This window comes from Trichosurus vulpecula, chromosome 2 (genome assembly GCF_011100635.1).
Source record: "Trichosurus vulpecula isolate mTriVul1 chromosome 2, mTriVul1.pri, whole genome shotgun sequence".
In the NCBI taxonomy this organism is placed as follows: Eukaryota; Metazoa; Chordata; class Mammalia; order Diprotodontia; family Phalangeridae; genus Trichosurus; species Trichosurus vulpecula.
Genome location: NC_050574.1, coordinates 15,158,029 through 15,302,207, shown reverse-complemented (window position 1 = coordinate 15,302,207; position 144,179 = coordinate 15,158,029). Strand labels below are relative to the sequence as shown.

At 41.2% G+C, this 144,179-nt stretch overlaps 4 protein-coding genes across 6 annotated transcripts; 1 reads left to right on the top strand and 3 right to left on the bottom strand.

Annotated features, from left to right (window-relative positions):
• Positions 1–25,659: 25,659 nt before the first annotated feature.
• On the top strand, positions 25,660–29,225 carry LOC118836271 (binder of sperm protein homolog 2-like). Its single transcript, XM_036743604.1, has 5 exons — positions 25,660–25,729; positions 25,833–25,868; positions 26,971–27,111; positions 27,950–28,096; positions 29,218–29,225. Exons 1-5 carry the CDS (start codon positions 25,660–25,662, stop codon positions 29,223–29,225), a joined length of 402 nt encoding a protein of 133 aa, XP_036599499.1.
• Positions 29,226–56,343: 27,118 nt separating this feature from the next.
• Positions 56,344–92,529, bottom strand: SULT2A1 (sulfotransferase family 2A member 1). The gene is made up of 6 exons (XM_036746057.1): positions 92,397–92,529; positions 89,719–89,933; positions 69,841–69,967; positions 67,673–67,767; positions 64,680–64,860; positions 56,344–57,415 (listed from the first exon to the last, which is right to left on the bottom strand). The coding sequence occupies exons 1-6, from the start codon at positions 92,527–92,529 to the stop codon at positions 57,297–57,299; spliced, it is 870 nt and encodes a 289-aa protein (XP_036601952.1). The 3' UTR covers positions 56,344–57,296.
• Positions 92,530–112,363: 19,834 nt separating this feature from the next.
• On the bottom strand, positions 112,364–122,165 carry SLC27A5 (solute carrier family 27 member 5). Of its 2 annotated transcripts, none has more exons than XM_036745343.1 (10): positions 121,466–122,165; positions 119,090–119,299; positions 116,657–116,815; positions 115,620–115,744; positions 115,151–115,345; positions 114,801–114,891; positions 114,430–114,646; positions 114,161–114,258; positions 113,286–113,416; positions 112,364–113,162 (listed from the first exon to the last, which is right to left on the bottom strand). In XM_036745343.1, exons 1-10 carry the CDS (start codon positions 122,043–122,045, stop codon positions 112,986–112,988), a joined length of 1,983 nt encoding a protein of 660 aa, XP_036601238.1. In that variant the 5' UTR covers positions 122,046–122,165; the 3' UTR covers positions 112,364–112,985. The 2 variants fall into 2 exon arrangements, with proteins under 2 accessions (XP_036601238.1, XP_036601239.1); XM_036745344.1 differs by having other exon boundaries at positions 114,430–114,628.
• A 13,311-nt stretch (positions 122,166–135,476) lies between these two features.
• Positions 135,477–138,177, bottom strand: LOC118835327 (platelet glycoprotein VI-like). Of its 2 annotated transcripts, none has more exons than XM_036742513.1 (6): positions 137,972–138,177; positions 137,648–137,683; positions 136,984–137,079; positions 136,290–136,577; positions 135,885–135,929; positions 135,477–135,727 (listed from the first exon to the last, which is right to left on the bottom strand). In XM_036742513.1, exons 1-6 carry the CDS (start codon positions 138,003–138,005, stop codon positions 135,513–135,515), a joined length of 714 nt encoding a protein of 237 aa, XP_036598408.1. In that variant the 5' UTR covers positions 138,006–138,177; the 3' UTR covers positions 135,477–135,512. The 2 variants fall into 2 exon arrangements, with proteins under 2 accessions (XP_036598408.1, XP_036598407.1); XM_036742512.1 differs by having other exon boundaries at positions 136,984–137,268; positions 137,972–138,165.
• Positions 138,178–144,179: the final 6,002 nt, after the last annotated feature.

Below are 144,179 nucleotides of genomic sequence, written 5' to 3'. Positions count from 1 at the left end.
CTCCTTGATTTAATAGCATTTTAGACTCTTCCTGTAGAAAGGACTGAGGATAGGAATACAACAAAGCTTGACTAGGGTCCTGTGACTAGAGACTGAGCATGCCAGAAGGTACTGAGGGAAGAACACAAGAAACCTCCCAAATCCTTGATCTAGGGGACTCTGAGGGGTCTAACTCCCTCATTTGACCTATGGACTAACTGAAGTCCCAAGGGGGAGGGACTTGCTGAAGGCCACAGAGTTGGGATGTTTGGGAGCTGGAATTCAGATCCAGGCCTCCTCACTCCAAAACTAAGGCTCCTCAACTTTATAAGCATGAGATCCTGTTATTTCCTGGGCCAGAAGAATATAGGATCACAGGATTTAGAACTACAGTTGACCTTAGAAACCCTTCCTTAGAAGTGACTTTAGAAGTCACTTTCTGACCCTTCCCCCAGTTAAAGATTAAGAAATTGGCTCCAGAGGGAAAAGGGTTTGTCCTAGTTTAGCCAGGTGGGAGGGGTTTAAGCAGGGTTCAAAGTTCAAGTGGGAGCTTGAGGCATCAGCGCCTCTACCTACTTCTTCTGAGGGGGAAGGTCCTTCTAGGGCAGTGCTTGGCCTCCAGCCCTGAGAAGAGAGGGTTGATGGCAAGCCAGGAATTTGGCTGGTTTTGTGACTGGCCAGGCAAGCCCTGATGCCTATCTTAGTGAGAACATTGTGGGAGTTATTGTCTTCTCCTCTTCCACCCCTTTGAGAGCATCAGAGGGAGACTGGGGCCCAGATGCTGCTTGGAGGAGGAAGTGGGTGGTGGTGGGAATGTAAAACCCATGACCTTTACTTGAGGAGGAGCACAGAACAGCAATCAATATGGGGCTGGGCTCCTCTGGGTTTGCATGGTCCTCAGTATGGATGGCTGGAAGGTGAGGTGCAAGAAGCCAATGACAGGACCAGGAATGTGTCAGACCCAATGTAGAAAATAGGATAGGGGCCCCACCCCAGGTCAGTGCCAATATTTAGGACTGAGATGTGGTACCTGGCTCACAGAACGGGAAGGTGGCTTTGAGTTCCTAGAGTCCAGCCCCTTCATTTCATAATGAGGAAACTGAGGATAACAATAGAAGAGATATGTAAGGTAGTCAGTTCACAATTTATCACCAGGGGAATACTGGAGATGTGAATTATTGAGGGAGCTCAGAAGGGGCAAAGGCGTAATAAGTGATCCCATGTATTTGAAGGGCCATCATATAGAAGAAGCATTAATTGGTTCTCTTGGGCTACAGGGGGGCAGAACTTGGGGCAATGATGGTAGGGATGGAGAAAGGGAGAGACTTCCAAGAGGTGAATTTAGGGTGTATGTTACTGAAAAAATTCTAATATTTTAGAATTAGCTGCCCAAAATAGAATGGACCACACAAACAGATACTAAAGGTATTCCAGTTACTAAAGGTATTCCAGCAGAGGCTAGATACAACTTTTGGGGGATGTGTTAGAGGAAATTCCTGCTTAGGTCAGTGCTGAATTGCAGGTCCCTTCCAATTCTAAACTTCTCCATTTGATGACTTATTCCTCTATGAAAATGAGATGTTTGACAATGCAGTTTCAGAAGGTGTTTTCCTCCATTAAAAAAGAGAAAGAGAGTATTTCTTGAATACCTCTGCTTGGAGAAAGTGATCAAACATTGGCAGTGGCTCCCTATGGTAGGGCACCCATGGTTTCTAAGGGGTCCCAATCATTACTAAATTTGTTCTAAGAATGGCAAACAAAATCAGGCTGCATGTGCATGTTTATTTCTCTCAACATGGTGGAACATGCATATAGAGATATGCATGGGAGTTCATTGTAGAAATGAGCCCAAGGATAGACAGACAAAGGGGGCCTTATATCTTCAAAGTAATTCCTCTCACCCCTCCCTCCCTCCCTCCCTGGCTCAGGAAGCCTATGTCAGCCAAAATTATAGTTTCTGTATGTGTTAACCATAATGAGAAAGGAATTTCTTAAGTGGATAGATTGTAAATACAATAGGATAAGAGAATGTCAAGGTGTCATTTGAAATTATAGATCCAGGACGTCTGTTTCTTCTATCATTAACATGACTATCTATCTATCTATCTATCTATCTATCTATCTATCTATCATAACATAGCATAACATGTGTCCATAAAATACCAAGTTAAGAAGAAGTCCCATTATTAAAGATAGTATCTGGTTCAAGGCACCTAGTCCTTGGTAGTGTGGTGTTAATGTGATTAAAGATCTTCCCTGCCTATTAATCCCATTAATAGGTCTCAGGTGGAGATAGTTAAGGGAAGCTTGATTAGGGGATACCTATTTGTAGGAAGGCCCACAGCCTTTTGCTAATTAGGTCACCAGGGTTGTGAACTCTTGCACTCTAAAAAGGGTATATATACTCTGAGGATAGCCGTTAAGCTCTCTCAGAATTGTGGAAGGAGAAGACACAAGCAAGCAGATAACTAGGGTTTGTCAATGAGTGTTTACAGGAAGGCCCCAGTGGAGGGGAAGGTTATGGAATGACTTGGCTCCCTGCTGTGATATTGTGTTTCAAGTTCTTTGCTGTTTTAATGAAGTGGACTTACTGGTTTTGGGATATAATTGCTGCTATGTTGAATTGGAGTTATTGGTTTTGGGATTTGATCCTCTGGTGTCTGAATAGATGTTTTACTTCTTCTGCCTTCTATATGGACAATCTCTTATATTTTGCGATATAGAACTATACAGACACATTCATGGTCACCATTGATATTGTGACACTAGCCTTACTGACACAGGTAGTCATAAACAGAAGAATGCTCCTGGTCAGATTAATCTGGTCTTGTAGCTTCTGACACAGAAGCGGCATTTTGGGTTCACTCAGAGACCAAATATGCCAGAGCATGAAAGGTATTATGGCAGATTAAGCTCAGAATGGGCCAAAATGTCTCTCCTGATTGGCCAATCCAGGTTTTAGGCCTTTCTCAGGTCTTGGGGGTTCAAAATGGTTTGGGGAGAGGTTTGTGGGGATGAACCCTGGGCTTTGAGTCCTGACTGTCTCAACCTTGGGGCTAGTCCTTTCTATGCTTGGGGGTGTTAACAGGATTTCACTGAGCCAGTCTCTAACCTGAGAATGACAAAACAGCAGACCAGAGACAAATTGCCAGTAATTAGGTAGCCATTTAATTAATTAGTTTCATTATAAGGAACAGATCAGGAATTCTGCTGATCAGAATTCCACATTGCTTAAGTGAAGACAGAGATAATATGCATAAAACACAATGGGAAGGTGTGGGGTGGGGGAAGATGGATTACAAACAATGGTTCCCAGGGCCAGATCATTTTCCCACAGTTTCCCATAAATAGAAGACAATACAACAATTCTGGACACAAGTCTTTGGGGGTTGTGACTTGGTGGGTTACAGGACCAGAGTGCTGTGATGGGAACAGGTTCTGGAATCTTTGATTTGCTTCACTTTAGATATGCAGGCACAAGGATGCCAGTGATTGTGAGCCTTGTCAAAGTTTGATTAACCATTTTAAGCTACATTGTGAGCTCTGACTCACAAGCTAGAAAAGGCAATTCTTGAGAACTCTAAATTATCAGTATATTCATTACACACATCATGTAGATTAATATAAAAGTCATAGTCCCGGGTATCATTACTAGCCATGTTTTTGCTTGCAAGCAGAAAAAGGGAGGGGCAAACAAATGCCAACACAGACTTCCCAAACAGTGAACTAGCTCTGGCAATGCATGCATCAACCTTATCATCTATGTGAACATCCCTGGAATGTATGCTGTCCAGGTAAGTGAACCTATCCACAGTATTCAGAATTTCTTCATTTGCTGCAATTTATGGTTCCATGTATAGATGGTGTGGTGCTAGATAGCAGAACACCTCTGTTTTCTTAATTGTTGGGGGCCAAATTAGCACAGACAGCAGCGAATTGAGCCATACTTTGTTGCAGCTCAGCCTCAGAGGCTGCATCAAGTGCACAATCATCTGTGAACAAAAAGTCATGCACCAACTCTCCCTCCAAAAGTCACCCAGTTAATAAGACACAGACCTGGAATTTAAACTTGGGTTCTCTGACTCCAAATCCAACATTCTTACCTCTTTACCATTAGAGCCAGAGGGGCCTTAGACCATAGACCATAGAATATTCTGAGCTGGGAAGGGACAGAGAACAGAGATCAGAGAATGCTGGAGCTGGAAGAGAACTTAGAATGCAGAATGTAGATTATCTGAGATGAGAGAATATCCTTGGAACATCACCTCGTAAATATGGAGCGGGGAGGCCTCATCTAGTGCAATGCTTTTATTTTACACCTCTGGCTCCAAGAAGCCATAGCATACACAGCAGCCGTGCCCTGGTAAACGTGTCTTGGCAGATGGCCTAAACCAGGTTGAGGGTAACCGACAGACTTCAAACATGTTGGTCAGTTGGGGGGGTGGTGTCTATCCCAAGCATTGTGAAGACTTCCCATGGTAGAATGGGAGGATGAGAACAATTTGTTCCAACAAGCATGATGGTAGCTAAAGCAGGCAATGTGGAACACTTAGAGCTTGGTCAGGCATGGAAAATGCGAAGGTCATCCACTGTATCTTGGGCCATCACCAATTGTCTTGACTTTTGTCTTGTGTACCAGCAAGGCAATAATAACAACGTAGATGATAATTGTCAAAATGCCCATGTAGTTCTGTATCATAAAGTACATGAGACTCTCCACATAGAAGGTAGACACCAGAAAACCATATCCCATAAGCCATCTATCCAATTCATCACAGCAGCAAAGCATTCGATACATAATATCACAACACGGGGCCTTGCCATCCCAAAACCCCCTGCTGGGGTCTTCCCCAAAACAGACTCACAGTACAGGTGTCACAGTCTGTTCAGCTATCAGAGGTGGACTTTCGTTACCTCAGCTCTAACAGTCCCAAGGGCCATTAACAGTCATAACAGCTCTCTCTCTCTCTCTCTCTGTATTTTCCTGTGACATAACTTCCTTTTCCTGTCAAGAAGCTCCTCCCACCACATATATCTTAGGCTTCCTGTGAGGTAAGCAGGTCACATGGCCTATTAATGGATGGGAAAGATCTTCAAATCTAAATTGCTACTACATCCTGCCTCTGGACTTTGATGACTCTGGAAGAGAGAGTGAGATGATGACTTCATGCAACTTTACTTATATTAAATCCAATTCATTCATGAGTGAAGACATCACCCCATGATGTCACTGGTCCTCTTCAAAAATGAAGGATGAACAATGACAACAACAGAGGAGAAAACTGAGGTCCCCTAAAGCACAGTGATTTGCCGATTGTCACAGAATTAGTAAGTGATGCCCAAGCGATGCTCAATCCACTCCACTAACTACTATACCATGAGATCTGGGAAAGACCTTAGGACATAGAATGCCACAGGTAGAAGGGTCAGAATGTCAGTCACAATAATAAATGTTTATTATTGTTTGTGTTTAGAAAATGTCAATGTTTATTGAACTCCTACTATGTGCCAAACATTGTACCCAGCACTGGGAATACAAAAAAAGACAAAAGACAGTCCCTGTCCTCATGGAGCTCACAGTCTAATGGAATTTTTCACTTTTTAGAAAGTCTAGGTCTGGCAAGACAAGTCATCCCTTGTTCCAGATTAAAAAGAGATAAGCCTAAATGAGGCAAGATGAATGGGTTGAGAAGGATTTCCTCACCATAGCGCTTTGCAGTTTTGCTAAGCAGAACTCCTGAAATTGAGGTGAAGAAGCACCTGGGGATTAAGAGAAGGTTATCAGATCTTGGCAACTAAGATTTGGCAATCAGATTATTGATAACTTTGGAGAGAACAATTTCAGTCGAGTGACAAGGTTAGAAGTGATATGGCAAAGGATTGAGGAGTGAGAGGAGAGACAGTAGAGGCAGCAAGTATAGACAACTTTTCCAAGGAGTTTGTCTAAGAAGGTAAGAGACATATCAGATGGTAGCTTGAGGTGATGGCAGGGCTTCACTGAGTTATTTTTAAGGATGAGGGGAGACTTGGGCAGTTTTGAAGGAAGTAGAAAAGGAACCAGTTTGTAGAGAGCAATTGAGTTTGAGAGAGGTGAGAGAGAAGGATTAAGGTTGCAAGCTTCTGAGAAAGAAGGTAGGGGAGGGGATCAATTTCACATGTAGAGACAAGAAGAGATTCCTTTTGTCAAAGGGTAATTCGATACATAATATCACAACATGGCGCCTCGCCATTCCTTTTGTCTTCAGAACACAGCCTCCTCCCATGCTGGGCAATTCATGTTTCACCAGCCTAGGTCTTGGTCAGAACTGGCCACAACTGTATGCTTGCTCCTTCCCTCAGCCTTAGTGCAGTGCTTCACAATCCTCCCAACCCCTCACCCCTAACACAAACACACACACACACACACACACACACACACACACACACACACACACACCATCACATGGTATACTGTCCTGGTATCTTCTCCCACTCCTTCTGTTCCATAATTCTTAATTCAGCACCAACAGTTGAGAGCCTTGAAGTGTTGGTGCTATGGGTTTGTGGTCACTGGAAGGCTTTTGTTCTTCTTACCTGACTTTCTGTGAAGGACAGGACAAATTTCTGTAGCCTGAAACCAGGGTCTTCACAGCACTGGAAAGAAGGAGAAGGATGTACACACACACACACACACACACACACACAAACACACACACATGCCTATTTGTGTCTAACGGTAGCCATCTCTCAGGTGGGGAATTGGAGGGAAGAATAAAAAAAAAAGACATGACAATTTTGTTTGTATATTTGAAAGGAAAGGCAAGTTGTGCATATTGCAGTTTTATGTACAATTTCCTTCTTTTGTTGTTGTACCATGTAATGGAAATGCTTGTTTTATTCCATAAATTAAAAATAAAATAAAAAAGAAACTTATGATCTCAATCCCTATCAGCTCCAGTTCTTGTTTTAACTAAGTGTATAGAGCTTCTCCATCTTTGGCTGCAAAGCACATAATCAATTTGATTTTGATGTTGATAATGTCCAGGTGTATAGTTGCCTTTTGGGTTGTTGAAAAATTGTATTTGCTAAGACCAGTGAGTTATTATTCTTCTCTGCCTTGTTTCATTTTGTACTCCAAGGACAAACTTGCCTGTTATTCCAAATATCTTTTGGTTCCCTCTTGAGTATTCCAGTCCCTTATGATGAATGTGGCATCTTTGTTGTCATTTCTAGAAGATGTTATAGGTCTTCCTGGAACTGATCAACTTTGACCTCTTCAGCATCAGTGGTTGTAGTGTAGACTTTTATTACTGTGATGTTGAATGGTTTGCCTTAGATCTGAACAGACATCATGCTGTCACTTCTGAGATTATACCCCATTACTACTTTTCTCACCCTTTTATTGACTATGAGGGCCATTACATTTCTTCTAAGGGATTCTTTTCCATAGTAGTATATGTAATGGTCACCTGATTTAAATTCACTTATTCCCATCCATTTAAGTTCACCCACACCCAAGATGCCAATGTTTAAACTTTCCTTTCCATCTTCTGTTTGATCACATCTAGCTTGTAGATCTTACATTGCAGCTTCCTATACAATATTGATCTCTACAGCATCAGTCTTTCTTTTCATCACCAGATGCATCTACAGCTGAGCTTCCTTTTGGCTTTGGCCCTGCTGCTTCATTAGTACTGGAGCTACTTTTAGTTGTCCTCTGCTCTTCCCCATTAGCATGTTGGACACCTTCCAACTTGAGGGCTACATCTTCCAGTGTCATATCTTTTATAATTTTAATTCTGTTCACTGGGTTTTCTTGGCAAGGATACAAGAGTGGTTTGCCATTTTCTTCTCTAGTGGATCATTCCCCGCCCCCCAGAGCTCTGCACTATGACCTGTCCATCTTGGGTAAACCTGTACTACGTAACTCATAGTTTCGTTGAGCACCTCCACCATGACAAGGCAATGAGTCAGAGCAGACTTTACATATATTGAGTGCTTAAAGGTTGTTGTCCTTCATGTTGGAAGACCAAAATGACATCACTATGGTGAGGTCAAGGTACAGTGTGTTCAACTACGGCTGAACAGACCAATAAGAACTCACAGGGCTCTGTCACAGATTGGGCACAAACAGTCCATATGAACATTGGGAGTGTAGATGTTTCTAAATTTACACATCTCATGTTTCTCTTGAGCTGCTGCAATTTTGCTTTGCTTATAGAGCACAGCACCTTCTTTGATGCAGGCACATCATCCTGGGCAGTCTTGTGCCAGCATTTCCCTTGTCTCACAATTGATTCCAAAGAGACTTTGGGAGTGTCTTTGTATCACTTCTTCTGACTTCCATGTGACTGCTTGCCTTGTGTGAGTTCTTTGTGTTGATGCATGACTTTTTCTTCACCGATGACTATGTACTCAATGTAGTCTCTGAGACTAAGAAGCAACAGAGTATGGCTTGATTCTCTGCTGCTTGTGCTAATTTTGGCCTGACAATTAACACCGAGAAAACAGAGCTTCTCCACTGGTCAGTACCATATAACCATTGGTTATAGCAAATGCAGAACTTTTAAATGATGCGGATAAGTTCACTCACCTTGGCATTTTACTTTCCAGGGATGGGCACAAAGGTGATGAGGTTGATGCACGCATTACCAGAGCTAGCTCAGTGTTTGGGAGGCTCCTAAAGAAAGTGTAGGAGAAAAGAGGTGTTAGAATGCCTACCAAAATGACGGTTTATAGACCCATTGTGCTGACCTCATTGTTGTATGCCTGTGAAACCTGGACAGTCTACAAGTGTCATGCCAGGACACTGAATAGTTTCCATTTGAATTGTCTCAGGAAGATTCTGATGATTACTTGGCAGGATAAGGTCCTGCCAAAGTCCTACTTGGCCACTGAGGTCCTTTCTCAAGCTGAACTGCCAAACATTCAAACCCTACTTTGGAGAGTGAAACTCTGATAGGCTGGCCACATTGTCCAAATGACAAGGTGCTTAATGCTTGTTGACTGGCTGGATTTAGGCAGAGGAAGACTTGAGTGAGAGCTGAGGAGACTGAGAAGAGCCCAAGGAGAACTGTCTCCTCTAGTGAGACTTGATCAGAGGTTCATAGATTGAGAGCAGGAAGGCACATCAGAAGTCACTAAGGTCAACTCTGCCACCCTTCACATTTTACAGAGGAGAAAACTAAGGCCAGCAGAATGGAAGCAATTTTTCCAGGTCACATCGGTTGCAAGATTTGAATCTGGCACCCCTGCTTCTAAGTCCTGGACTCTGTATTTATATGAGATTCAGTCTGGAAGCCTGGAAGACTCAGTGTGGTCCTGAGAGGCATGTAGGCTTTCTGGGGAATCAGGACCTCCTGATTATGGTCACTCCTGTTGAGGATTGAGGAGGACATCAGCTTCCCAGCAGAGACCAATATAACCCAATCAAAGGACAGGAAGTTCTTGGTCCTGAGCAAAGAGTGCTGGACTTGGCCAGGGGCCTGAGTGATGGCTGAGGGGCATCTATTTTCTGCCCTCTGGATCAATGTCCCACTAGTGATTTCTGTGTTTCTGTCCATGCTAGTTTGAATCCTGAAAATTTCAGGTCTCCTCTCACTGTTTTTTGAGGCCCTCCATAATCTGACTCTTCATGGCCATTCTAGCCTTTCTGGCTAAACACACTGTACTTTGGCCGAATTAGATGACTATCTGCCCCACCCCCACATCCCCTATTCTCCCATCTCCATCTTTGCTCATTTTGTTCCCTTCAATACAACAGACATTTATTAAATGCCTACTATGTCCTAGTCACTAAGAGGCAAAGACAAATGTGAGACAGTCCTTGCCCTAAAAAAGCTTTCATTCTGCTGGGGATAATAACATGTACCCAGAAAAATAAATCCAAAGCAAACTGGGAAAGGAGACATTACTGATACCCCAGGGAATCTTAGAAGGCATTACAGAGGATGAAACATTTTGCTGACCTCTGAATGAAGTTCAACTGGAAGGAACATCTGAGGCCACCTGATTCAATCCCTATCTGACCAAGACTTCCCACTACACATAGTCAGTCAGCCTGTAAGGGCCTGGGGAGCTCACTGCTTCTTCTCAGAAACATAGACCCTCAGAGCTGGAAGGGATCTCAAAGATACAATGGCCTTTTCTCCAACCCCATCTCTCTTGATCTCTACACAGCCATTTATACTGTACACCACTCTCTCCTCTTGGATATTCTCTCCTCTAAGGCTTTTTGAGTCACTACTCTCTCCTGGTTCTTCTCTTCCTAATAATAATAATAATAATAATGATAATGATGATGGTGATGATGATGATGATAACTAACATTCCTATAGCACTATGTGTTAAGTGCTTTACAAATATCTCACTTGATTCTTTTTTTTTAAATTTATTTATTTAACATATTTAGTTTTCAGCATTGATTTTCACAAGAGTTTGAATTACAAATTTTCTCCCCATTTCTACCCCCCCACTCCAAGATGGCGTATATTCTGGTTGCCCTGTTCCCCAGTCAGCACTCCCCTCTGTCACCCCACTCCCCTCCCATCCCCTTTTCCCTTCCTTTCTTGTAGGGCAAGATAAATTTCTACGCCCCATTGTCTGTGTATCTCATTTTCTAGTTGCATGCAAAAACATTTTTGTTTGTTTTTGAACATCTGTTTTTAAAACTTTGAGTTCCAAATTCTCTCCCCTCTTCCCTTCCCACCCACCCTCCCTAAGAAGTCAAGCAATTCAACATAGGCCACATGTGTATCATTATGTATAACCCTTCCACAATACTCATGTTGTGAAAGACTAACTACATTTTGCTCCTTCCCAACCCATTCTCCTTTATTGAATTTTCTCCCTTGACCCTGTCCCCTTTCGAAAGTGTTTGTTTTTGACTACCTCGACCCCCATCAGCCCTCCCCTCCATCATCCCCCCCATTTTTTTAAATCTTCTTCCCTCTTCTTTCCTGTGGGGTAAGATTCCCAATTGGGTATGGATGGTATTCCCTCCTTAGGCCAAATCTGATGAGAGCAATATTCACTCATTCCCCCCTCATCCGCCCTCTCCCCTCCTCCCACAGAACTGCTTCCTTTTGCCACCTTTATGTGAGATAATCCACCCCGTTCTGTCTCTCCTTATCTCCCTCTCTCAGTATGTTCATCTCTCATCCCTTAATTTGATTTTATTTCTTTTAGATATCTTCCCTTCATCTTCAACTCACCCTGTGTCTGCTCTCTCTTTCTCTCTCTCTCTCTCTCTCTCTCTCTATATATATATATATATACACACACACACACACACACATAGATATATACATACATACACATTCACCCATATATATACATAAACATATATGTATGCATATTCCCTTCAGCTACCCTAATACTGAGGTCTCATGAATCAAAGTTGTCATCTTTCCATGTAGGAATGTCAACAAAACAGTTCAACTTTAGTAAGTCCCTTGCAATTTCCGTTTCTTGATTACCTTTTCATGCTTCTCTTGATTCTTGTGTTTGAAAGTCAAATTTTCTATTCAGTTCTGGTCTTTTCACTGAGAAAGCTTGAAAGTCCTCTATTTTATTGAAAATCCATATTTTGCCTTGGAGCATGATACTCAGTTTTGCTGGGTAGGTGATTCTAGGTTTTAATCCTAGCTCCATTGACCTCCGGAATATCGTATTCCAAGCCCTTTGATCTCTTAATGTAGAAGCTGCCAGATCTTGGGTTATTCTGATTGTGTTTCCACAATACTCAAATTGTTTCTTTCTGGCTGCTTGCAGTATTTTCTCCTTGATCTGGGGGCTCTGGAATTTGGCGACAATATTCCTAGGAGATTTCTTTTTGGGATCTATTTGAGGAGGCGATCGATGGATTCTTTCAATTTCTATTTTGCCCTGTGGCTCTAGAATATCAGGGCAGTTCTCCTTGATAATTTCTTGAAAGATGATATCTAGGCTCTTTTTTTGATCATGGCTTTCAAGTAGTCCAATAATTTTTAAATTATCTCTCCTGGATCTATTTTCCAGGTCAGTGGTTTTTCCAAGGAGATATTTCACATTGTCTTCCATTTTTTCATTCCTTTGGTTCTGTTTTATAATATCCTGATTTCTCATAAAGTCACTAGCTTCCACTTGCTCCAATCTAATTTTTAAGGTAGTATTTTCTTCAGTGGTCTTTTGGACCTCCTTTTCCATTTGGCTAATTCTGCCTTTCAAGGCATTTTTCTCCTCATTGGCTTTTTGGAGCTCTTTTGCCATTTGAGTTAGTCTGTTTTTTAAGGTGTTGTTTTCTTCAGTGTATTTTTCAGTATTTTTTTTGCGTCTCCTTTAGCAAGTCATTGACTTGTTTTTCATGGTTTTCTCGCATCCTTCTCATTTCTCTTCCCAATTTTTCCTCTACTTCTCTAACTTGCTTTTCCAAATCCTTTTTGAGCTCCTCCATGGCTTGGGACCAGTTCATGTTTTTCTTGGAGGCTTTTGGTGTAGGCTCTTGCACTTTATTGACTTCTTTAGGCTGTATGTTTTGGTCTTCTTTGTCAGCAAAGAAAGAATGCAAAATCTGAAACTGAATCTCGGTGTGTTTTCACTGCCTGGCCATATTCCCAGCCAACTAACTTGACCCTTGAGTTTTTCAGTGGGGTATGACTGCTTGTAGACTAGAGAGTTCTACGTTCCACGTTTGGGGGGGGGGGGATGTGCCAGCTCTGCCACACCAGCACTGCTCCTTCCCCAAGAACCCCCAGTCCAGACTGGGCTTAGATCTTCAGCAGGCTGTGCACTTCTGCTCTGATCCGCCACTTAATTCTTCCCACCAGGTGGGCCTGGAGCTGGAAGCAACAATAGCTGTAGCTGCCCCACTTCCACTGCCCCTGGGGCTGGAAGCCGAACCCGCGAACTCCTTCCACTCCCGCAGCTTTTCCCACTAACCTTCTCAGCAGTCTTTGGTGTTTGTGGGTTGAGAAGTCTGGTAACTGCCGCAGCTCACTGATTCAGGGTGCTAGGGCATGCTCTGCCCAGTTGCTGGTCTTGTTGGTCCACGCTGCTCAGGCTGGGCTCTGCTCCACTCCGTTCCCAGCTCCCAGTTCCCAACTCCCAGCTCCGTGTGGGATAGACCTCACCCAGAGACCATCCAGGCTGTCCTGGGCTGGAGCCCGGCTTCCCTCTGCTGTTTTGTGGGTTCTGCCGTTCTAGAATTAGTTCAGAGCCATTTTTTATAGGTTTTTGGAGGGACTCGGTAAGGAGCTCATGCTAGTCCCTGTTTACCAGCCGCCATCTTGGCTCCGCACCCATCTCACTTGATTCTTATGACAAACCTGCTAGGTAGCTGCTCTTATTATCCCTGTTTTACAGGTGAGGAAACTCAAACAAAAGTTAAGTGACTTGTCCAGGGTCACACAGGTAGCAAGTGTCTGAGGCCACATTTAAACTTAGATCTTTCTGACTCCAAGTCCGGCTCTCTATCCACTGCACCACCTAGATAATCCTACCTGTCAAACTGCTCCCTCTTAGTTTCCTTTACTGACTCATCATCTATGTAATAACTCCCAGCTGTGGGTATTCCCCAAAATTCGGTCTTGGGCCTTCTCCTCTTCTCTCTCCACATGTTCTCTCTAAATAACCTCATCGGCTCCTGTGGATTAAACTATCAGGTCTCTGTAGACAACTCCCAAACCTAGGCATCCAGCCTTCTTCTTTCTCCTGACCTCCAGCCTTGCATTTCCAGCTATTCATTTCCACAAAGAAGTCCTTGTAAGCATCTCAAATTCAACACATTCAAAACTGAAATGTCTCTCCCCCACCTCCCTCATCCACCTGCTCTTTAAGACAGCCAGGTTCTATAGTGGATACAACCCTGGGCCTGAAGTCTGGAACGTCTGAGTTCACATCTTCCTTCAAACATTCATTAGCTTACTTAACCTTTCTCAATGTCGACTTCACAAATTGGAAAATGGAAAATAATGATCACACCTAACTTCCAAGATTGTGAGTAAAAAATGGTTTAACATCTGTGAATCGTTTTGCACACTTCAAAGCTCTGTGTAAATATCATCATTATTATCATTAGGATCAGACAAATGCTTTGCAAACCTTGAAGTGCTATGTAAATGCTAGCTATAATCATTAGTACTGTTTCTGTTCAAACCACTGCCATCCTGCCAGTCACCCCGGTTTATGACCTCAATCATCCTCCACCTCCCTCACCTTACATGTTGAAGCACGTGTCTAACCTTGCCATTTTTACCTCTAGAACATCTCTCATGTTCATTTCTATATCTCTTCACTTACACAACAGCTATCAGAGTTCAAGTTCCCAGTACCTCTCAATGGCCTTCCTGCTTCCAGTCTTTCCCCTCTCCCAACTACCTTCTGCTTTTTCACCAAACTTATAGTCCTCAAGTGCAAGTCTGACCATTTCAAGGTCTAGTGGCTCTCTATTGCCTTCAGAATACAACACAAACTCCTCTCTTTGACCTTTAAAACCCTTCATAATCTCATTCCATCTATGTTTCGTCAATAGATTCTTCACCTATATTCTAGCCAAGCTGACCAACTTGATGTTCCCCATACATGGCATTCCATTTCCCTTCTCTATTTCTTTCCACAGATGTCTCTTGTGACTGGAATACTCTCATCATGATCTCTATCTCTTTTTAGGCTGAATGCCATTTCCTTCAAGAAGTCTTTCCTGATTTCCCCAATTAGTGCTCCCCTCACCGTGCCAAAATCATTTTGTGCTTATGCATATGTCCCCTATACAACCATATATGTGTATGTATCTGTGTATGCGTATGTGTGTATGCATATATGTATGTGCGTATGTATGTACAGATTATATTTCTAAGACAGAGGATCATAGAACCTTTGAATATTATTGTGGTACCTTTTTAAGGAGTGTTTCTTAACCAGAGGTCTATGGACCCTTAAGAGGTCTGTGGATAGATTTAGATCTATTAACTTAAATGGGAAAAGCATTACATCTTTATTTTTCATTAAACTCTACCTGAATTTTTGTTTCCTTCAATTAGTATTAACATTTTTTTAGGAAGGAGTCTCTAGGCTTCACTGGATTGTCAAAGGAGTCCATGGCACAAAAAAGTTAAGAACCCCTGTTTTAGAGGATCATAGACTTTATGAGGAGAAGAGACTATTCATAGATATTCTGAGGATAAGGAGAGTTCATTTTATTCCAAGGTTCCGGTGGCCTTGATAAAGAGACATTTGCCCAAATTTTAGGGCAACAGACAAGGAAGGTAGGGGGTCAAAACTGAGACATAAACAGATGAACCTGGACTTGAGAATAAATGACGAAAAGACAAGTAAAAGGCAAGAGTGGCCTGGAGCAGAGAAGAGGCTGAATGGCTGTTAGTGATTGTGATAGCTGGTGAAAGTAATTCTAGTCAGTAGTCTCTATCTTACCCTTATGTGAGATAGCCAGTTTGAAGCCCCGTTGAGGCATGTTGTTTTGTTGATTAGTTGTGTCTGACTCTCTGTGACTCCATTCTTGGCAAAGATACTGGAGTGGTTCTCCAGCTCATTTTACAAATGAGAAACTGAGGCAAACAGGGTTAAGTGACTTGCACAGGGTCACACAGCTAGGAAGTATCTGAGACCAGATTCGAACTCAGATCATCTTGACTCCATGGCCAGCACTTTATCTACTGTACCACTTAGCTACCCATTGTGCCCTATTCTTAATTTAAATGTTTTTCTAAGTTTTTTTAGCAGTAGATACTGAAAATAAATTACTTCACTATTAATAATAATTTTGTCTAAGCTGATAAATTTGAGGTTTGAGAATGAGAGAAGGAAAGGTAGTCCGTTAGAGAATAGATTTCCCCAAGACTACATTTTGGTTGGGGCAGAGACAACTAGAGAATTTTTTTCAGTTTCGGCAATTTTCGAAAATACTTGGAACATGACAACTAGATTTTCTTTGAACCTCGTGAAAAAGAACTCTTAAGGAAATGAGCCAGTAACAGATTGGGGGGTTAGGGTTCTGATATGTTTGCTCCAAAGTACCTGAGAGGCATTAATCAAGCCCTGTATCCCAGGGTTTGATATGGGAATATGTGCACATGCATACCCACACCCACTCATGCTGTATTTACATATCTGTGAGCATGTCGTAGAATTCTTTCTTCTTGAGAAAAGAGGCTAACTCACGTCTGTATTTCTGTCCTTTACACGGTGCCTGGCCTGGATTTCACTATTTAGGGAGCTCCTAGTGATGTATTTTATCAATGCATTTGGGCATCTTCCTTCCTTCCTACTTTCTTTCTCTGTCGCGAGTGGATTTATAAGAATTGAGGAAACAAAGTCTGAAGTATGTGATTTATTATTAAAGGATACATAATAAACCAGGTCCAGGGCCCCTCAACAGGCACAAAGACCTTGAATACAGATTTTGCACAGATTTTTATACACTAAAAGAAAACAATAAATAGGAAACAAAATAGGATGTGGGATTAGGTAATCTGATTTCTTACTGAAAGATAGATTTGGGACTTTCCAAGTTGGGAAGGGGTGACCAAACAAGTGGAATTCCCTGAAATCAGGTGATTTTATAGGACAGACAAACTGAAGTCTTACAATGGAGGCTGTTCACAAAATGGAATCAGTTTGGTTCTCATAATTCCCCCCTCTGAAGCTTGGGAGGGCCAATCTTTCCCTCCTTCCTCAAGGATCACTATGTATAAGCCATTATATATAGCAGATAACAGAAAACAAAGCAAAACCACTATGAAACAATATGGAGGGGGCAGGTTTCACATGGGCGCAATGTATCCAGGAATCCTTCTCTCCAATATTAATCATAGTCAGGGTAGTCAACAGTATCTGGAATGGACCTTCCCAAGTGCATTGAGTTCTGCTGGTCCACTGGAAATTTTTGTCATAGACTTATTTCCAGGGTGAAGGTCACATAGCAAAAAGCTAAAGGTCCATACTAGATGGTGTAGTGGCTAGAGTGCTGGGTCTGGAGTTGGGAAGACTCATCTTTCTGAGTTCAAATTTGGCCTCAGACACTTAACTAGCTGAGTATCCCTAGCCAAGTTACTTAACCTTCTTTGTCTCAGTTTCCTCATCTGCAAAATGAGCTGGAGAAGGAAAGAACAAACCACTCTAGTATCTTTGCGTCCCAAAAAGAAAATCCCAAATGGGGTTAGGAAGAGTTAGACATGACTGAAAAAAAGACTACACAACGAAAGTGATAATAGTATAATGGGCCAAGAACTTTAACTCGTCAAGGACAATGAGCCATTTTCTTATTCTCTCCCTACTTATCTTGGGGTTCAGTTCTCTATTTGCCACTTTTCTTCTCTTTTTTTCAAGTTAAAAGTTTCTCTAGAGAAAGAAAACAAAAGCAAAATAAAGTTGGGTAGTTTTGCATCAACCACTTTCTGTCACCTGCTATTGCTATAATCATTATAAGCAGCAGTCCTACCACATCTTTGAGCCTTCTCTTTCCTCCAGTTTAGCTTAAAAAACCTCCAATCCCCCCCATAACCATTATTGGCCTCAACTTTCCTTTCTAGCTTTAGTTCTTTTTGTACTTTAGTGTTTCTGACAGTATTCATGTAGGACTATGCCTTGATTTTGTATTCTTCTGTTGCCTGCTCTTACTTTAATTTTCTGTCTGTTTTTAAAAAATGTATATTGATGGATTGAAAAGAAAACAACTTTGAAAGGCTTAAGAATTCTGACCTCTGCAATCAGCATCCATGACTGTGGGAGACTGGGATGATTTATGCAACACACCTCCTGATTGTCCCAAGATGGAGAAAGAAATATACATTTTTCATACATGGAAAAGGTGTGGATTTGTTTTGCTCCATTATGCTTGTTAGAAAGATTCGTGTTTCTTTTTTTTCTTGTTTGTAGGTGGGGAATAAAGGAATTAGTGACAGTCCTGTCAAAAAGGAAGAAGAAAAGGATGAAAAGAGGGTCATTGAAGCATTTTTAAAAAATGTACAGAAGGGACAAGAAGGAAAAAAAAGGCTAGAAGGATATTGAAAACAACACATTGAGGGACAGTGGATAGAATACCAGCCCTGGAACCAAGTTCAAATCCACCCTCAGACACTTACTAGCTACGTGACCCTGACTGCCTCAAAAAAAGAAAAGAACATAGTGACTTTATCATATAATTCTTTTTTCTGCACTACTTTATATATTGAAATGTTCTCTTTTGCTGTTTGTAAAATCAGAATAAAAAGGATAAAGGCGCAGTCTGTACTGTCATGCCCCCCATCATGAAGTTCCTTCAGTTTGATTTGTAGTTCTTATATATCAAAAGGAACAAAACTATTTCCTCCAAGTAATGATGTATATACTAAGGAGAAAGGGCTTGCTTTCCAAAAGCATTTCCAAAAGAGAGAGGTATAATTCCTCCTTTGGTCTGCTGAGGGCGAACAGCTCTAGAGGGAGCGCATCAGGCCATGCAAGGTGTGTTTCAGTGCAGTTTGTCAGTTATGGTCTTACTTTCTTTATTCACACATTTAACCTGACTAGAACTCTAGGGGTGACAAAGGGTATGAAACCTAGGAGTCACCCTGAGACAACTGTAAATCTGGAAGATCATGTCAGTGGAATAAGACCCCTTTGTTGAATCAATGTGAGCAGGAGGGCCAAACTCAGGAAATTTTATTTGAGAATAATTTGAGTGATGAGCCTTTCTATGAACTTAGAACCAGGAAATTCTCAACCCAATGGGCTGATCAGTGACAACGAGACAGACTCTAGAGTGGCCAGACTTAGATATGCTTATGAAATCAATTTGCAAATACTGAAAATGAATATAAGCTAGAGGGTGGCCACCGAAAGCAACAGCATGGAGTGCATGTTGAATAAGTATCTGACAAGTAGGACTAGAGGCACAGATACGTGTGGCAACAGGGGTGACACTGAGCGTGACCCATGCCCTTCTAATCCTATCTACAATTCCTTGTGTGCCAAACTAGTCTCTCTTATAGAGGAGCTACAGCATTGTTTGATGATGGTCTGTTGAGAACACCATGGAAGTGTTCAGCCCATCTCTCCAGGATCATGTTCTTTTCACTAATCATTGTGGTTCCATCAGCACTGAGTAGTTGAGATGATTCATAGGTCTTAGTCCCAACAAAAGCCTTCAGGGAATCATCAAAGCACTTTGGATTGTTACTATCAGTATAAAACAGAATTTCTTCTGCCTTTTTACCAAGCCAAGAAGCCTGCATCTCTCTAAGTTTCACTTGCATTTTACTTTTGATGGAATTAAATGCTGCCTTCTTAGAGATGAATGAACTATCCCACTGGTAAACCCCATGGAACTCATTTTTCAGTTAGCAGCTTCTGAATTTTCCCATCATTTTTGTCAAACCAGTCTTGAAGTTTGTGAGTGTTCTGGCCCACATGAGTAAACGTAGTGCTGTACACCAAATCTCTGAAAGCTGACCACTCCTTTTCTACTCCACTGTTGTCAGTTGTGTGTTGGCTCAATTTTCCCTTCAAGTTAGCAATGATCTGTTCAGTCATGGGGAAGAACTCTAAATCTGTTGACAATAAGTCTTCTGGTAGTTGGCTTCCTTTGGGGCCACTGCTTTTGTTAAATGCAAATGTTGTTTGGAGAGGATAAGTCTATGATTGGTCTAGCACTCTGTGCCACACATTGCCTTTGTCATTCTCACATCCTGTCTCTTCTCCTTACAATGACATAGTCTAAGAAATGCCAATGTTTACTCCAAGGTGCATCCATGAAGTTTTATTGTGCTTAGGTAAAAGGCAGACAGTGTTGGTGATGAGAAGGTCATGAGATGCACAAGTCTTCAGTAGTAAGTGACTGTTACTCTCCCATTTCTCTCAAGGACTCCCTGATATATCTGATAATCTGTGCCTACTCTGGCATCAAAGACACTTATAATCATAAGCTCGTCCTCTTTTGGCACATTGATGATGAGAGTCTCCAGATCTTCATAAAATTTTTGTTTGACCTCATCATGGTTTGTCATGATGGGAGCATATGCACTGATGGTGGTGGCTTGGTGCTTTCCTGCAAGTGGCAATTACGTTGTCATGAGCCTGTTATTCACTTCTTTTGGGAGGCACACAAACTTGTTGACTAGATTAGTTTGATTGCAATACTCACACTAGTTTCATGGCACTCCTCTTCACTATTGCCGCTCCAGAAAAGCATGTATCCAGTTCTGACTTTGGTAAGCTGGCCTTTATCTGACAGCCTTGTTTCACTCAGGGCTGCTATTTGGATGTGACACCTACTGAGTTCTCTTGCAACAAGAGCTGTTCATCTTTCCAATCTATTGGATTTCATGTTGTCCATAATGTGTGTGCATATTCCATGGAATGTGGAATCATCTTTGCAGAAGTATTTGTACTTTTTTGTGTTTCAACCACAGGGTGGGATCCCTGCCTGTTGGGGTAAACAAGACAATGTTGGCTAAAGCAGATCTTGGTGTCTTTGATGTTTCACCAAGCTCTAAGCATTCCACAGTACTTGCTTCAGCCACCTTCATGACCATTGGAACAAATTGTTCTCATTCACCCATCCCACTGAGGGAAGTTTTCACATGCTTGGGGTAGACACCAAAGGGTTGATTCACCTTAATTCATCAAAGGGTTTGAGACCCCCACCTGTCATGGCAAGCATGCCAGGGTTGGGTGAAGCAGATGATTTTTAGGGAACCTTTTCTAGCCCTTTCCTCACACCAAGAGATTAACAATGTCATCGTTTAAAAAGTCTGCTCAGACATCCAGGGGGCTGCTGAATCCCACTGCTGCTTCAGTCCAGTGAGAAGATGACCCTATGGCCTGGGACTCCTGGGTTGTGACTACAGTTCCCAGTATATCCACATTTGCTCTTTCATCACTTGCCTGTTACCATGGGACTTTGAGGTAGGCAAAATGGTAAAATGGTATGGGTGATGTATTCTGATTCTAGCACAAATTAGATTTAAGTGAGGCAGAGTTGCTTGAAGTTGTCAGTCTCACTTTCTCTTCCAGAGTCATCGCAGTCCAGTGGCAAGACAGAAGTCAAGACAACTGGCAATGGCTCAGGATACAGTGGATGATCTTGTTGTCTTTGATGCCTAACTAAGCTCAGAGAGCTCCATGGCACCTGCTTCAGCTGCTTTTATGATCATTGGAACAATTGTTCTCATCCCCCCATTCCAATAGGGGAAGTTGCCACTTCTTTCCACCTTTGGTGTCCACCTGCTTCACCTGACTCTCACCTGTGGCTCCAAGTAGCTGTAGCATGTGCAGTGGCCACATACATTCCAGTGAACTGTTTTAGTAGACAGGCTAAACCAGGTTGAGGGTAATGGAGCGGTTTTAAAGCTATCAGTTCTAAGAGAGCTTGGAAGTCCTCATACAAGAGGTACTAGTCTTCCCTAAACACCCTACATTCCAAGGGAGGAATGCTTTGCCTTCTGCACTCACCTAGACTCCAGAAGCCTGTTTGGCAAGAAAATGCAGTTTTCCATTTGCAACTTTAGAGTCACTGTAAGATAGAGAAAAGTCAACATTAGCAGAAACAGAAAGATGAAACACATATGTAAGGCCTTCAAGGACAGCAAGTATTACAGCAGTGTCAGCACAATCACTACCTCTTGAAACACAGTTAGTACCATTAGTGTAGGCAGGACAATGGACAATAGCCACAACACTAAGAAGCCATGAGGTGGATAGAAGTTCACCGATGTATTGTTCATTCATCATGACCTTACCAGAAGTTAAAAAATAACCAAAAACCTTCTGCAACTACAACATTCTGATGACATGACAAACTTCAAAGACATGACAGGAATCAATGTAGTTGGGTGTACTTTGCCCAGCAGCTAGATGGCAAGTTTGTGCAAGCTTGGGCACTGAGGTTAAATGGCAGAGAGGCAGCCCAAATAGTGCCATGGTCAGAAACCATGGCAGTGCCTGTGTGCCAGATGCCATCTCTCATAATAGAGGAAGCATCAGTATGTAGGATGTAGTCAGGGCTCTGAAAGGGGGTGTCAGAAAGGTCACTGAAGGTCTCTTTCCTTATCTATGATAGAGGAACAGTTATGAAGAGGCTCTCTTGAAGTAGGTATATCAGGAAGTCACATAACCAGGTTGAGAACCGAACAGCACTTTAGAGTCACAATTTCTTTGCCCAATGAAGTAACTTCATATTTAGCAAGTCTCTGATCAGAGAAAGCTTGAGTGTGATGGGTCAATGGGAGAGCCTCAACCTCATGAGAGCACTGCACCAGAAGTGGGGCTTCTAAAACCAAATCATATGGTAATAGGAGACCATTGAGATATTGAACCATAGAGGAGCCATTAAAAGGGATGGAAGCTAAATTCTGCTGTAAAATCAGAGAATAGGGCGGGGTTTTCTATATACCTGTGGGGCAGATGAGTCCATATCCATTGTGTGTTCTTCCAGATGAAGGCAAATAGGTACTGACAGTCTGGGTGGATGGGATTGTTAAAAGAAAGTTAAGCAAAGATGTATCACAGTAGAACAGGTAGCCTCACAGGGAAATGAGGAGATTATGGTCTCAGAACTGGGAACTACTGGGTGTCTGGGTATAACATAATCATTAATATCAAGTAAGTCTTGGTGGTGCAGATAGAGTGCTGGGCCTGGAGTCAGGAGGACTCTTCTTTGTGAGTTTAAATCTGGCCTCAGATACTTACTAGATATGTGACCCTGGGCAAGTCACTTAACCCTGTTTGCCTCAGTTTCTCATCTGTAAAATGAGATAGAGAAGGAAATGGCAAACCATTCCAATATCTTTGCTATGAAAACCCCTAATGGGGTCATGGAGATCATGGGATCACGAATGAACAACAACAAACTTGTACAAAGTGATAAACAGATTTGCTGTCAGGGCCTGGCTTGGATTTCTTAATAGGAAGGATAAGTGTGTTATGGGGATTTACATGGAATAATACTGATCCATCAGACAGTCAATAATGGGTGTAATGCCTTCAATAGCCTCCCTGGACAAAGAATATCGAGGTATAGGGGCAGCTAAGTGGTTCAGTGAGTAGAGCACCGGCCCTGGAGTCAGGAGTACCTGAGTTCAAATCTGGCCACAGACACTTGACACATCTACTAGCTGTGTGACCTCGAGCAAGTCACTTAACCTCAATTGCCTGCCTTCCCCGCCCCCTGCCAAAAAAGGATATTGAGGTATAGATGGTGGGGGGGGCCTCCCTTAGTCTTGATGTTGATGGGGATGGTGGATTGTAATAATCCTACATCTGAAGATGAAGTTTCCCATAAAGAATCAGGGATGTCGTGTGGGATACATGGACCACCATCAGAGGCCTCTTGGGCATCCTGAACCAATACGGGGAACAAAGAGAGAGAGAGTCTTCAGGGAGGTACCAGGACAGATATCTATCAGAGGAGGAGGGAACAGTAGCCCTAAGTTTACAAAAGAGATCATGGCCCAGCAGGTTAAGGAGACTTGGGCATAAGGAGAAAATAATGCTCTACTGATGGAGGACCAACAATAACCATATAGGCAGACAATTTAGGGATGCTTTGAGGCTTCCTGGAAATCCCAACAACATTTAGTGATCCAACAGAAGTACATCCAGAATCTGGCTTGCTCATCAAAACCAAATTAGAGGCTCCAGGATTTAATAAGCAATTTGAAATCATGTTACCAATTTTAAGGGAGATATGGGATTCATGCCAGTGAATGGGAAGAGGTAGAGATGGGGATAGGAGACACATTGAGCTTCTGACCTTATTATTTCACCAAAACTGCTCTCTCCAAAGTTGTCAGTGCCTTCTTAATTGCCAAATCCAAAGATTTTCATTCTCCTTGACCTCTCTGCCACCTTTGACACTGTTGACATTCTCTCTTCCATTATACTCTCTTCTCTCTGGGTTTTTGTGATACCGCTCTCTCCTGGCTCTCCTATCTATCTGACCACTCCTTCTAGGTCCCCTTGCTAAATCCTTATCCAGACCACACCCTATAGACCATGTGTCTCTTAGGGTTCTATCATAGGCCCTCTACTCTTCTTCCTCTATGCTGCTTCATTTCGTAATCTCATCAGCTCCAATGAATTTAATGGTCAGTTCTATGTAGACGATTCTCAAATTTATTTATTCAGTCTTAATATCTTTGTTGGCCTTCAATTGCCCATCTCCAACTCCCTTTCAGATGTCTTGAACTGGTTGTCCCAAAGACATCTTAAATTTGTTATCGTTTCCCTCCAAACCCTTCCCCTCTACTGCCTTCCCTATTAATGGAAAAATCATCCTCTCAGTCCTTCAGGCTTGCAACCTTGGAGTCATTCTGAATTCCTCACTATCTAATTTGTTGCCAAGGCTTGTCAATTTCACCTTTGCAATATCTCTCAAATACTTTGCCTTCTCTTCCCTGAAACTTCCACCATCTTGGTACAAGTCCTCATCGCCTCATGCCTGAACTACTAAAATAGACTGCTGGTGCATCTGCCTGCCTCAAATCTCTCCCATCCAAACTCTATTAAATCACAAAAGTGAACTTGCTAATACACAGGTCCAATCATGTCATGCCCTCCCCCAACTCAATAAACTCCATTGGCTCCTTATTCACCTCTGTGATCAAAAATAAAATTCTGTTTCCTGTTCAAAGCTCTTCATAAACTAGCTCCTTTCTACCTTTTCAGTCTTCTCATATCTTATTTCCTGACATGTGCTGAATGGTCCAGTGACACTGTCCTACTGGCTGTTCCATCTCCCAATTGTGGACTTTTTCACTGGCTGGCCTTCATGCATGGAATGCTCTCCTTTCTCATCTGTTCCTACTGCCTTTCCTGGCTTCATTCAAGTGCCAGGTGAAATCCCATCTTCTACAGAATACCTTTCCCAATCCCTCCTAATTCCAATGCCTTCTGTCTCTTATTTCCTATTTATCCTATAAGTACCTTTTTTATTTACCTCCATTAGATTGTAAGATCCTCAAGGCCAGGTTCCAGCTCAAGTCCCCACTTAGGAGGCCTGGCCAACCCCACTATGGAGAGTCTGCCTGCCTCCTCTCTCTCCCTTTCCCAGAAGGCCCCTCCCTGGCTGTTTGCTGCTTGCTTCTTCTACCTTCCGCTTCCTTGAAGTATGAGAAGGGTGAGAACAGAATTATTATGTGTCTCCTTATGGAGTGGATTTCAGGTGCCAGGTGAATCCTTCAGGCTTTACATTTCATGAGATTTAGAGCTGGAAAAGACCTCAGAGGCAAGGTCCCCCATTCATCCCAAAAGAAGCACATATTAAGTACCTAGCATGGGTCAGGTACTGTGCTAGGCACTTGGGGATAGAAAGACAAAAATGAAATGTGTCTTGTCCTCAGAGAGGTCATATTTTATAGGCATAAATAAGATCTCAGTTTGATCCCTTCATTTGACAGCTGAGGAAAGTGAGGTTTCCAAAGGACTCACTCAAGATGGCAGAGATGGGAAAAGATAATCGAGTCCCATCCTTTTGTTTTACAGATGGGGAAACTGAGACTGAGAGCTGGGATTTGCCCAATGTCACATAGTTACAGACTATGCCCAGGTCAGCAGATCTTAACTTCAAGGCTGTTTTCACTGGTTCCCCCGGGTGTTAAGGACAGAGAGGCATGCTAATGGGGAGGAGATAAGGAGTGGGAGGATTGGAGGAGGGTCAGGAAGGGCTTGTGGGGATAAAGCTCAGAGCTGGATTAGGACAGAAGACTGGCTTCCACAGGGCTTCAGACTGAGATGATTCTGGAGAGAGGCTTACTGGTGGGCTGGGTTTGCCTACTCTTGTGCCTCCATGGGACCAATGCAGGTGAGGGAGGCTTTGGGGACAGATGGGACATGTGAGTGGGTGGATGGATTGGTACAGAAATGCTCTGATAAATACATTTACCCACTTTCTTCTTGCATTTCAGACTTGACCAGATATAGAAACATTCGACCTAAGCCAGGTAAGGAGAAAACCATGGATTTTCTGCTGGGGGAATGAAAGGGACTACAACACCTCCCTGGATGGGAGTGAGTGGAACTGGGTAGGATAAGTTATTTGAGCAAAGAGGAAAAATTAATAATATTTTGAGCTGGTGGAGACCTTCAAGATAATCAAGTCTAATCTTATTTTATAGATGAGAAAGCTGAGGTCTGTAGAAGGAGTGTGATGTGTTCAAGGTTCTACATATAACAAGAGGCAGACCTAGGATTTGAACCCAGGTCTTCTGACACCAAATCCAGTATTCATTAAGCTCTACTTTGCTCCTTTCCAAATTAGGATGAACTTGGAGGGGAAGGGGTGTCCTCCCCAAGTTCAGCCTGATTTGCCCTTTGTAGAGCTGTGGGGGGTTATAGTGGAGGAAGTCTGTGCCAGGGAGTTAGCCCAATTATCTGGCCTCCATGAACACTCCAGAGGGTGTCCTAAAGAGAATTCAAAGCAATCCATCTGTTCTTAAGCTGAGGAGGCAAAGGTTGGAGCTAAAATAAGGAGTAATGGAAGGTGTCTGTGTGTGTGTGGAAAAAAGCACAGAACTGGGAGTCATGAAATCCTAGATTGGATTAGATTCTCCAAGACTCCTTCCAGCTCTGATATTCCCTTTATGAAGTGGTCTAGGGTTTAAATAGAAGTTTTGGTTACAATCCTATTTCTATAAACATTAAATGATTTGCCCACAGTCACACCTAGTAAATATCAGATGTGAGGTTCACACTCTGGTGTCCTGACTCAAGGGCCATCAAGCAACTCCCAAATCCTTGAGATTTCTCTCTCATTCTAAGTTTCTTTCTCTCTGAGCCTCATTTTCTTCTTCTAGAAGAGCAGGTAGTAAGAATTTACATACTCCCTCCACTTCAGTAAATCTCTAAGATCCTGTCACACCTGGACCCTTTCTGAGTGTGTGCACCTTCAAGCCTGGGCTAACATGGCAGTCTGCAGGTGGGGTATGAAGACAAAGGGTGCAGAGGAACTTTGGGGTAATGGAGAATTGAGAACCAGATGCCTTTGGCTCCTGGTCTGTACCCCTCTCCTTCCCCCATTCCAACCAGAACTGATTCTTTCTCCAGAAAAGGTCCTCAGGCCATGTGCCTTTCCATTCTTCTATGAGAATGTGAAGTATGATCATTGTACAACAGTGCATAGCGACTATGCCTGGTGCTCAGTGGAATATGTCTTCAAAGGGAAGTGGCGCTACTGTATTAGTACAGGTGAGTCACTCTGGCATCATCCAAGGGTCCTGTACCACTCCTCCCCAATTCCCCTTACCATGTATTTCCAGAACAGAGCCACCATTTATTTGGAACTGAGAATATTCTGTAATTGAATGTTTTCTACTTGGGTTTTAAAAAGCTAACTGCAAAGTATATTTGGGGAATGTGTGCCTGCAGAGAACAATTTGTGCCCTAAGAGAACAATCTGGGGATCTCAGTGGACTGAAACTCAATACATGGTTCCAGTATGAGACGCTGATGTCCTAGAAAAAGCCAATTCCATATTCAGCTGCAGGAAACACGTGTTCTTCAGAAACCAGGGAGGTGACAGTCCCTCTGCCCTTTACTCTGGTCAGGCTATGTCTTTGGTATTATGTTCAGTTCTAGCCCACCTCCCAACCAACACTCAAACTTTAGGAAGCTCATTGACAAGGGGTAGAGAGTCTTGAGTCCATGTCATATGAGGAAGTGGAAATGTTTAGCCCAGACAAGAGAAGATTTTGGGAGGATATTTGTCTCCAAGTATTTGAAGAGTAGAAGAGGAATTACACTTGTGCTGTTTGGCCCTGGAGGGAACAACAAGGGACACTGGGGAAGAAGGCTTGGGTGGAGATGCAAAGAGGCAGATCATAAAATTAGAAACCGAATGAACCACCAAGGGAGTCAGGTAATTACATCACTAGAAGGCAGGCTGCCTGATCACTTGGGAAGGGGAGATGTACTAAGGTGCATCATTATTCCCTGGCCTCACTATTTCCTGCCTCAAGGAGCCTTTGGTCCACAGAGCTCTCCTGAGGGTGTGCTCACTCTGTGCCAACCCTCTGGGCCTTCACAGACCCCCCAGCATGTAAGTTTCCATTCCTCTTTGGGACGAAGATATACCATGACTGCACAGCAGATGGGTACGTGCTGGGCAAGACCTGGTGTGCCCTGACACACAACTACAACAGGAACGGGTTGTGGAAACCATGCTCACCCAATGGTAAGAGGGAAAGTGGGGGGTAAGGCTTCTTGTCTGAAGAGTAAGTTGGAAAGAGAGAGAGAGAGAGAGAGAGAAAGAGAGAGAGAGAGAGAGAGAGAGAGAGAGAGAGAAGGAGGGAGGGAGAGGAAAAGAGGGGAGGGAGGGAGAGAAGAAGGAAGGGGGAAAGGAGGGAGGGAGAAAGTAGACACAGAGAAGGAGGAAGAGGAGGGGAGAGAGGAAAAAGGAGAGGGATCAGGATAAAGAGAAGAAAAGAAGGAAATATATTTGTTAGGCACTTATTGGGTTCTAAGTACTATGCTGAGAGCTGGAGACAGAGGTATAAATGGGTGACTATCCCTTCTCTCAAGGAATTCATGATGAGGCATTCCTCATTGCAGGAAAGAATTTTTGGAGTAGGTGGCATTTGAATTGGGCTTTCACAATGAGCGGAACAAAGGGAACATTCTAGGTACCCTAGAGCATCTCTCACCTAAACCAGTCCCATCCATGGACATATGTTGTTAGTCTAAGGGAGGAGAGGTTTAGGGGACCAAGCAGCAGGTGTCCAAGGAGCCAGGAGAACTGGGCTTGGCTGTCATCTCTGCCACAAACCACCCCAGTGAACTTGTCTTCCCCTCTGAGGCTCTTCTGCTTTCTTAGAGTCATCATGATTAGGTGGAGAAGGTAGTGGACTTGGAAGCAGCAAGAACCAAGTTCAAATCCCACCTCAGACCCTTAGTAGTTGTGTCACTCTAAACAAGTCACTTAATATCCCTATGCTTCAGTTTCTGCATTTGTGAAATGAGCGTGTTAGACCCAATTGCCTTCAAAGTCTCTTTCAGCCCTAAATCCATGATCTTGTAAAATGAGAAGGCTGGATACTTTGGTTTGAATGTCCTCTCTACTTTGGAGTTTCTTTGGTTCTGCTCCTTGGCTTCCTGACCTGTAAAATTGGATTGAATAAGATCTCAATGTTTCTTTCCATTTCCATTTCCCAGTGTTATGACCCATGATCCTGTCATCCCAAAGATGCTTAGGGAGGAGCAGAGCACCAGGCACTGGGAGGGAAGTCATGATTTGGGCCCAGACTTGGCTGGAGAAACCCAGAGCAAGCTTATGACTCCCACTCTTCTCCCTCATAGATCTGTGAAGAAGAGAGCCTACAGCCACAGCCTGCCTTCCTGGAAGATCTTGGCCCCTCCTCTTATAGTGATGAGTCCATGGAGCCCCTCACTGTAGGTCTCCTTTAAGTGACACAGGTCCCCATTCCCCCCAGCATCAGGGGAAATTCTGGCCCATGAATTCTGTGAATACTCCCCTAGGTAGAGGAACCCTGAGCTCTGGTGTCTTCCCTCTGGCTCTTTTCTTGCCTGGTTTTACTACAGCTTTCCTTCTGTTCTGCTTTCCCCTTATCCTGTCCAGTCTACCCTCAGAGATTCTTTGATTGTACCTATAGAGTCAGCCAATTTAGGTTAAGAATAGACCTTAGAGACTACTGGGGGAACCTAAAACTGTAGAGAAAAGTACATGTCCCTAACATTATTCCTTCCTTTAAAAAAAACCCCTCCCTAAAAATGTCCCATCCCTAACCCCATCTCCCTCCCCCTTGGTTTTATTTCTGTTTGGAAGCCCCTTTTTGAGATCCAGAAGGAGCAAAGGGGAGGAAAAGATTAGGTCTGGGGAAAAGACGTCTAGGTTTCTCACTCAGACCAGGATGTTCTGATAATTTGGAACTTAGAGTCCCTAAATAAAATAGGACGTTGGGGCCCAGAACTCTCTGTCTCAGACAGTGTGTGCTGGTTTTATCTCAAGATGTGGAAGTGAGTAGAGCGAGGGGGCCCACTGCCTGCCTCTTAGTATTCACAGCCTGGAGGAAAACCACCTCAGTGGTCATGAGACCTACCTCCATGAAGAGGATCAGGCCCTTGGGAGCTCTGGGTTTGAGTCTTGGCTCAGAAGTAAATCTAGTTGTGAATTATAAGCCTTATTTTTTTGAAAGCAAGCTGAGTAAAATGGAGATTCAGTTTCCTATTCACTCCTCTATGTTCCACAGTATGTGTGCATTTTTATTGTTCTTAATTTCAGAATAAAACAATTAAGGAAACTGAACTTCTACCGCGTATAGCTTGTTTTTTGCAGAGTGCATATATACACAACAATCACAAAACTACCATATTTGTTGTAGTCCTTCACTGAACTTCTTTCTCCTTTCATGTTAAAATGTCCAATGAATGCTTTTTCCTTTCTTTGCCTCGATCTTCTGCACATCCTCCTCATCATTCATGACTTCCCCATCCCAGTAGAAGTCCCAATCTATTCATAGAGTCAACAAAAAAATGATGAACCAATAGCACGTGAGCTATCACTGTGGATGTAAGTCTCCTGTGCCTGTCACCCATCTTTTCCCTGCCCAGAGGCAAGCAGCATCCCCCCCCCCAGTCACTGCATCCATGACAGCTGGGAAGGCCTTCAATTTTGGCCCCTTTACTGAGGATCACTCACAAATTATTCTCCTCCTTTTGCTCACTTCACTCTGTATCAGTTCTGACTTCTCTATTTCTCTTTCATTTTTCACTTTTTTCTATTATTGTTTTGGATTTGGAGAAGGCCTTTTCACAAACAAGAAAAGCACTGATGTGCTTTAAAAAAACACAAGTATTCCATGGAATTGACTTGCTAACTTGATTCACCATGGATAAGGAATATGGAAGAATGTTAATTACTGAATTCAATCAGACATTATGCCATGCAGACTTTTCCCTAGATCCTTTGGTAGCTAGAGTAGAGTAGGTAGAGTTCTGGGCCTGGAGTCAGGAAGATCTGAGTTCACATTCGACTTCATGAGCCTGGGAAAATAATATTTACCCTGTCTGCCTCAGTTTTCCCAACTATAAAATGGGAGTCATAATAACATTTACGACTCATGGTTGTGAGGCTCAAAGGAGATACTATTAGTAAAGCACTAGCACAGTGCCTGACACATAGTAGGGTCTATATAATTGCTTATTCCTTTCCTTCCCCACTTTGGTACAAGGTACTGGGGAAGGCTTTTGAAATGGATGATGTAACCCTCTTCCAATCACTAGAAAGCTACCCAGGATTTGGAAATAGGGACTCTTTCAAATGGGTTTTTTTATTTTAATATTTTATTTTTTCCAGTTACACATAAAAAAATTTCAATATTCTTTTCAAAACCTGAGTTCCAAATTTTCTTTCTCCCTCCTCCCCCCTCCCCATTGAGAAGATTAGCAATTCAACATTCGTTATACTCGTGTAGTCATGAAAAACACATTCTCACGTAAGCCATGCTATGAAAAAAACACAGATGAAACCCCCAAGAAACAAACAAAAGGAAAGAAAAGGTATCTTTTTCAAAAAAAATTTCCATATTAGTTGTGGTGTGAAAGAAGAATCAGAACAAAATGGAAAAACCATAAGAAAGAAAAAACAAAAAAACAAGAAAGTGAAAAATGGTAAGCTTCAAACTGCTTTCAGACTTGACAATTCTTCCTCTCGATGTGGATCTACTTCCATCATGAGTCTTTTGGAATTGTCTTGAATCATTGTATTGCTGAGAAGAGCTAAATCTGTCAAAATTGGTCATTGCACAATGTTGCTCTTAATGTGTGCAGTGTTCTGGTTCTGCTCACTTCACTCAGCATCAGTTCTTATAAGTCTTTCCAGGTTTTTCTGAAATCTGCTTGCTCATCATTTCTTTTAGAACAATAGTATTCCCTTACATTCACATGCCACAACTTGTTCAGCCATTCCCCAATCAATGGACATCCCTTCAATTTCCAATTCTTGGCCACCACAAAAAGAGCTGCTATAAATATTTTTGTACGTGTGGGTCCTTTTTCCTTTTTGATGATCTCTCTTGGATACAGCCCTAGAAGTGGTATTGCTGGGTCAAAGGATATGAAGTTTTATAGCCTTTGGGGCCTAGTTCCAAATTGCTTTTCAGAATGGTTGGCTCAGGTCACAACTTTACCAACAGTGCATTAGTGTTCCACTTTTCCTACATCTTCTACAACATTTGTCATTTTCCTTTTCTGTCATATTACCCAATTTTATAGGTGTGGCCTTGTATGTCAGAGAAATTTTAATTTGCATTTCTCTAGTCAATAATGATTTGCAGCATTTTTCACATGACTACAGATAGCTTTAATTTCTTCAGAAAATTGCCTGTTCATATCCTTTGACCATTTATCAATTGAGGGATGATTTGTGTTCTCATAAATTTGACTCAGTTCTCTATATATTTTAGAAATGAGACCTTTATCAGAAACACTTTTCAGACTCAACAATTTTTTCTCTCGATGTGGATAGCATTTTCCATCATGAGTCTTTTGGAATTGTCTTGAATCATTATATTGCTGAGAAGAGCTAAATCTGTCAAAATTGGTCATTGCACAATGTTGCTCATGATGTGTGCAGTGTTCTTCTGGTTCTGCTCACTTCACTCAGCATCAGTTCATATAAGTCATATAATGTGTAACTGGAAAAAATAAAATATAAAAATTGTTTCCCAGCTTTTAGCTTTCCTTGTAATCTTGGTTGCATTTGGTTTTGTTTGTGCAAATTTTTTTGTAGTTTATTTATTTTTAGTTTTCAACATTCATTTCCCTAAGATTTTGAGTTTTGAATTTTCTCCTCCACCTTATCCTCCCCTCCTCCCCAAAATGATATAGGCTCTACTTACACATTCACATTAATCATATTTTCACATTAGTCATGATGTAAAGAAGAATTAGAACCAATGGGAGAAACCATGAGAAAGAAGAACCAAAACCAAACAACAAAGGAAGAGGAGAGTACATACTTGCATATGCATTCAGACTCCAAAGTTCTTTCTCTGGATGTGGACAGCATTTTCCATTGTGAGTCTTTTGGAATTGTCTTAGATCCTGGCATTGCTATGAAGAGCTAAGTCTGTCAATGTCAGTCATCTGTGCAAAAAAATATTAATTTAATGTAATCAAAATTATCCATTTTGTAGGAAATAGGGACTTTGGTAAATACTCCAGTAGATTTTCTAGGGACAGTAAATATTAAAACTGGAAGGAGAGGTTTTGTGTGTGTGTGTGTGCGTGTGTGTGTGCGTGTGTGTGTGTGTGTGTAAATTGAGTTAATCAAATTATTCCACCCCTTACCTAAAGTAAATGATAAAATGCTAGGCCCTGCTACTTTAACAAGGTGGGAATATGCCTTGAATTAATCAGATAAATCAAAGGTATTTAGAGTCTTAGACAAGCCATTTTGTGAACTGGAGATGTCTCTGCGTGGGAAGAATGTTTAGGAAGGTTAATTTGGGCCCCACAGAGATTTGACTTTGAGTGAGCATCTGACAGCTGAGAGGACAGTCACCTCTGAGAAAGAATTGCTTGGTAGGGAGGGAGAGAGTCCTTTGGTTCATCCTTAGCCTTCTTCCTCCCTGCCTTCACCAGAGTAGGACTCTTTAAATTGGGGGATGTACATAAGTACTCATCATCCCATTGGTAACCCCTGGAACAACAAAGAGCAGTTGTATAGTGAGCTGAGGACAGAGTGGACTTACATTCATGGCTCCACAAAAAGCCCAGCAAAGGAGCTCTGCTAAATCTTGCCTCATGAGAACATTAGAAACATCTCACAAAGGAAGAGGACTTCTAGAAACAAGGAAATGTGCATTCCCCCTTTGCCAAATGTGCTGACTAATCATAAGCCCACTTTGCCCTAGACTGGATATGAGCTGGTAGGAAAGTGCATCAAAGATTTGTAGTGGGATGTTTCATACAAAGTGTTCTTACTATAACACGTTAATAAATATGCCTTTCTCAAAGCTAACTTCATCTGACTGACTAATTGATATCACTTGACAGTCATGGAGGGAACCGCACAAATGGGAGCTCATGAACTATAATATTAGATAGGATACCCTTTTGTTAAATATCTAGCTTTGAGGGGATGTAGTAGGGTACCCTGGTAAACTGACTTGTCAGTAAAGGTGGGAATTGGATAGTTATTTCAGAACAATAGGCTATACACACACACACACACACACACACACACACACAATATATATGTACAAATTTAGTACAAGGTAGTTTTGGAAGGGATTGACCTAAACCTGGGTAGAGATTAATAAAGGCTTTGTGTAGAGGATGGTGCTTCTGATAAGTCTTGAAGATCAGAGATTCTAAGAGTCAGTGCTGAGGAAAGGTACAATGGATAGCAGAAGAGGTGCCCAGGGAGAAACCAAGGTGGTAAAGAGGGTATTGGGTGCCATCTGCTGGAAGCTGATGTCGCAGAGTAGCATGAAGGCCTCAACACATCTGTGTTTGTCAAGGTGTGCAACAGAATTTTGGGGAAAATTCTTTGAAGCTATTGTTATTTTTTATGTCATTTGAGTAATTTCCTTTGTTAAAGAACTGAGTATCCTGGATGATTATGAAGGGGAATCAAATCGGTGGGGGCTTATGACCGTAGGAGGATAGCCACCACAGGGTAACCCCTAAAACTCAGTGAGTAGTAGCAACAAACCCTCTGCAAATTGGGGAAATAAATCCAGAGGAGGTGCTATATCCAAATAAATGACAGGTGTTACTATGATAATTATGGCACTGAAAACAATTGTTGTCTTAAAAGCTAGTGGTTTTTATATCCTAAGACATGGTCAATTTTTGCATAGGTGCCACTGAGAAAAGGGCATATTCCTTTCTATTCCCTTTGAATTTTCTCCAGAAGTCTATCATAATAATCTTCTAAAATTCTATTTTAAGACAATAATTGTTTTTATTGCCAGTGAGAATGGGAGCACCAATTCCCATAGTATACCCTAAATCTAGATGGGGGGCAGTCAAGACAAGCATACACATTACTCAAATCCCCTTAAGCCTCAGTGGGGGCTGGTCAAGGCAAGCACAGGATTCACATTCCCCTTCTAAGCCTTGATGGTGGCAAGACAAGGCACCCACAGCATTCCAGCTTGTGCATTCCACAAATATGCAAATCAGTGCTTGCTGACTAGTACTCACTTAATTTATAGAGGAGCACACAGAGAAAGCAGTTTGCTAGCAATAGCCTCAAAAGTTTACATTAACTTTAGTGACATCATGGTGACTTAGCACAGAGCAAGTGCAATGGGCTATTTACAACTTAACTCAAATGTTTACATTATCTTGGTTACATAATGATCCACCAGCTCAGTGAGATTATTTATGATGTGAAATTGTGGGAACTAGCAGATTGCTTATGGCCATGGATCCTGGGAACTAGTATCTTAAAAAAACAAATCCACCTTACAGATTAGAAAGATGGAGGAAAAATAAGTGAGAGAATTTTAGAGGGGTGGGTAAAATAAGGAATAAGAGGGTAAGGAAAGAAGATAAGGTTACAGGGATAGGGTAAAAAGAGAGGCTAAGAAGAAAAATAAATAAAAATAAAATGGAGGGAAATTCACAAATAGTAATTATTACTTTGAATGTGAATGAGATAAACTCACCTGTAAAATGACATCAGCAGAATGGAATAAAAATCAGAATCCAACAATATTCTGTTTACAAGAAGTGCATTTAAGAATGAGAGATACACACAGAGTTAAAATGGAGGGCTGGAGTAGAATTTATTATGCTTTAGCTGATGTAAAAAGGTAGAGGTAGCAATTATAATCATAGACAAAGTTATGGCTAAAATAGATTTAACTAAAAGAGATAAGAAGGGTAACTACATCTTGATAAGAGTTTAGAGTCAGGCACAACTGAAAGGACTGAATGACATTTATACTACTATCTGAACCTCTATCAAATTTCAAAATATTCATGATGAATATTTCCTATGGGGATTTCCTTTCAGGCATGTAGGGCTGACTCTTAAGTAAAACTTTTATAAATTTATTACATTCACCAGCTATCCCTTCATTGGATTTTCATGAGGATTATTTTTTATTTCTGGAATGACTCAGTTGCTTTGCTTCTTCTTTAAGTTGCTGCCACAATCTCAGAATTCTTTCAAGTTGATGTCACAGGAAATGATTAGAGAGTAGACTCCTTGGTTTGAGGACTGGTTTCCATGAATGAAAAACATAGAAATCCTCCCCTACTCCTCCAATTCTTTCTTTGGAGACCCAAGAGGCAGATGATCTGACATGAACCAGACCTTCAATTTAATAAACATCTTTAAAACAGGCCAAAGTCTCTCACTGCATCCAGGGAGATCTCCAGTCATCCTGACCTATGTCTTGACACTGGACCCAGATGACTCTGGGGAAGAGAGTGAGGCTGATGACTTGGCATATCTCTGCCTCATTTAAATCCAATTCACTTGCAAGTCAAGACATCACCTTCCTTATGTCATTGGTCCTCTTCAAGAATGAACAACATGCACAAACAATAAAGCAGTATCAGTACTTAACTTACATTGTGTCATCTACATTTTTAAAAGAAAAGTTAAGTAAACTACAGGTAGAGATAGTAGTACTATAGTAGTAGGGGACTTTAGTCTTCCCCTCTCAGAGCTAAATAAATTTAATCAAAAAATAAATAAGAAAGAAGTTAAGGAAGTGAATAGAATTTTGGATAAGCTAGATATGATAGATATCTGGAGAGAACTGAATGGAAAACAGAAAGGAATGCACCTTTTTCTCCGCAGTTCATGGTACATTTACAAAGATCAACCATATATTAGTATCTAAAAATGTTACCACTAAAAAGAAAAAACAGAAATATTAAAAAATATCATTTTCAGATCATAACACAATAAAATTATATTTAAGAAGAGACAAAGGAAGCACAGATTAAAAACTAATTGGAAATTAAACAACCTAATCTTAGAGAGTGACTGGGTTAAAGTATAAATCATAGAAACAATCAATGATTTCATTAAAGAGAATGACAACAATGAGACATCATATCAAAACCTATGGGATATAGCAAAAGCAGTGATTATAGGAAATATATATATCTTTAAATGTTACATCGGTAATTATTGAGAAAGAGCAGACTAATAAATTGGGTATACAAATAAAAAAACTAGAAAAAGAACAAACTAATAACCCCCAACTAAACACTAAATTGGAAATCCTAAGAAGTAAAGGTGAGAGTAATAAAATTGAAAGTAAAAAAAGCCATTGAATTAATAAACAAAACTAAGAGTTGTTTCATGAAAAACCCCAATAAAATAGATAAAGGATTGGTTAATTTGATTCAAAAAAAGAGAGAAGAAAACCTATAATATCAAATATGAAAGGGTGAATATACCAGTAATGAAGATGAAATTAAAGCAATTATGAGGAGTTATTTTGATCAATTATATGCCAATAAATTTAACAATTCATTGAAATGGAAAAATAGTTACAAAAATATAAATTGCCTAGATTAGCCAAAGAAGAACTAGACAATCTAAAAAGACCGATTTGAGAAAAAGAAAGCGAACAGGTCATAAATGAGTTTCCTAAGACAAAAGCACCAGAACTAGATGGATTTACAAGTGAATTCTATCAAACATTAAAAGACCCAATAATTCCAATTTTAAATGAATTATTTGGAATAATAGGTAAAGAAGGGGTCCTACCAACCTCCTTTATGAAACAAATATGATACTGATACCTAAACCAGGAAGAGTGAAAACAGAAAAAGAAACTTATAGACCAATTTCATTAATTAATATAGATGCAAAATCCTAAATAAAATACTAGCTAAAAGATTATAATAGTATATTACAAAGACTATATATTATGATCAAGTGGGATTTATGCTAGATATGCAGGGATGGTTTAACAGAAAGAAAATTATTAACATAATTGATTACATCAATAATAAAAGTAAAAATATGATATACCAATAGATGCAGAGAAAGCTTTTGATAAAGTTCAACCCTCATTTTTATTAAAAACATTTGAAAATATTGGTACAAGTGGATTTTTCCACAAATTGATATAAAGCATTTACTTAAACCATCAACAAGCATTATTTGTAATGTGGATAAACTAGAAGCCTTCCCAGTAAGATCAGATGTGAAACAAAGATACCCACTGTCACCAATATTAGCAAATATTATATGGGAAATCCTAAAAATAGCAGTAAGAGAAGAAAAAATAGAAGGAAATAGAACAGGGAATGAGGTAATAAAACTATCTCTTTCTGAAGATGATATGATGATATACTCAGAAAATTCCAGATTCAACTCAAAATGAACAATTTTAGCAAAGTAGCAGAATATAAAGCAAATCCATATAAATCATCAGCATTCTATATATCACAAACAAAACTCTGCAAGAAGAGATAATAAAAATACCCCATTTAAAATAACTCCACACACTAAAATATTCAGGTGTACACCTGCCAAAACAAACCCCAGAACTATATTAACAAAATCATGAATAAAATACCTTTTTACACAAATAAAATCAGATTTAAATAATTGAAGAAATATTAATGGGTAGGCAGGGCCACTATAATAAAAATGACAATTTTTACCCAAACTAACTTATATATTAAATGTTATCCCAATTAAATTGCCAAGAAAACTTTTTACTTAATTAGAAAAAAATAATAACAAAATTCATTGGAAAAACAAAAAGTCAAGAATGTCAAAGGAACAATAAAAACATGTAAAGGAAAGAGGTTTAGCAGTACTAGATCTTAAACTGTATTATAAAGCAGTAATTATCAAAAACTATCTGCTACTGGCTAAGAAACAGAAAGGTAGATGAATGGGCTAGAGTAGACATACAATTTACAGCAGAAACTAAATGTAATAACCTTGTATTTGACCTTGTAGAGACTTAAGATTTGGGGATAAGAATTCATTATTTGGTAAAAATTGTTGGGAAAACTGGAAAGCAGTATGGCAGCAACGGAGCATAGGCTAATATCTTGGTTGATTGGTTGATTGGTTGTTGTCCTTTGTTCTTGAAGAAGACCAAAATGACCTCACTACAGTAGAGTCAAGTTTCAATGTGTCCAATTGTGGCTGATCAGATCAATACAAACTTGGAATGCTCTTCCACAGGTTCGGTACAAATAGTCCATATGAACATTTGGGAAGGATTCTTTAAATTTGTGCATCCCACCATTCTTTCTAGCTACATCAAATCCGCTTTGCTTAGAGAGCACAGCACCTTCTCTGTTGAGGGCACACCATACTGGGCAGCCCTGTGCCAGTGTCCCTCATGTCACAAATCAATTCCAAAGTTCGTGAGAGAGATCTTGAGAGTGTCCTCATATTGCTTTTTCTGACCACCATGTGAAAGCTTGCCCTATGTGCATTCTCCGTAAAACAGTCTTTTTGGCAAGCATACATTTTCTTTCAAACAATGTGGCCAGCCCATCATAGTTGCACTCTCTGAAGCAGAGTTTGAATGCTTGGCAGTTTAGTTAGAGTAAGGACCTCAGGGCCTGGTACCTATCCTGCCGGGTGACCTTCAGAATGTTCCTAAGACAATTCAAATGGAAGCAATTTGGTTTCCTGGCATGGCACTGGTATACTGTCCAGGTTCCACAGGCATACAACAATGAGTTCAGCACAACAGCTCTGTAGACCTTCAGTTTGGTAATCAGTCTAATACCTCTTCTCTCCCACACTTTCCTTTGGAGCCTCCAAAACACTGAGCTAGCTCTGACAATTCATGCATCAACCTCATTACCTATGTGTACATCCCTGGAAAGTACACTATCAAAGTAAGTGAACTTATCTGCAGCATTCAAAACTTCTCCATTTGCTGTAACTGATGCCTCCACATATGGATGGTGTGGTGGTGGCTGATGGAGTACCTATGTTTTCTTGTCCAATATCTTAAACCATTTATGAAGATAAGGTCAAAGTAGATACATGACCTAGATATAAAGAGATTTTTACAAGAAAATTAGGAGAACACATAGCATATTACTTACTAGACTTATGGATAGGTGAACAATTTATGACTAAACAAGGGATAAAGAGCACAGTTAGATGTAAAATGGATGTTTGATTGCCTTAAATTTAAAAATGTTTTGTACAAGTAAAACAAATGTAGCAAAGATCAGAAGGAAAGCAGAAAATTCAGAAAAATTTTCATAAACAGCTTATCAGATAAAGGTCTCACATCTCAAATGTATAAAGAACTTGGTCAAATCTACAAGAATATGAGCCATTCTTCAACTGACAAATGGTCAAAGGATACGAACAGACAGTTTTCCAATGGAGAAATAAAAACAATTTATAGTCATATGAAAAAACACTCTAAATTATTAGAGAAATGTAAATTAAAACAACCTTGAGGTATCATTTTACACCTACCAGATTGACTAACATGATAGAAGGGGATAGTGACAAATGTGTGGAAAAATTGGTACACTAATTCATTGCTGATAGAAATGTGAACTGATGTAACTATTTTGGAGAGCAGTCTGGATTTATGCCCAAAGAGTTATTAAACTACCCATACCCTTTGGCCCAGAAATCTGTTTCTGAAGATAATTAGGGAAAAAGGAAAAGCACCTATATGCATGAAAATGTTTCTAGCAGCTCTCTTTGTGGTGGCAAAGAACTGGAAATTGTAGGGATGTCTATCAATTGGGGAATGGCTAAACAAGTTGTGGTATATGATTGTGATGGAATACTACTGTGGTATAAGAAATGATGAGTTCAGTGATTTTAGGAAAACATGGAAAGACTTGCATGAAATAATGAAGAGCAAAATGAGCAGAACCTAGAGAACACTGTATACAGTAACAGTAATATTGTTTTAAGAATGACTTTGAGCAACTAAGTAATTTTTACTATTATAAATACCCAAATTAACTATAATGGACCTATGAAGAAAGATGCTATCTGCATCCAGAGAAAGAACTGATAAATTGAAGTATGCATAGAATAATTTTGCATATGTATGTATATATGTATATATGTATATGTATACCTATTTGTGTCTAATAGTAGCCTTCTCTAGAGCCTGGGTGGCGGTGTGTTGAACAAAAAAGCAATTTACGTAATAATTTAGTGGTACATTTGAAAGGAATAGCAAGTTGTATATAGCAGATTTATAGTTTCATATGCAATCATCTTTTTTATCATACTATGTTATGGAAATGGATAATTATTCCATAAATTAAAAATAAAATTTAAAAAAAGCTTTAAAAATAATTTGGATCTGGTTTAAAAAACTTTCATATTTTAAATTAATGAGCATTCATTATTTTTCTTCCTCAAACCTTTCCTAACCCCTACTGAAAAAAGAAGCAAATCTCTTATAAATGTATACATAATCACATGAATCGAATTCCCACACAGTTCATGCCCCCAAAGTCCATCATCTCCGACAGGAGGTAGGCATCCAAATTTATAATTGGTTCTCTGGGATCATGGTTGGTGGCTTAATTCAAAATTATTTTTAATAAGTCTTTCAAAGTTTTTTGATTTTACAATATTTTAATATTGCATAAACTATTCTCTTGGTTCTGCTCACTTCACTCTGTATCAGATCACACAAGTCTTCCTAGGCTTCACTGAAATTGTCCTACCTAGTACAGTATTTAGAATATGGCCAGTGCTTAATGAATGCTTGTTAAATTAAATATTTCTTCTGTTTTCTCTACTTTCATTTGCTTCCACCTTAAAATGGGCCACTGGTGGGGGTGGGGGGAACTGACCAATTAGGTTATATGGTTTCCAAGATCTCTTCCGGTGATGACATTCTGCCACTTAGACTAACACTGTAGGGCAGACATTATGGGCATATTTGTAGATAGTATGAAATAAGCCAATAAAGAAGAGATTAAAAATAATACAAAGGGGGCAATCCATTGGAGGAGAAGTGATGGAAAGGCATTCTTTAACAAGGAGACATGTTAACCTTGTTAAGGAGTAAGGGCACTTCATCATGTGAGACAAAGATGAAGGAGGAGATAGTGACAAAAATCACCTGAGTGATGGGAGATAAATAAGAGGGGAAAAGTAGGAGTTCAGAGCAAATGGCTTCAATTTATTTTTGTAAAATATGAGGCAAAATTCTCAGCTGAAAGACGGAAGGAATGGGAAGCCAAGAGAGTTGGAGGAAGGATGAGAAGTTTTGAAAGAGCCTCCGTGGAAAGTGGGACAAAAGTCTTGGTAGCTTCTACATCAGGTTAGAGGGTATCATGGAATACAATATTCCAAAAGGCAAAAGATATAGGCTTTCAATGAAGAAGAATTTGCTCTGCTAAGGTGAGGAAAATTCTCCAAAAATGGATCTTTGATGAAATAAAGAACTTTCATGCACTCATGATGAAAAGACCAGACCTAGAGAGGACCTTAGAAATAAATACACAGGAGAAGAGAGAAACATAGAAAAGTACATTTATTTGAACATTTTAAAGGAGATGTCTGAAAACATAGGGAGAATAAAGAAGTGTCTCTTCAGAACCTTAACGTTGTTGAAGGGCATAGAGAGTTAAGTAAGATAAACAGGCAACTAAGTGGTGCAGTGGACAGAGTGCTGGGCCTGGAATCAGGAAGATTCATTTTTCTGAGTTTAAATCTGGCTTCAGACACTTATGAGCTGTGTGACCATGGGCAAGTCATTTAACCCAGTTTGTTTCAGTTTCCTCATCTGTAAAATGAGCTGGAGGAAACAATGGCAAGCCGTTTCAGTCTCTTTGCCAAGAAAACCCCAAATTGGGGTCACAAATAGTCAGACACAGCTAAAAAATGACTGAACAAAACAATCACACGTAAGGCACAGTTCTAGTGCTGGGGATCCAAAGAAAGCATAAGACAGTCCTTGCTCTCAAGGAGCTTGGTCTAATGGGGGTGACAACATGTAAACAACTATGTATATGCAAGAAACATACAGAATAAAATGAAATTGATAGAAATAAGGCTCTAGAATTAAGATGAATGAAGAGAGGGTTCCTGTAGAAGGGAGGATTTTAGCTGGGACTTGAAAGAAGTCAGAAAATCCAGGGCACAAAAATGAGGATGGACAGCTTTCTAAATATGAAGGACAGTTACGGATAATGCCCAGAGACAACAGATGGAGGGTCTTGTGTGAGGAACAGAAAGAAAGACAGAGTTAAAGGATTGAAAAGTACATGGCCAGACTGGGGGAGGAGGAGTTGGAGAGGGGTGCAGTAAGAAGACTAGAAAGGTAGGAGGCTGGGTTATGAAGGGCTTTGAATATTACATAAGGGACTACATGTTTCTCTCTGGAGTAAATAGGGAAGCATTGCTGTTTAATGAGCATAGGGTTACAGGTCTGAGGTTTAGGAAAATCAAGTTACTGGGTGTGACATTTTTGCATACTTCACAATGTGATTTAATCTTGTTTCTTTACACAACAGTTCATTTTCTGCCCATTTAAATGACCAATTTTATGCACACATATAACCTATATCTGGTTGCTTACTGTCTCAGGAAGGGGGGGAAAGGGGGAAGGAGGGACATAACTTGAAACTAAAAACTTTATATAAAAACGTCTAAAAATGACAAATTTTGTACGTTCAGGTATAAAGGAAAATTTCACAAAAAAATAGCAACTGTCTTAAAGCGGAACAAGAAACATCATTCGGAAAAGTCTTGATTCATGATATGCAGCTGGGTTGACTCACCTTTAAAATGAGAAGGGAAAACAAGAAGGTTTCATTCTCATGATCTTCTCTTCTACCTTAGGGTTGTTAGTGCCTCCCAGAGCCTTTCTTACCATTTTGTGATCTCTCTCTTACACATAGTCCTTTCCAGGTTTTTCTGAAAGCATCTATCATTTCGTATAAGACAATAGTATTCCATCAATACCATGATACAACTTTTTCAGCTATTCCCCAATTGATCAGCATCCCCTTAATTTCCAATTCTTTGCTGCCGTAAAAAGAGCTGCTGTAAATTTTTTGCACATATAAATTCTTTTCATTTGGGGGGATCTTTGTGAAACAGACCTATTAAGTTTTTTTAAATAATATTTTATTTTTTTTGAAATTACATGTAAAGACAATTTTGACATTCCTTTTTGAATAATATTTTATTTTTTCCGATTACATGTTGAGACAATTTTTAACATTTGGTGTTTTTTAAGTTTCAAATTCTAAAATCTGTCTCCTCACTGCACCGCCCCGCCCAATCATAAGCAATCTGATATAGGTTATTAGTATGAAATCATGTAAAATATTTCCATATTATTCATTTTATACAAACAAAAAAGGTGAAAAATAGTATGCTTCAGTTTGCATTCAGACAATATCAGTTCTTTCTCTGGAAGTGGATAGCATTTTACATAATAAGTCTTTTGGTATTGTCTTAGATCATTGCATTGCTGAGAATAGCTAAGTTATTCACAGTTCCTCATAATACAATATTGCTGCTACTCTTTACAAAATTCTTTTGGTTCTGCTCACTTCACTTTGCATCAGTTCATGTAAGTCTTTCCAGGTTTTCTGAAATCATCCTACTTGTCACATAGCACAATAATATTCTATCACAACCATATACCACAGCTTGCTTAGCCATTCCCCAATTGATGGGCATCCTCTTGATTTCAAATTCTTAGCCACCACAAAAAAGCTGCTATAAATATTTTTGTACAAATAGTTCCTTTTCCATTTTTGAGGTGTCTTTGGGACAGAGACATAGCAATGATTTTGTTGGATCAAAGGGTATGCACAGTTTTATAGCCCTTTGGGAATAGTTTCAAATTGTTCTGCAGAATGGTTGGATCAATTCACAACTCCACCAACAGTGCATTAGTGTCTCAATTTCTTCACATCCCCTCCAACATGTATCATTTCAGTTTTTGTCATATGTGCCATTCTGATAGGCATGAGATGGTACCTCAAAGTTGTTTTGGTTTAGATTTTTCTAACAATAGTGATTTAGAAAATTTTTTCATATGACTACAAATAAGTTTTATTTGTTTGTCTGAAAATGACTTGTTCATATCTTGCTGAACTTTGTTGGTAATATATAGCAATGCTGATGATTTATGTGGGTTTATTTTGTATCCTGCACCTTTGCCAAAGTTAATTATTTCCACTACCTTTTAGTTGTGGATTCTCTAAGTATACCATCATATCATCTGCAAAGAGTGATAGTTTTGCTGCCTCATTGCCTATTCTAATTCCTTCAATTTCCTTTTCTTCTCTTATTGCAATAGCTAGCATTTCAAGTACAATATTGAACAATAGTGGTGATAATGGACATCCTTGCTTCACCCCGATTGTATTGGGAAGACTTCTAGCTTTCCTCCTTACAGCTAATGCTTGTTCACGGTTTTAGATAGATACTCCTTACTGTTTTAAGGAAAGCTTCATGTATTCTTGTGCTCAATGCCTGGCACATAGGAAATACTTAATAAATACCTTTTCACTTGTTTCCTTTCTTCCTGAGGCCATGCCATCTCCTATCCATCTCTGATTCCTAGATCTAGTTCATCTAGGAAATCTAAAATGTCATTTAGTGGAAAGAGACCCATCCATGAAATTAGAAAATCTGGGAGAGATCCTAGATTTCATTAGTTACTAGGCAGGTGAATGTTTGCAAGTCAATTTCCCCCTCTGAACTTCACTTTCCTTATATATAGAAAGAGAAAATCGGTCAATAAAGATTTATGAAGCACCTATTATGTGTCAGGTTTCTGTGCTACTGACTGAGAATATAAGAAGCAAAAGAAGGGCTCTACTGGGGCAGAGGCAAGATGGTGGCTTGCAAACAGGGACTCACTTGAGCTCTCCCCCAAATCCCTCCAAACACCAGTAAAAAAATGACTCTAAACAAATTCTAGAGCTACAGAACCCACGAGATGACAGAGTGAAATAGGTCTCCAGGCCAAGATGGCCTGGATGTTTGCAGGGAAAGGTCTATTGCATTATGCTGGGTGTGGAGCACAAGACAGCTTGGGCCACACCAGAAAAGACCAGACCATAGTATACCAGGTGGAGCAGGCCTCAGGGGCACTGAGCTGTGGCAGTTTCCAGACTTCTCAACCCACAAATGCCAAAGAAAACAGAACAGGTCAGTGGAAAGCTGTTGGACCTGGGTGAGAGAAGTGCACAGTCCAGCCCCAGCCCCAGAGTGGTGGAGGTGGCTGCAGCTGTGGCAGCTGCTTCTGGAGCTCCAGGCCCAGAGACAGTGGAAGAAATCAAGTGGCTGATCAGAGAGTGAGTGCAGGGATCTCCTTGTTGGCACTAAGGCAGCATTCTCTCACTTTGCCCTGCTTGGATCTAGGTCGCAGTCCTGGCTGGTGGTCCTTGGGGGAGGAGGAGCACTGATGTGGCAGAGCTTGCAGTGATTGTGGAGGGGAAGTCTTCCTGGTAGTTACATAGTAGAAAGGAGTGCTTGCACTCACAGACCAAAGCACAGGCCAGGAGAGGAGTATTACACCACCTCAGAATAGAAGTAACTCTGAAAGCAGCAGGGCAAAACCCCTGAAGCTTGGGACAAAGCACTCTCCACTCTGGAAGCAGTCATACCCTGACAAAGAGCTCAGAAGTCAAGTAATTGGCTGGGAAAATGAGCAGGTAGTGTAAAAGGACTTAGACTAGAGAATCTTTCTTTGGTGACAAAGAAGATCAAAACTTACACCGAGAAGAAGTCAACAAAGTCAAAGATCCTACATCAAAAGCCTCCAAGAAAAATACAAATTGGTCTTAGGCCATGGAAGAGCTCAAAAAGGATTTGGAAAAGCAAGTAAGAGAAGCAGAGGAAAAATAGGGAAGAGAAATGTAAGAAAATCATGAAAAATGAGCCAACGACTTGCTAAAGGAGACCCCCAAAATACTGAAGAAAATAACACCTTAAAAATAGACTAACCCGACCAAGATGGCGGCTGGTAAGCACGGACTAGAGTGAGCTCCGTACCCGAGTCCCTCCAAAAACCTATTTAAAAAATGGCTCTGAACCAATTCTAGAATGGCAGAACCCACAGAACAGCAGAGGGAAGCAGGGCTCCAGCCCAGGACAGCCTGGATGGTCTCTGGGTGAGGTCTATTCCACACGGAGCTGGGAGCTGGGAACGGAGTGGAGCAGAGCCCAGCCTGAGCGGCATGGACGATCCAGACCAGAAGCCAGGCGGAGGGGGCCCTAGCGCCCTGAATATGTGAGCTGCGGCAGTTACCAGACCCCCTCAACCCACAAACACCAAAGACTGCGGAGAAGGTTAGTGGGAAAAGCTGTGGGAGTGGAAGGAGTTCGCGGTTCGGCTTCCAGCCCCGGGGGCAGCGGAGGTGGGGCAGCTACAGCTGTTGTTACTTCCGGCTCCAGGCCCACCTGGTGGGAGGAATTAAGTGGCGGATCAGAGCAGGAGTGCAACAGCCTGCTGAAGATCTAAGCCCAGTCTGGACTGGGGGTCCTTGGGAAAGGAGGAGTGCGGCTCTGACAGAGCTGGCACCTCCCCCCCAAACGTAGAACATAGAACTCGTTAGTCTACAAGCAGTCATACCCCACTGAAAAACTCAAGGGTCAAGTTAGTGGGTTGGGATTATGGCCAGGCAGCGAAAACGTGCCCAGACTCAGTCTCAGACTTTGGATTCTTTCTTTGGTGACAAAGAAGACCAAAACATACAGCCTAAAGAAGACAACAAAGTCATAGAGCCTACAACCAAAGCCTCCAAGAAAAACATGAACTGGCCCCAGGCCATAGAAGAACTCAAAAAGGATTTGGAAAAGCAAGTTAGAGAAGTAGAGGAAAAATTGGGAAGAGAAATGAGAAGGATGCGAGAAAACCATGAAAAACAAGTCAATGACTTGCTAAAGGAGACCCAAAAAAATACTGAAAAATATACTGAAGAAAACAACACCTTAAAAAACATACTAACTCACGTGGCAAAAGAGCTCCAAAAAGCCAATGAGGAGAAGAATGCCTTGAAAGGCAGAATTAGCCAAATGGAAAAGGAGGTCCAAAAGACCACTGAAGAAAATACTACTTTAAAAATGAGATTGGAGCAAGTAGAAGCTAGTGACTTTATGAGAAATCAGGATATTATAAAACAGAACCAAAGGAATGAAAAAATGGAAGACAATGTGAAATATCTCCTTGGAAAAACCACTGACCTGGAAAATAGATCCAGGAGAGATAATTTAAAAATTATTGGACTACCTGAAAGCCATGATCAAAAAAAGAGCCTAGATACCATCTTTCAGGAAATTATCAAGGAGAACTGCCCTGATATTCTAGAGCCACAGGGCAAAATAGAAATTGAATGAATCCATCGATCGCCTCTGCAAATAGATCCCAAAAAGAAATCTCCTAGGAATATTGTTGCCAAATTCCAGAGCCCCCAGATCAAGGAGAAAATACTGCAAGCAGCCAGAAAGAAACAATTTGAGTATTGTGGAAACATAATCAGAATAATCCAAGATCTGGCAGCTTCTACATTAAGAGATCGAAGGGCTTGGAATGCGATATTCCGGAGGTCAATGGAGCTAGGATTAAAACCTAGAATCACCTACCCAGCAATACTGAGTATCATGTTCCAAGGCAAAATATGGAGTTTCAATAAAATAGAGGACTTTCAAGCTTTCTCAGTGAAAAGACCAGAACTGAATAGAAAATTTGACTTTCAAACACAAGAATCAAGAGAAGCATGAAAAGGTAATCAAGAAACGGAAATTGCAAGGGACTTACTAAAGTTGAACTGTTTTGTTTACATTCCTACATGGAAAGATGATGAGTATGATTCATGAGACCTCAGTATTAGGGTAGTTGAAGGGAATATCCATATATATATATATATATATATATATGTTAATGTATATATATATAAGTGAATGTGTATGTATGTATATATCTATGTGTATATGTATGTATGTGTATATATATATTTGTGTTTATATATGTATATATATATATATATATATACATATATATATATATGTAAAAGAGAGAGAGCAGACACAGGGTGAGTTGAAGATGAAGGGAAGATATCTAAAAGAAATAAAATGAAATTAAGGGATGAGAGAGTAACATATTGAGAGAGGGAGATAGGGAGAGATAGAATGGGGTGGATTATCTCGCATAAAGGTGACAAGAGGAAGCAGTTCTATGGGAGGAGGGGAGAGGGCAGGTGAGGGGGGAATGAGTGAACCTTGCTCTCATCAGATTTGGCCTGAGGGGGAATACCATACATACTCAGTTGGGTATCTTACCCCACAGGAAAGAAGAGGGAGGAAGATAAAAAAAAAAATAAAAGGTGGGGGGATGATGGAGGGGAGGGCAGATGGGGGTGGAGGTAATCAAAACAAACACTTTGGAAAGGGGACAGGGTCAAGGGAGAAAATTCAATAAAGCGGGATGGGTTGGGAAGGAGCAAAATGTAGTTAGCCTTTCACAACATGAGTATTGTGGAAGGGTTATACATAATAATACATGTGTGGCCTAGGTTGAATTGCTCAACTTCTTAGGGAGGGTGGGTGGGAAGGGAAGAGGGAAGAGAATTTGGAACTCAAAGTTTTAAAATCAGATGTTCAAAAACAAAAAAAGTTTTTGTATGCAACTAAAAAATAAGATACACAGGCAATGGGGCGTAGAAATTTATCTTGCCCTACAAGAAAGGAAGGGAAAAGGGGATGAGAGGGGAGGGGAATGATAGAGGGGAGGGCTGACTGGGGAACAGGGCAACCAGAATATAAGCCATCTTGGAGTGGGGGGGAGGGTAGAAATGGGGAGAAAATTTGTAATTCAAAATGTTGTGAAAATCAATACTGAAAACCAAATATGTTAAATAAATAAATTGCATTTAAAAAAAAATAGACTAACCCAAATGGCAAAAGAGCTCCAAAAAGCCAATGAGGAGAAGAATGCCTTGAAAGGCAGAATTAGCCAAATGGAAAAGGAGGTCCAAAAGACCACTGAAGAAACTACTGCCTTAAAAATTAGAATGGAGCAAGTGGAAGCTAGTGACTTTATGAGAAATCAAAATATATGTTTAGGTTTAAAAATCAAGAAATTATAAAACAGAACTCCAAAAGAGAAAGCCAACCTCTGCGCTTATATATCCTGTTCTGGGCCAAAGGTGAGTCACACATGTGACTCACCCATGTGACCTAAAATCATCACAAAAATGCGACTTAAACACATGTGATCCAAAAGCCTCTGATGTCACAAATGTGTCACTCAAACCCATGTAAACTAGGCTTTCCCCGAGGCAAGGAGGTCATCAAGAACTCCTAATTTAATCAAGAAAACAAAGGCCAAACTCTTCAAGGGCACTTGGTTGAATAAGTGCTAAGAGCCCATATATATATATATATATATATATATATATATATATATATATATATATATAGACAGATAGAAGAGGATGAGTTGAATATGAAGAGATGATATCTAAAAAAAATTCAATTTTTCAACACTTTCATTTAAAGTTCTGAGTTCTAAATTCTGTCCCTCCTTTCCCACCTCCCTCGTTGAGATGGTAAGCAATCAGATATAGGTTATACATGTGCAATTATATAAAACATTTCTAGATTAGTCATTTTGTGCAAGAAGACTTGAATCAAGGGAAAAAATGAAAGAAAGAAAGTGAAAATAGCATGCTTCAGTCTGTATTCAATTAATATTAGCTTTTTCTGAAGGTGGATAGCATTTTTCATCATGAGTGTTTTGGGATTGTCTTGGGTCATTGTATTGCTGAGAATAGCTCAGTCATTCACAGTTCTTCATCAAACAACATTGCTATCACTGTGTACAATGTTCTCCCGGTACTGTTCACTTTACTATGCACAAGTTCATATGAGTCTTTCCAGGTTTTTCTGAAATCCACCTGCTCATCATTTCTTATAGCACAATAATATTCCATCACAATCATAACTATAGCTTGTTTAGCCATTCCCCAATTGGTGGGCTTCCTCTTTATTTCCAATTCTTAGCCACCACAAAAAGAGCTGTCATAAATATTTTTGTACAAATAGGCCCTTTTCTCTATTTTTTGATTCCTTGGGGATATAGACCTATCAGTGGCATTGCTGGATAAAAGGGTATGCACAGTTTTATAGCCCTTTGTGCATAGTTCCAAATTGCTCTTCAGAATGGTTGGATCAGTTCACAACTCCACCAACAGTGCATCAGCATCCCTGTTTCCCCACATCCCCTCCAACATCCAACATTTTATTATTAATTATATTAGCCACTCTGATAGGTGTTTCAATTGACATTTCTCTAATCAATAGTGATTTAGATAATTTTTCCTATGACTATAGACAGCTTTGATTTCTTTGTTTGAAAATGGCCTGTTCATATTCTTTGACCATTTATCAGTTGAGGAATGACTTGTATTTTTATAAATTTGACTCAGTTCTCTATATATTTGAGGAATGGGGACTTTATCAGAGATACTTGACAAATTTATTCCCCAGTTTTCTGCTTTTCTTATAATTTTGGTTGCATTGGTTTTGTTTGTGCAGAAACTTTTAAATTTCAAATATCAAAATTATTTATTTTACATTTTGTGATGCTCTCTGTATCCTCTTGGCTCTTAAGTTCTTCCTTTATCCATAAATCTGACAGATATGCTATTTCATTCTCTCTTCATTCACTTATGTTATCACCCTTTATGTGTAAATCATGTACGTATTTTGACCTTGTCTTGGTATATGCTGTGAGATGTTGAGCTATTCCTAGTTTCTGCTGTACCATTTTCAAATTTTCCTAGATGTTTTAGTCAAATAATAAGTTTTTCTTCCAAAAACTTGGATCCTTGGCTATACATACATACATACACACTCACATACACATATATGCATATACACATATGATAGATTTCTATAGCCATTTACTGTAATGTAATTTGTACCTAATCTATTCCACTGATCCACCACTCCATCTCTTAGCCAGCACCAGATAGTTTTGATGATTACTCTTTATAATACAGTTTGAGATCTGGTATGGCTAGACCACCATTTTCATGTTTTTTAAATTGGTTCCCTTGATATCCTTGAGCTTTTGTCCAGATGGATTTTGTTATTTTTTCTAGCTCTACAAAATGATTTTTGGTAGTTTGATTGGTATGGTACTAAATAAATAGATTAATTTAGGTAGAATTATCATTTTATTATATTTGCTTGCCTTATCCATGAGCAATTAACATTTTTCCAATTATATAGATCTGACTTTATTAGTGTGAAAAGTGTGTTCCTATAGTTCCTGGGTTTGTCTTGGCAGGCAGACTCCCACGTATTTTATATTGTCTACAATTATTTTAAATGGAATTTCTCTTTCTATCTCTTATTGCTAGACTTTGTTGGTAATATATAGAAATGCTGAAGATTTATATGAGTTTAATGAAAAAAATTAATGGAAAGACTTTTGAGAAAAATTTAAAAAAGAAATGAGAGTTATGGAAGAAAGAGAACTAATAATATTACACAAAAGATACAAAACTTTGCCTAAGCAACAAATTCCCTAAAACAGAGAATTGATCAAATAGAAGCCAATGACTCCTTGTGGAAACAAGAAATATTGAAACAAAGTGAAAAGCCTGAAAAAAGAACAAAATAGAAAGTATTTCAAAGAAAATAATAACTATGGATTAGAGAGAAAAAAATTTAAGAATCATTAGAGTATCTGAATGTCATAACAAAAAAATTAACCTAGACACCATATTTCAATAAAAAGATAATAATTAAAAGAAAATCATGCTGATCCTTGAGAACCAGAAAGCAAAGTGGAAATATAAAGAACCCACCCATCACCTTCAGAAAGAAACTCCTAAATGGAAAGTCTCAGAAACACTGAAGCCAAAATCCATGGCTTCCAGGTGCAAGAAAAAATACTGCATAAAGAAAAACAAATTAAGCCACAAATGAGCAACATCAGGGTCACACTTGATTTAGCAGCCACCACTATACAGGAAAGGAGAACTTGCAATATTCCAGAAGGCAAAGGAATAACTGACCCAGCAAAAATGAGTATAATGTTATAGGGAATATTTAACAAAATAGGACTTCCAAGCCAAAGGCCAGAATTGTAGAGAAACATTGGAGATCAAAGAGAGTTGTGAAGAGAAACATAAGAAAGATAAGCAAGATGACAAATGATAAAATACTAGATAAGTTGAACTTTTTACATTCAGTTATGGGGAGAGGACACCTGTAATAAACACCTCTGAAGTCTATTGCCAATGATAAAAAATGGTAGTCCAATCAGATAGGCCTAGAAGTGACTCTGTTATGTCTTGATAAGAGAAGAATGGAAAAAGAGGGTAAGAGGAGGAATACATTAGGGGATTGGGAAGGGAAAGGAAGATCAGAGAGGATTACCTCACATAATCCAGGTGCAAATGGAGACATCTATATAAAGTAGGTGAAGGGCATGGGAGCAGCTGACACTTGAACCTTCATCTCATATAAACTGGAGAAAAGAAGGAAACGTGCACAGCGTAATGACCAACCAGGATTCCAGAAGACTAATGATGAAAAATGCTCCACAGCTCCTGATAAAGAGGTGAAGGACTCAGAGTGTAGAATGAGGAAACTAGTTTTTTTGGACACAGCGAGCATGAAAATTTGTTTTGATTCCTTCAACATATTTGTAATGGATATTCTTCTGCTTTTGTTCTCAGTTTCATAGTGCTGTCGTGAGGGCTAAAGTCTTTCAAAAGGGCAAACACTGGTATTTGTTGAATTGTGTAACTATTTGGCTTTCAAAGGTCATGAACACTTTCAAAAAGTTGACATCGCCATGATGTTGTGGAGAGAGCAGAGGATTCAGAGTTAGAGCACTAGGTTTTGAACCTTATCTCTGCTTCTGGCTACATGTGTCACCTTATGAAAGTCACATCTACTCTTTTTGAACTCATTTTCTCTATCTAGAAAGGCTTAAGTCTCTCACAATGTTTAATTGTATGACTCTATGATGTAATAAATACTCTGCTGTGTGGGACAACCCTACAGTTTCCATTGCTCATCCAGAATTGACCATCAGAGATGAACAAGAACCTCATGAGAAGAGTTGAGCCACATATGAGAATCTTGCCTCATACGTTACAGAAAAAGGCCTGAAGCTATTCAAGATGATATCCCTCTTCTTCCCTAGGCCTCATTTCTTATCCTTCATGTCTTCTGCCACTCTCTCCTCCTTCACATCTCCTAAATATACCTCTTTTCTCTCCTTTGATTCTGCCCCCACCTTGGTTCAGGCCCTTATCTCATTATCCTGTGACTATTGCAATAGCTTCTGGTGGGTCTACTGGCCTACAATCTCTACCCAGTCTAATTCAACCTCCATTTAGCCACCCAAATTATTTCCCTAACAGTGGCAGTCTGACTATCCCCCTCCCCCTATCTTGTTCAATAAACTTGAGTGACTCCCCATTGCTTCCAAGATCAAATGCAAAATGAGATTCTCAAAGATGAAGTGACCAACCCAAGTTGACAGAGCTGGGATGGGTATTCCAGTTCCACCCTTTTGTTAAATAGTTGGAGAGATGGAGACTGAGAGCTGGGATTTGCCCAAGGTCACATAATTTGAAGTTTAGGATTCAAATCCAGGTCTCCTGACCCTGACTCCAAGACTCTTTTCATTGGTTCCCACTAGTGTTGATGCCAGTGGGGAAAAGATAAGGAGGGATATGATTGAGGGAGGGACAGGCAGGGCTTGTGGAAAAAAGTCTCAGAGCTGTAATATGGCAGGACGCTGGCTTCCATAGAGCTTCAGACTGAAATGATTCTGGGGAGAGGGTTGCTGGCAGGCTGGGTGTGCCAACTCCTTTGCTCCTGTGGGACCAATGTAGGTGAAGGAGGCTTCAAGGGGCAGATGGGAGATGTGAGTGGATGGGTAGATTGGGAGGGCAATGCTCTGAGAAATACATTCACCCACTTCCTTGTTGCATTTTAGACTTGGCCAGAAATAGACCAAACCAGGTAAAATCCAGGGAGAAAAATAAGTAAGGAAAAAACCATAGAGTTTCTGCTTGGGCAGAGAAAGGAACTTTTGTTCCTCCATTCTGATTCTAACTGTAGTCTTTTCATCATCTCCTCCATGTTCATCCACATCACCATCTCCTGATTTTTCCTAAATCTTTAATCTCTTTCTTCCTTCTGCTTTCCTTGTTGCCTACACTATGCTTAGCTTGTCCAACCTCCTCCCTATTCTCACTCCCTTCCTTCCCCAACCACCTTTTGCCTCCCCTCCTGTATTTTCCTTTCTTTCGAGTATCCCTGCTCTAGACATTCTCCTCTCCATACTTTCCTTATTCTGTATATTCTCACCTACTCTTTAAGCCCTACTCTTTCTACTCTCTCCTAGCTCTCCCCACTGATATTATAATCCTTTTCTTCTAACTTTCCTCAGGCATGATGTCATTCTTGCTCTTCAACCTTCCATCCTCTATCTCTCATTCTATGCTTTCTCTCTCCATCCATCTCATATTGTCCTCACTTATCCCACCATCCTCCCTCTCCCTCAGACCCTTGCTCTCCTTACTATCTTTTCCCAGTAATCCCTATTGCCTCTACTCTCCTTACTTTCTTCCCTGTGTCTCTTCTCACCGCTCCCCTTTTCCTGCTAAGCATCCAGCTCAGAGCCCTCACATATTACTCATCTTGAAACATAAAGAGGAGAATATAAAGGATGGGGGCAGATAATACATTCACATGATTCTGTTGAGAAACCGGGCATTTTTGCAATGAGAAATTCCTGGGCCAGAGGATCATTACCATTTCCTTCAAACATCTGAGGGGCTGTTATGGGGAAGAGGGATCAGCTGAGATGACTTTGTTACAGGTTTCTTCCTGTTTCAATAGCATGTGATTTTCTAAGTTTAACTCCTGGGATGGACATATAGGAGAATCTCAAATATGGAACTAAATAGAAAGTAATTTGAAAAAAGTCTCCTTTTTTGAAAGGCATGCATGGACTACTAGGTGGTCCAGTGGATAGAGCACCTTGCCTGGAGGCAGGAAGACCTGGGTTCAAATCTGGCTGCCAACACTTATTAACTATGTGACCCCAGGCAAGTTACTTAACCCTATTTGCCTCAGTGTCCTCAACTGTAAAATGAACTAGAAAAAGAAATGGCAAACCACTCTAATATCTTGGCCAAGAAAACCCCAAATGGGGTTGTGAAAAGTTATTCACACTTTAAATGACTGAGCAACAATCACAGCAACATACATGGTCACCAGGTGTCAAGTACCCAGAGCACAGGCAAGGAAAAGTGGTAAAAATGATCAAGATGTAAGGTGTGAACCCTCCAAAACCGGTACTAGTTAATCATGGTCTTCTCTCATCTTGCCAATTATTTCTTTTGATGAGGGGCAAATTGAGTTGTGGTGGGATGTCTCTAAAGAATGTCAAAGACTCAGGCTGACTCCATGCCAGTTAGGAAGATTTATTATAGTTTGAGGTTTCATGCTCTGCTGAGTGGCTATGTTCCTTAGAGGAATTAGCAAATTCATTAAGGAAAGACATACAGTTTTATAGACTTTATGATGCTGATTACACAATCAAAATTTACATAGAATATAGAAACATAATCAATATTAAAAGGGCAGGAGAAATTTGCTAAGGGTTTAGGTAATGGGGGAGGAGTCCCAGCCCACAATGCATACAAAAAACCCAGATGGGGGGTGTATATGTATTATAATATTATATTAAGCCTCTCTACATCATAAGTTCCCTCTGGGTCAGTTCTTTAATATTACTGCTCAGGTGACATCTTAGAGTGGACCCCTTCTATGATTTGGTGTTCAAGCGTCATGCTCTACATCCTGATGGTGCTCCTTTCTGATTGGCTAGCTATTGTGGTCCTGTCTGGTCAGGATGAATGATGTGGTTGAGGCTGAGTGCATGGATACAGCTATTTCTGTAGGAAATATGTGAATCGAGTCTGGGGGCAGAGGCTAGCTAGAGAATTGAATCTGGGGCCAATGGCTAGCTACGAGCAGTGACTGCTATTCAATGAGGCCTATGATTGAGTTTGAGGGCCTGTGATGTGGTTAAAGCCAGATTCTGTGGTCAAATCAGGACATGCCTGCTGTTCAGTGGGGCCTATAAGGAAGTTAGAATATTGGGGCCTGGGGTAGCTCTATTAGGATTACATTGTTTTGATGCACACTATGATTTGAGACAGGATAGGGCCAGGGGAGTGGAAAGAAAATCGTTATCTCTGCTTCAGGTCTGAGAGTTAATGGTAAACAAGATAAGGGAGAGGCTTAATTTTGGTCTAATGATTAAAATAGCCAAGTATCTCTTAGCCATGACTTCTTGCATCCAGTTAATCTAGTGTTTAGAAATTGAATTAGGTAAAGTTGCCCAGCCACCCATCACATGTAGAATCAAAGGTAACATCAAATTGTCAGCCCCTCAGCACTGCTCCCAGGGAAAAAGCCTTTGGTCCAGCTCTGCCATCCTCTCCTGGAAGAGTTTGTCAAAGGCTTCACTTTGAGCTACTGTGAAGTAGTTTTTCCAGTCTCCGGCGATTCCTGCCAGGCATAGACAGAAGAAGTTACATGATGGTTTGGAACAGGGTCATTCTACTCCTAAATGGGGGCCATCTCCGGTCACCCTGACCTATATCTTGCCGCAAGGCTTAGATGGAGAAAGTGAGACCGGTGACTGCATAGCCCTCCCTCACTTAAATCTAATTCACTTGCAAGTCATTGCATCATCTTCCTGATGTCATGGTCCTCTTCAAAAACAATGGGCACACAACAACATCTACTCCTAGAGATCCTTATCTCTTTCCTCATTAAAGGAAAGAACCAATAGGTGGAAACTTAGGGGTTTGGCCTTTATTTTGGAGGCCATTTCTAAGTGGCTAATGAGCATTATCATTGGTAATTCCATTGATCGATTCATTAAATCTCTACTAATGTAAGTGAAGAACCTCTGGAACCTATTCCTCTTTCCTGACACAGCTGTAGGAAGGTTTATTCTTTGGGGCAGGAGGAGTGACATCATGCCCAATATGTCTTCTAAGAATTCCTAGAAGATCTCAAAAAGCATTTTAAAAGTCATGTAAGAGATGTAGAGGAAAAATTCAGAAAAGAAATAAGAGTGATACAAAAAAATTATGAAAAGAAATTCAACAGCTTGGTAAAAGAGGAAAAATTGCACTGAGAAGTCCTGAAAAAGCAGAATTGGCCAAGTGCAAGAAGATGCAACAATTCACTGAAGAAAATAATTCCTTATAAATTAAAATTTGGCAAATAGAATCTAATATCTCTATGAGATTTCAAAAAACAAACTAAAAGTCAAAAGAATGAAAAAACTAGAAAAATATGGAATTTTTTGTTTGAGAAACAATTGGTCTAGAAAATAGATTGAGGAAAGATAATTGAACTATTGGACTACTTGAAAGCCACGAACAAAAAAGGGTCTAGATATCACATTTCAAGAAATCATCAAGGAAAACAGCCCTGACATTCTAGAGCCAGAGGGTAAAACACAAATGGAACAAATCCACCAATCACTTCCTGAAAGAAATACAAAATTGAAAACTCCTAGTAATGTTATAACCAAATTCTAGAGCTTCCAGTTAAGAAGAAAATATTGCAAGCAGCCAGAAAGAAATGACTTAAATATTATCAAGCCACAGTCAGGAGCACACAAAATTAAGCAGCTCCCACATTAAAGGATCGGCTAGGTGCCTCATCTGATAGACAGCTGGACCTGGAGTCAGAAAGATTCATCTCTGTGAGGTCAAATATAGCCTCAGATGTTTACTAGCTGTAATTCCATGGGCAAATCACTTAACCCTGTTTGCCTCAGTTTCATTATCTGTAAAATTAACTGGAGAAGGAAATGACAAAGTACTCCAGAATAAAAAGTGCCAAGAAAACCACACATGATGTCATAAAGAGTCAGACATGACCAAAAAGACTGAACAATAACTGCAATAACAATTAGTGGACAAGAGGGCTTGGAATGTGATATTCCAGAAGGCAAGGGACCTAGTATTACAACCAAGATTCAACTACCCAGAAAAACTGAGTATAATCCTTCAGAGGAAAAAATGGATATTTGATGAAATCGAGGACTTTCAAGCATTCCTTATGAAAACCAGAGCTGAATATTTGACTAACATGAAATATGAGACTCGAGAGAAGCATAAAATGGCAAACAGAAAAGAGAAACCAGAAGAGATTTAATAAAGTTAATCTGCTTCCACTCCTACATGGGAAGAATTTTTAAGAAATTCATTATTATTAAGGCAGTTAAGAGCATACATAGATTGCATGGGTGTGAGTTGACTATGATGGGAAGATTAAAAAAATAAAATTATGGATTAAGAAAGAGGGATACACTGAGAAAAGAGAGAAGGGAGAGGAAGAACAGGGAAAATCATCTCACAAAAAAGTGTGAAAGGATGAGCTTTTTCTGTGTAGGGATAAATGGGTGGGTGGTGGGCAATGATTCAATCTTATTCTCTTCAGAATTGACCAAAAGAGGGAATAATATATGCACTCATTTGGGCATGGAAATCTAGCTTATCCTACTGGAAAGTGGAAGGGAGAGGATAATAGGAAGCAAGATTCATAGGATGGAGGGTGGAGTCTGGCAGTCAGTATCAGAAGCCTAAAAGACTTTTGAGGATGGCAGTATAAGAAGAGAAAGAGACAGAGACATGGAGACAAAGAAAGACAGAGATAGATGAATAGGGAAAAATAGAATGGAGGGAAATACACAGTAATCCTCATTGTGATTGTGAATGGGATGAACTCACCCAGAAAACAGCAGTGAAGAGCAGAATGCATTAAAGAAAAAGAATCCAACAATAACTTGTTTATACAAAAGACGCTTGAAACCAAGAGACACAGACAGAGTCAAAATATAGGTCTAGACCAAAATCTATAATGTTTCAACTGAGGTTAAAAAAAAGCAGGAGTGGCAGTTATGATCTCAGATAAAGTAAATATGCCTAATGTGGGGGGGGAGGTGTTGGCAACAACACCTGTCATCACGGATTTGCAAGATGGATGGGGGAATTGATGCCTGGCCTTGAGGAGCTCCTCCTACCTGCCCCTCACCACCCCTAGTGAGATTCTGGCAGTGTGCTAGGTATCCCTGGGCCTCAGTTTCCCCATCTGTGAAGGTCTCTGTCCCACACAGGGCAGAAACTGAGGCAGGCTGGGCCAGGACCTGGCCAACCCCTACAACAACTGGGATCAGATCAAGTGGCTTCAGGTGGACTTGTATGAGGCTGTGGATGACTGAATGACCGACATCGAAGTGCTGTCCTGCTTTGAGGTCCCCTGCTACAATAAAGCCTTGATGTTTTACATAGTGGGAGAGTTTGACCAAACTTCTGAAGATTTCAAGAAAGTGTTAGACTTGAGTCCTGTCTTTCAAAATGCAGCATTGAGCTTGAAGCAGACTATTTTAGATAAAGAAGAAAAGAAGAAATTATTAAAAATCCTGCATAATGAAAACATTTACTGATTGTTTACCTGACAACCTGGACTGTGTTTGTTATTGGCTACAGCAGAAGAATCCTTGGAGATACTTTCATTCCCATTTAAGATAAAGGGCTGCTAGATAAGCAGGTGTGAGCAAGGATGGACCCTGGGCCTTTGGGTGGTTTTCAGGGTAACCAAACACCAATGAGCATTTTCAACACGAGTTGAATGATGATTTTTAAATGTTCAAATATTTGAATTGGTAAAGAAGTATATTGTTGTAATTGAGATTTACAGATGTGTGCATTTTTCTTTAATAATCCTATTTTCATAGGTCTATGATAAAATAAAATTATTGGAGTGAAAAAAAAGAATTCTATTTTCAAGGAAGTATAATCTGAAATTGTCCATTCCTTACATGGCTGTTGTCAGAAGGTACTTTGCACACCTTCACAGCCTGCAGAGATGAAGGGGCAGTCTTCCTACCCCTGATAAGGTCTTCATGTGGCTGAGACTTACTCTCTGCAAACACTGCGCAAAGGCTCCTGTCAGGGGACAGTTTGATTTTTCAGATGAGAAATACTGATGATTTGCTAATAGAAAATAAACCTAAAAATACAGTCTCAAAAAAATATACCAAATTAAAAGAAATAAACAGGGAAACTTTTGTTGATGTTGTTCAGTTGTTTCAGTCGTGTCCAACACTTTGTGACCCCATTTGGGGTTTTCTCAGCAAAGATACTGGAGTTTGCCATTTCCTTCTCCAGCTGATTTTACAGATGAGGAAACTGAGGCAAACAAGGTGACATGACTTGCCCAGGGTCACATAGCTAGTAAGTATCTGAGGCCAGATTTGAACTCATGAAGATGAGTTATCTTGTTTCCAATCCCAGTGCTCTATCCCCTGTAACATCTTGGTGTCCTAAAAAGGAAACTCTATGTTCCTAAAAGGTACCATAGACAGTCAACACTCAACATACATACTCCAAATGGCATAGCATCCAAATTCTTAAAGGAAAACTTAAGTGAGTTACAGGAGGAAATAGTAAAACCATACGAGGGAGTGACTTCAACTTTTCCCTCTAAGAACTAGATAAATTTAACCATGAAATAAACAAGAAAGAAGTTAAGGAGATGAATGGAATTTTAGAGAAGTTAGAGATGATAGGCCTCTGGAGAAACTTGAATGGAAATAGAAATAAATACACATTACCCCAGGTGTACATAATACCATCATACTAAGGAACCATGTACTAGGGCACAGAAACCTCACAACCAAATGAAAAAAAAGCAGAAATATTAAATGCATCCTTTTCAAATCATAACACAATAAAATTCATGTTCAACAAATGGCCACAGATAGACTAAAAATTAATTAGAAACTAAATAATTTAATTCTAAAGAATGAGTGGATCAAATGACAAATCATAAAATCGATAATTAATTTCACTAAAGGTAATGACATCAATGAGAAAATGTACAAAAATTTATGGAATACAGCCCAAGCAGTACTTAGGGGGAAACTGATGTCTCTAAATGCTTACAGCAGTAAAGTAGAGAAAGAGTGGAAAGTTGAATTGGGAATAAAAAGAAAATAACTAGGAAAAATGTAAAATTCCCAACATTATGCCAGACTAGAAATCCTGAAAAATCAATGGAGAGATTAGTAAAATTGAAAGTCTTCAATTAAATTAACTAATAAATACAACTAGAGCTGGTTTTCTGAAAACAGTAGAAAAACCATTTGTGCATTTTATTTTAAAAGAAAGAAAGAAAATCAAATTACCAGCATCAACAATGAAAAGGGTGAAGGCAACACCAATGAAGATGAAATTAAGAGAATTATTAGGAGCTATATTGCCCAAGTAAATGCCAATAAACCTAACAACCTAATTGAAATGGATGAATATTTACTAAAATATAAATTGCCCAGATTAACAGAAGAAATTGCGTATTTAAAGAAACCTATTTTAGAAAAAGAAATTGAACAAGCTATTAATGTGCTCCCTAAGAAAAAAAATATCTAGGACCTGAGGCATTCACAAGTGAATTCTGCCAACTATTTAATGAACAAAAATTCCAATGTTATATAAACTATTTACAAAAATAGGAAAAGAAGGAGATGTGTAAAGTTCCTTTGGTGACACAAAATATGAACGTTGAAAGCTGAAAGTAAATAATTTATATTTGTAGAAAAAATTATTTTCTGGAGCTAATGAAAGATAATAATGAAATTTTCTGGAAGAAAAAAGGTCAAGAATATGAAAGGAATCTGAAAAAAAATATGAAGGAATGTGGCCTAGCCACACCGGATCTCAAACTCAATCAAAGTAATCATGAAAATGATCTGGTTCTGGTTAAGAAATAAATTGGTTGATCAGTGGAAGAGATTAGATACACAATCCAAAGTAGTAAATGGCCATAGTAATTTAGTGTTTGATAAACCCAAAGATCCAAATTTTGTAACAAGAACATACTATTTAAAAATAACTGCTGAAAAAACTATAAAGCAGTTTGGTAGAAACTAGGTATAGACCAATATTTCACACTGAATACCAAGATAAGGTCAAAATAGGTATGTGATTTAGACATGAAGGGTGATATCATAAGCCAATTAAAAGAGGATGGAAAATTTTACCTGTCATATCTATGGATAAAGGAAGAATTCGTAACCAAACAGGAGACAGAGAGCATTAAAGGATTTAATACAGGTAAATTTGATTACATTAAATTAAAAAATATATATTTTTTACAGAAATAAAAGCAATGCAGCCAAGATTGGAAGGAAAGCAAGAAACTGGGACAAAACTTTATAAGAAATTTCTCTGATAAAAACCTCATTTTTCAAATATTTAGACAACTTAGTCAAATTGATAAGCATACTCATCATTCCCCAGTTGATAAGTATTCAAAGGATATGAAAAGACAGTTTTCAGAAGAAGAAATCAAAACTATCTGTATTCATATGAAAAATGCTCTAAATCACTATTGATTAGAGAAACACAAATTAAAGTGACTCTGGGGTATCACTCCACAGCTGACAGATTGACTAAAATGAAAAAACAGAAAATGACAATTATTGGAGAGGACGCAGAAAAACTAGGACACTATTGCACTATTTCAGTTATGAATTGATCAACCATTCAAGAAAGCAATATGGAACTATGGTCAAAGGGCTATAAAACTGTGCATGTATAAACTTTGATCCAGAAATACCATTGTTAGAGAGAAGGGGTGAGAGAGAGAGAGAGTGAAATGCATTATTTGCAGCTGCAATACTTGCATCCTGCATGTAAACTGTCAAAATGCCATTTAATAGCACGGAGAACTCTATAGAGAGGGAGTACTACAGGGAGTTCTCTTCAGGAAGTTATCTCTATTCTCTAAAGGAGGAACAGTTTGAATCTTGGCTGGGATGTTCTACTACAGTAATAGAAGAATAGAGGTAACCAAGGGAGACAATCAGAATTTTCCTGGAAATCCTTGGTGATTTTGGGTTTGACCTCACCCACTTCCTAAAAATTCAACATTCTGATATCCATGTTGAAATGCTTACATAGGAAGGATGTGCAATTTTCAGGGAGAGACTGAGGTCAAATGAGCAGGAATCTTTTGTTCAATTCCTTTAAACCATACTAGATAATAAAATGATGTAATATTTGGAACATCTTCTGTTAGAAAGAGTGCTAGACAAAGACTACTTTTTGGTCCAAGTGGCCAGGTGGTTGAAGAATGAGAAGAATTGATCCAGATACTTGTGCCTCGTTATTAGGCAAGGACAGTATCTCAGTTATTGTCTCAGTTGATGACTTAGTGAGAAAGTTCAAGACAAGAATGACGGGTGGACAAAGAGGTGAGCTATGGATGTGAGAAATTCTGACTTCAGGACATTTCCTCAGGGATGTTCCAGCAAAGCTAATTGAGAGACTGTCCTGGATTTATTAGATTCCATCCCAGGAATTCAGGGCAAGTCTGAAGGAGGATGGCACACTTTTCATCCTCTTACCAGTGATTATATAAATGACTGCATCCAACCAGAGTAAATACTGGGACAGCAGTGACACCTGGAATGCTCTGTTCAGACTTTTGGGGTCTATAGTTGCCCTAAGAGAATAGTTCTCCTTAAAAGAGTAAATACATGATAGGATCCTGGATTACCCTTGCCTCCTATGCACAAGTAGATTACTGTGCTCTCTAATATGTGGTGTAGATGTAGTAGCATCTTAATCACTTTTTCTCTCATCCTAGCTATTAGATTCAGACCCTCTTGTCTGGCTTGCTATGGTCAGCAAAACTCCAGAAAGACATCCACCAACTTTGCTCCTTTATCTCTAGGGCTCATACTCACCTTTTCTCATCATGCTTCCTTGGCTGTGATCCATCAGATCATCAGATATGATGGAATAGTTGGCCATTTTGTTGTCTTTCATAACAGAGAAAGAAGCATTCTTTAGCACTAAGTTCACTTCTTCCTCCTTCAGCTTTGTTCCCAGGAAGTGGCAAATCTTATCCACATTTCTCCGCAGATCCTGTGGAAAGGTTCCTCAATATAAGAGCAAGAATTGATGGAAAAATCCAACAATTAACAGGGAAGAATCAAAATGAGGAGGAATCGGGATGAGAAGACTATGAAAGGGGTGAGAACAGGGAAAGGGAAAAGGGAGGACAAGCCTGGGAAATGGAAAGGAAGAAGAATAGGAAGAAGAATTATTAGAAGGAATTAGAACTAGAATTATTAGAAGGAAAGGGGAAAGGAAGAAGAGGAGGAGGAGCTATTGGAATGGAAAGATGAGAGGAAGGAAAGCAAGAAGAAGAGGAGCTGAAGGGGAAGGAGAGGAGAAAAGAGCTAAGAAGAGTTGGAGGGAAGAAAGAAATGGAGGTAATCAGACACCCTGTATTGATTAAGCACCTATTGTGTTTAATACTGGAAATATAATGAAAAAAGAAATAGTTCTTGATATCAAGGAACTTACATGCTGAGGGGCAACAGTATGACTGTGTATACCTTTCAGTATACAAATTAGATACAAAGTAAAACATAATTTAGAAGGGGACGCATTAATATCTGGGGAGATCAGGAAGGGTCTACTGTATGAGAGGGCATTGTGCATGATGGAAGAAGAAATGGAGGAAACAAGATTAGACAACTTTATGATTGTGAGGCAGAGAAGAGCTATAGGAAGACATCCAAGGGTGTTAATCTGAGTTCAGGACTTGCCCTCAATAATGAAGCACACTCAGGAAGAAAAAGGTAAAAAGAGTTTGTTAAGTACATCAAGGCAAGAACCATGAGCACTTCTGGTAACTGAATTTCAAAACCACCAAGTACCCCTGGCTGCCCTGCCAGATCAATTTCAAAATAAAGGAAAGACAATCCTGATAGGTGTACTTTTCTTAAAATGGATGAGCTAACTTAATCACAGCTTCTCCCTTATTGCCTCATCATAGGCAAATGAGATTACAGATAAAGCAATGAGATTAAAGGGCAACCGGCTGCCCCTTTGGAAGTTCTGGCTGGCACATACCCCTGAAAGCAAGCAAGATTGCAAACAATGGGATGACTCGGACTGGCACAGCACAAATTTCAATAATTGAATGGTAGAATCAAGTTCTACCATTTTTTTTGCTAGTGGATAATCCCTGAGTGTATTTTTAGGAAGTACTGATGGTTTTTCAGTCAGTCCAGTTGTGTATGACTCTTTATGACCCCATTCAGGGTTTTCTTAAGAAAGATACTAGAGTGGCTTGCCATTTGCTTTTCCAGATTATTTTACAGATGGAGAAAGTGAGGCAAACAGGGTTAAATGACTAGTTAAGTGTCAGGAGCAAAGAATGAATCAGTAGGTAGGGAAATTTAAGATGAGAGATTGAAACTACCTTCAATTGAAGATACTGAAGATGACACCAAGGATACAAGTGAGGTACTACATGGTAAGAAGAAATGCCACCTCTTTAACTGAGATTAAAGTAAAGGGAGAATGATATCAAGGGATTTTTGAGATACAGAGGAGGGCAAAAAGGAGAGCACATGGCATTTCCAGTAAAGTATGAGGCCCAGTCTCTTGCTGACAGGGTAAAGGATTAGTAGTGTGAGAAGAATGAGGAGAGAAGTCACTGTGAGGAGTGCCATAAAGAATCGGTTATGAAAGAATAAAAGAATTATGATGCTGTAGTAAGACGTGAGTTGAGATTAGATAGCAAGAATTTGTAAGAGGCAAATGATGGGAATGAATCAAGGTTTGTGTTTAGCAATGTGTAAGTGACAACAGGACAAGGGCTCATGGGAATTGAGAGTAGAGGACAATCTAATGTCAACTGGTTATGATAAATTCAAGATACAGAAGAGGAGAAATACAAACTAAAGCAAGACTGATGACCTGAGAGAGTTCTTACAGATAGAAAGACTTAAGGTCACAGCAAAAGGAGATAATAGATTTAGAAGGAGTAAAGCATAGGGAAAGATGCTATGATGGGAGATAATGGTTGAATAAAGGGACTTCAGAAGAGAAGAAAGAAGGGAGAAAGGAAGGAGGGGAAAAGAAAAGAGGAAAAAGAAGGAGAAAACATAGAAAATGTGAGAGTTGCAGATCCATAAATAAAGGAATGTATAAGACCAAAGGTGTCCAGGAGAGGCCAAAAGAGCTTTTAATGATCAGAAAAGATGGGAAGACTGAGTAAACTTACCTGCAACAATGAATAAAAACTTAGACAGAGGGAATTTGCAATTTCTAACCTTAAGAGAAGACCTACCAACAGCTAATAAATGTACCTTTCAAATGTAACCTTTCCAGGTTAACCCAAGAAGGGTCTTACCTTCAAGAGTAGTCCTGAATGAATTGGTTCTACTGGATCTGAAAACAATTGACTTGGGCTTCTCTTTAATTGATTAAAGTGCATTTTTAGGGAGAAAGCTATCAGATTATACCTAGGTGATTGCATTTCTTTAAACCTTACTCTAGAATAAAATTTTAAAAATTATTATATTTCTGCTTCTCAATAGTCTGTATGTTGATTGTTTCTTTCAAAAATATTTTACATTTATGCAATTATAAGGAAATAATCAAAAGGAAAAACATTCTCCCTCCTTTCTTCCAATTCATTGGACCTATGGGAAATGAAAGCAGTACCTATAGTACCAAGGATGTCTCTATTCTTGTGTTTTACAAGTCAAAGGTACATTAGAGAAGTTAGAGGCAGACAAAAGGTAGGACAGATATGAAAAGGAGAAGGCAGAATCTAAGGAGAGTAGACAGACCAATTGAAGGGAAGGGTAGAAGAAAAAAGATAACAAGATAAGGGGAAAAAAGATGAGGAGAAAGGTAGGGAAAATTGAGCACTTACTTGCAGAAGTTCTTCGTAGGTCAAGATTAGGAAGTTCTCATTTTCTCTGAAGGATAGCCAGCCACGGACGTGGTCAAACCAGGATCCATATGGCACTGCAGAGGAAATAGAAAAGATTGGGCCCTTGACAATACACATTCTTTCATTTACACACTCATTAATACTGTATTCATTTACCAAATATTGACTCAGGGACTACTCTGACAAAAAAAATTTTGGTTGAGGCTGGCACTGATCAGGTTTTTGTGACAAAATATAAAGCTTCAAACACATCTCTAGAGCTGAAACAGACCTCAAAAGCCATATAGTCTAGCCTCATTTTATAGATTAGGAAACTGAGGGACAGATAGGTAAAATGATTTGTCTAAGGTTTCAGAGGCAGTAAATGACATATACATGACTATAGTAGGAAGTTTAGGCATTATGTTAAATTTGGGAAAGTGCAAAGAAAAAGAATCGAGACCCTACCATCATAGATCTGGATTGGAGATGTGGACTGGACTGAGTGATGAGATAGGTAACTAGAATAAAAAAACATCCAAGGATTTCCACAAGAGAGGCACAGAATTAGTAATGTGGGACATCACAAAGACCTTGATCAGATCTACAAACATTGTGTACAGACCTCTGTTCTACTCCTGGCATTTCTCCTGGAGTTCCTGGGCAGCAAACACCATATTGACTGTTTCTCAGCCCTTTCTGAAGCCACACTGGCTCTCAGGTAAATAATGATCTTCCGGGTGAAGGATCAGCCTATTAAGTAAGTGGTCACTTCTACTTAAGGCAAAGAGCATCACTTAAAGTTTCCAGAAAGAGGTGATTTTTGATGTCCAGAGCAGAGGTTAGAACTTCAAGTATGCCATGTTTTAGGAGAAAGAGCCCTGGATGTAAGAGTCATGAGACATGGGACCGATTCCCCAGTTCTACCACTCTTAAGTGTCTTTGGAAGGAAACAAACATTGAAAAGCTACCAAATGTCTCTTTTTAAAGCAGTAGTCTGATCAGGTCAAATTTTCCACAATCCATCATCCTACTCAATATCACCCCATTCAACTCCAATGGCTCCTTAGGATTTCCTCTAGGATGAAACATAAAATCCTCTGTTTAGCTTCATAACCTAGCCCCTTCCTACCTTCCCAGTTTCTTTACTGCTTACTTCCACCCTTCTGTGATCCAATGGCACTGGCCTCCTTCCTGTTCCTCATGCAAAACCTTCCATCTCCCTAGTCTTTGCATTTTTAGACTCTGTCTCCAAGGCTTGGAATTCTCTCCCTTCTCGTCCATGCCTGCTGGATTTCCTGGTTTCCAATAGGTCCCAGTTAAATACCACCTTCTACAAGAAGCCTTTCCTGATCATCCTTAAGGAGAGAGTGCCTTATGTCTGTTGATCATCTCGCATTCATTTTGTCTATAGTTTGTTTGTGCATAGGTGTTTGCACATTATCTCCCCCATTTGATTGTAAGATTCTTGAAAACAAGGATCACTTTTTTTGGCCTTTCTCAGTACTTCCGGTGCTTACTACAGTGCCTAGCACCTAGTAAGTATTTAATAAATGCTTGTCAAGTTTGGAATATCTCATCCTATCTCTCTATACTGTGGTTTCTCCATATGAAAAATGAATGAGTTGGACTTGAAGGTCCATCCCAACTCTGAGGTTCTGTGGTTCTAAGTCCCTCTCCTTCTCTGGACCATACTTTGCTTTTTAGGTAAAGTTAAGTGAATTGACTCTTCAAACTCCCAGAAACCTTTCAGCTCTAAGTGCTATTGGCTATGATCTTTCAGCCAAGGATGTGGCTAGTGTACATTCTAGACAAGTCATTTTCGTCATATGGATGCTCAATAGCCCTAGTGGTCCATGCCATAAAAATCCCTGGGGGGCACCAATGGGAGGATATTTTAGCTACCTGTGCCTGGGGGTGTACATCAAGGGCAGACATAGAAGCATAGCCTGAGGTAGAGTGTGATGGGGAAAGAAAGGAGATTCATACAAAGGAACCTCTAACAATTTAGAGAGAGAGAAATGAACCTTTGGATCTGTTTACTCATCTGCAAAAGGGAGCTAGGCTAGGAGTTGCCTCCCTCATGCATTATCTTGATGAAAATCCTCTAGAAAAAGAAGTGGCTTTGATTCTAACAATTTAGAGCTTCTAGCTCTTGGTCTGCTCACCAGTTCCTTGAGAGAACATCTCCAACATCTGGGAAAAAGTTTCTGTAGATTTGTAAAATTTTGTCGCTTTTGAAAAATGGTAAAAAGAAACAACCGCATCTCTAGGATTCCGCATGAGGTAAATTACCTGAAATGGAAATCAGGATTATTATAGGCTGCCCAGGCCATCACACCTTCCCAGACCACCTGATTTAAAGAAAAAAAAAGCCAATTTGGCTTCTTTTAACTGCTTATTTAACACCTTCTTTCTGGTCACTCCTAGTCTCTTCCAACAGAAACTCTACAATCTCTGTCTCCACTTCTCATGTCCCCATTACTACCCAAAGTCCTGGTGGGGTAGCCTACATTTAATTATTTCTCTGGTACAGAATTGTCTCCCTCCAAATGGGGTGGCCAATGACCTCAACGTGCCCATCCACTGGTCTTTCCTCCTTATCCACTTATTTTTCACTGTGGCCTCATCTATAGCACTTTCTTTACCTCCTGGCTTCCTGGTTCTACCTATATTTTGTTTATTTCTTCTAGCCTCTTTCATATCTGGAGGAATTGGTAGCTTTTCTCATAACACCCTACACCCATAAATTTGGTGTTGGGTTTGAGATTGCCCTTGAAGTTGAATCCTTCAGCATTTAGTTGGCCTTTATCTGCAGACTTGCTTTTTTCTGTTTCATTTAAAATCTCTTTTCTGTTTTTTATGAATTTGGCCAACAGCAATCAACATGAACACTTCTTTGCAGAAATATATGGCTGGGTTTAGTCTCACCCCAATTCATGGAATAATTAATGGACTAGAAATCTCAATTAAATCAGTCAATGGATTGTGTATAAATAAATGTGTAAAGAAGATGGTTTATTCCCTTAAATCTCTTTATGAGGTTTAAACTCTTTGATTAGATTAAGAAAAACAGATTGGTATAAATAGCTAAGTCACTTCCCTTCATCAGCTCCTATCTCTAATTAGGCATCAGTCTAATACCTCTTCTCTCCCATACTTTCCTTTGGAGCCTCCCAAACTCCGAGTTAGTTTTGTCAATATGTGTGTCAACCTCATTATCAATGTGTACATCCCTGGAAAGTACACTACCAAGGTAAGTGAATTTATCCACAGCATTCAAAACTTCTCTATTTGCTATAACTGGTGGTTCCATGTTTGGATGGTGTGGTGGTGGCTGATAGAACACCTGTATTTTTTTTGGTGTTGACAGGCCAAAATTAGCACAAGCATCAGAGAATTGATACATACTTTGTTGCAACTCAGCTTCAGAGGCTGCACTGAGTGCACAATCATCTGCAAACAGGAAATCATGCGCCAACACTCCCTCCACTTTGGTCTTGGCTTTCTAGCCTTTTCAAATTGCAGAATTTACCATCAGTGCCGTAGCTGACCTTCATGACACGTTCATCCTCATTGAAAGCATTTGACAACATGGCTGGAAACATCATGCTAAAAAGCATGGGAGCAAGCATACAGCCTTGTTTCACTCCATCAGTGACCAGGAAGGCAGGAGAGCATTGTCCATTAACTAGAACTCAAGCAAGCATGCCATCATGAAATTGACATACAATGCTGATGAACTACTCTGCGCAACCAAATTTTAACACGATTTTCCATAATCCCTCATGACTAACAGTATCAAAGGCCTTGATCAGATCTACAAACATTGTGTACAGACCTCTGTTCTACTCCTGGCATTTCTCCTGGTGTTCCTGGGCAGCAAACACCATATTGACTGTTCCTCAGCCCTTTCTGAAGCCACACTGGCTCTCAGGTAAATAATGATCTTCCAAGTGAAGGATCAGCCTATTAAGGAAGACTCTGGCAAGAATCTTCTCAGCAATGACTAAGAAAGAGACTCCCTAGTGAGAAGCCCTTCCCCACCATGATCTTCACAGAACAATCTATTTCCTTTATTTTTATAGAAATGGACAATGGAGGAGTCATTGAATTCCTGGGAGATAAACTCCTTTTGCCATATAACGCAGAAAATTTCTGTCAACTTTTGTAGGAGCAATGGACTCCTCACCTTGTAAATCTCAGCTAGAATAGAATCAGCACCAGGAGCCTTGCCACACCAAAGGAGCCTAATGGCATTCAAAAACCTCTTCTTCAGTAGGAACTTCAGCTAGGGAGGGATTGACTTCAACCTGGGGTAAATGGTCAATATAAACTGAAGGTCTATAGAGATGTTGTGCTGACTCATTGTTGTATGCCTGTGAAACCTAAACGGTCTACCAGTGCCATGCCAGGAACTGGAATCACTTCCATTTGAATTATCTTAGGAAGATTCTGAACAGGATAAGGTACCAGACACTGAGGCCCTTACTTGAACTAAACTGCTAAGCATTCAAACTCTGCTTCAGAGAGTGCAAATCTGATGGGCTGGCCAGGTTGTTGGAATGCAAAATGGATGCTTGCCAAAAAGACTATTTTATGGAAAACTCACACAGGGCAAGCTTTCACATGGTGGCCAGAAGAAGCAATACAAGGATACTCTCAAGGGCCCTCTCAAGAACTTTGGAATTGATTGTGTGACATGGGAGACACTAGTACAGAATGGCTCAGCATGGCATGCCCTCATCAGAGAAGGTGTTGTGCTCTATGAGCAAAGCAGAATTGAAATAAGTCAAAGGAAATGCAGGATGTACAAATTTGCAGTATCCCCCCAAATGTTCACATGGACTATTTGCGCCCAACCTGTCGTAGAACATTCCAAGCTCATATTGGACTGATCAGCCATAGTCGGACACATGGAAACTTGACTCTAGCATAGTGATGTCATTTTGGTCCTCTTCAAGAATGAAGGACAACCACCAAACAACCAACCAATTAGGGATAATGGCTAAAAAGATAAAGGCAGTCAACAAAGGCAGTCAAATAAAGGCAGAACCAATATTCAAGGTCAGATAATTGAAGCTCAAGAGATGGAACCAAGCTCTTTCAACCTGAAAGGAAGCTAATTTTTTTGTTTTTTAATCTTTCCTCCAATTACATGTCAAAACAATTTTTATCATTCACTTTTTAAAATTTGGAGCTGCAAACTCTTTCTCTTCATCACTTCCATCCCCACTCATTGAAAAGGCAAGCAGTTTGATAAACATTTTACATGTGTAGACCTGCGAAATATATTGTTATTTATTTAATATTTTTGGTTTTCAGCATTAATTTTCACAAGAGTTTGAATTATAATTTTTCTCCCCATTTCTACCCTCCCCCCACTCCAAGATGGCATATATTCTGATTGCCCCATTCCCCAGTAAACCCTCCCTTCTGTCACCCCACTCCCCCCCCCATCCCCTTTCCCCTTACTTTCTTGTAGGGCAAGATAGATTTTTATGCCCAATTGCCTATATATCTTACTTCCTAGTTGCATACAAAAACTTTTTTTTTGAACATCTGCTTTTAAAACTTTGAGTTCCAAATTCTCTCCCCTCTTCCCTCCCCACCCACCCTCCCTAAGAAGGCAAGAAATTCAACATAGGCCACATGTGTATCATTATGCAAAACGCTTCCACAATACCCATGTTGTGAAAGACTGTGTTTTGCTCCTTCCTATCCTATCCCCCTTTATCCAATTTCCTCCCTTGACCCTGTCCCTTTTCAAAAGTGTTTGCTTTTGATTATCTCCTCTCCCATCTGTCCTCCCTTCTATCATCCCCCTTTTTTATCCCCTTCCTCCTTCTTTCCTGTGGGGCAAGATACCCAGTTGAGTGTGTATGTTATTCCTTCCTCAGGTCAAATCTGATGAGAGCAAGATTCACTCATTCCCCTCACCTGCCCCCTCTTCCCTCCCAACAGAACTGCTTTTTCTTGCCACTTTTATGCGAGATAATTTACCTCATTCTATCTCTCCCTTTCTCCCTCTCTCAATATATTCCTCTCTCATCCCTTAATTTGATTTTATTTTTTTTAGATATCATCCCTTCATATTTGATTCACCCTGTGCCATCTGTCTATATGTACATATGGTATGTATGTATGTATATTCCCTTCCATATTTTGCCTTGGAGCATGATACTCAGTTTTGCTGGGTAGGTGATTCTTGGTTTTAATCCTAACTTCCATTGACGTCTGGAATATCATATTCCAAGCCCTTTGATCCCCTAATATAGAAGCTGCTAGATCTTGTATTATTCTGATTGTGTTTCCACAGTACTCAAATTGTTTCTTTCTGGCTGCTCACAGTATTTTCTCCTTGATCCGGGAGCTCTGGAATTTGGCAACAATATTCCTAGGAGTTTTCTTTTTGGGATCTTTTTCAGGAGGTGGATTCTTTCAATTTCTATTTTACCCTGTGGCTCTAGAATATCAGGGCAGTTCTCCTTGATAATTTCTTGAAAGATGATATATAGGCTCTTTTTTTGATTATGACTTTGAGGTAGTCCAATAAGTTTTAAATGATCTCTCCTGGATCTATTTTCCAGGTCAGTGGTTCTTCCAATGAGATATTTCACATTGTCTTCCAGTTTTTCATTCCTTTGGTATGGTTTTTATAATATCTTGATTTCTCATAAAGTCACTAGCTTCCACTTGCTCCATTCTAATTTTTAAGGTGGTATTTTCTTCAGTGGTCTCTTGGACCTCCTTTTCCATTTGGCTAATTCTGCCTTTCAAGGCATTCTTCTCCTCATTGACTTTTTGGAACTCTTTTGACATTTGAGTTAGTCTATTTTTAAGGTGTTATTTTCTTCAATTTTTTTGGGTCTCCTTTAGCAAGTCATTTACTTGTTTTTCATGGTTTTCTTGCATCACTCTCATTTCTCTTCCCAATTTTTCCTCTACTTCTTTAACTTGCTTTTCCAAATCCTTTTTGAACTCTTCCATGGCCTGAAGCCAGTTCATGTTTTTCTTGGAGGCTTTTGATGTAGGCTCTTTGACTTTGTTGACTTCTTCTGGCTGTATGTTTTGGTCTTTGTTGTCACCAAAGAAAGATTCCAAAGTCTGAGTCTGAATCTGAGTCCGTTTTCACTGCCTGTTCACGTTCCCAGCCAACTACTTGACCCTTTAGTTTTTCATCGGGGTATGACTGCTTATAGAGTAGAGAGTACTTTGTCCCAAGCTTGAGGGGTTGCGCTATTGTTTTCAGAGCTATTTCTACACAGCAAGCTCTGCCACACCAGTGCTTCTCCTCCCCCAAGAACCACCAACCCAGACCAAACTCAGATCTTAAGCAGGCTCTGCACTTCTGCTCAGATCCACTACTTAATTCCTCCCACCAGGTGGGCCTGGGGCCAGAAGCAACTGCAGCTGTAGTTCTGTAGATGCACCACCTCTGTTGCCACCAGAGTGGTGGCTGAACTCGAACTCCTTTCACTCTGTCCCCGCAGCTTTTCCCACTAACCTTCTCTGTTGTCTTTGGTGTTTGTGAGTTAAGAAGTCTGGTACCTGCCACAGCTCACTGATTCAGGGTGCTAGGGCCTGTTCTGCCCAGCTCCCGGTCTAGTTGCTGGGCTCTGCTCCCCTCTGTTCCCAGCTCCATGGGATAGACCTTACCCAGTGACCATCCAGGCTGTCCTGGGCTGGAGTCTTGCTTCCCTCCCTACTCTGTGGGTTCTGCAGCTCTAGAATTTGTTCAGAGCCATTTTTATAGGTTTATGGAGGGACCTGGGGGGGAGCTCATGCAAGTCCCTGCTTTCCAGCCACCATCTTGACTCTGCCCCCCATGCCAAATATATTTCCATATTAGTCATGTTGTGAAAGAAAAGACAGACCAAAAAGAAAAATAAAGTGTCAAAAGATATGCTCCCATCATCATTCAGACTCCATCAGTTCTTTCTCTGGGAATGGATAATAATTTTCATCATTAAGTCCCTTAGGCATTGTCTTGTTTCATTGTATTACTGACAATAGATATGTCATTCAAAGTTGATCATCATCAAATATTGCTGTTGCTGTGTAAAATGTTTTCCTGGTTCTGCTCATTTCACTTTGAAACAGTTCATGTAAGTCTCTCCAGTTTTTTTGTTTCCTGAGAACATCCCGCTCATTATTTCTCATACCATAATAGTATTTCATTGCAATCACATACCACAGCTTATTTAGCTATTCCCCAATTAATGGGTATCCCCTTAAATTTCCAATTATTTGCCACCACAAAAGAACTCCCATAAATATTTTTCTACCTACAGCTCTTTTTTATTACCTCTTTCTGACCTAGTAGTGGTATTTCTGGATCAAATGTAATGCCTAGCTTTATTGCCCTTAGGGTATATTTGGAAATTGCTCTCAATAATGTTTGAATAAGTCCACTACTTCGCAAACATTGAGACACCATTAGTGTCTCAATTTTCCCATATCCCCTTCAACATCTGTTCTATCATTCTATTCCATTCTATCAGATTAGCTTATCTGATAGGTGTGCGGTGGCACCTCAAAGCTGCTTTAATTTCCATTTCTCTGTTCAGTAGTGATTTGGAGCATTTTTTTTTGGAGCACACCTTGCTTTGATTGCTTCATCTGATAACCACCTATTTGTGTCCTTTGACCATTTGTCAATTAGGGAATGACTTGTATTCTTATGAATTTAACTTAGTTGTCTATGTATTTGAGAAATGAGAACTTTCTTAGAGAAACTAGTCATGAATTTTTTCACATTTAAGATTACTGTGTATTTCCCTCCATCCTATACTCCCTTTTGTTTGTCTTTCTCTTTCTCTTTTCACCCTGTCCATCCTCAAAACTGTTTTGCTTGAGGCTGTCACTTTCCCCAATCCACTCTCCCTTCTATCAGCAATCTCCTTAAATAATTCTCTTTTTTGCAAACTTTCCAATAAGGTAATTAAATTTCTATACCCAACTAAGTGTGTTATTCCCTTTTTGAGCCAATTCTGATGACTGTAAGATTCTAGCAGTAGCCCCTGCCTCACACCTTGGAGCATCATCTCTTCCATTGTAAAAGATATTTTGCAACTATTTTCTGTGAAATAATTAACCTTATGTTACCTCTCCTTTCCTCCTTCTCCCAGTGTTTTTCTTTCACAATGCTTAATTTCATTTTTAAAAGATATTGTCCAATCATATACAACTCATATTCATGCCATCTGTCTCTATATATTCCTAACTGCCCCATTAATGAGCACATTGAATATTATCTTCCCATGTAGGAGGGTAAGAATTTTAATCTCATTGGATCCCTTATGGTTTTTCTTTCTTGTTTTCCTTTTTAGGCTTCTCTTGAGTCCTGTATTTGAAAGTCAATTTTTCTATCCAGTTTTGGTCATTTCATCAGGAATGCTTAAAGGTCCTTAATGTTGTTAAATGTGTATTTTTCTCCTGAAGAATTACACTCAATTTTTTGAGCAGATGATTTATAGTTGCAATCTGAGCTCCTTTGCCTTCCAAAATATCATATTCAAAGCATTCCAGTACTTTGATATAGAAACTGCTAAATCATGAGTTATTCTGACTGTGGCTCCACAATATTTGAATTGTTTCTTTTTGGCTTCTTGAAATATTTTCTCCATGACCTAAGAGGTCTGGAATCTGGCTATAATATTCCTGGGAGTTTTCATGTTGAGATCACTTTCTGGACTTGATCAGAGGATTCTTTCAATATCTCTTTTATGTTCTTGTTCTCTAATGCCAGGGAAGGTTTTCTTTGTAATATGATGGAAGATAATGTCTAGGCTCTTTTTTCATGGCTTTGCAGTAGTCCAATAATTCTTAAATTCTTTCTTCTTAATCTACTTTCTAGGTCAGTTGTTTTTCATTGAGATATTTCACAATTTATTCTATTTTCATTCTTTTGATTTTGTTTTGTTTCTTTATGTCTAAGGAGATTATTAGCTTCCACTTCCTCAATTCTAAATTTTTAAAAATAATATTTTCTCTGGTAAGCTTTTTTACCTCTTTTTCCATTTGTACAATTCTACTTTTTAAGGAGCTTTTTTTCTCCAGTTGAAGAAATTAAAGCTATCTCTAGTCATATAAAAATGCTCTAAATCACTATTCATCAGAGAAATACAAGTTAAAAGAACTCTGTGGTACTACCCCACACCCATCAGATTGACTAATATGACAAGAAAAGAAAATGATAATTGTCACAGAAAATGTGGGAAAAGTGGAACATGAATGCATTTTTGGTGGAGTTGTGAACAGATCCAACCATTCTGGGGAGCAATTTGGAACTAGGCCCAAAGGGCTCTAAAACTGCATATCCTTTGATCTAGCAATACCACTTCTAGGTCTCTTTCCCAAAGAGATAATAAAAAGGAAAAAGGACCCACATATACAAAAATATTTATAGCAGCTTTTTTGTGGTGACCAAGAATTGGAAATTGAGGGGAGGCCCCTCAACTGGGGAATGGTTGAACAAGTTGTCGTATATGAATTTATTGCAATACTATCATTCCATTTGAAATAATGAGGAAATGGTTTTCAGAAAAAACTGGAAAGACTTACATGGACTATGATGCTGAGTAAAGTGAATAGAACCAAGAGAACACTGTACACAGTAAAAGCAACATTGTGTGATGATCAACTATGATAGACTTAGCTAGACCATGACAGTTCCAAAAGACTTGTGATAGAAAATGTTAACCACATCCAGAGAAAGAACTGTACAGTCTGGATGCAGAGCAAAGCTTATTATTTTCACTTTCTTTTGGTTTTTGTTTTTTTCTCATGGTTTTTCCATTTTGTTCTGAATCTTCTTTCATAACATGACTAATGTGGAAATACGTTTAACGTGGCTATACATGTATAACCTTTTACAGATTGCTTACTGTTTGGGGGGGGGAGGAGGAAAGGGAAAGAACAAGAAAAAATTAGAACTCAAAATTTTACAAAAATGAAAATTGAAAGCTATCTTTTCAGGTGATTGGGAATAATACTACTAAAAAATAATTGTGAGTTACCCCTTTCCTAGGTGAATTCTACAAAGTATGTCTCACTCCCTAACTCTGAATGAAAAAAAAGGATATTCGATGAACTGAAAGACTTTCAAATATTTGTAGCAAAAGATCAGAACTCAATGGAAAATTCAATATAAAGGAAGCAAAATATAAGGAAATCGTTAAAGACTATAAGACACTGATTAAAGTCAAACTGTTTAGTTATGCAATATGAACAGCCTATTAATATTAGTAATTATTAGTTGTTATTATTCATAATAGTATTCTTAAACTGTTATTATAACTAAGGTAGTTTGAAAGAAAAGCTGGGGCTGAGTTGCATATAATGAAGTGGTTCTAAAAAACAAAATTGGGTAGGAAATGGTTAAAAGCAGAAATTATCTCATAAAAACAGGGCTTGAAGGGAAGAACTCAGACAGAGACAGCTGGTAGAGGGGGAGGGGTGGTAATATTGGAAACTTACTCTCTTCGGGGTTGAAGAGGAAGCAACATTATTTCTGAAGAGTTTTCAAAGTCTTCTGAACTTAACCACCAGGATAAGGTGGGGGAGGCAGGGACAGAGAGCAAGAAAAATAAAATTACATGATAATTTTCTTGTATATTTGAAAAGAATAGCAAGTTATACATAGTAGATTTTCATTTTCATGTACAATCATCCTTTTTATGCACTTTGTTATGGAAATATTTGTTATATTCCATAAAATAAAACTAAAAAAAATAGATGTCAAGGAATGCCTCATGTAGAAATGGACATGATAAAAGACAAAAAATAGTATGGACTTAACAGAAATAGAAGAGATAAAGAACAGATGGCAAAAATATACAAAAGACCTATGGAAGAAAGATCTTTATATCACTGATAACCATGATGGTATGGTTGCTTATCTAAATCCAGACATCCTAGAGAATGAAGTCAAGTGGGCCATAGGAAGAATTGCTATCAATAGAGCAGTGGAGGTAATGGAATTCTAGCTGAGCTATTTAAAATCCTGAATGATGATGCTGTTAAAAAGTCACACTCAATATGTCAATATATTTGGAAAACTCATCAGTGACTAATGTGTTGGAAAAGATCAATTCATATCCCAATCCTAAAGAAGGGTATTGCCAAAGAATGTTAATATTATCAAACAATTGTGCTCATTTCCCATGCCAGCAAGGGTATACTTAAGATTCTGCAAGCTAAGGCTTCAGCAATACACACACTGAGGATTACTAGAAGAGCAGGCTGGTTTTCAAAGAGGCAGAGGAACTTGAGAGCAAATGACCAATGTTCACTAAATTACATAGAAACCAAAAAGCTTCAGGAAAAAAGATCCACTTCTACTTTATTTTCTTTGCTAAAATATTTGACTGTGTGGATCACAACAAAATGTAGTAAGTCCTCAAAATATGGAGTACCAGATCGTCCTACTTGTCTCTTGAAGAACCTGTCGGAGGCCAAGAAGCAACAGAACCACAAATGGATCAATCAATTGGTTGAAGGTTGGAAAAGGTGTACAAAGTGCTCTATTGTCACTTAACCCTGTTTGCCTCATTTCCTCATCTTTAAAATTAGCTAGAGAAGGAAATGGCAAACCACTCCAGTATCTTTGCCAAGCAAACATTAAATGTGGTTTCAAAGAGTCTAACATGATTGAAAATGACTGAACAAAAACCACACCAATAACAAAAAACTAAAATTATTAGGAAGCATTATCTGTAATGAGGATGAGCTAGAAGTCTAACCAATAAGATCAGGAGTATGGGGAGCCAAGATGGCAGAGTGAAAGCAGGGACATGCCTGAGCTCTCTCACATATTCTTTCAGATACCTCTTAAGAAGTGAATCTGAACAGATGTCAGAGAGGTAGAACCCACTAGGAGGCAGAGTGTGGCAGATTTCCAAGCCAGGAGAGTCTGGAAAGTTGACAAGAGGGATCTGTTTCACTGGACTGGGAGAGTGCTGAGCACATGGAATTACACCAAATCATACCAAAGCACCTTACTAGAACGGGAAGAGGCCCAGCTGCATTGGCAATCCCCAGGTCTCTCAGCACAGGAAGGGATTCTGTCAGAGCTAGATGAGACAGAAGCATAGAGCCTGTGGCAGCAGCAGCAGATACTCCTGGGGCTATCAGCCCACAGTTTGAAAGGTTTGAAGCTCACCTTGTTGAACTTCTGGGAATAATGATGACTGAGTAAACTCTAAGAGCTCTCATCCCTCCCTTGCTGACCTTGAGTAATGTGGAGAATACTGCCCTAGGAAAAACTCTGGAATATAGGAGCCAGAAGTTGGGGTTGAGTAGTCTTTTAGCTCAGGAAGATAGGGAGATAGGGTCCTCTTGTGGTGATGGAAGGAGTCAGTGCAGGAAGGGAGGCATCCCAGCAAGTCTGATCTTAGCAGACCAGTGGGAACTCCTGAGCCCCAGGGGGTGGGGCCAGCAAGCCCCAACACCAGAACCCCAGGATTGCCTTTAAATAGCCAAGGGAATTGGCAGACACCAGGGAAGATTGACGGTCAAGGCCACTTATGCTATAAGGGAAGCCCTAGGGGAAGAGGAAACTTTCAGCAGCCAGACCACCCCTCCCCCACACTTCACACTGTGGGCTTCAGTGTAATCCCAGGGAAACTTAGAAAGACTTCACTGGGCCTTGCTCTTTGGCACACACCAGCCAGCTCCAGCTCAGCACCAGGTGAGCTACAGCAGTATATGGCTTCTAGCTGACAAAACCAGAGACCACAGCACACAAAGCCAGTAACCAGGCCCCTAGGCCCCAAAAAACTTGGGACAGAGACCTCTGAGCCCCAGATGTAGAGATCCACTTTAAAAGCCAGGAAAAAGGCAACCACCATGAAAAAGCAAACTAGAAAAGTAAAAAAGACCATCAAATCATATTACAGAGACAAAGAAGACCGAAATACAAATTCAGAAGAGGACAGCCTTGGCACTATACCCACATATGAAACCTCACAAGGGAATATGATCTAGTCTCAAGCCCAAAAAGCATGCCTGGAGGAGCTTGAGAAGGATTTTAAAAGCCAAATTAGAGAGGTAAAAGAAAAATTACAGAACCTAACAGGAGAAAATGAATCCTTGAAAAGTTAATTTGGCCATATGGAAAGAGAGATGCAGAAGCTATCTGAAGAAAACAATTTGGCAAAAACTAGAATTGGCAAAGTAAAAGCTAATGACTCTATGAGGCATCAAAAATCAGTCAAACAAAATCTAAAGAAAGAAAAAAGAAGAAAACATAAAATATTTCATTGTAAAAACAACTGACCTGGAAATTAGATCCAGGAGAGATAATCTAAGAATTATTGGTCTACCAGAAAGTCATGATGAAAAAAAAGAGCCTGGACAGTATCTTCCAAGAAATCATCAAGGAAAACTACCCCAAGGTCCTAGAACCAAAGGGTAAAATAGTCATCGAAAGAATCCACCAATCACCCCTTAAAAGAGATCCCAAATTGAAAACTCCAAGGAATATTGTAGCCAACTTCCAGAATTATCAGGTCAAGGAGAAAATACTGCAAGCAGCCAGAAAGAAACAATTCAAACATTGTGGAACTACAGTTAGGATCACACAGGAACTTCCAGCTTCTACATTAAAAGATCAGAAGGATTGGAATATGATATTGCTAAAGGCAAAAAAAGCTTGGACTAGAATCAAGGCTCTTTGAGCACAATCTTTCAGGCAAGGAAATGGACATTCAATGAAATAAGGGAATTCCAGACCTTCCTGATCAAAAGGCCAGAGCTCAATGGAAAATTTGATCTTCAAATACAATGGGGGAAAAAAAGAAAAAAAAAACCTTGCTATTCAACAGGGGCAAATTATTTACATTCCTATATGGGAGGATGCTATTTGCTAATTATAAGAATGGTATAGTAAGTATGACATCTAAAAGGAATATACATAGACAGAGGGTGTGATGATAAAAAAATTAATTAAAGGATGTAAAGGGGTTGTAATGGGAGAAGAGGAAAGGAGGGGGCAGAAAAAGCTAAATTACATCACATGAAGAGGCACAAAAACATACTATAGTAGAGAGAAAAAAGGGACTGAGAAAAGCAATGTTTGAGCTTTACTCTCATCACATTTGGTTCAAGGAAGGAATTATATACTCTGTTAAGTATAAAAATCAAACTTGCCCTACAACTAATAGGCAGGGAAAGGGGAAATTAAAGGGGAGGTGGTTAAAAAGGAAGGAAGAAGTAGTAGGGGAAAAAGATAAGATAAGGGAGGGGGCTGAAAAGGAGGGAATATTGAGGGAGGCAGTGGTCAAAAGCAAAACATTTGAGGAGGGGAAGGGAGAAGGAAGAAATGAAAGCAAAAATGGGGGGGGGAGGAATAGGATGGAAAAAAGACAGATAGTAATCATAACTGTGAATGTGAATGGGATGAACTCTCCATAAAACAGAGGGGGATAGCAGAATGGATTAAGAACCAAAATCCTACAATATGTTGTTTACAAGCAACACATTTGAAAGAGGGATACACACAGGGTAAAGGTAAAAGGCTGGAGAAGAATATATTATACTTAAGTTAAAAGAAGTGAAGTAAAAAGAAAATCAGGGGTAGCAATGCTAATCTCAGGCAAAGCAAAAGCAAAGACAGATCTAATTAAAAGAGATAAGGAAGGAAACTATGTCCTGCTAAAAGGCATCATGGATAATGAAGTAATATCATTACTTAACCTATATGCGCCGAGTGGTGTAGCATCCAAATTCTTAGAGGAGAAGTTAAGGGAGTTACAAGAAGAAATAGACAGCAAAACTATAATATTAGGAGACCTCAACCTCCCCCTTTCTGAACTTGATAAATCTAACCTCAAAATAAACAAGAAAGAAGTTAAGTAGGTGAATAGAATTTTAGGAAAGTTAGATATGACAGACCTCTGCAGAAAAGTGAATGGGGATAGAAAGGAATATACTTTTTTTCTCAGCAATACATGGCACATCCACAAAAATTGACTATGTACTAGGCCATAAAAACCTCACAATCCAGGGCAGAAAGGCAGAAATAGTCAATGCATTTTTTTCAGATCATGATGCAATAAAAATTATTTGTAATAAATGACAATGGAAAGATAGACTAAAAATTAATTGGAAACTAAATAATCTAATCCTAAAGAATGAGTGGGTCAAACAACAAATCATAGAAACAATCAATAATTTCATTCAAGATAATGACAATAATGAGACAACATACCAAAACTTATGGGATGCAGCAAAAGCAGTTCTTAGGGGAAGTTTTATATCTCTGAATGCTTTCATGAATAAAATAGAGAAAAAGGAGATCAATGAATTGGATATGCAACTGAAAAAAAACTAGAAAAAGAACAAATTGAAAATCCTCGTTTAAATAACAAGTAAGAAATACTGAAAACCAAAGGAGAGATCAATAAAATTGCATTCAAGGAAACAATTGAAGTAATAAATAAAACTAAGAACTAGTTTTATGAAAAAACCAATAAAGTAGATAAATCTTTGGTCAATTTGATTAAAAAAAGAAAGAAGAAAACCAAACTACCAGTATCAAAAAAGAAATGAAGAGGAAATTAAAACAATAATTAGGAATTATCTTGCCCAATTGTATGCCCATAAATTTCATAGTCTTAGGGAAATGGACGAATATTTACAAAAATATAAATTGTTCAAATCAATAGAAGAGGAAGTAAAATACCTAAATAACCCCATCTCAGAAAAAGAAAATGAACAAGCCATCAATGAACTCCCTAGGAAAAACTCTCCAGGGCCAGATGGATTTAAAAGCAAATTCTATCAAACATTTAAAGAACAATTTATTCCCATACTTTATAAACTATTTGGGAAAATAAGTGAAGAAGTAGTCCTACCAAATTCTTTTTATGACACAAATATGGTACTCATACCTAAACCAGGAAGAGTCAAAACAGAGAAAGAAAATTATAAAACAATTTCTCTAATACATATAGATGCAAAATTTTAAAATAAAATATTAGCAAAAAGATTACAGCAATTTATCATGGGAAAAATACACTATGACCAGGTAGGATTTATTCCAGGAATGCAAGGCTGGTTCAATATTAGGAAAACTATCAGCACAATTGATTATAACAACAACAAAACTAGCAGAAACCATATGATTATCTCAATAGTTGTAGAAAAAGCTTTTGACAAAATACAACACCCATTCCTGTTAAAAACACTAGAAAACATAGGAATAAATGAGGTCTTCCTTAAAATGATAAGAAGCATCTATCTAAAGCCATCAGCAAGCATTATGTGTAATGAGGATAAGCTAGATGCATTTTCAACAAGATTGAGGGTGACACAAGGATGTCCATTATCACCCCTATTATTCAATTTGGTACTAGAAATGTTAGCTGTAGCAATAAGAGAAGAAAAAGAAATTGAAGGAATTAGAATAGGCAAAGAAGAAACTAAGTTATTATTCTTGGCAGATGATATGACGATTTACTTAGAGAATCCTAGAAAATCAAGTAAAAACTACTTGAAATAAAAAATAACTTTAGCAAAGTTGCAGGATATAAAATAAACCCACATAAATCCTTGATATTCCTATATATTACTAAATAAAGCCCAATAGCAAGAGATAGAAAGAGAAATTCCACTTAAAGTTACTGTAGACCCTATAAAATATTTGGAAGTCTACTTGCCAAGACAAACCGACACAATTACAAAACACTTTTCACACAAATAAAGTCAGATCTAAATAAATGGAAACACATCAGTTTCTCATGGTTAGGCTGAGTTAATATAATAAAAATGACCATTTTTTTACCTAAATTAATTTACTTATTCAGTGCCATGCCAATCAAACTACCAAAAAATATTTTATAGAGCTGGATAAAGTAATAACAAAATTTTTCCAAAAGAACAAAAGGTCCAGAATATCAAGGGAATTAATGAAAAGAAGTACAAGGGAAGGGGGCCTACCCATACCAGACATTAAATCATATTATAAAGCAGCAATCATCAAAACTACTTGGTACTGGCTAAGAAATAGAGTAATGAATCAGTGGAATAGGTTAGGTACAGAAGACACAGTAGTCAATGAGTACAGCAATCTACTCTTTGATAAATCCAAAGAGTCCAGCTTCTGGGTTAAGAATTCACTATTTCACAAAGATTGCTGGGAATACTGAAAAACAGCATGGCAGAAACTGGGCATAGACCAATATCTTACACTGTATACCAAAATAAAGTCAAAATAAGCTAACTATTTAGATATAAAGGCTGATACCATAAGCAATTTTTGAGAGCAAGGAATAGTTTACCTGTCAGATTTATGAAGAAGGGAAGAATTTATGACCAAACAAGAGATAGAGAGCATTACAAAATGCAAAATGGATAATTTTGATTATGTTAAATTGCAAAGATTTTGTACAAACAAAGCCAATGAAACAAAGATTAGGAGGGAAGTAGAAAACTGGGAAAGAAGTTTTACAACCAATATCTCTGATAAAGTCCTCTTCTCTAAAATATGCAGGGAACTGAGTCAAATTTATAGGAATACAAGTCATTCCCCAATTGAGAAATGGTCAGAGGATATGAACAGGCAGTTTTCAGAGGAAGAAATTAAAGATATCTATAGTCACATGAAAAAAATGCTCTAAATCACTATTGATTAGAGAAATGCAAATCAACATGACTCTCAGGTACCACATCTCTCCTGTCAGATTGGCTAACATGACAAAATAGGAAAATGATAAATGCTGGAGAAGAAGTGGGAAAATCGGAACACTGTTACATTGTTGGTGGAGTTGTGAACTGATCCAGCCATTCTGGAGAGCAATTTGGAACTATGCTCAAAGGGCTACAAAATTGTGCATACCTCTGACCCAGCAATACCACTTCTAGGCTGTACCCCAAAGAGATCGTACAAGTGGGAAACGGACCCATATGTACAAAAATATTTACAGCAGTTCTTTTTGTGGTGGCCAAGAACTGGAAATTGAGGGGATGCCCATCAATTGGGGAATGGCTGAACAAGTTGTAGTGTATGAATGTAATGGAATACTATTGTGCTATAAGAAATGAGGAGCAGATGGACTTCATAATAACCTGCAAAGACTTACATGATCTGATGCTGAGTGAGGGGAACAGAACTAGGAGAACATTACACATGATTACAGACACATGGTATCTGTGATGACTAACTTTGATAGACTTGGCCTTCTCAGCAATACAAGGTTCTAAGACAGCTCCAAAAGACTCATGATGGAAAAAGCTATCCACATCTAGAGAAAGTGCTACGGAGTCTGAATGCAAATTGGGGCAAACTATTTGCACTCTTTTTTTCCTTCTTTTTTTGTGAAAATTTTTTTTTGTTTTTTCTTTCTCATGGTTCATACTGTTGGTTATAATTCTTCTTGACAACTTGACTATTGTGTAAATAAGTTTAATGTGAAGATATATGTAGAACCTATATTGGATTACATGCCATCTGAGGGTGGGGGGGAGGAGAAGGAAGGAGAGAAAATTTGAAACTCAAAAACTTGTCGAACTGAGCACTGTAAACTAAAAAATAAAAAATAAATTAAAAAAAGATCAGGAATGAAGCAAGGATGCCTACTATCAACATTATTATCCAGTATTATACTAGAAATGCTAGCTGTTGCAATAAGAGAAGAAAAACAAATGGATGGAATTAGAATAGGCAATGAGGAAACAAACTATAACTCTGCAAACTATACGATGGCTTATTTAGAGAATCAACTAAAAAACTAGTTGAAGCAATAAACAATCTTAGCAAATTTGCAGGATATAAAATAAACCCATATATATCATCAGAATTTCTACTTATTATCAGTAAGATCAAGCATGATGACATAGAAGTGAAATTCCTTGTAAAATAACTGCAGACAAGATGAAATACTTGGGAGTCTACCTGCCACAAAAAGAACTGAGGAATTTTGAAAGCAATTGCAAAACATTTTTCACACAAATAATGTCAAATATAACAATTGGAGAAATATTAATTGTTCATAGGTAAGCTGAGCCAATATAATAAAAATGATAATTCTACCTAAACTAATTTATCTATTTAGTGTCAGACCAACCAGACAAAAATTTATTCTATAGAGTTAGGAAAAGAATCATAGTAAAATTCATCAGGAAGAGTGGAAGATCAAGAATTTCAAGGGAATTAATGAAAAAAATTGAGAAGGATGGTGGTTTAGCACTCCCATATTGCCAACTATTACAAAGTGATAATCATCAAAACAATCTGGTATTGGCTAAGAAATAGAATGGTGTATTAGTGTAATAGACTAGGTACATAACAATATAGGGCCATAGTAACATGGTCTTGGACACACACAAAGATCCAATTTTCTGGGACAAGAACCCACCATTTGCCCAAAACTACCTGAAAAGCTAGAAAGTATTCTGCAGAAAGAATGTATGGATGAACATTGTACATTGTATACAAAGATAAGGTCAAACTGGGTATGAAATTTAAACAAGCAAATTAGGTAAGCATTGAAAATTTTGCCTACTAGATGGATAAGGGAAGAATTTATGACCAAACAAGGGTTAAAGACCAATACAGGACACCAAATGGATAATTTTGATTATATTAAATTGAAAAAGGTGTTACCCAAACCAAATCAATGCAACCAATATTAGACAGAACACAGGAAAATGAGGGAAAAATTTAGTTTCTCAAAATAGAACCCCATTTCTCGAATATATAGAGAACTGGATCAAAATTATAAGAATGCAAGTCATTCCCCAGGTGACAAATGTTCAAAGGATAACAACAAGCAGTTTTCATAAGAAGAAATCAAAGCTATAAAAAAATCATATAAAAGGCTGTAAATCACTACTGATTTGAAAAATGCAAATGGAAACAACTCTGAGGTAACACCTCAAACCTATCAGGTTAGCAAATATGACGGAAAAAATAAAAGATCAAAAGAATGTGTAAAAAAATGAGGTAGGAATGTACATTTGGAGGAGTTGTGAACTGATCCAACCATTATGGAAAGCAAATTGAAATAATGACTAAAGGGTAATGAAATTGTGCGTACCCTTTGACACAGTAATGCCACTACTAGGTCTGTATCCCAAAGAGACCAAATAAAAAAGAAAAGGACGTGTACATACAAAAATTTATAGCAGCTCTTTTTTGTCATGTCAAAGATTTGGAAATTAAGAGGATGCCTATTGATTTGGGGATAACTGAACCAGTAGTGGTAGATGTGTGTGATGGAATATTGTTGTGCCGTAAGAAATGATGAGCAGGATGGTTTCAGAAAAAATCTTTTCAAGACTTATATGAACTGATTCAAAGTGAAGTGAGCAGAACCAGGACAACATTTATACAGTAAACAACAACATTGTACAATGATCAACTCTGAATGACTTAGCTATTCCAATCAATATATTGATCCCAGACAATTGCTAAGGACTTAAGATGAAAATTGCTATCCAAACCTATGGAAAGAACTGATGGAATCTGAACGCAGATTGAAGCATTTTTTCACTTTCTTTTTCTTGCTATTTTTTTCAACATGGCAATTATGGAAATAAAAAAACTAGCTATGCATATAAAAGATATATAAGGACAAATAGAAGACAGTTTAATTTTCCTATAAGATGAAAAATGTTAGAGAGGTCTAGGAAAAGAGGCAAACTAATGCATTGTTGATGGAACTATAAATTAGTCAAGCCATTCTGGAAAGCCATTTGGAATGATGCCTGGAATGTTGAGTTGATGAATGATAATGAGTAGAGAGAGTATATGTGGCACTCAAGGCTTAAAGGCAGATGGTGGATAACATTGCAGGTAACCATACAATCTTGTACTTTAACCCATGAGCAGTGAGGAGCTACAGAGAGGAATAAAGTAAAGGGCCAACATAACTAAAGTGCTGTGTTGGCATTTCATAGACGGGAGAGAAAGGGAAGAAAATGTGTTTGCTTCCTCCCCTGATGTTATCTCCACTTGCTCTCAGTCCTTGAAAGAGACAGATCAGGAACGCACCTTCTAGACTTCTGGGCTAGCTCACTGGAGGGAGTCCTCATTTGCTCACCTTGGCCTTGCTGTGGAAATAAGATTTGGGGAAGAACTGGGTGGGGAGGTGGCTAGTGTAAAAGCGGGCTCCATTTTCTTCTTCTTTACAAAGCTGCTGCTGGCCGGATTCTGTTTCTACAAATGGGGACCGGTCCCAGATAGGGATGGATTGGACCCAGGTATTGTCCCCTTTACAACGGATCAGGCTGATTATCTCAATGACCCAATTGGTTCCTAATGGAGAGAGGAGAAAAGAGAAAGTATGTTAATAAGGGCTCTTTTCCATGTGATATCTAAATACAGAGCCTGTTTTTCATGGGAGAGGAAAAAGAATAGGAAGAAGAGAAAAGAGAAAGACAATGAAATTGAGCCTCTTCCTGAAGAGAGAACTAGATTCTCTGTGGGAGAAGAAGGCTCTTATCTTCTCAATATTGTTATCAGAAAGCCACAAGACATTTGAGGTAATTTACAAAGGGGTACAGGAAGAAGAGAAGATTAATAAAGTTGTTGGTTCCCTGCTTAGATAAGGGGAAGCATCTGTTTGGCAAACTGAAAACAAGAGCAAAGAGGTCTTGTACCACCTGGGTCACATATTTGAAATAATGACAGAGAATGTGACAAGACTTATCCAAATGGATGACAACAACTCAGTGAAGGTAATTCAGGTGGAATTGTCCAATTCTGTCCAAAGGAAATGAAACAAAATTTCCAATGATTAGGAAATCTTAGGCAATTATGTAAAGACCATGGGAGCAGTGCCTGTCCTTCCTTTGCTATTGCATATTGAGGTTAAGAGATCATAAAAAGAAAAGCAATTTGCAAAATGAATTTCTGACTTAGAAGAATAAAATTTGACTCTTTGGATCACAGCCTACGATATTGGGTTAACAGCCTACAGGCCAGAGATGGAGTATAGCCAAACAAAGGGAATAAGAATGTACTTGCCAGAAGTCTCACGAATCTACTTAAAAAGACTTTATAATAAAGAGGAAGAGAAAAGAAAATAGATTTCTTCCATATGCCCTTTAAGCTAAATGCTATAGGAGTAGCATCAGAGAAACATAGCAGCTGTGAAAGCCATAAATCCAGAGGATCCAAAACCCAAAATAGGAGCTATCAGTAAAATACATGGCCCCATGGGTTCATATACAAATTCTCAAAGTTCAGTCAACAAGCAGCAGGTACTAGAAGCCATGATATGAGAGGTCAGAATGGATCTTACTGATGTCTTTAACACTTCTTGGAAGGAAACCCAAGATCATACCATGGTTCTATATAAGTATAGCTTATTTAACGGAAACAGCATATGTAAAATCTGAGGATGAAGTAGTATTGTATAGTAGGAAAGTATACACATATGAGGAGATGCAGGAACCAAAGGTGGGACAGGGGGAAGCAGGATGGAGGGTATTTGGAAGAAAGCCAAAAGAAGGAGAAACAGAAGTAATTTGTCATTAAAGTCTACATTCTACAGACCACCTGGAAAGAGAGGGGAAATAGATGAGAATGTAGAGAAATAGAACCTAAAACTGGCACAAAGGGAGGATATAGTAGGGATGGGGGATGTCAGATATTCAGACATCTTTTGGGTCTCTCTCTCTTTAGCAAGAGCAGAGTAGCAGACACACCACTAAACTCCATTTTGGTAATTTCATCCTTCCAAAGATAGAAAAACCAACAGGGGGAAATTCTGTCCTGGACCCAATTCTCACTAACTGGGAAGAACTAGTTGCTTTGATAGAAATGATGAGAATCTTGGGAGGAAAGAAGTGGTTCTTCTAATCCAGAGCTATTTTTCTCATTAAGAAGAGGAAATTTGGGCACAGTTGGACAAGTCTCCTAGATTTTGACGTAGCAGATTTCAAAGTATTCAGAAGCAACATAAGATTAATCCCATGGAGTAAAATCCTTCAAAGGAAATAAGCACAATAAAGTGGAAGATACTCATGAATTGGATTCTGAAGAGGAAAAGGGGAACCATTCCAATGAAGAGGAAAAATGGGATTTTTCTGAAGAGATGGATGTAGTTTCACATGGAATTCATTAATTTAGATCTGATTTTTTAAAAAGCTATTTTTAAATTAATGAGCATTTGTTTTTTCTTCCTCAAACCTCACCTATGCCACACTTAGAACAGAAAAACAGACTCCCTATAACATGTATACATAATCACATTAAACAAATTCCCACACAGTTCTTGCCCCGAAATGAATATCTCATTCTTCATCATGAGTCCATCACCTCTGGCAGGAGGTGCGTAGCCAAGTATAGAATTGGTCCTCTTGGATCGTGGTTGGTCACTGCATTCGATATTGTTCTAAAGGCTTTCAATGTTGTTTAATCTTACAATGTTTTAATATTGTATAAACTATTCTCCTGCTTTTGCTCACTTCACTCTGTATCAAGTCACACAAGTTTTCCCAGATTTCACTGAAACTGTCATACCTAGTACAGCACCTGAAATATGGCCAGTGCGTAATGAATACTTGTAAAATAGAATGTCTTTCTGCTTTTTCTACATTTATTTATTCCTTCCTTGAAACTAATCATTTGGAGAAAAAATTGACCACCTAGAACAAACAATTTCCAACATCCCCTCCAATTCTGACATTCTGCAACCTTGATTAACACTGCAGGGCAGCCATTATGGGCTTTTCTCCCCAAACACCTTGCGTTGGACCCATCCTTGTTTCTTACCTGACTTGGGGTAGGCCACTAGAACGACGTCATTATCCTTCACCACAAACTCATCTCGACAGTATTTGAGGAACTTTATATTGAAAGGGGTGGGAAATAACATTCCCTCAAACTTTACGTATTCTGATGACATGTCTTTGTAGGATGATGTTTGAGGTTTCTGAACTCTCTTCTATGTAGTCTCACGTGAATTCTGCCTGCTGGGACTTTGTCCTCAACAACTTGTCAAGGGTGGTCCAGTCTCTGTCATCCGTTGGAAACACACTCTCTTCACCCAAACAGTATGAGATCCACAAGGCAGAAAGTGTGATGTCTTATAATGGATCTTGCTGATCCAAAACTGATATTATAAGAGCAGCCAAAGGACCATGAGTCAAATAACTAGGAAATATTCCAAGAACGTGATGGACAAGGTTAGGCAAATAGTTCACAGACATGTTCCAAGTTGCAAAAGTTCCTTTATTTTCTATAGAGGTATTGTTATCTTTGAAAATATAGAGGAAGCAGTAAGGGGACACATTCTCTTCCATTTTATTTGCACCAAGATGAACTATTTGCTGGGGAGGAAATAATGAAAACAGAGAGGGGAAATGACCACTTCTGCCTAAAGTTTGTGAATAAGGAGAGGGAGCATGAGCTTAGTCCAATATCTAGCCAAAGTTGGGGTCAGTAGGTTTTAAGGAGTTATGAAGAAAGATGGATGACATCCATTAGGGGAAATCAGGCGGAAAACGGATGGGGTATGATTAAGAATGTCATTGTGAAGCTCATCAATGAGAGAGGGCATCTTTCTTATCATTTTCTCTTGGGATAGGAGGTGGTGGAGAAGTAAAGGAAGCCATATTCAACTCTTACCCTAATTGGTTGTCTGTCCTGTCTTGTGCTGCAAGTATGGCTGTGTATGTGAATAAGACATTCTAACCCTCCCATTTACCTGAACTCCTCCTGAAATTTGCATGGCAGTAGCTACTAGATTCCCACAAAATATTACCCATCAAATAGAATTCAATTGCTTGACAAAAGTTATTAAAATGAAATAAAATATCTTGAAATAGGAAATGTAAAAAAACTGATTTAAAAAAGAAATTGACCTGTAACACAGATCAAGGAGAAAGAATTGGAGAATCATTGGAATTCTTTGAAATGCGTGATTTTTCTTTGAAAGACTGAGTACTGTTTTGAAGGAATCATGAGTTGAAACTATTGAGATTTATTAATGAAACAGAGGAAAATATGGAATTATGCCACACTGATTATCTTTTGAATGGAATCTCAAAAGAAAAAGTCTCAAGAATGTGATAGTGAAAATGCAAAATTCCCCTGATGTTAGAAAAAGAACTACAAACAAACAGATAGAAGTTCAAGTACTGTGGTACTATAATAAAGATCTCAAAAGACTTGGTAGCTTCTGTAATAAGTGAGTAAAGATCATGAACATAACATTCTAAAAGGCTAATTGTACAGGCTTATAACAAAGGATGGTTTGCTATGCCAAGTGAGCATGATCCTGGAAAGATCTCCAGAATGAAATTCTTAAGATAGAAAAAGAATTAATTAACATTGAGAAGCAGAAGGAGTATCCTCTTTCCACATTTATTCCTTATTTTTTTTTATAGCTCCCACCCTTACCATTGCATTCATAGCTTCAATTCTTTTTAGACATTCCCCAATTGAATGGTATCAACATGTTTTCTACCAGCTTGGACTTTTGAGAAGACGTGTTTTGAATATATAAATCAGACCAGGTAAAAGGAAGGAAGGAAAAGAGAATAAATCTTTATTAAGTACCTACTATGTATTATATACAGTACTAAACATTTTACAAATATTATCTCATTTGAACCAAATGACAATCCTGTGAGGTAGCTGCTGTTATTCTCTGCATTTCAGAGTTGAAGAAACTAAGGAAAACAGAGGTTCAGTGACTACCCCTTATACAGCTAATTATGTGTCTGATTCTAGGCCCAGGTTTTTAATCACTGTGCCACCTATGTAGCTGAGGTAAGTGAGGACCTGGCAATCTGCTGCTCTCTGACTCCATTCATGATCCCTGTGACTTCTGTGACCAAAATACTCTTCTCTAACCACCACTGCCCTATAGATTTGATCTTCACTCATTAATACATAAGTTACTTGAGGGCAGAGACTGACTCATTTTTTATCCCCAAGGTTTAGCATAATATCTGGCACATAGAAACACTTAAATGCTTTTTCATTTGTTTTATTCCTTTCCTGGGTCTAGGGCAGGTACTTTCCATCTTTAAATCCTAGGATCCACTTTCCTGATCATGGCCTAGTCAAACTTGACCTATGAGTGTCCAGTGTTTCACTTCACACCTGTCCATAACACTCCTACTTCTGTGTCCCACTCACTCGCTTAATCAATCAATAAACATTTATTAAGTGCCAACTTTGTGCCAGGCACTGTGATAAGCAATGGGAATACAAAAAGACACAAAAGTCAATCCTTTCCCTCAAGAGGGATAGGGAAGACAAAATGAAAACAAGCAAAACTATAATGGTATATATAAGATAAATAGGAGATAATTCACAGAGATAAGGCAATTAAGATGGATTGGGGAGGGCTTCTTGTAGAAAGTGAAATTTCAATTGAAACTTAAAGGAAGTCAAGAGCAGAGTAGGTATGGGAGTCAGAGAAAATGTCTGAAGCTGAGATGGAATGTCTTCTTCAGTGTTACTGGGTTGAAGAGGACATATTGGGGAATAAGGTGAATGAAGACTGGAAAAGTAAAAGGGCACAAGGTTATGAAGGGCTTTAAATGACAAACAAAACATTATATTTTTTTTACCCTGAAGGCTATAGGAAACCACTGTGGTGTACTAGAGTTGGATGGAGAGTTCAACATATATGACATGATTGGATGAGTCTTCTAAGAGAATCACTTTAGTGGCTGAATTGAGGATGAATTGGAGTGATGTGAGACTTGAGGCAAGCAAACTCAACAGAAAGTTACTGCAATAATATAACCATGAGGTGATGATGGGCTACACCAGGGTGGTGGTAGTGTCAGAGGAGAGAAAGGGATGTATAGAAGAGATGTTGCAAAGGTGAAAACTTGGGCCATGTGAAAACTTCACATTGGTGGGTTGAGAGATATTGAGGAATCCAGGCTGATGCTTAGGTTGGGTGTCTGAGGGACTGGGAAGATAGTGTTGTTCTCTACACTAATATTCTATTGGGAGAGAGAATTAATTCTCTTCTGGATACATTGCATTCAGGATGCCTGCTGTACTTCCTGTTTAAGATATCTGACAGGCAGTTGGTGATGTAAAATTGGAGAATACCAGAGAGCATGGGACAGGATAGGAAATTTTGAGAAATATCAGCATAATTGTTGGTAGAGTTATGAACTGATTCATCCAATCTGGAGAGCAATTTGGAACTATGCCTGAAGGGCAATCAAACTGTGTGTATACAGCTATACCACTTCTAGGACTGTACCCCTAAAAAGATCATAAAAGGGGCAAAGGACTTATATGTACAAAAATATTTATTACAGCTCTTTTAATGGTGTCAATGAATTGAAAATTGAGGGGATGTCCAGCTACCGGGGGTGGCTGAATAAGTTGTGGCATATGAATGTTATGGAATACTATTGTGATGAGGAGATTTCAGCAAAACCTGGAAAGACTTACATGGACTGAAAGAAAGTGGAGTGAGCAGAACCAGAACATTTTACACAGTAACAGCAACATTGTATCATGATCAACTATGAATGATTTAGCTGTTCTCTGCAATAAAATGATCCAAGACAATTCCAAAGAACTCACAGTTGTCCAGAGAAAGAACTGATGAAGTCTAAATGAAAATTAAAGCATACTGTTGTCACCTTCTTTATTTTTTTTTACATGGTTTTTCCCTTTTAGTCTGTTTCTTCATTTACAACATGACTAACATGGAAATATTTTACATAATTGCACATATATAATGCATATCCAATTACTTACTGTTTTAGGGAGTGGGCAGAGGAGAAGGCGGAGGGGAAAAATTTGGAACTCAAAAATTTTTAAATGAATGTTAAAAATTGCCTTTATGTGTAATAGTTAAAAAGCTAAAAATTAAAAATAAATTTTAAAAATTTAAAATTTAAAAAATAAAAATAAATTTGAGAATAATTAAAAAATAAAGTTAATAAAACTAAAAAAGACAATCATCAGAATAGAGATAGTAACTAAATCTTTGGCAGCTGATGAGATCACCAAGTCCAATGGTATAGAGGGAGAAGAACAGGGAGCCCAGGACAAAATGCCGAGGGACACCTATAGATGGTGTGATCTGGAAGAGAATCCTGTAAAGGGTCTGATAGGAAGGCAGAGCACCAGGAGAGGGTGCTGTTCTGAAAACCAAGAGAAAAGAGAGTGTCAAGGAGAAAGAGTGATCCATAGTGTCAAAGGCTGCAGTGAGGTTGAATAGAATGAGGACTAAGAAAAGACCACTGAATTTAACAAATGAGAGCTCATTAGTCAATTTAGAGAGTTTTGGTGCAACAAGGTTGGATGCCAAACTGTAACGGGTTAAGAAGATTGTAAGAGCAATAAAAGTGCAGGCAACTCTCATAGGTTACTTTTTCAAGAAGTTGGCTACAAAGGGAAGAAGTGATACAGGATGACAGCAAGGATGGAAATACCAAGTGAGGTTTTTTTTTCAGTAGAGCTGGGCCATGGGCATGTTTGTAGACAGTAAGAAATTAACCAGTAAAGAAGATGAGATTGAAAATGATACAAAGGGCCAAGATGGCAGCTGGAAAGCAGGGACTTGCTTAAGCTCTCCCCCAAATCCCTCCAAACACCTATAAAAATGGGTCTGAACAAATTCTAGAGCTGCGGGACCCATGAAATAGCACAGGAAAGCAGGTCTCCAACCCAGGATGGTCTCTGGGAAGGGTCTATAACATGGTGCTGGGAACAGAGCTGGGACAGAACAGACTGGGAGTCAGCCTGGAGCAGGCCTTAGGGCCATGAATCATTGAGCTGTGGCAGTTACCAGACTTCTCAACCCACAAATGCCAAAGACCACAGAGCAGGTTAGTGGGAAAGATCGGGTTAGAAAGCAGTTGGGCCCCAGCCCTGGGGGTGGCAGAGGTGGTGCGGCATTGGTGGCAGCAGCAACAGGAAGCTCCTGTAGCTGCTTCCAGAGCTCCAGCATCAGCTGCTTCCAGAGTCCCTGGCTCACACGGTAGGAGGAATCAAGCAGCAGACCAGAGCAGGAGTGCAGGGCTTGCTTTGCCCTGCTTGGATCTGGGTCGCAATCCCAGTTGGCAGTTCTTGGGGGAGGAGGAGCACTGCTGTGGCAGAGCTTGCCGTGAAGGTGGAGTAGAAGTAGCTCTGAAAACAGCAGCACAGCCCCTAAAGCTTGGGACAAAGCAATCTCTACTCTACAAGCAGTCATACCCTGCCTGACAAAAAGCTCAAGGGTCAAGTAGTTGGCTGGGAACATGGACAAGCAGCAAAAAAGTATGCAGACTTAGACTCAAACTCTAGAATCTTTTTTGGTGACAAAGATCAAAACATATAGCCAGAAGAAGTCAACAAAGTCAAAGAGCCTACATCAAAAGCCTCCAAGAAAATGATACAAAGGGGACAATATGTTGGAGAAGATGTAACAACAATGCTGCTGCCAGCTGCTGTGGAGGTATAAGGCCAATGATACCAGCACACAGGAAGTCTGCTAGCACAGGTTCTTTGATCTGCTTTTCTAAATGAAAGCAACTTTAAGGGTTTTACAATCTCATTTTAATTAAACATACATATATCATTCACTTAGTTCAGGGGGAAAAGTCAGCACTCACTTCAGAGAAAACACAAACAGAAATTACAAGCAGAAATCATATAAACAGAGCAAATACCACAAATCAGCCAACAGGGCTTCCTGCCATCTGTCCATAGCAATACATACATAGTTACCAGAGAGAGAGAAGTACCAACATCTGGGTTTTCAAAGCCAGGGGGATTCCTTAATGGCTACCCAGAGTCTCGTCTGGCCAAGTTGCATGAACACTCTTCCAATGAGTGAGCCTCCAAAGCAAAATGCTAACCTCAGAGTATATATACCCTTCTTCATGGTCAGAGGGCATCAAAACCATGTGACTCAAACTCATGTGACTTAGGCTTTCTTGTGACTTAAGCAGGTCATCGAAGACTCTTGATTGAAACAAAGACAAGGCTCAATTAAAGGCACTTGATTACCTTAGCTCTGAGAAGCACTCCAAAAGAAAAAACAGCAAAATGTCCCACCCTGCTTGCTACCACAGGAGAAGTGACAGAATGGGATTTCCTCATGAAGTAGACAAGGTATTCTTGTTAAGGAGTCTCACACTTTATCATGTGAGACAAGATTGCTGGAGGAGATAGTGACAGAAGCCATCTGAATGACACAAGATAAGGAAGAGGGGAGAAGACAGATTCCCAGCAAACGGCTTCAATTTGTTTTTGTACAACATGAGGCAAGATTCTTCTCTGAGAGAGTGAGAGAAAGGGAAGCCATGGGAGTTGGAGGAAAGATGAAGAGTTTTGAAAGAGCCTCTGTGGAGAATGGGATAGTGAGTTGATTAGGGAGGTGTAATAAGTTACTTCAGAGCAAAGTCCAGTTGAGTTCATGTAACATCTAATTGTAGTGGCCATTCAAAACAGATGTGTGATTTTGTCCATCTTCTCTCAGCAGAATCACTGCCCAGTCCAATTCTCCATTCCTCAGAAGAGGAGCAGAGCTCAGTCTGGGTCAAGTGAAAATCAGACCAGAAATCAGCCCAAATGGAACTATGAGAAATGTCATTTAGAAGAAAGACACCTACGTTTGAAATCTGAATCTACCCAAAGAAAACTCTTGTCTGGGCCTTCTTGGTCATCTTCTCTCAACCACTCAGTTCATATTATAGGCATTATAAAGAGGTATTTACATTCCTGTCCCATCTCCCCCTATTGGCCTTGGAGTTCCTAAGAGGTAAAGATAGAATGTATTATGCAAAATTTATTGCATTGAGGGTAGTAACTCTTGTCCTTCAAAACGTAATGAAATGTTTTGAACACAAGGACAAAAAACAGTATTTGTTGAATTGTGTAACTATTTGGTTTTCAAAGGTCATGGACACCTTGTATAAACGAACACCAACATGATGTTGTAGGAAGAGTACAGGATTTGTAGCAGAATTTCTGGGCTTAAACCTTACCTCTGCTTCTGACTGTACAACCTCATGTAAGTCACTTCTACTCTTGCTGGCCTCTGTTTCTCCATTTCAAAAATACAGGGGTTATATTAGATCATCTGTAAGGTCTCTTGTAGTGATTATTCCTATGACCATGTGATACACTGAAATGCTGGGTGGGATAACCCCATCAGTTTCAATGCATGTTCAGAGTTGACAATCCACAGAAAGTAAGCATTAGCAAAATATGCAAAGAGAGATAGAGACAAGGAGAGGTGGAAAAGCCATGAAAGATGCAAAAAGGCCAAGATAAGGAGAGGTTGATCATCTCCTGAATGGAACAAAAATTAAAAAATAAAAGTCCCAAGAATGTCAAAGCCAAAATATGAAACTCTCATAATGTAAGAAAAAAAGACTGCTAATGTCCAGAAAGAAGTTCATGTATCAAAAACAACTGTCAGGATCACAAATGAGAGGAGATCATGGGATACAATATTCCAAAAGGCAAAGGCTTTCAATCAAGAATAACATACTCTGGCAAGCTGAGTAGAATCCAAGAAGAAAACGATTGATCTTTAATGAAATAAATATCATTCATGCATTTCTAATATAAAGAACAGAGCTAGGTAGAACATTTGGGAGAAAAACATGAGACCAGAGAAATATAGAAAAGTCGATTTATTTGAACATTTGAAAGTAGTTGTGTAAAGATATAGGGAGAATGAAATAAATATCATTCATGCATTTCTAATATAAAGAACAGAGCTAGGTAGAACATTTGGGAGAAAAACACGAGACCAGAGAAATATAGAAAAGTCGATTTATTTGAACATTTGAAAGTAGTTGTGTAAAGATATAGGGAGAAGAAAGGTGAGTCTCTCCGGAATCTTAAATTGTCAAAGGGTATTGAGAGTATAGATAAACATGGGGAGCTAGGTGGTATACTGGATAAAATGCTGGGCCTGGAGGTGGGAAAATTTTTGTCCTGAGTTCAAATATGGCCTCAGACCCTGAGTAGCTGTGTGATCCTGGATAATTCGTGTATCCCTATTTGCCTGAGTTTCCTCATCTGTAAAATGAGCTGGAAAAAGAAATGCCAAAACCCTCCAGTATCTATGCTGAGAAAATCCCAAATGAGGTCATAAAAAGTTGCATGCAACTAAAAAAATTGAATGGATAACAATAATAACAAGAAAAGTATACTGAGGATGTTTGGAGTAGATAGTTAATATTCTGAGGATCTGAATAAGGGAATGAGAATAAATGGTAAACAGAATACAATAGTGTGGAAAAGAAAAAGAAATATGTTCAACTTGGTATTTCTCATAAACATAGTGGATCAAAAGAGAGGACAAATATGGAAGCTGGAAGTAGGGCAGTGAGTGTCAGGAATCAGCCAAACCTGAGTCATCTTAAGACCTGGAGGGAATAAAGAGAAGGACCAGTAGACCTCTCCACCCAACACAGGGCTACAAAAGGACAGCCACAATGTTGCAGAAATCTTATAGAGCCAGGAGACATGGAATGAACAAGGCAAAGGTACCTTCATCCCTCAGGGTAGGCAGAGCCCAGGCCAGGAGCAGCTCAGCAGTTTTCTGGCAAAAGTTCATGTTTGGGTGACCTCAGAGGCCAGCAAATGGAGAGTGACCAAAGTGAGATCCGAGTTCAAGGGTGACCAAGAGTCCCATGACCATACATGAGACATACAGCAAAAGAAAGGGGTAAAAAGACACTGAAGAGCAAGCAAGTCAGATGGTGCAGTACATGACAGCAGTGATTATAGACCTCTATCAAAAATTAGAAAAACATCTTACACCATATACAAAGATAGACTCCAAAGGGATACATGAGGCACCCTGAAAAGGTGGCATCATAAGCAAATAAAGGAGCAAGAAAGAAATGATCTCTTAGATCTATGGCCAGGGAAAGAGACCATGACCAAATAAATGACAGAAAGGGTCGCAATAAAACAAATCACACAATTAAAATTCTATAAAATAAAAAAGGTCTGCATAAACAAATCTAATGGAGTTAGATTCAAAAGAAAAATGGGTAACTTGGAAAAATCTTTGCTTCAAACTTTTCTGTAAAAATTTATTTCCCAGGATGTCAAAAGGAGAATGTAGAAGGGTAGATTTTAGCGGAGATTGGAAAGAAGTCAGGGAAGAGATGAGGGTGCAGAGCTTTCCAAGCATGGAGTACAGCCAGGGATAATGCCCAAAGATGACAGATGGAGGATCTTATTCAGTGAATAGCAAGGAGTGTCCCTGGATTGAAAAGTACTTGACCAGAGTGCGGGAGGAATGGTTAGGGTGATGTAGGGCGGAGTGTGGTAAGAAGACTGGAAAAGTAGGATTATGAAGCTTATGGGTTATGAAGGACTTTGAATGTTACATAAGGAATTTTCTATTTCACTCTGGAGTTAAAAGAGAAGCAATGGAGTTTATTGAGTACAGGATGACATGGTTAGACCTGAATTAGGAACATCACTTCAAGAGCTGTGGGGAGCAGTCTGTTCACAAAAATGTAGCAGCATTTTCCATACTTCACAATTTGGTTTAATCTTGTTTCTTACATCACAATTCATTTTCTTCCCATTTCAATGATCAATTTAACATGTTCAGATATGAAACCTTCAATACCTTACTCAAGAAAAAATTCACAAACCATAGCAATTTTCCTAAAGTGGAACAGGAAACACCACTCAGAAAAGTCTTGATTCACGATATCCAGTTAGACTAAAAGAAGATTCCCAGTGATTAGGAAATCTTAAGCAAGAAGCTGGAGACCTGACAATCCTTCCTTTCCTATTGCATATTGAAGCTAAGAGAACCTAGAGAGAAAAAAATAATTTCAAAGCGAACTGCTGTTTCAGAAGAATGAAACTAGACTATGCTCTCTTGTCCAACATGAGCAGGTGGCCATCTTATTACCATTTTATGACCATTAAGTCAGTGGAGATGCCCCATGCTTCACCCAACCTGTGACCCCTCCTGTGTACATGTCATTTTTGGCCCACAAGAGTAAAGTCTATCAACCAATGAGATTCTGTACTTTACCATGACTCTTTTGCATATTTGGATATCAAACTATAAAAACAAGGTCCTGGAAGAAGGGGGCATCTCAGATCATGAGGAAGATCTGAACTCCACTTCATTAGAGGGGACCATGAACCCTTTAATAAAGTGCCATTGGCTGAGAGCTCTGCCTCAATGGTTTTTCTTGCAGATTGGGCAATTTTAATCCCAACACCCTCAAACTGTATGTGTTCTGATGACATGCCTTGGTAGTGTGAGGTTTGAGGTTTCTGAACTTTCTTCTTCATATTTTCCTCTGAATCCTGCCTGCTGAGACTTTGTCCTCAGTTTCTTGTCAAGGGTGGCCCAGTCTCTGACAACCCTTGGAAACACACTGTCTTCATCCAACCAGTATTGGATCCACAGGGCAGAACGTGTCTTATTGTAGCGTATCTTAGCAAAGTGACCCAAAACTAAGTTTGTCAAAGAAGCAAAAGAACCAGGAACTTTGAGTCCCCAGGAAATTTTCCAAGAGAGGGATGGACAAGGGAAGGTAAATAGTACACAAACAACTTCAAATAACTTCTTTATTTGCTATACAGAAAACTTCATCCTTCAAAATGTAGAGGAACCAATGAGAGGATACTCTGTCCTGGGTTTAAGTCACACTAAGAGGAACTAGTTGCTAGAAAGGAAATGATGAAAACATAGGGGAGAAATCACCACTTTTTTTGGAGGGGAGAAGAAAAGCCAGTTGGGTATAAGTGACTTGCCTAAGGTCACACAGCTAGTAAGTGTGTCCAGTGTCTGAGGCCAGATTTGAACTCAGGTACTCCTGACTCCAGGGGTGCTCTACTCACTGCCTCATCTAGCTGCCCCAAAATCACCACTCCTGCTTAAAATTTGTGAGGGAGGAGAGTATGTCACCAAGGAAATATTCACCACAGTTGTGACAAATTTACATTACCATTACAGAGAGGAAGTGAGCACTTTCAAAAGAAAGATGGATGGGATCCAATGGATTATACGGGAAATCAGCTAAGGAGACATGGCATATGGTGAAGAATTATGTGGTGATAGAAAAGTATCCAATCTACAAGATGAGAAACTGAGGCAGAGCTCTAAGCCAATGTTGCTCTATTAAAGGATCCATGGTTCCTTCTAATGAGGTAACCTTAGATCTTCCTCAAGATCTGAGATGCACCCCTCCTTCCAGGGCCCTATTTTTATAGGTTTAGATATCTAGACATTCAAGAACAGCTATACCAAATATAGAATAATTCCATGCATAAGCTAAGACAGTCAACACAATATATCAACAGGGTCACAGGTTGGGTGAAGCATGGGGCATCTCTACTGACTAAGTGGTCATAAGGTGGTCATAAGATGGTCACCTTCTCATGTTAGACAAGAGAGAACAGTCTAGAGGCACAAAAATAAAATTGATAGGAGGTAGAGCCAAGATGGCAGAGTAAAGGCAGGGATTCACCTGAGCTCTCCCCCAAACTGCTCCAAATGCCTTTTAAAAATGACCCTAAACAAATTCTAGAGCAGACGAACCAACAAAAAGATGGATCGAAACAAATTTCTAACCCAGAACAACTTGAACGTCAGCAGGAAAGGTCAGTTGTATCAGGGTGAGAGAGCAGCACAGGACGCACCAGCACAGGCTGCATCAGCACAAACTGGGCCCCCAGGAAACCCAGAGCAGGCCTAAAGGTGATTAAATCACTGGCAGCAATGGCAGTTTCCAGATTTCTCAGCTCACTAGTGCAAAAGACAACTTAGAAGGTCAGCAGGAAAGGTCTCTCACACCTGGGTGAAAGTGGAGCACAATCCTGTGCAGGCTGTATCAGTATAGCCCTGGCCCCAGAAACCAGGAGTAGGCCTTGGGAATCAATGAATCAGCAGTGGCAGCAGCTTCCAGAGCTCTCAGCCCACAGATGAGTCAGACAGTTGGTCAGAAGATTACAAGGGTCTTTTTGCTAGCAATGAGGCAGGAATCTGTTGCTTTGCTCAAATTTGTGTTTCAGTCCTGGGTGGCAGTCCCAGAGCACTAGCAGAGCAGAGCTTGTGGCCACAGTGTAGGGGGGACCCTCTTCACAGTTATTGTGGCTGCTTACAGACCAGAGCCCAGGCCAGGAGAATAGTAACCACCTCTCCTTAGATCATATCACCTTGAGAGAACTGAAAACTTACAGGTCCCTAGAAGTATCCCTGAAAACAGCTGCCCAAAACCCATGAAGCTTGGGACAGTACACCCTCCACACTGGAAACAGAGCTTTATTTTAATAAGGCAAGTAATAGGCTGGGAAAATGAGCAAATAATGGGGAAAAATATGACTATAGAAAATTATTATGGTGACAAAGAAGACCAAAATACATGCTCAGAAGAAGACAATGAAGTCAATGCTCCTACATCCAAAGCCTCCAAGAAAAAATATGAATTGGTCTCAAGTCATGAAAGAGCTCAAAAATAATTCTGGAAATCAAATAAGAGAGGAAGAGAGTGATGCAAGAAAATAATGAAAAAGGAGACAACAGCTTGGTAAAGGAGACAAAAGAATGAGGAAGAAAATAAAACCTTAAAAAACAGACTAGGCCAAATGGTAAAAGAGGTCCAAAAAGCCAATGAAGAAAAGAATCCCTTAAAAAGCAGAATTGGCCAAATGGAAAAAGAGGTCCAGAGGTTCACTGAAGAAAATAATTCCTTAAGAATTAGAATGGAGAAAATGAAAGCTAATGACTTTATGAAAAATCAAGAAACAATAAAACAAAACCAAAAGAATGAAAAAATGGAAGACAATGTAAAATATCTCATTGGAAAAACAAGTGACCTGGAAAATAGATCCAGGAGAGATAATTTAAAAATTATTGGACTACTTGAAAGCCATGATCAAAAAAAAGAGTCTAGACATGATCCTTCAAGGAATTATCAAGGAAAACTGCCCTAATATTCTAGAATGAGAAAGCAAAATAGAAACTGAAAAAATCCACCAATAACCTCCTGAAAGAGATCCCAAAATGAAATGCCAGGAATATTATATCCACATTCCAGAGTTCTCGGGTCAAGGAAAAAATATTGCAAGTATTCAGAAAGAAACATTTCAAGTATGGTAGAGCCACAGTCAACATAACACAAGATTGGTCACCTTCTACATTAAAGAATCAGAGGGCTTGGAATAGGATGTTATGAGGGCAAAGGAGCTAGGATTACAACCAAGAATCACCTACTCAGCAAAACCGAGTATAATCCTTCAGGGAAAAAAAAAGATATTCCATGAGATAGAGGACTTTCAAGCATTCTTGATGAAAAGACCAGCACTAAATAGAAAACTTGACTTTCAAATACAAGACTCAAGAGAAGCATAAAAAGGTAAACAGGAAAGGGAAATAATAAGGGCCTTAATGAGGTTAAACTCTTTGCATTCCTACATGGGAAGATAATATTTGTAATTCATAAGACATTTCTCATTATTAGGGTAGTCAGAAGGAGTAAATATAGACAGAGGGTAAAGTTCTGAGTTGAATGTGAAGAGATGATATGTAAAAAATAAAATTAAGGGGTGAGAAAGAATGTAGTGGGAGAAAGGAAAAGGGAGAGGCAGAATGGGGTAAATTATCTCACATAAAAGAAGCAAACAAAAGCTTTTACAGTGGAAGGGAAGAAGGGGAGGTGAGGGTGAGTTAGTAAACCTTACTTTCATCAGAATTGGCTCAAAGATGGAATAACATACACATTCAACTGGGTATAGAAATCTATCTTACTCTTCAGGACAGTAGGAGGGGAAGGGGATAAGAGAAGCAGGGGGTGATAGAAGGGATAGAGTGCAGATTGAGAGAGGGGGTAGTCAGAAGCAAAATACTTTTGAGGAGGTACACGGTAAAAGGAGAGAAAGAATAGAATAAATGGGAAGGGGGGAATAGGATGGAGGGAAATACAGTTAGCAATAGCAACTATGAAAAAAATGTTGAAGCAAATTTCTCTGATAAAGGCCTCATTTCTCAAACATAGGGAGAACCAAGTCAAATTTATAAAAATAAAAGCCATTCCCCAACTGATAAGTGATCAAAATATATGATCAGTTTTCAGATGAAGCAATCAAAACTATCTATAGACAAAATGAAAAGTACTCTAACTCACTATTGATTGGAGAAATGCAAATTAAAACAATTCTGAGGTACTACCTCATACCTATTAAATTGGCTAGTAGGACAGAAAGGGTAAATGACAAATGTTGGATGGGATGTGGGAAAAATGAGACATTAATGCACTGTTGGTGGAATTGTGAACTTATTTAACCATTCTGTAGGGCAATTTGGAACCATGCCCAAAGGGCTGTAAAACCATGCATATCCTTTGACCTAGCAATATTGCTACTAGGTTTGCATCCCAAAAGAGATTAAAAAACAAAAAGGAAAGGGCCTTGTATATAAAGAGAAATATTTGTAGCAGGCCATTTCTGGGGGCAAAGAATTAGAAATTAAGGGGATGCCCATCAATTGGGGAATGGCTGAATGAGTTGTGGTATGTGATTATGATGTAACACTATTGTACTATAAGAAATAAGCAGGATCCTATCAGAAAAACCTGGGAAGACTTGCATGGGCTGAGGCAAAGTGACACATACTGTGTACAAAATAACAGAAATATGGTAATATGATCAGCTGTGGATGAATTAGCTATTCTTAGTAATACAACAATCCAAGACAACTCTGAAGGACTTGAGATGAAAAATGCTGTCCATCCACAGAGACCGAACTGATGGTATCTGAATACAGATTGCAGCCTGCCTTTTTTAAACTTTATTTTTCTTTAGCTTGGCTTTTTTTTTTGTCTGTGTTTTCTTTCACAACATGACTATTATGGCTATGTTTTGTATGACTATACATGTATAACCTATATCAAACTACTTGCCTTCTCAATGAGGAGGGATGGTGAGGGAGGAAGGAGAGAATTTGGAACTCAAAGTTTTGAAAATGAATGGTAATTGTTTTTACATGTAACTGGGTGAAAATAAAATGAAAAAAAAATTTTAAATACCTAAAAAATACTAATAATAAAATTGAGGGAATTTCAATGTAGCTGAGTCACCTCCACCACACTGGGCTTGCTCACCATGACAAGGAAAAACAAGTGTGGGGGGCCTCTAGTTAACTTAAGTTATCTTACAATCTGAAGCTCGCAGCTCTGGGATCTGACATACAGAAATTATAATCACTACCTCTATGGAATCATTTCGACTTGATTAATACTGATTGGAATATAAGAGGGGTTCTCAGTGAATCAACTTTCTCATTGATATTGGGAAGCTCTTCAATGAGAGAGGGCATCATACTTCTTGTCAATTTCCCAATGGATAGTGAGCACCAAGGGAGGCACATTCAATTCTCTCCCTGACTGAAGAACATGGGGTTACAATCAAGATCACACAAAATCTGGTAGCTTCTGTTATAAATGAATGGAGATCATAGAATGTAATATTCTAAAAGGCCAAGCTTACAGCCAAGGATAATTTACTATGCTAAGCTGAACATAGTCCTAAAAATGATCACCAGAATGATTCTTAGGACAGAAAAGGAAACAATTTACATTGAGAGGCAAAAGGGGGAGTTCTCATGTAGCTCTTTCTAATTTATCTAAATCCTTGTGTTCCTTATATTTATGACCCCATTATCTAATACTGCATTCATATTTTAAAATTACTTTAGCCATAACCCAGTTAAATGGTGTCAACAGTATTTTTTTTACCAGCTTGGACTTTTAAGAAGCTTTGTTTTGAATATGTAAATCAGGCCAAGGGGAAGGAAGTAAAAAAGAATAAACCTTTATTAAGCACCTACTATATACTAGACACCATGCTAAAGGCTTAATAAATAATGTCTCATTTGAACTGAAGAACAATCCCGTGAGTTAGCTGCTGTTATTCCATCTAGTTTATAGCTGAAGAAACAGAAAAACAGAGGCTCAATGGCTCCCCTTTACACAGCTAATAAGTGTCAGACTGAATTTTAACTCATCTTCCTCATTCAAAGCCCAGCTCTTAATCCACAGTGCAACCTACCTAGCTGAAGTAAGGGAGGACATGCCAATCTGCCGCTCTCAGACTCCATCATCCCTGTGACTTCCCCGACCAAAACACCGCTCCCTGACCACCACTGCCCTACATGTGTTATCATCATACATTAATACATAAGCTGCTTGAGGCCAGAGACTGACTCACTTCCTTATCCCCAGGGCTTAGCATAATGCCTGGCACATAGGAAGCACTTAAATACTTTTTTATTCATTTTGTTCCTTTCCTGTGTCTATGCCAGACACTTCCCACATTTAAGTCCTAAGATACACTTTCCTGATGATGGTCCAGCCAAACTTGGCCTGTGAGTCTGTGTTAGTAACCAAAAATGGGCTCCTTAGCACTTAGTCAACAAGTGCCCTTGAATAGTTTGGCTTTTTCCCCTGAACTAACTGAATGCTGTTTGTATGTTGGATTGGAGTAAGCTTGTCGGCCCCTTCACCTTGCTTCCCTTGCTTAAGCAGATCGAAAGAACCTGTGCTTTCCCAGTCAACCCCTTCACCTTGCTTAAGCAGATTGAAAGAACCTGTGCTTTCCCCGTGTACCTTACACCCCCCCCACCCCCTGCAGAAGCCGGACGGTTAAAAACAGCTTCCATTGGAGCCAGAGGCTGCTACAGCTACAGCTGAAGCTGAAGCAGGAACTGCCAGTAGCAGAGCTGACCTACGAGTGGATTGAGGAGTGCTGAACAAGGACTTGAGGCCAGCGGGTAATCTTTTTACCATAAAGGGGAAGCATGTATATGATTTTGCTTTATACCATCATGCTTCTCTCTGGCCTCCTGGTTACTCTTGTGAGGCGTACTTATTGGGCCTGGAAGCTTTTGATCAAAATATCAAAATGGGGATGCTGGTTCGTGGGTTGGTTACTGTGGAACCTAAATATATGCTTTGATTCTTCTGCCTCCTACTTTGAAGATTACTTATATCTTGCAGTTCTGAACCTTTCAGACATATATAGGATCCTCTTTGAAATTATAAACTCTGCCCTCATAATACAGTCTCCAGCATTTTACTCCAAACATCATACCCTATTATCTTCTCCATAACTCTTCTTCCATAAAATCAGGGTGGAGTGGAGGTGGTGGACCTCGATTCCAATGGTTCTGGGTGCAGCCTGGAGGCAGCTAAGCCTTTGGGCCCTGGCTGGCTCAAAGTGGAATTCTTTGCTCTGAGGCAATTGGCACCGAGTTAGCAGGTTAGGGACAAGCCCAGTCCCTCCCACACATGAGCCTAGGGGCTCATTCCCCAGAGAATTCGTGTAGCATTAGTGGGACTGGAGTCTCTGGGGGCTGTCCTCCACAATGCTAAGAGGAGAAGAAATACTGGTAAAATCAGTGGCCTGGGAGTAGAGAGAAACAAGACTCGTGTGCAAGATTAGGAAGCTAGAGGGGAAATCACCTCCTCATTCCCCTTTGTGGGCTTCCCAGGAACCCTGGTAACTGAACCATCTTTGACCTAGTCTGGGCAAGTTCCTTCCCTCTTCTGGTCCTCAGTTTCCCCTTAGATAAAATTAAGTTTGACCTAGGAATCTCAGGTCAGTTACAAGGTCCCAGCTGGAGTGTGTAGAGCTGCCTAGTTCTCCAGCTTCACCAGTGTATGGGGAATACTCTGAAAGATTCACTGACCTGGGAGCCTAGCTTCATAGGGGACAAGGGTAGAGGGCTCATGGTGGGGGTAGGGGAAACACTATGTACCCTGCAGGAAGGGATCTGATGGCTGTGGAACAGTGTGGACTGGAAAGTCTGATGCATAGTGAGGAGAGGTTAGCTAGAGCTGGGAAGAAGGGAGGAGCACAGTGGGACCTCACAACTCAGAATCATGGGCATAGGGAGATGACCTGCCCTGCCCCCAACACATGTAATTCCCACCATGGGCAGTGGTCACTGACTAAGGAGGCCTCCCTACAGGGGCCTGAGACCTCTCTCCATGAATGGAAGGATGACTTCCCTCTCCATGTTCACCATGGGAGTTTGGACAAGACAGACTCTAGATCTGAAAGGCAGTCACTCCTCCCCTCATTGTGCTGTCTCTGAATTGTAAGGGGAAAGGAGAGGCTTAGGATTCACTGCCTCTCCTTGTTTAGGAATCCCAGAATCCCAAGTTTTCGAGCTGGAAGGGACCTTGGAAATCACCTGGTCCAGCTGCCTCATTTTACAGATGGGGAAACTGAGAGCTGGTACATACTGAAGAGGGGTTCTTGTTCAGGTTGGGGGACCTGCTGGTGACAGACCCCAAGCCTAGCTAAGGGACAGAGTTTGGGGCTGGAGGTCACCCTTCATCTGGAACTTTAGTAGGCTCAGAAATAGCAGTAAGATAATTGAGGGAATTAGAATAGCAAGTGATAATGGGAGTTAAGTGAACCGCGCTGACTCTGTCTTGTGACTCAATTCTGGAGTGAGCTCAGGTCCCTTTTTATTCAATTATGTGTCTAGTCTAATTTCTCTCTTGTGAGAAAACTTCATTAATTGTGGGAATTGGGAGAAAACTTTGTTGCACTGTTTGAACCTACCCCTGGTGTGGCTGGAAAATTGGACTCCCCACCTCCCCCACCCCAGCTTTTTTTTGTTATTATTCAGTCATGTTTGACTCTCTGTGAGCCCATTTGGGATTTTCTTGGCAAAGATACTGGAGGGGTTTGTCATTTCCCTCTCTAGCTCATTTTACAGATAAGGAAACTGAGGCAAATAGGGTTAAGTGACTTGGTCAAGGCCACACAGCTAGTAAATGTCTGAGATCAGATTAGAACTCAGATCTTCCTGAGTCCAGGCCCAGCGTTCTCTCCACCGCACCATCTGTCTGCCATACCAGCTGCTTAGAGAGTGTTAATTAATAACTTAGGTTATGCTGATCAGAAACCCAGTCAGAACAGAAGACTGATATAAGTTTTCTCACACTTTTACGTCTCAAGTAAGATATGTCATATATCTTTACTGAAAACTGGCCCCACACTGGTCAATCATTTATTGTTTCCCTGTTGCTTTGATTGAATATGGACATCCTGGAGAAATGGGAAAACCCTTTCTCTACTTTCAGGGAATTGCACCAGTTTGCTCTCCTCCTCCCTAATCTATCCTCCAATTACAAATTGGACTACCTAATGTTGTGTCCTGGTTAATTAATGGGTCTTATTTGATTAATTGTTTTTAGTGCATCAAAGTCTGTCTCCCCCTGTATTCAAGGTCCAGACCTAAGCTGAGGAGGTCTGGTCCAATTAATTAGGCAATTGACATGCATTGCTCAATAAACTGATATTGTCGGAAGCCCCAACGGGTGTTTACTCAGTCATTTCATCTTTCACCTGCCACAGTAAGAAAGCCCTTGCAATGTGTCTTGGTCTACTGAGATATGGAGAACTTGACATCAGTGGGACTGGTTCTGGTAAGCTTCTTCATGTGCTCAGAGGCACTAAGTGAGATCTGGGTTCAAATCCTGTCTCTGACTCTTACTAGCATAAACCATTTCATCTCTCTGAGCCTCGGTTTCTCATACAGAAAATGGAGATATCAATACCTCTAGTACCCACCTCATAGGGATATGGTGAGGATCAAATGAGATGAGTTATAAAAGGTGCTCTCCAAGAATTAGAGGGTTATAGGCACAGTGTATCACTGATGTGGAGACCAAATGGTGTGATGTATGCAGAACAGTGTAGAAACATTACCTAGCCTGCCTGACAGTAAGAAGGATTCCACATCACTGCTTGGCAAAGTCGGAAATGTGCTCATGCATGTTACGTATATGGAGAACTTTGTAACCAAAAAACCTGAATAAGCAATACAGAAATGCCAGTTTTAGGAGCAGCAGCATCCTCATCTTCAGCTACACCCCCATTACCACCATTGTCATTCTTCTCCTCATCCCTATCACCATTAGCCCCACCATCCTCATTACCACCTCACTGGTCCCTTCTTCCTCTTCCTTTTTGCTCCCAGTATTGGAATTTTAGATCCGAAACTTCTTAAGGTCAAAGATGGTTTCATGTTTATTTTTTGTCCCCTGTGTTGTCCCAAGCTCTGAGACAGAGGTTCCTGTGAGGACATTTGGGGAGCATAGGAGGGTTGCTATTTGGCTGCTCTCACCAAAATGAGAATAGAGCCAAGGGGGATAAACTTGGTGGATTCCCTGCCTCCACATCCTCACCAAAGTGACCTGATGCTAGAAAAGTTATCCTCTAAAATAGTTAAGGATTCCTTCACCTCCCTCCCCCCAACCATGTAGAGATAACCTGAGGCATGAGTTAGGTAGGGAGTGTGTAGTCACCCGGCTGGATAGGACCTGGAAGTTTTGGTTCAGGGGTCCCTGTGAATGCCTTGGGGTTTAGAGTCAGGCATCACAGCTGGAAGCTTCCATCTAAGATGGCGCGGTGCAAATCTGGCGTCAGTGGCTGGAAGGTCTTGGATTTGCTGTCCAACACATACAGGGGGTCAGAGATGGCACTCAAGTCAAAACCCTCCCGAACCAGTCGAGACTTAATGAGCTTAAATGAGCCTGTGGTCTCCAAGGAGTCCTGGGGAAGGGAAAGAAGAGTCAACGAGGGTGACCCCAAATCTCTACCCCTTAATCATAGCCCCTTTCTTTCTTTTTCCTATGATTTCCAAGCACTTCCATGTCTCCCAGGCTAGCCGCTCACCTGGATCCGAATGAAGTGTGGGACAGCGTAGACAGGGAGTGCCTTTTGAATGAAGCTGTGTAGTTTCCGGCTATCAAATGCTTTTCCAGGTCTCAGCCGCACAGCTGCCATCCCGATCTTCCCCTCACAACCTGTGGGGATGCAGTGGGTCACTGGGGCTGAGGAGAGGATGGGGCAGACTTGCTCCCATCTGGTCATCTCTTTGCTGTCCTCCCAACCCAGCCTGGGAGCTCCTTCCCCAAGCATGGGCCAGGTCTAAGATTCTCGGGCTTCTGACTATCCAGGAAGGAGACAATATCACAAAAGGCCTCTCATTCACCTCCTCCAGGAAGTCCACCAAGGACAACACACCCTCTACCTCCCGTGTAGACATATTCTCTCCCTTCTAGCTGTGGGGACAGAAGAGAGTGTCTTTCTGGGTCAATGCCACCTTGGTTCCTTAGAAGATCCCTGTTCCCAGATCAGAAACCACCCTGACCTCCAGTGACCATCCCTCAAAAGTGAGCCCTGTCCTTGATGTCATGATGGGTTTTGAAGACAAACTTTCTTCTGGCAGGAAAAAACAAAAGACCCTCCAGGGTCCTGGCCTATCCTCCCCTCCCTTTCTGAAGAGCCGGAGATGAATTCAGTGAAAATCATAATCAACCTCCCTTCCCCTCAGCTGGTGTTTTTCACCCAGGCCAGACCAGTCACTGGTGTTTTCTGTCTTCACCTGCAACAGGGGTGAGACACTTCCTCTAGAGCAGACAGCTCCTGTGGTAGCATTAGGCCAGGCTGGAGCTCAAGGACCACTCCTTCCCCCCATGGACTTATCCAAGCAGCCCTGAGTTCTCACTTTTGAGGGGATGGCACTTCTCCCTTCTAGCCCTTCTCACCAGGTACAGGAACACCGTAGACATTCACCTCCTCCAGGAAGTCCACCAAGGACAACATACCTTCCACCTCCCTTGTAGACACATTCTCTCCCTTCCAGCTGTGGGGACACAAGAGGGTGTCTTTCTGGGTCCCTCAGGAGACCCCTGCTCCCAGACCAGAAATCACACTGGATCTGACATCCTTCTCAGTGGGAAACAGCCCACCTCTTCCCATCAAAACCTGAACTCCTTTCTCCCCCAGCCCCAGGCCAGAAGGTCTTTTCCCTGACCGGAATGTGTCACCAATACGGTCTTGGAAGTAGAGGAAGCCATCTGAGTCCCTAGACAGCAAGTCCCCAGAATTGAAGTAGACATCTCCTGGCTGCAATACATCCCGGAGCAGCTTCTTTTCTGTGTGCTCTGGTGAGCCAAGGTACCCCAGGAAGGGGGAGAAGCTGGTGACAGGTGATACCAGCAGTCCTGTTTCCCCTAGAGAGGGAGATAGAACTATGGAAGAGAAACAGAGGCAGGGAAGGCATTTGTGGCAAGTCTCTGGGACTGCAAAGGGGCTGGGCTGATGAGTCTCTCTGCTAAGAGGCGGCTATTGTTCTTCCCTCCTACCCCAGCCCCGTAGCCTGGCTTCCAGCCTTGGCCCTCCTACCAGGTCTCACTGGGATGCAATGACCCTTCTTGTCCCGAACCGGCTTCTCTGTCTCAGTGTCAAACTGGATGAGCTCAAAGGGTTTGAGCAACTGAGGAAAGCAAGGAGAAAGGTGTGGGAAAGGGAGACAGAAAATGGAATGCAGATTTATTAACTGCCTACTAGGTGCCAAGCACTGGGTAAGAACTTGAGAGGAGCTCCTCAAGGTTGTGGGTCACAGGGGCCGAGAGCCAGCAATCTGCTGCTGGGTCAAGGTTCAAAGGACAGAGGTCTCAGCATCTCCCAGTAGTGGAACCTCAGGGTGGATAGTCTGTGGTGGTTAGGGTAGGGAGTGGAGGGATTCTGCTCACCTGAAGCAGAGGGCTGCTCTTGCCTACAGCCCCCAAACGTCCAGTGTAGTTAATGAAGCTAATATTCCCCTCTGTGGAGCCGTAGAACTCACAGATCCGAATGGGCCCAAAGCGCTGCAGGAACTGTTTCCAGACCTCTTGCCGAAGACCATTTCCTACAGCCAATCGTACCTTATGCTCTCGATCACAGGGTTGCTGCAGACAGCAGGCCCAAGGTCACCCAGGGGGTTGAGGTTGGGAAGGTTCCTCTCTTGGGTCACTAATGGGCTGATTTGGGGAAGGGTCTCCCTTAGGATGAGTAGATAGTATCTAGCCTGGATTTGCCTGAAAGGAATCTTACCCTGTGTTAATGTGGGCAGAAGTCTTCTCTATATTTCCATGGGCAAGAGTCACCCTAGGTTTTATCTGGGGATGATGAAGGATTTGTGGTCTCCCCTGGGCTAACCTGCACAGGGAGAATCTCACTCACTTCAGGTTTGCTGCACAGGTAGCGAAGGACCTCTCCAACGTACTGGATGACCGTCACCTCATACTTCCGACAGTCATCCCAAAACCTTGAAGCTGAGAACTTTGGGGCCAGGATACAGGTGCACCCTGGGCCGGGGAGGAGGGCTAGTCAGATTATCAGCCTCTTGCAGCATCTCCAACTATACCCAAGCCCTCAACACCCATCCTGCACTCCTGTATTCCCAGCCTCTTCAACCCATTTCCTTTGTGGGGTCTCTGGAGGTTAGGATATGGGGGGTAAGGCATAACACAGGCACCAGAGCAGCAACCAGGGGACCATAGATACTGGGGTCTGGTGTCCCCCCTCCTAGGAGGGCTGATGTTTCTGCCCTGCACCTGAGGATGGCCAAGCTCCCCCTTAGAGCAGCCCAGGGCAGAGATTAGCTCCCTAAAGAGCAGTGCCACCAAACAGGCAGAAAGACTGAGGGGAATCATCTTCCCAGTACCCTACCTACCCACCTGGGTGGCAGAGGAGGCACCCAAAAGTTCCCAGAAAAGTGATAGGAAGTGGTCATGTCACATATCAAGTGACTTACATGTCTCCTAGTCTTATCTCCCACATAGTCTAGGAAATCTGGTCTTCCTTGGTTTCTCAGGACTCAGCCCAAGTCATGAGACAGAGTTTCTATGCCCTTCCCCCAACCCCAAATGCAGGTGATAAACCCTAACAATCAGTACTGGGCTTGAGGAAGGGGGCTCTGGCCACTGCTGGTGAACTGAGACAGTTTAGAGCGACAGAAGCCTGGAAGGAGGCTGTGGCAGTAGTCCAGGTGACCTGGTCCAATCATGGATAGGAACATAGGGCTGGGAACTTAAGGAACTTGGAGACCATCACATCCAGGCTCCTCATTTGATAAATGGGGAAACCAAGGCCCACAAAATCCAAGGAAGGGACTTGTCCAAGATAAACTAGGCTTGAGTAAATAACTCAGCCAGGATTCCTGCTGGGTTCCACTGCCCCTTAACAAGCCCAGAGGCTGCCATCCCAGAGGCCCTCACCTAGCTCCATGCAGCCCATGATGCCAATCAGCAAGGCAGAAACATGGTAGAGGGGAAGTGCTGTGTAGAAGACGTCATTCTGCCGGACCCCAAAAGCTCTCAGGGATAATGATATCATCCATACCCGATTGTGGTTCAAGATCACTGGCTTGGGGAGTCCTGTTTGGTGGGCATGTGCAAAGAAAGAGGCCAACTCAGTCAGGTTACAAGCACGGGTCAGGTGCCTGATGCATCCTGGGTATTGGGCTAAGCACTGGGGATAAAGAGAACAGCTGTAAAGCAGCAAGTTGGCTAATGGGGCAGCAGCTGTGAAACTGAGCACAGACTGGCTAGAGACGAGATTAATTGGAAACAGTCAACAGGGGTGAGGGGCTAGCATTAAGGAGGATCAGGAGAGTCTTCCTCTAGAAGGAAGGATTTCAATGATCGTGGTTGTTATTCAACCACCTCCGTTGCAGTCCGACTCTTCCTGACCCCATTTGAGGTTTTCTTGGCAAAGATCCCGGAGTGGTTTGCCAATTCCTTCTCCAGCTCATTTTACAGATGAGGAAACTGAGGCAAACGGCATTAAATGACTAGGCCAGGGTCACAGAGGTGGTAGGTGTCTGAGGCCAGATTTTGACTCATGAAGATGAATCTTTCTAACTCCAGGCCTGGCACTCTATCAGTGGATAGTACCCATATCTGCCCTTTTAATAATAGGTAACATTTATGTAGCTCTTACTGTGTACCAGGCGTTGTACTGAGTGCTTAATAATTATTATTCCATTTGATCCACATAACAACCCTAGGAGGTACTATGTTATCATCCACATTTTACAGTTGAGCAAACTGAGGTAGGCAGAATTTAACTGAGTAGCCCAGGGTCACACAGCTAGAAAGTGTCTGAGGCTGGATTTGAACTCAGGTCTTCCTGACTTCTTGCCCAGAGATGCGCTGTGATGGCTTCATGCCCTGAGACTCGAAGGAAGTCAGGGGGAAAAAATGAGGAGGGGGACGATTCCAGCCATGCAGGGACAGCCAGAGAAAATGCACCAAATGAGTTAGTAGCTGGAATGTCTAGTGCTAGAAACGCGGAGGAAGTCGGTGTCGCCGTTCTGCAGAGGACACGAAAGGCGGAAGATCTAGGAAGCAGACAAAGGCAGAGAGGGGCCGGGTTCTGAAGGGCCGTAAAAGCCTTTCTGATCCTGGAGGTAATAGGGAGCCGCTGGAGGTTCTAGAGTAGAGGGTAGGAGGTGACATAATCAAACCTGGGCTTTATAGTGGCTAAATGGAGGGTGGGCTAGAGTGGGGAGGCACTGGGGCAGCCAGGCGAACCCCTCAGCAGCTACTGCTGTAGTCCTGGTGATGTGATGAGATTCTTTGCCCGGGAGGGGCAGCGGCAGAGGACAGAAGGGGGAATGGCGGGGAGACTTGCAGAGGTGAAGTCTTAGAGCTTGGATATGGGGCTGAGAGAGAGAGAGAGAAGTCCACGATGACTCCTGGGCTTCAAGCATGGGGGGCTGGGAGGCTGGTGATCCCACTGACAGTAATAAGGAAATGAGTTACAGAGTAGGGCTTGAGAGCCACTTATGGGGGTGACCATTGAAAGACAATGAGGGACAGAAGGGAAGAACTCGGCGATGGGCACAGAGAGAAGTAAGGAGGCAGGATCGGGGAGAAGGAGACACGGACAGAAAGGCAGGAGAGATAAACACAGGGCAGCGTCTCTATGCGGAGGATCCGCCCTTCTGCCCATCCTGCCCCACCTCTCTGCTGACCTCCAGTCTCGCATTGCCAATGGCCTTTCAGACATCTCCAACTGGATGTCCAGGAGACACCTTAACCTCAAAATTTCCAAAACTGAACTCATCATCTTCCTCTCTAACCCCCCACCAACTGCCCTATTACAATAGCCTGCGGCGGAGAGCGGGGGTGGGGGTGGGGGAATCTGCCTGCCTCAAGTGCCTGTCCGCTCTGATCCACACGCCATTCAGCCACTAAACTCTTTATCCTAAAGCATAGGTCTGCTGATCAATAAACTCCAAGGGCTCCCTACTCCGTCCAGGATCAAATACAAACCTTCTGGTATTCAAAGTGCTTCCCAACCTGCTCCTTACCCCATACACACTTTCCAGTCTGCTTCCCCCTTAACCTCCCCCCATATACATGTACACACACTGAGGCAGGCAGCAACCCTGGCCTCCCGGTCATTCCACACACAAAACACTTTCAGGCATTTTCTCTGTCTGTCCCCTATTCCTGGAATACTCTCCCTCCCCATCTCTGCCTCCTGGCTTCTTTTAAGTGCCAACTACAACCCCTCCTTCTACAGGAGGCATTGGTCAAAGCTCTCCCAAACCATTGGATAGGGGGAAGATGGGGGACCAGGAGGCAGAGAAATGGGTGTTAGGGGGTCAGAGGATGAGTGCTGGTCAGAGAAGCCTTCCTCACCAGTGGTCCCAGAAGTGTAGATGAAGAGAGCCAGGCTTTTAGAGGTGACTCCAGCTCGAATCTGGCGGGGCACTGGATCAGAGGAGGCTGCCTCTATGTGGTCCTTCAGGGGCTCCACACCCTTTGTGGGAGATGTGGAGCTCAGGTAGAAGCACCGGACACCCTTGACCATCAACTCTGGAGCAATGGACTCCACAGCCTCCTGTAGCTCTGAAAAGGAAGGCAGTGTTACCCAGGGAAACTGAGGCATGGAGTTGCAGAAAGAGCCACAAAGAGACTCAGAGTCTGAGAAAATGGGGGGGGGGAAGAGAGAGAGGGAGAGACAGAGACAGAGACAGAGACAGACAGAGAGAGACAGAGAGAGAGAGAGAGGAGTAGGGGCAAAGAGAGTGAGATTCAGAGAATGAGACATCTGGCGATTGAGAGATCCAAAGACTTCGTGAGACCCAGGATCTCTGAGCTTAAAGAGACCTTCCTGGCCATCTAATCCAACCTGTGCCTGAGGAAGAGAGCTCTCTACTGCATTCCTGACAGGGCAACATTTAGCCCCTGCTTGAACACCTCCTGGGATGGGAAGCTCAGTACATTCCACTTGGGGACTTCTTCTGCCCTCCAGCTTCAATGGGCCTCTTTGCCACTGCCCTCCCCCTCATTCTCATTGCTCCTGGTTCTGCCTTCTGGGGCCTGATAGACCCTCAAAAACTCGAATGGGGAAAGACTTAGCTACTCTGATCAAGACAGTGATCCAAGACAGTTCCAAAGAACTCATGATGAAAAATGCAGTCCACCTCCAGGGAGAGAACTGATGGAATCTAGTGCAGATTAAAGCAGATTTTTTTTTCATTTTCTCTATTTTTCTTTTTTCCTGCAGCATCTCTAATATGGAAATATGTTTTGCATGACTTTATATGTATAATTGATATCATATTGCCTTCTCAATGGGTAGGGGAGGGAGGAGGAGAATTTGGGACTCAAGATTTTTTAAAATTAATATTAATTTGCCCAAAGGGCTATAAAAAAGTGCATACCCTTTGACCCAGCAATACCACTTGTAGGGCTGTATCCCAGAGATCATACAAGTGGGAAATGGACCAGTATGTTCAAAAATATTTATAGCAGCTCTTTTTGTGAAGGCAAAGAATTGGAAATCAAGGGGATGCCCATTAATTGGGGAATGGCTAAACAAGTTGTGGTATATGAATGTAATGGAATACTATTGGGCTATAAGAAATGAAGAGCAGATGGATTTCATAATAACCTGGAAAGACTTATATGACCTGATGCTGAGTGAGGGGAGCAGAACCAGGAGAACATTATACGTGACTACAGACACACGGTATCTGTGACGACTAACTTTAATAGACTTGGCTCTTCTCAGCAATGCGAGGTTCTAAGACAGCTCCAAAAGACTCATGTTGGAAAAGGCTATGTACATCCAGAGAAAGAATTATGGAGTGTGAATGCAGACTGAGGCAAACTATTTGGTCTCTTTTTGTTTGTTTGATTTTGGTTTTGTTTCTGTTTCGTTTCTTCTCTCTCATGGTTCATCCCATTGGTTATAGTTCTTCTTTATAAACTTGACTATTGTGAAAATATGTTTAGTGTGAAGGTAGATGTAGAACTTATATAGGATTGCATGCCATCTTGGGTGGGGAGTGGGGAGGAGAGGGAGGGGGAGAAAATTTGGAACTCAAAAACTTGAGGAACTGAATGTTGCAAACTAAAAATAAGTAAATTTAAAAGAAAAAATAAATTAATGTTAAAAATAAAAATTTTTTAAAATGAGAAGTGAGCTCTTATGTCTCCTGAATCTTTTCTTCTCCAGGAACTATTTACCACCATAGTTTCTTCAACTGATCTGCATGTGCCATGGTCTCCAGGCCCTTCACTCCCCAGGACGCCCTCCCCTGAAGGCTCTCCAGCTCATGGATGTTCTTAGACTGTTGTGCCCAGAGATGAGAACAGTCTGGCAAGGGTGGAGGACAGGCTCAACTCCCTGTCCTGGAAGCTGTGTTCCTCCTGAGATGGCCTAAGAAACTGAGATGGACAGAGACAGGAACAGAGGCAGAGCCATGGTCAGGGACAGAGGCAGAGTCAGGGTCAGGGGAAGAGGCAGAGCCAGGGTCATGGATGGGGACAGAACTAGGGACAGGGACAGAGCCAGGGTCAGGGACAGAGGCAGAGCCAGGGTCATGGACAGAGGCAGAGCCAGGGTCAGGGACAGAGGCAGAACCAGGGTCAGGGACAGAGGCAGAGCCAGGGTCAGGGAAAGAGGCAGAATTAGAGTCATGGACAGAGGCAGAGCCAGGGTCAGGAACACAAGCAGACAGAAGGGCAGGTTCTGGGATGGGTGGGCTCTGTCACACACTGACCTACCTGGGTCAGCCACGAGGATGCAGGAGCCAGCACTGAGCACAGCGTGGAGGAGGGGAGGCCCTCGGATATGGGGGTTGATCCAGGCGACCTGGCAGCCCAGCTTACTGAGGCCAAACCAGAGACTGAGGGCGGAGATGCCTTGGGGTCCGAGGAAAAACAGGGAGGCCACGTCTCCTTCCTTCAGCCCCACTGACCCATGAAGGGCTGCGCCCAGGGCTCTGGCCACTTGGCAGCTCTTGCGATCCATCTCCCCCAGGCTCACCTGGCAGCCAGAGGCTGTATCTACCACCATTAACCGGTCGGGATTAGCCTTGGCCCGGACTTCAAGCAGGTCCACTAAGGATGTGCGGGAAGTCCTGTGGGCCAAGTTGAGGTATAGCATGTGGCCCATAAAGGCCATGTCTTCTGGCAGCCAGCGGATCCAGGCTGGGAAGCTCTGGACCAGGGACTCTGGAAGCCATTGAGAAAGCCACGGGAGCCCCATGGTAGGTATCAGCCACAACCACGACCATGGCCACGGCAGCAGCCATAGCATTGCCGAAGGCAGAAGGAAGAGAAGGGCTGTCACCCTCAGCTCCATCCTTGACAGCAGAGAAGTGAGGAGGAGAGCCCCAGGCACAGGAAGGGGGAGCCTGGTTGGCCACCAATGATTAACCCAGGCTGTAGAAGCAGCTGCCCTTGGCTCCCAAAGGACCTCCCCTGCCTCTCTCTGGCTCTGTCTGTGTCTCCTTCCTGATTGGTCTCTCTCTCTCTGTCTGTCTCTGTCTGTCTGTCTGTCTGTCTGTCTGTCTGTCTGTCTCTCTCTCTGTCTCTGTCTCTGTCTCTCTGTCTGTCTGTCTCTCTCTCTCTCTCTCTCTCTCTGTCTCTGTCTCTGTCTCTGTCTCTCTGTCTGTCTGTCTCTCTCTCTCTGTATCTCTTGGTTTGTCTCTTTCTGTCTCTGTCTGTCTGTCTGTCTGTCTCTGTCTCTCTGTCTGTCTGTCTCTCTCTCTCTCTGTATCTCTTGGTTTGTCTCTTTCTGTCTCTGTCTGTCTGTCTGTCTGTCTCTGTCTCTCTGTCTGTATGTCTCTCTCTCTCTCTCTCTGTCTGTCTCTGTCTCTGTCTCTCTGTCTGTCTGTCTCTCTCTCTCTGTATCTCTTGGTTTGTCTCTTTCTGCCTCTGTCTTTGTCTCTCTCTTTCTGTCCCTAAATCTCTCTGTGTCTCCTTCCCTCTCTCTTTTCCCTGGCCCTCATTATTTCTGTGTCTTTCTGTCAATCTGTGACTCTCACCATTCCTGTCTTTATCAATAGACATGCCTCCAACTCTCCTTGTCTCTGTCTCTTGGTCACTCTCAGGTCTTTTCCCCATTTGGTCCCTTTATGACTCCGTAGAATCTCTGATCTTGGTCTATGCCTCTGTGGCTCAGGCCCTGCCCTCTCAATCTCTGTCCTGCTGTCCTTCCTACTTCTGATATCCTATCTCTTTCTCTTTAGCCTCTTCTCTCTATCTCCCTGTGTCTCTCTTTCTCTGTTGTGTACTATCTCTCTGTCTCTCTCACCCTGCCCCCACCCCCTGCCACATTCCCCCTGAAGGGACAATTTGTCTATCTCAAGGCAGCCTAAAGTTCAGAGGAAGTGTAGTTTGGAGGAAGGAACCTTTGGAGGAAGGTTGTTTGAGATCTATCTCAGGGCATCCAGAGGAGGGGGGGTGGTGAGGATGGAGCTGGTTCTCCTGGGCCCCAGAGGGCAGCCCCAAGTGCAGTGAGGGAAGCGGAGAGAGGCTGATGCAGACTAGATGTCAAGAAGGACTTGCTTGGAGCCAGAGCTGTCCCAGAGTGGGGCAGGCCACCCCAGGGGTGGTGGGCTCTCCTCCTGGTGCAGCTCAGGCAGGGCTGGGCCCAGAGGCCCCTGAGGCTCCTCCAGCTCTGACATTCTGGCAGTCTCTAGCTGAACCCTAGTACTCAGGAAGCCTGAGGGGACAGGGAATAAGTGACCTCAGAGCCCCAGAGGGACCAAGTCAGCACCATCCTCAGACTCCAACCTGAGGCTTGCAAAGGGCTGGTCGCCAGGTGGGAAGGGCAGCTCTTTCTCTTGGAAGGTCCCCTTTATGGCCAGCTCCATCTCACCCTGCCTGCCCAGTCACCCTAAGTCATCTCTAAGCCCCAAGCTGCACATGAACAGACAGATCACTGAGAGGGCCGGCTGGCCTCTGGCTGGGGTTCCCTGGCCCAGCTTCTGCCCCAACAGCAGCTACAGGGAATGAGGTAGAGGGTTTGGAAGTAACCATCACAGGAACTGGAGAGAGGACAGTGCAGCTATCCCAAGTCACCTCCAGAGACCCCTTCCAGTCTGGCAGGGACAAAGAACTGGGTAGAAGGGCCAGGAGCCAAGAGACAGTAAGGCCAAGGGATCCCAGGGGCCTGGATACTGACTGCTTAGAGAAAGAGAATGAATGTATGCATGTGTGAATGAATGAATGAATGAACAAGTGAATGAATGGAGTGAGTGAGAGAGTGAGTGAAAAAGCACTGGCTAAGGGAAGCTGTTAGGCCCTAAGCAAGAGCCTGTACAGGGCAGAGCTTCTCGCTGGGCTCCGTGGGACCTTGGACAAATTCTTGTGAAGTTAGCTGTTTGGCCTCAGGGACCTGAAGTCCTTTCAGTTCTTCCTGTGGGTGCCTGGCTGTGCCAGCAGAAAGGAGATGAGAGGGGCTTCCACCTGAGAACGGGGGGCAGGTTAGAGGCTCCTTCGGTCATGCTGCTGCCAGCTTTTTACACACATTAACTCATCTAAGCCTCATAACTGTCCTGGGAAGGAGACGTTATTATTCCTTGTTTTATAGATGAGGAAACTGAGGCAGATAGGGCTGGAGTAACTTAACCCAAAGTCATTTAGTCAATCAGTGTCAAAGGTGGAATTCAAACTCACAACTCCCAGGACTCAAAGACCAACATTTTATATGCTACATACACCTCAATGTTGGGGCGCAGGGGTCGGAGATAAAACTTGTGAGGAGGGAATCAGAGGGTCATGGTCCTTCAAATACAACCCCTTTACCCCCACTCTGAGAGTTCCCCACATGCCAAACTTCCCAAGTAAGTAGGGCTCACTCTGAGGGACCCATGGAAAAGGTGACATTAAGGCTGCCTTCTTCCCTGCCCATGATGCATCTGGGCCCCACCAAGGCTCTTTCCTTTTCTCCATACTCTCAGGCAAGAGTGCGGTGGAGCCTTGGGAGGGTCACCACTATCTGTGGTAGGCACTGGGCTCTAGCCAGCATGACAGCCTGGGCAGGACCAGAGGTCACACACTTACTCTCACTACTGCAGGGAAGACAGCTTCATTCTAGGCCCCCTTGGCTTTGACTCCAACACAACATTTGGCCCCTGCCCCTTCAGCAGACAGAATCTGAGGTCCCCAGTGGCCCCCAGAATCTTGGAATCTTAGACTCCAGGCCAGTCCAGACCTGAGCAAAAATCCCCTTGGCAATCCAGCCTCTGCTTGGAGCCTCTGGGGTGGGGAGCACCCCGCCCCCATCTCCTGAGGTAGCCCCTCCCTCTCTGGGGTAGTCTCATCTTTAGTAAACTTTTCTTGCCTACAGTGGCCTCTTGGGAATGTTCCCCAGCTGCTTCTTGTGGGGGGGGGATGCACCTTGAGACAAACCTCCCCCACGTCACAGCCCTTCAAAGACTGGTGGCACCTCTCCCTCAGTGCCCCTGCTTAAGCTTCCTCTTCCTTAGGCTAAACATCCCCAGGACCTTTCAGTTTTTCTGGAAGACAGTTGACCAGGATCCAGGGATCCTCTTCCTCTGCTCCCAGGCTAACACCAGCCCTCCTGTGGTCTCAACTTCTACCCCAGGGCTTGGTGGAGCTCTGCTGAGTCTGGGGGGCTGAAATCTCTCAGCCCTGGAGCAGTGACAGTTTCTGGACCCAGGCCTCCTCCCCACCTGCCCAAGGTCCCTGGCTCTGCTGAGCTTTCCTGTCTACTGTCTTGGGTCTTATGGGACATTACAGATGGAGGCTGAAGAAGCTGGAGGACCACAGAGAAGTGACCTACCAGGGGCAGGGGCAAGACTTGGTCTTGGGGGATTTTGTTCTTGGATGACCCTCGTCTCCCTGGGGCTCCAGCTGGTCCCCTGCTGGGCACTAGGCACAAGGAGACTGTTCTGTGGCCCCCTGGGGCAGTGCCAGGCCCTGTGTGACCAGAGGAGCCTCTTGACCCCCCACACAGCCTGGTCCCACAGCTTCCCCCTTCTTTCCTTTTTCCAGTCCAGCCTCTACATGCTGCCAAATAGTCAAATCCCACTTCTAACACTTACCACCTGTGTGACTTTGAACAACCTTCCTTGAGCCTCACTTTTCTCACCTGAATGGCCCCTGAAGTTCCTTCTGGCTTAGATCTAAGATTCTATGATCTCCCACCTCCAGGTTTTTGCACTAGCTTATCCCCTAGACACGGAATGCCTTCCCTCCTCGCCTCTACCTCTTGGAATCCTTATATCCTTTCAAGGCTCAGCTCAAGTGCTCATGAAGCCTGTCCTGGTGGCCCCAGCTGTTGGTCCTCCCCAATCCCTGAAATTACTTTGTATTTTGGGGAATGTATTGTGTAACACTTATGTGTGTGCTGCTGATCCTGCTGCCTTACCCCAGGACCACCTGCAGCAGAGGCAGGTTTGGTTTTGTCTGTCATCTCAGCACTGGACCCGAGCCCAAGGTTGTGAGACCTGGGACATCTCTCCATTCTTCCTCCTCTGGGACATATTTCCTTCTAATGCAGGCTTGAGTTATCCCCCCATCACTCACTGTTCTAAGCTAGGGGACCCCTGGAACTGGGGGACCCCCAGAACTGCTCCCTTTCAGCCCTGGCTTCTCCTCCAGATGGCTGTCCACGCTACACGAGGAGAGATGGGCACCACAGCAGTACGGTCGAGTGAGTGTTACCGGAACAAAGGAGTCCTCACTTTATTGGAGATGGCTCTCCAGAGGAAGGCTCAGGGTTCTGTGCTGTTTATTGCTTTTATTCATGAATGAACGATCCCCGAAAAGCTTCAAAAGCATTTTCTAAGTACTTACTGTATACAAACAGAAAAGCAAGGCAGGCCCTGCCGTCAAGGAGCCTACATTCTAATGGGTGAAAAGGTGTCAGAACCAAGTCAGAAGATAAGGTCCCATGGTCCTTAGGGTACAGGGGTAAGCAGATGGTCCTGCCGCTTCTTGGAAGGGATTCCCATGGATCCAAATCCTATCAGTTTCTTAGTTTTCCCATCTTGACATTGCCAAGAACCTTGGTGAGAACTCTCTTGGGTGGTTGTCCAGCAACTAGCTTCTGGTTGCTGACACAGGCTCCTTCTGTCTCTCCCTGGGGCTCCCTGGGGCTTGAGCTAGGTGGGCAGCTTGCTTGTGCTTGTGTGGACTTTGGTGGGGACAGCCAGCTCCTTCTCCCCTGGAGCCATCTCCCCCTAGTGGTGGTGAGGGCTGGGCTGGAAGTAGAGACTGGCATAATGGGGTTGGGGCAGGGACTGGTGTGATGGGGTGGGAGCAGGGACTGGCATGATGGGGTGGGGGCAGGGACTGGCATGATGGGGTGGGGATAGGGACCCTGCTGTTATTCCCAAGGCTGTTTAAAACCCCAACTTAGATAAACATCCAGAGGGTGTGTTTCCAGGTCAAAAGTGATTTGGAAAACAAACTCAAGGTCTGAACAGTTTGTTCTTTCTCTTAAAACCCCAAACTGCTTTCCAGTACAGGTCAGCCAAATCACGCCCTGCTTCTAGCATGCATTGCTGTTCCTGTCTTCCCCAGGCTGTAGGATTGGGGAGATCTAGTCTCTTCTGGTTATGTTTATGATAAGGTCTCTGGGTGCCTCATTATGGGTTTCTGGTCTCCTTGTGATGAGGTCAGAGTTGGGAGAGCTGGTGTGAAAGAATTCACTTAGATCTTCTCTGTAGCCATTGGGAGCTTTGTTGATGCAAAAGCAGCAGGCCTGAGATTTAGCAAGGAGCTGAACAAAGGCACTGATGTAGGGAAGGGACCAGACTTACATAGACAAAAAGCTATACAGCCTGTAGGATGATTTTAGGGTTTCTTATGGGGGTTGGAGATTTAGGGATAGGATAAGTCTTACAAGATAATGACACAGGTAGAGGACAACAAACGACACAAGATAAGGGAGACTGGAAATTTTATGACCCAGAGTAGGGGAAGAGACCAGGAATTCCATGGTCCAGGATAAGGGGAAGAGACTCTAGGATGCCTTCAGGCTCAGGAGGGGCCTCACAAGGTACTGAAAAAGCAACCCTTAATATTATTTTTAACCCTTAGGGATCCACATCATTTCCCCACTCAACCACTAGCAGGAGAAATCTTCCGGGGCGGGGGGAAGGGGTGAAGGCCATTGGGGTGAAGAGTTCATTTCAGGGGCCAAGAATAGATTGAGAAGTGGTCAGCATTGGGGTGTGGAATGCAGCATCTCCAGGGTGGAGAGAGGCAAACCACTGGGGCAGGGGCTGGTAGCCTAAGAGCTGAAAGTGGAATTTCTGCAAGCGAACAAACCAGGAGGTTAGACAAGTATGGACCAAATATAGAAGCAAATAAAATGATTAATAAGGAGGTCAGAATGACTGAAAGAAGGGAGAGGAACCAGGACCCCCGGGAAGAGGTAGGGGGAGATACCAGGCAGTAGTGGATGTTTTGCATCCAAGAGGCTGCCTGTAATGTCCTTCAAGTGCTCAAAGGATAAATTCCATGCAGAGTTTCCAGGGAATAGGGGGAGAGCTATGGGGAGTAAGTTAGTATCCTGGGAATGATGGTGACATACCCAGCAATCCTTCACACTCCCCTACCCCACTGGGTTCCCTATTTGAATTAAGGCATTAGACTTCCAGTCCTGAGGAAGCAGGCCTAACCCTAGGCATAGGGTGGGAATCAGGAATCAGTGGACTAGAAACAGAAGAGGTTCAAGGTGGGGCCCAGAACCCAGCATAGCTAGAAAGCACACAGGCAAGTCCCCAAAGTGAGGGGCTTTAATGCATAGTCTCTTATTACTTTTCTGGCTAGTCTCACCCAGCATCTTATCTCACATCTCCCATCCCACCTCCTGCTTGCTTCATCTGCCTCAGCATTCCTGTCTGCCTCACTATCCACCCAAATGCTTTTGAGAGAGGGACAAAGGGAGCTGTCCCTGCCTGAATGGGGGTGGGGAGGGGAGTAAAATGAGGCTGAAGCAGTGTCCAGGGGATGAGGAGAGTGTGGAACAGGAATCCTTGTTGCATGACCATCTGCAGGTGGACAGCCAATAGTCTAGAAGACACAAATCTGACAGACAAGTTTGATATGCAGGGCCCAAATAGAAAGAATATTACAAGTGACAAAGAAAGAAACCAAGAGCCCTATGATGCCACTATTTACTTTTGACATACAGGACTTTCTGGTTTTGTTATTTTCTCAGAGATTTCCACTCTGATTCCAATTCCTTCAGGAGGATCAGATGCTGTTGAGGATCCAACTCTATAAGTAACAACACTTTGCAGGTAGAAGCTTTCTACCCTTGAGTTCAATAGTTATAGAGGTGAATTTACTTACAAGAGACTGACTTTTACTCCAGTCATCATAAAAGACTTGGGAGGATCCAGAAGTAATTAATTCCAAAACAATGCATATCAATAAGTTGCTTACAATAAAACATGTTTGTGCCACAGAATACACAGTATGAACAGATGTTATTTCCACAATAGTAACAAACTTTGAATGAAATTGACTTTTCTATTAATGCAAAAGTATTCCATAAGTTACCTCTAAGAAATCTGTACTGAAATTCTTTTCTCCAAACTGAAAATGTTTCTGATCTAGTTTCAGTAATTAATAGAATAACGGTTAGGTCCCTCCATCAGTTGTACCAATACTCAATTATTCTAAAATCATTTTGAAACATTTAAGGACCTTATTCTGTACAGACATGTCTAGCAACAGGCAGATAACTAGGCCAAATACCCATTTACTAAGTTGTTTAAGATATAAAAAGGAATATCATTTTAGGCTGAATAGGTCAGATCTTAAACACACACTTTATTATAGTAGCTCATACATACCCCGGCCTTAGTCTATGGGATAATGATTCAACATTATGTTTGTACCTTTGTTTCACAAACTTCTTTTCCCTTTGTCTAATTATTCCCATATTCAGAAGGAACGTTCTGTTCCATGGATTTAATCTGTCACATGACTATGCAGGAGTAGTAATTTATCCAACTGTTTGCAATATGGAATAACTACACATTCAGACTGAAGAGAGCAAGATTTCACATAGATTGTGCTCACATCTTATAATGACTTTGATTTATCTTACATCTTATACTTATGCTTTGGTTACAGAAATTCGCCATAAAAAGGAAAGACAAGGAGATAAGATATCACAGTTTTACAACCATGTAGTATCAATTCCATCTCATCGCCAGACTCAGGAATAGTCAGGTGGGAAACATTCCTTTTCAAAGGAACACAATGGGAAACTGAGTCAGGAGGATCCCATCTTAGGTTGAGGCTAAGATTGTCTTCTCAGTTTTTCCACACACAGACCTCCATCTGCAACAGTCACATTCTCTCTGAGTAGCTTGTGGCATTTTTCTCAGATGGTAGATTATTGCCTATTGATTATTGGTGAATGTTTATGATCCACCAGATAACTCAAAACACAGCTTATTTTGGTCCCAAGCACTTTTACCTCAGATGGCAAGTTTCACTAATCAAAAAAAAAAATTTACTAGGACTTAGATCTCTAATTTTAAATCTGTCCTTGTGCAAAAGCCAATCACTAGAGAACATTTCTATATATCTGCAAATTCTCAGCATGCCAAGATCCTTGTTTAGGAATTCCATAACTCAAACAAGCTCTTTGGAGAGCTTATAAAATCAAGGAGGATGGAAAGGGAGCCCTGAGAAGGGGCTGCTTTACCTACCCCATCTATCCTTAGAGAGTCTATGGGCTGTGCTTTTGACTAGCCCTGAGGACTGCTCTGAATGGGCAGAACCCTCCTTTCCATACAACACACACAGTAATCAATTACCAACTTTAGGTTTTAGTATTAAAACATAACCAGCAATCTTACTATTTTCAAATTGTTTAGCTGTATCACAAACAATGAAATTCAGATGACATCAATTGCATTTCCAGATCACATAAAAATTATTGGTAGAAGGATGGGCTGTCTTACCAAGTGCAGGTAACTGGCTGGCTTCTTACCTCCTGAGAGGTACTTCCAGGCTTTTGGCCCCAGGGGCCCAGGGCCATTACCAGTGGGGCCTTCACAGTAGCTGATACCCCTTCTCCCTCCCTCCTCTCACCAGGTGGGAGAAGGTGAATTGTAGGTGGGGGTGGGGGAAGGGTGAAACTCTCTTTTCCTAATCTGATCTGGGATGAGAGGAGTTAATAGAAAAACTCCAGGGCTGTTTGCAGTTGTTCTGAAATACCCTCTTGACCTAAGGGAAGGGAGTGACCAGGGTTGTCAGGAGGGGTTTCAAAGCTCAAAGTTCAATCGAAAATCTGCTAAGCTGTTTTTCAGCTGTTCTATCCTTTCACTTCTATGCCCATCCCTTAAAAATTGCAAGTGGGACATTGAACCTTTCAGACTGACATTCAAGAGACTAGTGCCCTTTGTTAGGATACCTGAAGTATGAACCAATGACTCTGTTTCTCTGAAAGCACCTATTTAAGGCTGATCTAAGGACACAATAAACCTAGAAGTGAAACTTAGAGAATTCTCAGTAGGTTTGAATATGATTATTTTCAGTATATTAGGCCTTTTAAAATCACACAAAAAGATTTTGCAAAACATTTCTTTGTAAAAAGTATTTCCTTTCCTAAAAAAAAGAGCATATGATTTAGAATAATCACTAAAACTCTCATAAAATAAATTAGCTGGAAACCTTAAAGATTGGGATTTATCAAAACCAAATTGGTATAAAGTGTCTGTTAAATATCAAAATCCCCAAAGTACCATAAAACCAAAATTCTGAATAATCACAAATCCCTAAGTACCAAAAGGAGTTTACCTTGGGGAGGAAGTTCAGTTTTTTCCTAAATCAAGAACATACTGGATTAAACTAGCGTTATCACAATAGCAATGTTTACCAGGCTTTTAAAAACTTACTCAGTAGGAATTCCACTATACAGAAGACTCTACACAGGGTTGATAAGAATTTATGATTAGATGGTTCCAAAAATTTTGTTTTAATTAACAACCTCAATTCTTAATTAAGTACAATTCTTAATCTAACAACATCTAGATTATAAGAAGAATTGCTTTTCTAACAAACATAGGTAATTCAATGTTAGCCAAGTTGTGCAATACATGAAAATTTAGAAATATAACCACACCACAAGTAATTATTATGTATTTAAAATTTGAAACAGGACCAATTAATTACCATAACTTAGTTGGATGAGCAAATCAAATATGGATGCATAATCACTAGTGTTAACATTTTAATTTCTAAGGCCCAATACTCTTAGCACTTTAAAAGAAAAGATTATTATCCATAAACTCACATTTTTTGAAGACATGTGGTAACAATTCCAAGTTCCAAATAACCTTTTACCTCCTTGGGCTGGAGTTCCCTATCCCTTCACTTATCAGATAGAGAACATTCAGCTCTCCATTCCCATCCTCCCAGGAATTTGGAGCTGCATGTACTAGAAAATGCATATAAAGTTTGAAGTTAACAACACAAGGAGCAGAGATCTAGAAACGAGGGAGGGCCCAGGGACCCCCAAAGAAAACCAGGTGCAGAGGCCCAGAGGACACAGAGACCCTGAAACCGGGATGCAAGGACTCCCAAGGAAAACCAGGCAGAGGCCCACCTCCCTCCTCCCCACAATGTCCCACGGGGGAAGAGAAGGAACAAAACAGGGTAAACGAGGGTGCAGGGGGAACAAGACAAGATTAAAAAGTCTTCTCAAGCAGAGCAAGGTGCCTTTTCTTTAAGTTTTGGAGACCAAATTTCTTACTAAACTTATTTTGTTTAGAAATCCCCTTCACAGAGCACTTTTCTCGATTATATTGAGGTCAGGCTGTGTTACAATGGAATACTCAGGCACTTTTCTTTAAAGATCTCCTTCCCAAATTTCCCTCCTAGCAGTCTCCTCTTGTCCCAGCATCCCGGGACAGAGGGGAGAAAGAAAAATGACCAACCAGGGCAAGGGCGTCCCCTTATACTAGGGTCCACAGTCCGACTGACCACCCAGAAGTCAGTGGAGTTTCAGACACCACTGGCAGTGTCTGGGCACTCCAGGGGTCTCACTGCTAGGGAGACAGTGGGAACAGAAAGGGTCTAGGGGAGAAAACAAAGAAAAGGGTGCTTATCTGTTATCCCAACGGCTAGGAGAAGGTCATTGGAGTCCAATTAATATTTGTACTCCTGGGTTTCGGCACCAAAAATGATGATGTCAGAGTTGGGAGAGCTGGTTCATCAAATGTGAAAGAATTCACTTAGACCTCCTCTGTAGCCATTGGGAGCTTTATTGATGCAAAAGCAGCAGGCCTGAGATTTAGCAAGGAGCTGAACAAAGGCACTGATGTAGGGAAGGAATCAGACTTATATAGACAAAAAGCTATACAACCTGTAGGATGATTTTAGGGTTTCTTATGGTGGTTGGAGATTTAGGGATAGGATAAGTCTTACAAGATAAGGACACAGGTAGAGGACAACAAATGACACAAGATAAGGGAGACTGGAAATTTTATGACCCAGAGTAGGGGAAGAGACCAGGAATTCCATGGTCCAGGATTAGGGGGAAGCTATGTGGTAACTCAAGATTAGGGGAAGAGACTCTAGGATGCCCTCAGGCTCAGGAGGGGCCTCACAAGGTACTGAAAAAGCAACCCTTAATATTATTTTTAACCCTTAGGGATCAACATCACTTGGGTACTTATTGTGAAATATGTGTGTTTATTATTGTGAGCTCTCTGGGAGTGTATAGACTTTCTACTCCCTCAAAGATGTTCCTGGCCACAACTAGTAGATTGGCTGAATGCCTCCTGTTGTCAGTGGCCTAACACTCACTGCTGGCTTTTTTGGGGATGGGTCTGGCACCACTGAGTTACAGACTTACATGGGTTGTCTCCCCCGATGCCCGTGGAATGTGTGCCCATTGAAATGTTTCCTTTCGTGTTTCTGGTGCCAGGCACACAGCAGGTGCTCAGTAAATGTTAATTAAGAAGACCAGGTTTGATTCTTGATATGTCTCTTGTCTGAGCTTCAGTTTCCTTGATTATAAAATGTGACTAATAACATTTCTGTTTTATGGGCTTCCTGTTAGGACAACATATTGTGAGAAATGGTGGAAAAAGTTTTGTTTCCACAGAGTCAAAACTATCTCTCCCCTCCCCACCAGATTTAGCAGAATGGAAGTCAGGTGACTGATTAGAACCATTTCTGATCAGAGCTATAATCTAATAGAGACCAGGCTTCTGATCTGGTTAAAGGTTAGAGGCGTGTGCGCATGCTTAAGGAGCTGTTTGAGGGAGGCATAACTCGCAGTTCAGGGGGTTGCATCTGGCCAATGAAGAGCCAGGTGGGAAATTCGAATTAGGAGTCAATAAAAGGACTGACATTTGTCTGAGTCCCTTGTACTCGCCTTACTTTTTTCAGGGGATGTACCCATTTATTCAGGAGGAATAAATGTAAGATATAATTAAAACCTTCTTGGCCTTCCAGAGTATTATTTATTCCTAGCCAATGTAAGTATATTTCTAACAACATTAAAGCTCTAGAGCCAAAGCGAATTACAATTTTTATCATTCACTCACCGGTGCATTCAATGAGTAGTCATCAAATGCCTACTATGCACTAGGGGAGGAGTTCAGATTTGATCCCAAAGACCAGAGGGAAACCCCGAAAGGTCTTAGGGCAGGGGGCAGAGCCTTCCTGTGTTCTAGCAGGTGAATGTAGGGAAGCCTGAAAAGAGAGCAGCTAGAGACTATAGGCCTGAGCTAAGGTGGTAGCTGGAGGTATAGAGGAGTACCCTGAATGTAGTGGTGATAGGACCCCTAAAATTTGGTAACTGTTTGGATTTATGGGGTGAGGCAGAGGAGCATCCAGAGATGACTCCAAGGTTGTGAAGCCAAGTCATCACTGGGAGGATGAGGATGGTGGCATGGGAAATTAAGGAAGAAGGTGGGGAGATGGAGTTCTGCCTTTGTCCTGTAGAGTTAGAGACATCCACAGAACACCTGGGGAGGGGCTGACTGGCAGCTGGAGTGGGGGGAGAGGGCAGAGGGAGGCCACTCCTCTGCTCTGAATGAGGCCATTCTTTCTGCCCGGAGGATAAAATACAAAGTCCTCCCTTTGACAATTAAAGTCCTTCAAGATGTGGCTTCAGCCTGTCTTTCCAGGCTGATCACACCCCAGCCTCTTGGAATCCACAGTGGCCTTTTACAGCTCAGCTCCAATCCTCTCCCTCCCCTCACACTGGTCATCGCCCTCCACATTTATTTTTATTTTATGTCTGTCCTTTATTTACATATCTGTGATCATGTTGTCTCCTCTGCTGAATGGAAGCTCTTTGTGGGCAAGAACTATGTAACTTTTGCCTCAGGACTGCTGCTTGCCCTTCTAAGACACTAAGTGGGCCAGATGACAAAGGAGGTAAGTGGGATGGGGGCGGGGAAGCAAAGGGCAGGATGCCTAGGCCTGTGCTGGCCATGCTGACTAGGGCTGCCGCCTCAGGGATGAGACCTTGGAGCTGGGCTCCAACTGAACACTCCTAACACATCATTTGACCATGAGCAGCAGCTCATGAGACTAACCTTGGTTAGTTAGGTCTGTGAGTGATACCTTCCTTGCCTTGCACATGGGGCAGTTCATTGAATGTCTGGCCTCGGATACTGAGAAGATGCCAGTACCTGGGAGAAGAACAGGGAAGCCAGGACAAGAGGAAGCAGCTGGGAGCTCAGGTTCAACCTGACTTGGGCTTGGGAAAGCTTCCCTTCCCCTGGCTCCCAAGTGAAATGCCCCTGGACCCCAGATGATCAGGCAAGAAATTCTCCCAGATTCTTTATTGGTTCACTTCATCTGTGGCTTAGGGACCCTTAAGGGGATCTTCCAGAGGTCCTTCTGTTCCCAATCCTGTCTGTTTTTCTGGCTCCTCAAGCAAGGCAACAGGTTTCTTTTCTTGCTGCTGGGCTGACCCCCTGTGTCGCCAGGCTTCATTCGTCAGAGCCCCCAGGATGGCCAAAGTTACACCAACCACTACCAGCCAGAGGCTTCTGAAGTTATAGTATGGAGACACATACTCTGGGAGAAGGGAAGAAAGGGAAAAGAGGAGGAGAAGCCGTTACTGGTACAGAAACCTGGCAGGAGGCCCAGTTCTGTAGCCTCCTTCCATACTCCACTAGCCAGGCTCTGTCCCTAGAGGCCCATCAGTGGAGCTAGGAGGCCCTTGGTCACTCACCATAGTTAGGAGTCTCATGTAACAAGTGCTTTTCTGGAGATCCTCCTGGTTGGAGAAAAGGAGAAGGATGAGAAGCTGGGGCTACCTCTCCTCTCTCTCCTGGGTCTCTATGGTACTTGCTTCTGGATTCACTGAGCCTTGTAGGTGATTGATTGACCTACTAGGGGCTGGGAAAGGGTGGGGCTGAGGACAGATTGAGGAAGAGCTTGGGAAGGAAAAGGCCCTGGCTTCTTGTACTCACCCCACCCCCTGGGTAATAACACCCCCCTAGGAGCTCTGCTGATCTCTGGGAAGGACCCTGGGCAGCAGTCAATCCTCGGGGCCTGTGGGACACATTCACCTAGCCATTCAGAGGCCCTGGGGATGGGCTTGGGGATCCCCCCCCAACCCTGCCTGCCTCCTTACCTGAAATCTTGAGCACCAAGGTATCACTGGGTATTGACCAGAGGTAGGGGAATTCACTATCAAAGCTGTAGCATAGGTATGTGCCTCCATGGGAGTCAGTCACAGAGGGAAATGGGAAGGTGGCGTGGTAATCAGTAGAGATCAGTGAGTGGGGCGCGTTGGCTCCACTTGTCTTATAGAGAACATATTTGTCAGAGCCGAGCTGTGACTCACAATGCAAGGTCACATCCTGTCCTAAAGCCACGGTGGTGCCTGGACTGGCCGAGATGGAGGGTTTGGGGTACAATCCTAGAGGGAGGGAAGGGGATCCCTGAATGAAGGGGAGCTTCAGCTTCATCTTCATATCCTGTCCCAGGGAGGCATCTATGACTCCTCCCTCCATCCTTGAAATTTGGATGGAGTTCCACCATTCCTCCCACTTCTGTCCCACCTCCTGAAGTCAGAGCTTAGAGGTCAGGAGGCTGGGGGCAGATTTCCTGGCAGGAATCTCAGGACTGCGCCTAACTAACCAATCACCTGCCCTCTGTGGACCTCATTTCCCTCATCTGTCAAGTGAGCAGCTTGGATCAGACGCTCCCTCGGGCCCTTCTCAGCTGTATTTTTCCTGGGATTCCCTAAACTGGGATTCCTTCATTCTCCTTCCAAGAGAAGGGAGGACATGAGAGAGGAACATGACCAGGCTCATCCGCCTTACCTGTGACCATCAGCTCCAATGGGTCACTGAGTTCTGACCAATGGTCTTGTCTCTGGTATCGACACCGATAGCGACCTGCCGTCTCTGCTGCTATGTCTGCAATGAAAAACTCGGCCTCGCTCCAGGGCCCAGGTACTTCCAGCATATCTCTTAGTTCTGTGGTCCCATCCTTCTCCAGAAGGAACCTGTGAGCCCCATCAGCGCCCTGGCAGTGGACCATGACAGACTTCCCCCAGGGGATCACAGTGCCAGGCACAGCCCACAAAGAAGGTTTGGGGAGTGTTTCTGGAAGTGAAGTAGATAAAGCCTGCCATTCCAAGGAAGCCCCTGCTTGAATCTCTTTGGGTCTCCCTCAAAAATAAGGAAGCCCAGATAGGAGGGTCAGCTGGGGCCTAGGCCTGACTTGGGTTTGGGATTAAGGGATCTCCCCTCACTTGGTTCCTAAATGGAATGCCCTTTGGTCAAGATGCCCCACCCCCCAATCCATCCCAGGAGACAGGCCCCTGATTAATTTATTGGTTCACTCCATTTATCTCCCATCCTTAGCTCTTCAAAGAACCTAGATGCTGGGTACCCCAATCCTCAATACCCCTAGACCCCTGGGAACAGCCATCTCTATGCTAAGCTATGGGGCAGAAAAGGGGGTTAGAGAGAAAAGACTCACCTCTCTGTGCCATGATGCTCTGGCTCAAACACAGCCCTGTCAGAGAGGACCCAGTGAGAGAAAAGAGTTCCCTCCCCCCACCACCAAACCCTAGGCCCCCTACCCACTCTGGAAGAGGCCTCCTGGCCACAGGATGAGAGAAGTAGAGCTGGGAGGGACCTCAGAGGTCATCTAGCATGAGGAAACTGAATCCCGGGAGGTGACATGACTGCCCAAGTTCACACAGGGAAATCATCAAAGGTAGGATTTAAGTGTAGCCTCAGAGCATCCTGTCCTGTGTGATCTGTGACTCCACTTCCCATCCCTGAATGCCTTCAAACTCACCAAGACAGAGCAGTGCTGCCAAGGACCCAGGCATGTTCCTGAACTGAGGTGTTAAGGAACCGTGAGGACTTTGGATGGGGGCAGAAGATGGGCTGGGGCTGGTGGTAGGTCTGTCCTTTCCTCCCCGATGGCCAGGTTCACAGCTCCCCCCTCATAACTTCCTTCCCTCTTGGACCCTGTGTCATCCTCCTAGCAACGCCCCAACTAACTGCAGGTGCTATTGTGATGACACAGAAGCCCACTGTGCTACCTGATCTGGCTGAAGGAAGTCCAGACTGGGTGTAGTATTAATCTGATCAAAGATCTTCCCCACCCATTCAATAGGTCTCCAGTGGACCTAGGTGGGAAGGCCTGATTGTATCTTTGTTCATAAGTAGGCCCCAAACCCCTACTTACTAGGTACTAAGCCCATGTGGGTGTGAAGCCCTCAGGGCCCTAAGAGGAGTCGCTAAGACCAGAGCCAATGGTATGTGCCCTGAGTTCTAGTCAATCAGATACGGCTATGACTGTATAAAAAGAGAGCCCAGAACTGGAAGCAACACAACAGAGCTGGGAGCAGTGAAGTAGAGAGCAGCAGGATTCAGAAGCAGAAAGCCAGCATTGAGAGTACAGAGCTGAACAAGAGAAAGTTCTGGAAATTAAGGAACTCTGGGTCAGCAGAGCTGCAGGAGAGAATGCTGAAAGGACAGTTAGGATTCATGAGTGATCTTTCTATAGGGAGGCCCTAGTAACAAGGAGAAGCTATAGTATGGCTTGATTCCTTGCTATAATATTTTGTTATAATTTCCTTATTACTACAGTGAGGTGGGCTTATTGGTTTTGGAATATTATTGCTACAATATTAAATTGGGGGCATTGGTCCTTGAATCTGATCCTCTGGAGTCTAAATAAATGTTATACTTCCTCTGCCTTCTACCTAGAGAATTCCTTACACTTTGAGATTCTGAACCATTCAGGCATGCCCATGGTCCTCTCCAAGATCATGAATATTGCCTTACTGCTAAGGCAGGGTGGGGGGGGGGGGAGGGAGTTGGGGGTGGGGCTTTGCAAGAGAGGAGTGTTAAGGCAATCAGACTTTCCTCTGTTCTTCCCTTTTGGGATGCTAAGACTCTCAAGTCTCCCCTTTGTTTGAATTGGTGGGAAACCTTTTGCTGGATTTGTTTTGGAATATTTCTCAGCACTGATGCAATCAGGAGTCATTGACTTGTATATGATATGATACTGGGGATGGGGAACTTTCACACACCCAGCCTGGGTGAGGTCAGAGCCTTCAGGGCTCCAAAAAGGATATAATTAAAGGGAGCTTGGTGTTTAACTTTTGGGGCTCACTCATGGAAGGAGTATTGAGACTCTGGGCAAGCAGTTGTAATTGCCCCCCGGCTTTGCTAACGCAGACCCATTGGTTCTTCTCTGGTAACTATGAATCGTGATTTGAATCAGACAAGGTCTGTCTGTTGATGTTTGTAATTTATGTCTGTATTTGCCTTGAAGTTCAGGGGGCTTATCTTTTCCCTCTGATCTAAGTGAATGATACACGTATGTTTGATTAAACTGAGATTGTTAACCCCTTAAAGTTGCTTTCCCTAGAAAAGCAGATCAAAGAACCTGTGTTAGCAGCTCTTCTGTATGCTGGTATTACTGGTCTTACACAGCCATGGTACCTGCTAGCTAATTGTTGCTACAAGGAGAGAAGGCCTCATCCCAAGGCATAGAAAAGTGGAACCATGAGCTAGTGCCCTGTTGTTCTGTTGTACCAGAAGCGAGTGAGACATGCCACAGAGTATAAGTTTTAAATGGAGAATTTATTAGCCAGCGGCCATTAGGGGTATGCTACCCAGATCAAATGTTCCCATGTTGGGGTGAAGGTGTGGTTTATATAGGACATACGGGGTACAGTAGTTAATTATCTCCTGGAACCTACAGGCCAGGACACAGGGTGAGGGGAACAGGAACAAAGGTCCTGACTGATCAAAAGATTCTGACAGGTTATCATTAAGTGGGATAATCTTATTGACATTCCTTGGTGGAGCCACAGAGCCTCAGGGATATCTGCTAAATGCCAGAAAGTCTAAGTCCATTCCTTATCATGCAAACTGGGGTTTCTCAGGGGTCTCCTGATTTTTTCAATATTACATTCCCCACTTCCTTTTATGGAGGTATTCAAATCTTTGAAAAAAGGAACGACCTGATGGGGCATAGCAATAAAATGAGGGGGCCAACCAAAACACTAACCAGGGGTGAGTCTGGGGAAGGCATGCATTTTGATAGTAACAATAAAGGGCAAGGGTCAGGCAGAGATTCTGGCCCAATGATAACACTAGGCTGATGGCCCCAGGGGAAGGCCAGACCTAGTTGGAAGACTCAAGGAGAGCCCAAGGAGCCTCCTGGGGACTGCACTCCAGAAATTTAAAAAAATGATACAAAATAGTATAAAACGTTCCATATTTCCCCCTTTTGGTCAAAGGAAAACTGAAAGTTTCGCCTAAAGACCAATTAAGGTATGGAAAAACCTCTATCTTCCTCAGGGGTGAAGTTCTGAAATCCCTATCTAGGTGGAGTTAGGTTTTCCCTTTTCTGTGTTTGGACATCCCAGGGATGGGCAGGAATTGTAAACTAATTGTAAGCAAGCAGAGGGAACATAATATTAAAATTCAGGAAAACAGTCTTGGGAACACAAGGACTCAGAAAGGGAAAAAGCAGGTCCTTGCTCAGGTTCTGGTTCTGGATCCTGTGAGAAAGCCGTCTGAGTCTGATGCTGTCCCTCTCAGGCTCTTTGGAACCACAGGGAAAGGTCTCCTATAGGCTCAGATGTCCACTCCTCAGATGTGACAGAAGGTTCAAGGAGCTCCCAGAACACATGAGATTTGATGATTGAGAGAAAAAGAGCACAACATAGGTCCCAGACACACAGGGCTAAGTTCAAACAAATACAATAAATAGTTCAATATCCCAGCCACACAGGGCTGAGTTCAAACAATTACAATAAAGTTTTTCCCATAATTCACAAAACTGCACAATTTCATTGAGTCAGGCACAGACCAAACCACTTAGATGGTTCACAATAGAGGGGGAGATTTGCATGTCACATGTTTTACATTTACAAATCAGATAACCAAGAAAACTTAAACATGAACCATACAAAGTAATGCAATCATTATTAATAACGTTGACTAGCATTAAATTCCTAACATCATATATAACATCATAAACTTTTAGCCATGCCATGTCTCTTTGATGGCATTTACAAAATAACCCACAAACTATTCTTAACAAAGCTACAAATGTTTCTGATTCAATTCCAGCAATTAATTGCACATTTTGTATACCAAGTAACTTTAAATTACAGTCACAATGTCCATTCAAAGCAGTATTTTTAAATCCCAGATGCATGATTGTAGTTATCTGGTCCCTTGATAGTAAAAGAGAGTTCTGCTTCTCTGGTTCAGATCTAGAAATTCTCAGACAATTCTAACTTAATATAACTTACAGATACTTTACAAAGGAGATATATTTTCACTTGTACCACTATCTTATACAATTTTCTTGTGCTAGCATCCAAATTTAAGCTCTTATTACCAAAACATACTGATCAGCCCGAATTTCCAGAATTGATAAATTTTGGAGCCAATCATACACATCTGTACATAATTCTTAGGGGAATCAATCTGATCCTATTGCCTTTTTCAAAATTCGCTATCCCTTCCTTTTATTAGACATTGATCACATTACATCTTTGCCTTATTTGCTTTGCCTAATCATTTCCCCTTTTGGAGGATGTTATCCCTATATTATTTCAATGTTTTATTTGGCCATGAACATAAGTTAAAATTGTAAGCTATTCATACCTGTATCCTATTATAATAACTCAGAGATATTTCAATATTCATCTATTACCTAACAGATTTAGCATAGTGCTTACAAAACTTCTTGATAATATAAATTTGCTATGAAAGAAAAGAGGGACAATGTCATATATCTTAATAGAAGGAAAGAACTTCCTTAGCTCTGTTTGATTCCAGGCATGAGTCATATCTGATAGCCAATCATATAGTCACCAGGTGCTGAAAGCAGGGCTTAGGAGTAACCAGGTGGGGACTTTCCCTTTCAGAAAGGAAATAGCAGAAGTGGGAAATAGAGTCAGGAAGATCCTACCTAGGCCATGTCCAAGGTCATCTTCAAAACCGTTTCCCAGGCACAGACATCCACCTTTTAAAGTTCTCAGCTTGTAATGCCTGCCATACTACTACTGGCTTCACGTGACCTATTCTTGTAATCAGAGCTTAAAACAATATTAAATTGTAGTCCCATAAAATCTTAAACAGCAAATAAATATCCTTCAGATGAGACTGCCCAAATTTCATTGAGCTAATAATTATCAAATCAAGTTCAACCATAAGACAAAACAACTCATAAGTTAGTACTTTTTACTGTCATAACTGTGTATACTGGAATCCCACTCTAGCTTCTTAAACACACAAAAGAGGGGATTTGTGTTTCGTGTTAACTCATTCTAAAGAAAAGGAACACTTATTAAAGAGATCTGCCATCTCATCTCCCCCTGAGGGTGGGTTCTTCTCCATCAGATGGCAGACTTCACTAATAAAATTACCAGACCAAACCCATCTCAAGTCTTAGTCTAATCTTATCAGTTCTGTTGACTTTAAGAAGCTGCGTTGGAGGCTTCTGGCTCCTACCATCTTCTTATTTTCAGTAAAACTCAAATCCCAGTAATTGCTGCCCCTCTGCCTTTCTTCCCTTCTGACAGGTGGGCTAAGGTGAAATTCTTTCTTCTTATCTAAACTAAGGGCGGGGAGGAGTAAAGAATGTAGACCTCTTTACAGAACATTTTTCAAAAGTATTTTCCCTTCTTTAAAACAGTTTAAATTTTTATCCTGGTGTTAAAGGAATACTCACTAAACCTTTCTGAAGAGAATTATTTAGAAGGTTTTAGAATGATAGACATCTATCTCCTTCTCTTTCCTTAAAGCAAATTAAACCTTAAAAACTAGAATTCATTAACTAAGTTGGTGCCAAATGTCCTCATTCTCAAATATTGCACAGATTTCCTAGATATTACAAAGTGCCTTAGTCAAAAAGTGTTGTAATGTGGAGTACACTTAGTTTCCATAATTACATACCCAATTAAATTAGCTTTATCACAATAACAAAATCTACCAGGACTTTAAAAGCTTTGTCCATAGGAATCTCTCTACCCTGAAAACTTTTACACAAGATTGAATATCCAAATGTCCTTGGTTCAGTTAACAACCTCAGTTTCTTAATTAAGTACAATTCTTAATGTAACAACATCCAGATTACAAGAGAAATTATTTTTCTAATAGCATAGGTAATGCGATGTTAACCAATTTGCATAATATAACAAATTTAGAAATAAGTACACCACAAGCAATTATCATGTATTTAAAACTTGAAACAGATTCTAGTTAATTACCAATCTAGTGATCATAACTGAGTTAGATAAGCAAATCAAATCTGGTTCTTAACCACTAGTGGTAACATTTTAATTTCTAAGGCCCAATACTCTCAGCATTGAAAAAGAAAAGATTACTGTTTATAAAATCACATTTTAACAGTTCGCAATGTGTCCTGAATTGACAGAGATTACAAGAGGACCTAACAAGGCCTTTGTATAAATAGTTGATTTATAACAAGAACAATTTCAACTGAACTTCCAGACAAAACTTGGAAGTTGTAATTTCTTAGGTTACAGCAATTGTCCAACTTCTTAACCTAACGCAACTCTAACAAAATATTTTTATATTATAGAAATGTAATGATGCCCTAAACATTATTATGTACGTAAAATTTGAACTACTCATTTCAGTCTAGGTAGATACATTTCTAAACCAAATATGACACTTTAAAATTACCAACTTTTCATCACATCCTTTAAAAGCATCCAATTCACATATATCGAACTCAGATTAAAATCACATAATGGTCTTCTCAAATTACACAATCTAAGAGAATGTTAGAAATACAATATAATTGTAGAAATACAGAAACAATAAATTTCAGATGACATCGATTGCATTTCCATATTATCACATATAGGAATTGTTGATCCTATTACTTCTGGTATTTTTATATTAATACATTAACATATAAATACATCATCACATATATTAATACATTAACATTTTAAATACACTTTATTTAGCTGTATATTCTTCAGCACCCACTACCT

What these genes read in the sequence shown, in the direction of transcription:
- LOC118835327 (XM_036742512.1), bottom strand. Translation starts at nt 138,005, where the DNA reads ATGCCTGGGTCCTTGGCAGCACTGCTCTGTCTTG. An exon ending in GAGCATCATGGCACAGAGAG is followed by an intron (nt 137,269 to 137,647) that starts GTGAGTCTTTTC and finishes CTTCACTTCCAG; the next exon opens with AAACACTCCCCAAACCTTCT. An exon ending in CTTGGTGCTCAAGATTTCAG is followed by an intron (nt 135,930 to 136,289) that starts GTAAGGAGGCAG and finishes TTCTCCAACCAG; the next exon opens with GAGGATCTCCAGAAAAGCAC.
- SLC27A5 (XM_036745343.1), bottom strand. Translation starts at nt 122,045, where the DNA reads ATGGAGCTGAGGGTGACAGCCCTTCTCTTCCTTCTGCCTTCGGCAATG. An exon ending in CATCCTCGTGGCTGACCCAG is followed by an intron (nt 119,300 to 121,465) that starts GTAGGTCAGTGT and finishes CTTCCTTTTCAG; the next exon opens with AGCTACAGGAGGCTGTGGAG. An exon ending in CATGGGCTGCATGGAGCTAG is followed by an intron (nt 115,745 to 116,656) that starts GTGAGGGCCTCT and finishes TCCCCGGCCCAG; the next exon opens with GGTGCACCTGTATCCTGGCC.
- LOC118836271 (XM_036743604.1), top strand. Translation starts at nt 25,660, where the DNA reads ATGATTCTGGAGAGAGGCTTACTGGTGGGCTGGGTTTGCCTACTCTTG. An exon ending in CCTCCATGGGACCAATGCAG is followed by an intron (nt 25,730 to 25,832) that starts GTGAGGGAGGCT and finishes CTTGCATTTCAG; the next exon opens with ACTTGACCAGATATAGAAAC. An exon ending in AAACATTCGACCTAAGCCAG is followed by an intron (nt 25,869 to 26,970) that starts GTAAGGAGAAAA and finishes TTCTTTCTCCAG; the next exon opens with AAAAGGTCCTCAGGCCATGT.
- SULT2A1 (XM_036746057.1), bottom strand. Translation starts at nt 92,529, where the DNA reads ATGTCATCAGAATACGTAAAGTTTGAGGGAATGTTATTTCCCACCCCT. An exon ending in ATTTCCACAGCAAGGCCAAG is followed by an intron (nt 69,968 to 89,718) that starts GTGAGCAAATGA and finishes TTTCCATTTCAG; the next exon opens with GTAATTTACCTCATGCGGAA. An exon ending in AGGAAGCATGATGAGAAAAG is followed by an intron (nt 57,416 to 64,679) that starts GTGAGTATGAGC and finishes TATGCCTGGCAG; the next exon opens with GAATCGCCGGAGACTGGAAA.